Source organism: Gigantopelta aegis, chromosome 5 (assembly GCF_016097555.1).
Source record: "Gigantopelta aegis isolate Gae_Host chromosome 5, Gae_host_genome, whole genome shotgun sequence".
In the NCBI taxonomy this organism is placed as follows: Eukaryota; Metazoa; Mollusca; class Gastropoda; order Neomphalida; family Peltospiridae; genus Gigantopelta; species Gigantopelta aegis.
In genome coordinates this window covers 5,213,764-5,333,368 of record NC_054703.1, presented here as the reverse complement: position 1 = coordinate 5,333,368, position 119,605 = coordinate 5,213,764, and the positions used below count along the sequence as shown (strand labels likewise).

The 119,605-nt window shown below is 39.6% G+C and overlaps 2 protein-coding genes across 3 annotated transcripts; one reads left to right on the top strand and one right to left on the bottom strand.

Moving 5' to 3' along the window:
* Positions 1-4,601: 4,601 nt before the first annotated feature.
* On the bottom strand, positions 4,602-97,350 carry LOC121373423 (inversin-like). 2 transcript variants are annotated; one of them, XM_041500068.1, is made up of 24 exons: positions 97,202-97,350; positions 73,823-73,870; positions 66,525-66,642; positions 65,242-65,408; positions 63,341-63,514; positions 61,550-61,717; positions 59,640-59,738; positions 58,474-58,549; positions 53,317-53,423; positions 51,892-52,057; positions 50,411-50,618; positions 48,108-48,188; positions 46,129-46,225; positions 44,350-44,456; positions 40,747-40,864; positions 37,714-37,805; positions 36,332-37,069; positions 21,765-21,908; positions 17,437-17,472; positions 16,440-16,577; positions 11,830-11,933; positions 7,863-7,949; positions 7,165-7,293; positions 4,602-5,098 (listed from the first exon to the last, which is right to left on the bottom strand). In XM_041500068.1, exons 2-24 carry the CDS (start codon positions 73,868-73,870, stop codon positions 5,025-5,027), a joined length of 3,276 nt encoding a protein of 1,091 aa, XP_041356002.1. In that variant the 5' UTR covers positions 97,202-97,350; the 3' UTR covers positions 4,602-5,024. The 2 variants fall into 2 exon arrangements, with proteins under 2 accessions (XP_041356002.1, XP_041356003.1); XM_041500069.1 differs by lacking the exons at positions 4,602-5,098; positions 7,165-7,293; positions 7,863-7,949 and adding an exon at positions 7,976-8,771.
* An 8,536-nt stretch (positions 97,351-105,886) lies between these two features.
* On the top strand, positions 105,887-108,507 carry LOC121373346 (zinc finger protein 431-like). The gene is made up of 2 exons (XM_041499926.1): positions 105,887-105,959; positions 106,037-108,507. The coding sequence occupies exon 2, from the start codon at positions 106,135-106,137 to the stop codon at positions 107,005-107,007; it is 873 nt and encodes a 290-aa protein (XP_041355860.1). The 5' UTR covers positions 105,887-105,959; positions 106,037-106,134; the 3' UTR covers positions 107,008-108,507.
* Positions 108,508-119,605: the final 11,098 nt, after the last annotated feature.

Sequence of the window (119,605 nt, the reverse complement as noted above, 5' to 3'; positions counted from 1 at the left end):
ATTCAGTGGTTGAAATAGTTAAGTAAGAATGAATAAATGTTTTGACTAGTTATTAGTGTTTCTAGTCTACACCACACAAAAAGAGTACACACAACAGCTACAATTAACTTGTCAGTGTGATTTTAAAGTTGCATAACCATGGTAACACGACAATAATTTGCATAAAAGGTCTTAAGCATATATGTACCACATTCATAAAAAAAAAAACATTCACTGATAGTACATTATGAAGAAAAATATATAGGTCCTAAATAATTTTTATTTTCATAAGAATAAGTTCGAGACCACAGACACAATTAGAATTTAAAAAAAAAAAAAAAAAAAAGTATTTGCCATTTTTAAGTACCATTTAACAGGGACCCAATTCACAACGCTTTATTACCAGTCTTTTTGTATCGCTCTGCGAGACCGCAACTGGCCTTGGTGGTCACAGGCGTATGAGCTCAAATTCTTGTAATGGGGCAGGCTGACTTTTATGGGGCAGCTGCCCACCCTGCCCCCCATCTTGTACGCTTATGTTGGATATGTAGTGGATAAGCAGGGATCAAAATAGCAGCCTGCGAAAAGCAAAAAGCTGTCCCTGTTTTAGATCTAGCAGGTGAAATCGACATTCACCTGCTAAAACTAAAACAAAAATTATAGGTAATTTGATCAAGAGACAGATGAATGTTAGCTCATGATTCTGTGATAGTTTAATTTGATCAAGAGACAGATGAATGTTAGCTCATGATTCTGTGATAGTTTAATTTGATCAAGAGACAGATGAATGTTAGCTCATGATTCTGTGATAGTTTAATTTATCATCCATTAAAGGCTAATGCAGATGTTGCTGGCACTATAATTTGCAATATCTCTGGCAATATTCTCCTAGGAGAATTACGTCACTGTGTATGTTTCAGCACTAAACCTACCATTAATGACATCACTCCATTGTCGTTCTGCTAGTTAACGAGTCTAGTGCTGCCAAATATAGTGACATTCAACCCACATTACTGACGGTTTACAATTGTCTTATTTCCAGCAGGCAATATCTTGTTTATGTTAGAAAGACATTTTTTTTTTTACGTACTATTTTTAAAAAACCCTAACAGCAGGCCTAGTTTTATTCCTATATTTCCAACCCTGACAAGCCATCACACTTGAGACTGGAATGTACGGTACTGAGTTCGTACCTTGGTACCGGCTCCCACCCAGATCGAGCGTAACTGTTCAATGGGTAGGTGTAAGGCCACTATACACCGACTACTATTCGCCAACAACTAACTCTCTGTCATGGGCACAGAGCCCAGATTGCTGAGGTGTGTGCCCAGGATAGCGTGTTTGAACCTTAATTGAATATAAGCACGGAAATATACTGAAATGAAATACGAGCCTACAGAGTTCAGTGAATTAGGTCCCTACATTCACAAAATTCAGTAAAATCAAAATTGGAAAAATGGCCGTATAATTACATGTACATGTACATGTACCTGCATAAAAACTGCATAACAAAAGCAAGTAGACATTGGATGGGGGGTGGGGGGTGGGGTGTTCGGTCCGACTGAGATTAGGGGCTCAAAGCAAAATTTCTAGGGCTTTCTCAGGGGTATGCTCCACCATAAGATTTTGAAAACTAGATGTCCAGAAATGCAATTTCCTGCATTCTACAAGTAAAATTTATCTCTGAATAAAGATTTATTACTACAGTGGACTGTCTAAACCGGACTCCCTTCGTACCGTCGAAATAGTCCGGTTTACATAGAGGACCAGTTTAGACAGAGTTCATCCAGAGTTATGGTTCTTGAATGATCGACAACTCGCGATCAACAATGATATTTTAACCCATGAATGGTTGGGAAAGACAGTCATACAAGTCAGACTTGCAATCGATTATTTCACAGACATAAAAAATATACCTAAAGGGACATTCCTGAGTTTGCTGCAATTTTTAAGATGTTATCCACTAACAGAGACTTTTTAACGATTGTAATTACATATCAAATATATTTTTCTGCATAAAATATAAGTGGCTGCATATTAAACATGTTTCTGGTCGTTCTAATGTTTGTACTAGGTTAAATTTCATTTTATTTCCTAAAACATTATTTATTCGTACGTACGAAATTATTTGAATACAAAATCCAGATCTAACGGCCTACCGCAATAAGAGTAAACTTCACACGAGTGTGATTACATTTTGTATTTGATCTTGCGATGGCGTACTAATTACTTGGCAATTGACGATCATTGTTCAACTAATTAAGCAGCCCGTCGTTCAGTCACATCCCAATCCGGTGTAGACAGAGGTAATTAATGCATGAACGGTTCTTTCGTTCTTGATTTTTGATCCGGAGTCCGGAGTAGACAGAGTACGGATTAGGCAGAGATTTATTCCTAAGAGATAAACGGTAGCTGGACGGGACTTTAGAAATGGACCGGTTTACACAGAGATCCGGATTACACAGAATCCGGTTTAGACAAGAGTCCACTGTACTACTATTTTGTATTCAGAATTATTGAGGGGCTGGAGCCCCCTATCCCTATCCCCCCCCCCCCCCCCCCCCTGCAGTGCCATTGCTTGATATATTGTGTAAGGTTACAAACACTGTGGTCATTTCAAAATGGATTCAGTCCTCATTTTATAGTCAATGTGTACATCAAGATATAACTGGTTCAAATAGAATTGTTTTTTTTCTCATGTTGGCAACTCGCGGACTTAACAGGTTTTGTAAAAACTCTCTCACTATGTATCCATTATCATCCAAAATGTTGTGAAATACAAGAGGTCAACAAAAGTGTCTTTAGTTTGAAATTTCGTACACGGTTTGCAAAATACTGAAATATTCAGTACCAATCATCAAACAAAACAAAAAAATATAGGTTTTTTGTTTTTAAATATATATATATATATATATATATATATATATATATTTATCATATAATATCTTACATTTTCAGTGCAATCAAAGTATGTGATATTTTTAAGATGACATACTTTAAGAATTTGAGAACTTTACAAATTAGATGTAAATTAATCGAGGTCACGGCACTAGGTTTATTGACATTTAAGCAAACGTACTTGTGTGACACTCTATAATTGACGTATGCATTCAGTCATCGAATAAAAATATTTCAATGGCAATTTGACACTGAAAGCTGTCCAGCATTTAGAAAACAAAAAAACTTTAAGCCCTAGTTTGTTTTGATGTAAGGACATCCAAAATGACGTCATTCGAGTTTGACGTCATTTCCATTCAAAAATACACAGCGCCACACATTCTTACGTCATTTGAATATCTAGTAATGGCAGAATGGAATTAAAGTTGCGTGTACAGTTTACAAAAACAAGTTGTATTAAGCTTGAGATTATATGATAAAGAGATTATTACCCTCGTGTATTTTGGTATCGTCAATATCATATATTAGGAATAAAAATAATGTTATTCCTAATATATGATATTGACGATACCGAAAAACACTCTGGTAATAACCTCTATATATATTTATATGTTTTTTTGTTTGTTTTTTTCAATTTTAAAATGAAAAATTCCTATTCAGCATGTCCTGGACACAAAGAACTCGACGGACAGAATTTTTTATTTTGAATTTCAAGGTTGGAAATTTAAAAAGAAAATTTCCACTTTTACACAAGTTAAAATGACCATATCACATTTAATTAAACTGTGTGAATCAGCGAAACTATTCACACAGAAGTTTTTTTTTGTTCATACCCAGATGAATATAAAAGAAATAGCAGACAATACTTACCGTATATTGCCGTGTATTAGCCGACTTTTGAAGTCTAGAAATACTTTCCAAAAGAAGAGAGTCGGCTTATACACGGCGGCAACAAATTGGTTCATAAAATTCCGATCGAAAACACTCCCAACCCCGAGTAACAAATTTTGATCAGACCCTTAGAGCCTTTCACAGCTTATGTAACAATAATTTGTGCACAATATAAATAGTACACCCCATCATGCAATATTATGTAGTTTTTTGTTCTTGAATGCATTAATAGTTTGATGAATAATAATAAAAATTACTTGTTTTATTGTCATTTCAATGGTAAAAACGTGTTCCGCCATCTTTGTTTGACACCTCTGTCTATATCATTTTGTAAGCTCTTATTTGATTGGATTACACAGTTTTGTGTAAACAACAGCCATGGACCACAGAATCGTTTTTCTGTGTGGAGGGGAAAACAGGGATTAAACATGTCTTAATGAGTTTATTATTTGCTGTCCAGTGAATAATTTAATTACTTATGTGCAATGATATGTTGTTACAGCTTGAATTGTTTATTTTCCTGTGCAATTATTTTTGCACGGCATGGAAGACGTTAGCATTGAGATGACGATTACCGTGTCTGTAATAATTAAAGGGGAAAAAATACAATGAAAAAGAAAGGCACAAGTCTATTTGTTAACAGTATTATTGAAACCAATACAATGTACAACTGGACAAAAGATGACTTCGGCTTATACACGAGGCCGATGATTTTGTATTTGATATTTAGGGTCAAACTAAGAGGTCGGCTTATACAAGGAGTCGGCTAATACACGGCAATATACGGTATAATTAAATTTGAAACATACTTACAACTGTACTAATAATAACACTAAAAGTTCATATTTTATTTTGAATTATTTTGTTGGTTCTTCGACAATAACACTCAGTACGACTAATATAAAGTGACCTCATCAGATAAGATGTTCTCTGACAATGTTATTTTTACGTTCACTGAGAAATGAACAAACTCTCGTTGCTATGGCTGGACCAATGGGATGACGTTCAATTGTAATACAACATTTTTCAAAAGTCACTGTCATGGACGGCAAGTTCCTGAAATAAAATCATGTAATGACACTCGGTTGATTTGTACATCCTTATAGCACCAGTACGTATCACAGATGATAGCTTCTATACGACTGTTTCTATATCACACACACGTAACGAGCTGAGCACTGATCATACATAAATACAAAATATATATATACACGACTAGTTGTAAGGAATACATTGTCAAGAGTCGGCCATTTTGGTCAAAGGTCATTGAGATTGTATGAAAATCTGGTTGTTTTTCCCACCTTGTTGACGCGAACGCCTTGAAAACTGTCTGAAAAATACAATAATAAAAAAAGGTTTAGATTATAAATAACTTTAAAGGTTAACTTTATAATAAAATTAATAATTATGAGATTATATAATATGGTTCAAATAAATTTTACTGTTTATCTTGTATTTCCAATATGGAGTAAAAAGTGTTAATCCTACTTTTACTTTCACGTACATGTAAGAAAGAAATGTTTTATTTAACAACGCACTCAACACATTTTATTTACGGTTATATGGCGTCAGACATATGGTTAAGGACCACAGATTTTGAGAGGATACCCGCTGTCGCCACTACATGGGCTACTCTTCCGATTAGCAGCAAGGGATCTTTTATTTGCGCTTCCCACAGGCAGGATAGCACAAACCATGGCCTTTGTTGAACCAGTTATGGATCACTGGTCGGTGCAAGTGGTTTACACCTACACATTGAGCCTTGCGGAGCACTCACTCAGGGTTTAGAGTCGGTATCTGGATTAAAAATCCCATGCCTCGACTGGGATCCAAACCAATTACCTACCAGCCTGTAAACCGATGGCCTACCACGACGCCACCGAGGCCGGTCACGTACATATAAATGCAACAAAGCATCCTATAAAATATCTAATATAAAAGTTCCAAATGTAATTAAAAAGCAAGGAAGGCATTGTTATTCATACCCAAGTGGCTTATGTCATAACTGATGTATCTACTCCAACGAACTCACAAGGACGGGATGTAGCCCAGTGGTATAGCGCTCGCTCGATGTGCGGTCGGTCTTGGATCGATCCCCGTCGGTGGATCCATTGGGCTATTTCTCGTTCCAGCCAGTGCACCACAACTGGTATATCAAAGGCTGTGGTATGTGCTATCCTGTTTATGTGCTATCCTGTTTATGGGATGGTGCATATAAAAGATCCCTTGCTGCTAATCGAAAAAAGTAGCCCATGAAGTGGCGACAGCAGGTTTGCTCTTTCAACATCTGTGTGGTCCTTAACCACGTCGAATGCCATATAACCGTAAATAAAATGTGTTGAGTGTGTCATTAAATAAACCATATCCTTCCTTCCAACAAACTCACTGTCGTACACTTTGTATGACTGCCTAAATCCCCCCTTCCCCCTCTCTGGGTAGCCCCTCAGCAGGGCAGAACTGTGGTCTATAGTCCAGCAGCTACTGCACTATTTTACACCATACCAGTTGTAGAACTACACTGTACTTATACATACATGTACAATGTACATGTGTATGTTCTTATATTGTTCTTATTGTTCATTGTTGTTGTTGTTGGTATTGTGCAATAAATTGCAAACTGAAACTGTACACAGTATTTTTTAAAAGATTACCTGAGTAAATGAATTATCAAATTGTTTGTATTTGTTTAACGACACCACTATAGACACCACTAGAGCACATTGATTCATTAATCATCGGCTTTTGGATGACAAACATTTGGTAATTCTGACATATAGTCTTAGAGAGGAAACCCGCTCCATTTTTCCATTAGTAGCAAAGGATCTTTTATATGCACATTTCCACAGACAGGATAGCACATACCACGGCGTTTGATATACCATTTATACAGTCTTTCATCTTCGGGGCCATCCATCTATGATTTTTACCTTTCTCCCCCCATATACATCATTTTTATATTTGATAATTACCCCCTCAACATACTGTACACGGTATTTTTTAAAAGTTAACCAGAGTAAATGAAGGAAATATTTTATTTAACCACGCATTCAACACATTTTATTTATGGCGATATGGCGTCAGACATATGGTTAAGGACCACACAGATATTGAGAGAAGAAACCCACTGTCACCACTTCATGGGCTACTCTTTTTAATTAGCAACAAGGTATCTCTTATATGCAACATCTCACAGACAGGATGGTACATACCACAACCTTTGTTACACCAGTTGTGGAGCACTGGCTGGAACGAGAAATAGCCCAATGGGGCCACTGATGGGGATCAATCCTAAACTGACCGCACATCATGCGAGCGCTGTACCACTGGGCTACGTCCCACCCCTCTGAGTAAATGAATTGTGAGACATTCAAGTCTTTGCTGGGTTACAAGTTTTACCTGATTCGTCTTCCACCTGCCACGATTTCGACCTCAATGAGTCCGGGCCGTCTAGATAGAGCTGGGGTTGTCCCCCTTTCACCGTACTGACGGGGTTATACTTATCAACGGCAAAGTTATAGGAAATAGCTGAAACAAAAGAAAACAAAATAAACGGTAAGTTAAAGAATATGAACGAATGAATGTTTAATGACAGCCCAGCATAAAAAACAAAACAAACATGTTAAAGTATGTTTTGTGATAATGACACCACTAGAGCACATTGACTGAGTCATTGATTAATTAATCATTGGCTAGTTCTGACATACATGTATACATGTAAGTCTTTGAGGAAACCTGATACATTTTTCACACAAAGGACAGCACATACCACAGACTTTGATATACCACTCATGGTGCACTGGCTGAAACGAGAAATAGCCCAATACAGGCCCACCGACGGGGATCGATCCTAGATGGACCGCGCATCAAGCGAGAGCTTTACCACTGGGCTACATCCTGCCGAAGGTGTATTCCCTTATTTGTTAACATCAATATATTTGTAACATTTTCCTTTAAATAATTCTGGTAAAACAAAAAAACCCAGAGATTCTTCCATTGGAACGAGAAATAGCACAACGGGCCCACGGCCAAAAGAAATACATGAGTATCCCGAACGAAAACCAGATTTACACCCCTTGGTTCTGTCTTGTACTTACCGGCTGCAGATGGGATGAACTTCAACCAGAATGGACGGATCGGTGGCTTCAAGGTCGGGTGCCAGAATGGAGCTGTGATCACCTCGCCTGTAATGTAACAACTGATGATCATAATTATAGGATATTAAAGTCGGGTGCCAGCATGGAGCTGTGATCACGCCTGTAATGTAACAACAACTGATGATGACCATAATTATAGGATATTAAAGTCAGGTACCAGCTGTGATCACCTCACCTGTAATGTAACAACAACTGATGATGACCATAATTATAGGATATTAAAGTCAGGTGCCAGCTGTGATCACCTCGCCTGTAATGTAACAACAACTAATGATGACCATAATTATAGGATATTAAAGTCAGGTGCCAGCTGTGATCACCTCGCCTGTAATGTAACAACTGATGATCAGAATTATAGGATATTAAAGTCGGGTGCCAGAATGGAGCTGTGATCACCTCGCCTGTAATGTAACAACTGATAATCATAATTATAGAATATTAAAGTCGGGTGCCAGCATGGAGCTGTGATCACCTCGCCTGTAATGTAACAACTGATGATGACCATAATTATAGGATATTAAAGTCAGGTGCCAGCTGTGATCACCTCGCCTGTAATATAACAACAACTGATGATGACCATAATTATAGATATTAAAGTCAGGTGCCAACTGTGATCACCTCGCCTCTAATGTAACAACAACTGATGATGACCATAATTATAGGATATTAAAGTCAGGTGCCAGCTGTGATCACCTCGCCTGTAATGTAACAACAACTGATGATGACCATAATTATAGGATATTAAAGTCAGGTGCCAGCTGTGATCACCTCGCCTGTAATGTAACAACTGATGATTATAATTATAGGATATTAAAGTCGGGTGCCAGAATGGAGCTGTGATCACCTCGCCTGTAATGTAACAACAACTGATGATCATAATTATAGGATATTAAAGTCGGGAGCCAGAATGGAGCTATGATCACCTCGCCTGTAATGTAACAACAACTGATAATCATAATTATAGGATATTAAAGTCAGGTGCCAGCTGTGATCACCTCGCCTGTAATGTAACAACTGATGATCATAATTATAGGATATTAAAGTCGGGAGCCAGAATGGAGCTGTGATCACCTCGCTTGTAATGTAACAACAACTGATGATCATAATTGTAGGATATTAAAGTCGGGAGCCAGAACGGAGCTGTGATCACCTCGCCTGTAATGTAACAACAACTGAAGATCATAATTATAGGATATTAAACAAGCTTCCATTTCGTATCATGTTTATGTCCTGAGTGAAATCATTTTCAGCTGTCACGAGCTTTAGCGAGTGTCACTGAAAATTATTTAATGAGGGACATAAACATGATATGAAATGGTAGCAAGTTTAATATCCTATTTATTACCCATAATTAATCGATCTTAATTTATAGCACTCAACTCGTTTGGTTGGCGTTCCTGTAAGGTTGTAGTAAGCCAATTGATGACGTCATCATGTGATGTCGAAGTCTTTGATATGTACCAAGATATTTTTAACCATATGGGTAATAATATGTTTTATAGTATGACACATACAGAATGGGAATCATATTTTAAACATTAATTCACATGTCAGGCAAAACTGTTTTAACACATAAGTTTTCTTAGTAATTATAAAATGTGAAATATTTACTGCTTAAAAGAGAGAGAGAGAGAGAGAGAGAGAGAGAGAGAGAGAGAGAGAGAGAGAGAGAGAGAGAGAGAGAGAGAGAGAGAGAGAGAGAGAGAGAGAGAGAGAGAGAGAGAGAGAGAGGGAGAAAGAGAGAGAGACAGAGAGAGAGAGACAGAGAAGAAAGAAAGAAAGAAATAATTCTGTGGGATTAAAAGTCAAGCCTACCAATTTGTGATTCAGGACTAATCTACTTCTATGAAAAACAATAGCAGAAAAGAAGAAAAAAAATTGAACAATTTTTTTATTTTTTTTTAAATTAAATAAGGCCGAAAAAAATAAATTACTTGTTTCCTACTACATGCTGGAAAAATATAGGGTAGGTAGGTAGGTAGGAAAAACATTTTATTTTGGAAAATAAATTTTTTATGGATATTAAATAAAGGTGTTGACTACCAGTATCCAAAATAACCTCTGCATGTATAGAAATGCATTATGCAAACCAACAATACCATTCATCACAGTGTTTTCCTTAGAAATGAAGTAAGGTATGGTAAAATGATGTTTGGGGGCATATTTTATGTGCAGTTTTAAATATAAGGGCTTTTTTTCCATTATACAATTTTCAAAAGGACAAAAACCATATGGCCATTTTATTTTCTATATCTGTTTCATAACTTAATTAAAAAAAGGAAATACGTAGTACTATCCACATAGGTGTGTTTAAAGGCTTCTTTTTACATGGGCAACTTATAAATTTATAAAAGGCAAGGCATTTTGATTTTGAGGGCAACATGGTGCTAACCTATTTGTGGGAGAGTACATACAAAAGACCCCTTGCTGTTTAATAATAGGCAGAAGGTTTACTCATACTAACACTTACTGGTCCAGGACAGACTTGGTTGAACCTTAATTGGATAGAAACCAGTAAATAAGTTATAACACTTTCTTTTAATGAAAACTGAAAAGAAGGGTTCTATATTTATCTGTCCAACAATAACATTTAAAATGTTATGAATATTATCTTTCCTAGTGTATCTAAGAAATAGTAGACTTACCAATTTTATAATTTGTAATGTTAGTTTTATTCAGTATGCATCCAGTATTAAAGTACACACTTGGTTTGAAGCAATCAATTGGTCCAATGAATAGAAATGCAGTACAAATGCTCAGGATGCTCAAACGAATGTTGAAAAGTAAAGTTTGTTTTATTTAATGACGACACTAGAGCACATTGATTTTTATCTTTAATATCATCGGCTATTGGACGTCAAACACATGGTCATTCTGACACTGTTTTTAGCGGAAACCCACGAAGTTCCCAGTGACCACTTACAAAAAATAACGAAATGCATCAAGATCTTACTGACATATTTAATCATTTGATTTGGCAGTAAACTCCATCAGTAGCAGTAAACATTCCCTCCCCTAGTTTATCAGAAGGTCACTAAAATTCTACAAGGCCAGTTTGTCGCTGGAGTAAATCATTAAATATAGTTATTATTATTATTATTAATCGGAACACCACGCTACGCCAGATGTAGAGTAAATCGGAAAAAATCGCATATATTCGTGAAAACTATTTTCCGACTCTTCGTTCGATATTTCATGAAAATTACTGAACTTCAATTTGAAGGGAAGTAACTCCATCAATCAATTGTTAGAAGAAAACATTTCGTGGCTAACGGGTCGCCAATAAAACTAAATTTGCGACAGTAAAACCACCGATATACGTCCGCAAATCGGAAAACACAGTAGGGTATCCCCTAAATGACACCAAATTAGTGCTTGTGATAGTTTTGGAATGTTTTCGTGGAAATCGTTGTTATATTAAAAAAAACATTTTTGGATATACAAAAAAAGTTTTAGGGTCGGCAGGTTCAAATTAGGGTCGGTTGGGTAACCGGAAACAAACAATATTTTATGATATGCCTAATTATATATTTCTTAAAACATGCACAGAGATAAACAATCGTAAGTGGAACTACAAGTCAAATTTAATGTATCTATGACTTACATTGATGAAACTAATGGACATTAATGTGAAAGCTTATCATTGAGCTAAATGCATAAAGTAAACATCATTGTATAGTAACATTTTGATTATAAAACAAATATTTATTTATTTAAAATTGTATGCTGATATACATGTATGTAATATAGATTTACATTATACATAGACTCACAACCCCTGCAATTTCTCACAGCAAATTCCCCACAACACTTTTTTGCTGTTGATTACAGTATATCTGATTTTCTTTTTTCCATTATGGTATTTTTTGCTGTAGACTTTTTTTTGACTTGCAGTGGTTGGACTCACCGTATATCTGATCGACCAGGGCCTGTTGTTTGATGGCCACCACGCTGGGGTCCCACATCTGGAGCTGGCGATGGTTCGGGTGCAGTTGTCTCAACAGCTTTCGTCTGTACAACAACACAAATTACATGTAGTACAGTGGTAAAGTTAAAAATCTGTAATGTTTAATGACACCACTAGAGCACACAGATTATTTAATCAATAGCTATTGGGTGTCAAGTATTTGATAAAACAGTGGTAAAGTTAAAAATCTGTAATGTTTAATGATACCACTAGAGCACACAAATTATTTAATCAATAGCTATTGGATGTCAAGTATTTGATAAAACAGTGGTAAAGTTAAAAATCTGTAATGTTTAATGACACCACTAGAGCACACAGATTATTTAATCAATAGCTATTGGATGTCAAGTATTTGATAAAACAGTGGTAAAGTTAAAAATCTGTAATGTTTAATGACACCACTAGAGCACACAGATTATTTAATCAATAGCTATTGGATGTCAAGTATTTGATAAAACAGTGGTAAAGTTAAAAATCTGTAATGTTTAATGACACCACTAGAGCACACACATTATTTAATCAATAGCTACTGGATGTCAAGTATTTGATAAAACAGTGGTAAAGTTAAAAATCTGTAATGTTTAATGACACCACTAGAGTACACAGATTATTTAATCAATAGCTATTGGATGTCAAGTATTTGATAAAACAGTGGTAAAGTTAAAAATCTGTAATGTTTAATGACACCACTAGAGCACACAGATTATTTAATCAATAGCTATTGGATGTCAAGTATTTGATAAAACAGTGGTAAAGTTAAAAATCTGTAATGTTTAATGACACCACTAGAGCACACAGATTAATTAATCAATAGCTATTGGATGTCAAGTATTTGATAAAACAGTGGTAAAGTTAAAAATCTGTAATGTTTAATGACACCACTAGAGCACACAGATTATTTAATCAATAGCTACTGGATGTCAAGTATTTGATAAAACAGTGGTAAAGTTAAAAATCTGTAATGTTTAATGACACCACTAGAGCACACAGATTATTTAATCAATAGCTACTGGATGTCAAGTATTTGATAAAACAGTGGTAAAGTTAAAAATCTGTAATGTTTAATGACACCACTAGAGCACACAGATTATTTAATCAATAGCTACTGGATGTCAAGTATTTGATAAAACAGTGGTAAAGTTACAAATCTGTAATGTTTAATGACACCACTAGAGCACACAGATTATTTAATCAATAGCTATTGGATGTCAAGTATTTGATAAAACAGTGGTAAAGTTAAAAATCTGTTTTATTCAGTGACATAACTAGAGCACACAGATTATTTAATCAATAGCTATTGGATGTCAATCATTTGGTAATTCTGACACATAGTCTTTTTTTTCACATTAGCAGTAAAGGATGTTTTATATGCAGTTTTCCACAGACAAGACTGGGCTCGAACTTAGGTAGATATATAATCACCAACAGCACAAAATATTACTCCCCACCTCTCCAGTTCCCACCCCTCCATGTGACACAACTAGTCAAAGGTCACCTTGAGTACAGTGATACCTCTCAAGACTGGACCCTCTGTAAAACCAGAATCATCGTCAAAGGTCCCGTCCTTTTCAAAAACTAGTACATAACTTAACCTTTCTAAACTGGATCCCTCTTAAAACCAGACTTTTGTCTTGTTCCCAACAGTGTCTGGTTTAAAAGGGTTCACTATACTTTCTCCATGAAAGCTGCATCAGAGAACTAATCAAGGCTTATATACCTAAAGAACGTCCTCCGTGGAAGCTGGATCATAGAACTAATCAAGGCTTATATACCTAAAGAACGTCCTCCGTGGAAGCTGGATCATAGAACTAATCAAGGCTTATATACCTAAAGAACGTCCTCCGTGGAACCTGCATCATAGAACTAATCAAGGCTTGTATACCTAAAGAACTTCCTCCGTGGAAGCTGCATCATAGAACTAATCAAGGCTTGTATACCTAAAGAACTTCCTCCGTTGAAGCTGCATCATAGAACTAATCAAGGCTTATATACCTAAAGAACGTCCTCCGTGGAAGCTGCATCATAGAACTAATCAAGGCTTGTATACCTAAAGAACTTCCTCCGTGGAAGCTGCATCATAGAACTAATCAAGGCTTGTATACCTAAAGAACTTCCTCCGTGGAAGCTGCATCATAGAACTAATCAAGGCGTGTATACCTAAAGAACTTCCTCCGTGGAAGCTGCATCATAGAACTAATCAAGGCTTGTATACCTAAAGAACGTCCTCCGTGGAACCTGCATCATAGAACTAATCAAGACTTATATACCTAAAGAACTTCCTCCGTGGAAGCTGCATCATAGAACTAATCAAGGCTTGTATACCTAAAGAACTTCCTCCGTGGAAGCTGCATCATAGAACTAAACAAGACTTATATACCTAAAGAACGTCCTCCGTGGAAGCTGCATCATAGAACTAATCAAGGCTTGTATACCTAAAGAACTTCCTCCGTGGAAACTGCATCATAGAACTAATCAAGGCTTGTATACCTAAAGAACTTCCTCCGTTGAAGCTGCATCATAGAACTAATCAAGGCTTGTATACCTAAAGAACTTCCTCCGTTGAAGCTGCATCATAGAACTAATCAAGGCTTGTATACCTAAAGAACTTCCTCCGTGGAAGCTGCATCATAGAACTAATCAAGGCTTGTATACCTAAAGAACTTCCTCCGTGGAAGCTGCATCATAGAACTAATCAAGGCGTGTATACCTAAAGAACTTCCTCCGTGGAAGCTGCATCATAGAACTAATCAAGGCTTATATACCTAAAGAACTTCCTCCGTGGAAGCTGCATCATAGAACTAATCAAGGCTTGTATACCTAAAGAACGTCCTCCGTGGAACCTGCATCATAGAACTAATCAAGACTTATATACCTAAAGAACTTCCTCCGTGGAAGCTGCATCATAGAACTAATCAAGGCTTGTATACCTAAAGAACTTCCTCCGTGGAAGCTGCATCATAGAACTAAACAAGACTTATATACCTAAAGAACGTCCTCCGTGGAACCTGCATCATAGAACTAATCAAGGCTTGTATACCTAAAGAACTTCCTCCGTGGAAGCTGCATCATAGAACTAATCAAGGCTTGTATACCTAAAGAACTTCCTCCGTGGAAGCTGCATCATAGAACTAATCAAGGCTTGTATACCTAAAGAACTTCCTCCATGGAAGCTGCATCATAGAACTAATCAAGGCTTGTATACCTAAAGAACTTCCTCCGTGGAAGCTGCATCATAGAACTAATCAAGGCTTGTATACCTAAAGAACTTCCTCCGTGGAAGCTGGATCACAGAACTAATCAAGACTTATATACCTAAAGAACGTCCTCCGTGGAAGCTGCATCATAGAACTAATCAAGACTTATATACCTAAAGAACGTCCTCCGTGGAAGCTGCATCATAGAACTAATCAAGACTTATATACCTAAAGAACGTCCTCCGTGGAAGCTGCATCATAGAACTAATCAAGGCTTATATACCTAAAGAACGTCCTCCGTGGAAGCTGCATCATAGAACTAATCAAGGCTTATATACCTAAAGAACGTCCTCCGTGGAAGCTGCATCATAGAACTAATCAAGACTTATATACCTAAAGAACGTCCTCCGTGGAAGCTGCATCATAGAACTAATCAAGACTTATATACCTAAAGAACGTCCTCCGTGGAAGCTGCATCATAGAACTAATCAAGACTTATATACCTAAAGAACGTCCTCCGTGGAAGCTGCATCATAGAACTAATCAAGGCTTATATACCGAAAGAACGTCCTCCGTGGAAGCTGCATCATAGAACTAATCAAGACTTATATACCTAAAGAACGTCCTCCGTGGAAGCTGCATCATAGAACTAATCAAGACTTATATACCGAAAGAACGTCCTCCGTGGAAGCTGCATCATGGAACTAATCAAGGCTTATATACCTAAAGAACGTCCTCCGTGGAAGCTGCATCATGGAACTAATCAAGGCTTATATACCTAAAGAACTTCCTCCATGGAAGCTGCATCATAGAACTAATCAAGACTTATATACCTAAAGAACTTCCTCCATGGAAGCTGCATCATAGAACTAATCAAGACTTATATACCTAAAGAACTTCCTCCGTGGAAGCTGCATCATGGAACTAATCAAGGCTTATATACCTAAAGAACGTCCTCCGTGGAAGCTGCATCATGGAACTAATCAAGACTTATATACCTAAAGAACGTCCTCCGTGGAAGCTGCATCATAGAACTAATCAAGGCTTATATACCTAAAGAACATCCTCCGTGGAAGCTGCATCATGGAACTAATCAAGGCTTATATACCTAAAGAACGTCCTCCGTGGAAGCTGCATCATAGAACTAATCAAGGCTTATATACCTAAAGAACTTCCTCCACGTGAGTTGTATAATGAGGCTCTCAAAAAATGTATACATCATGTAAGTGTTCTACTACTTCCACCCTCCACCCCTCCATCTGATCGTAACTCAACTGAAGTACTTCCTTAAGCTGTATAGTAAGGCCCGCTACATCGCGTTCTGGATAACCAGTCTATCTGTAGGATATATCCTACCTGAAGAACTTCCTCCACGCGAGCTGTATCGTCAGAGCCGCTATCTGTTGTTCCCACTCATCCTCCGATGTCTGGAGACGTCTCACATGAATCGCTTGTTTAGCTGTTGACACAAACAAAGCCGACCTCTTCTTGTGTCTGTAAGATAAAAACATAAACTAAAATCCTATTTGTTTTTTATCGATGCTTCAGATGTGAAAGGCTTAATATAAGCTATTAAACCTTTATAGGATGGGATGGGAACTCTTTTAACGTGCCCATTTCCACTGACGGTTCAGGCATGCCCATCCTGGACTTAACCTCTGACTTCGCCAGTGACCAATTCAGGGACTACAACTACTTAAACTACATTGAGATAAAATTGGTTTATGATGAACAGTTGATTATGTACAAAATCATTCAGTTCCAATGGATATTGATATTGAATGGAGTATTGACAGATTACAATTATGGTATATTTCAAACATAATATTTCATTTACAGATTATCTATTATTTCTTTTATGTTCATTGGGAGATGACCCCTCCAAAATCATACGCAAACTGTGTGAATCAGCAAAGCCATTCAAACAAGTTTGTGCATGATTTTTTTTTTTCATACCTAGATGAATATAAAAGAAATAACAGGTAAACCATATAATTAACAACAACACTGAAAGTTCATCTTTAATTTGAATTATTATTAATTTTATTCATAAACAATACTGCTCAACAAGACAAAGTACCAATATAAAGATATGACGTTTCCTGGCAACGTTACTTTTACATTCATCGAAAAATGAACACATTTACATGTACACTGCTATGGCTGGCCCAATGGGATGGCTATAAATTATACAGAATGTAATGAAACTTTAATTATTAATAAATTACTGTTTACTTACGGTCCTTTAACACCGGTACTTATATCTTTAATTATTAATAAATTACTGTTTACTTACAGTCCTTTAACACCGGCACTTATATCTTTAATTATTAATAAATTACTGTTTACTTACGGTCCTTTAACACCGGTACTTATATCTTTTCGATGCCTGCAAGAAACCAGAAAAAAAACAAATATAAATAATTAGTGGTACCAGTAAGACAAATACAACGGCTTGTAGAAAATTTACAAAATCCACTAGCCATGGAAAGTTTCAAGAGAGTGGCATGCTAATCACCTTGCTGTTAAACATTTCAACACATTTTATTTGAAACTTCATCTACCATTTGAGGAGAGTGATCTACAGCTCGCCTGGCACCATTTGAGGAGAGTGATCTACAGCTCGCCTGGCACCATTTGAGGAGAATGATCTACAGCTAGCCTGGCACCATTTGAGGAGAGCGATTTACAGCTCGCCTGGCACCATTTTAGGTGAGTGCTCTACAGTTTGCCTGGCACCATTTGTGGAGTGATCTACAGCTCTCCTGGCATCAGTTGAGGAGAGTGATCTACAGCTCGCCTGGCACCATTTGCGGAGAATGATCTACAGCTCGTCTGGCATCATTTGAGGAGAGTGATTTACAGCTAGCCTGGCATCATTTGAGGAGTGATCTACAGCTCGCCTGGCACCATTTGAGGAGAGTGATTTACAGCTCGCCTGGCATCATTTGAGGAGTGATCTACAGCTCGCCTGGCATCATTTGAGGAGAATGATCTACAGCTCACCTGGCACCATTTGAGGAGAGTGATTTACAGCTCGCCTGGTACCATTTGAGAAGAGTGATCTACAGCTCGCCTGGCATCATTTGAGGAGAATGATCTACAGCTCGTCTGGCATCATTTGAGGAGAGTGATTTACAGCTAGCCTGGCATCATTTGAGGAGTGATCTACAGCTCGCCTGGCACCATTTCAGGAGAGTGATTTACATCTCGTCTGGCATCATTTGAGGAGTGATCTACAGCTCGACTAGCACCATTTGAGGAGAGTGATTTACAGCTCGCCTAGCACCATTTGAGGAGAGTGATTTACAGCTCGCCTGGCACCATTTGAGAAGTGTGATCTACAGCTTACCTAGCATCATTTGAGGAGTGATCTACAGCTCGCCTGGCATCATTTGAGGAGAATGATCTACAGCTCGCATGGCATCATTTGAGGTGAGTGATGTACAGCTCGCCTGGCATCATTTGAGGAGTGATCTACAGCTCGCCTGGCATCATTTGAGGAGAGTGATCTACAGCTCGCCTGGCATCATTTGAGGAGAGTGATCTACAGCTCGCCTGGCACCATTTGAGGAGAGTGATCTACAGCTCGCCTGGCACCATTTGAGGGGAGTGATCTACATCTCGCCTGGCATCATTTGAGGAGTGATCTACAGCTCGCCTGGCACCATTTGAGGAGAGTGATCTACAGCTCGCCTGGCACCATTTGAGGTGAGTGATCTACAGCTCGCCTGGCACCATTTGAGGAGAGTGATCTACAGCTCACCTGGCATCATTTGAGGAGTGATCTACAGCTCGCCTGGCATCATTTGAGGAGAATGATCTACAGCTCGCCTGGCATCATTTGAGGAGTGATCTACAGCTCGCCTGGCACCATTTCAGGAGAGTGATTTACAGCTCGCCTGGCACCATTTGAGGAGAGTGATCTACAGCTCGCCTGGCATCATTTGAGGAGAGTGATCTACAGCTCGCCTGGCATCATTTGAGGAGAGTGATCTACAGCTCGCCTGGCATCATTTGAGGAGAGTGATCTACAGCTCGCCTGGCATCATTTGAGGAGAGTGATCTACAGCTCGCCTGGCACCATTTGAGGAGAGTGATCTACAGCTCGCCTGGCATCATTTGAGTAGAGTGATCTACAGCTCGCCTGGCACCATTTGAGGAGAGTGATCTACAGCTCACCTGGCATCATTTGAGGAGAGTGATCTACAGCTCGCCTGGCACCATTTGAGGAGAGTGATCTACAGCTCGCCTGGCACCATTTGAGGAGTGATGTACAGCTCGCCTGGCATCATTTGAGGAGTGATCTACAGCTCGCCTGGCATCATTTGAGGAGAGTGATCTACAGCTCGCCTGGCATCATTTGAGGAGAGTGATCTACAGCTCGCCTGGCACCATTTGAGGAGAGTGATCTACAGCTCGCCTGGCACCATTTGAGGGGAGTGATCTACATCTCGTCTGGCATCATTTGAGGAGTGATCTACAGCTCGCCTAGCACCATTTGAGGAGAGTGATTTACAGCTCGCCTAGCACCATTTGAGGAGAGTGATTTACAGCTCGCCTGGCACCATTTGAGAAGTGTGATCTACAGCTCACCTAGCATCATTTGAGGAGTGATCTACAGCTCGCCTGGCATCATTTGAGGAGAATGATCTACAGCTCGCATGGCATCATTTGAGGAGTGATCTACAGCTCGCCTGGCATCATTTGAGGAGAGTGATCTACAGCTCGCCTGGCACCATTTGAGGAGAGTGATCTACAGCTCGCCTGGCATCATTTGAGGAGAGTGATCTACAGCTTGCCTGGCACCACATGAGGAGAGTGATCTACAGCTCGCCCCGCACCATTTGAGGTGAGCGATCTACAGCTCGCCTGGCACCATTTGAGGAAAGTGATCTACAGCTCACCTGGCACCATTTGAGGAGAGCGATCTACAGCTCAGCTGGCATCATTTGAGTAGAGCGATCTACAGCTCGCCTGGCACCATTTGAGGAGAGCGATCTACAGCTCACCTGGCATCATTTGAGGAGAGCGATCTACAGCTCGCCTGGCACCATTTGAGGAGAGTGATCTACAGCTTGCCTGGCACCATTTGAGGAGTGATCTACAGCTCGCCTGGCATCATTTGAGTAGAGTGATCTACAGCTCGGCTGGCACCATTTGAGGAGAGTGATCTACAGCTTGCCTGGCACCATGTCTCACCCCGTATCTACTTTGTGTTGTTTTGTATAACAACACCACCACCATTAGAGCACACTGTTTAATTAATCATTGGCTCTTGAATGTCAAACAAAAAAGTTTGTTTTGTTTAACGACACCACTAGAGCACACTGATTAATTAATCATCGGCTATTGGATGTCAAACATTTGGTAATTCTGACTCGTAGTCATCAGAGGAAACCCGCAACATTTTTTCTAATGCAGCAAGAGATCCTTTATATGCACTTTCCCACATACATGAAAGCACATACCACAGCCTTTGTCCAGTTGTGGTTCACTGGTTGGAACTAGAAAAAACTCAATCATCTGATGAATCCAACGAGGTGGTTCGATCCTGTGACGGAAGCACCTCAAGCGAGCACTCAACCGACTTAACTAAATCCCGCCCCTGGATGCTAAACATTTCAATTCAATTTCTTATTACTATAAACATTTGCTTATTGGTCCAAACAATACCCATGTATTATCACTATAAACATTTGCTTATTGGTCCAAACAATACCCATGTATTATCACTATAAACATTTGCTTATTGGTCCAAACAATACCCATGTATTATCATATAAACATTTGCTTATTGGTCCAAACAATACCCATGTATTATCCTATAAACATTTGCTTATTGGTCCAAACAATACACATGTATTATTACTATAAACATTTGCTTATTGGTCCAAACAATACACATGTATTATGATATATGAGCAATCAATTTGATAATTCTAACAGACTTCTGTTAGTTTGTTTTGTTTAACGACACCACTAGAGCACATTGATTTATTAATCATTGGCTATGGAATGTCAAACATCCAATAATTCTAACAGACTTTATTTAAAGTTTGTTTTGTTTAACGACACCACTAGAGCACATACATTAATTAATCATCGGCTATTGAATGTCACACATCTTGTACTTCTGACCCTTCAGTTAGAAGTTTGTCAGACTCCCTTCAATTACCCGAGCAAGGAAGAGCAGTCTCATTAACTATATGTTTTTTTAACGTCATTTTGCCACCAGTTACATTACAGGGCTATGAGACGTGGAGGGAAAAAAACTGTCAAATGTGTGGAATGCAATCACCGGCATGATCTGTCATCCATGTTCAGCGCTGGAATTAAGATGCATAATGCTATTTCAATTTATTCCTTTGTCTCATCATCATCTAGTGTAAGTGTTGGGTACTTGGGTCCGGGTCGAGTTTGACCTTCAAGTACTGTGTACTTACTTTCTCCAGCAGACCTGTATGGTACGTACTGCCCTGTGGAAGTTCTACTTACTTTCTCCAGCAGACCTGCATGGTACGTGCTGCCCTGTGTTTCCTGTGGAACTTCTACTTACTTTCTCCAGCAGATCTGTATGGTACGTGCTGCCCTGTGTTTCCTGTGGAAGTTCTACTTACTTTCTCCAGCAGATCTGTATGGTACGTACTGCCCTGTGTTTCTTGTGGAAGTTCTACTTACTTTCTCCAGCAGATCTGTATGGTATGTGCTGCCCTCTGCTTCTTGTGGAAGTCAAGTCTCCGGTCTCTCTCTGTGTTCTTCAACTGCTGGTTTTGTTTTCTCTCAGACAGAATTATCTCCTCCTCCGATGGCTTTTCTTTCTTCCTACAAACACAGGAATATTTTATGACTATTATACTTGATGTTGCCACTTTGCATGTAAGTGGTTTCAGTGAAAGATATATACCGTATATCGCTGTGTATTAGCCGACTTTTTGATACAAAATTTATCAAGTCAAAGGCTGGGGTCGGCTTATCTAAGGAGTCAACATTTTATTGGAAATGTAAAGTTAGAATAGTGACGTCACGGCTCGACTCGATCTATTGTCATTAGTGTGCTCTGCATTTCCGCTTTCATAAAGGTTTAATATTGCATTTTAACACAAGCTATTACAAATAAAAGATATTAAAATTGTATATATATGTTCATCTTTAATAAATGTTGGTGTTTAAAAGTTATTTAGTAATATTTATCTGTTTAAACAACAATAATGGTGACCGATCAAAACAATTTCGGAAAACTTCGCAGGTCACGTGTCATTACAAAACTGCTTACTAAACCGGTGAACACGTTAATTTTCCAGCTTCATTTGTTTTGTTTGTCGGCTTGGGATTAATCGACACGGGTGGTTGGGTATGGTAGGGTATAGCCGACTAGTAATGGAAAAGACCGATTAGCACAATCAACAATGCAAACGTGTGGCTGCAATCAAGAATGTTTAGGTATATTTCGCTATCTTGGTACTTATATTTTACGAGAAATAAATTAACCGGACACCGTTTCTAAAAATAGAAATCGGCTACTGCTTCCGGATAAGTTTGCTGTGACAAATGACGTTTGAAAGCAGATGTACTTTGTCATTTTGTACACCACACAGACATCTGACTTGGTTAGTTTTATATAGGGGGGTCGGCTTATATACAAGGTCTATAATTTTAAAGCTGATTTGGAGGGTGAAACTAGGGGGTCGGCTAATGCATGGAGTCGGCTAATACACAGCGATATACGGTACTTGATATTGCTGCTTAAAGGGATTTACGGTAATGAAGAATAAAGTTTTCAACAAAAATATACTTGATGTTGCCACTTTCAGTAGTTTCAATAAAAGACATTCTTGATATTGCCGCTTTAAGTGTTTTACGGTATTGGAGAATAAAGGTTTCAAAAACAAAAAATATACTTGATATTGCCGCTTTAAGTGTTTTACAGTATTGGAGAATAAAGGTTTCAATAACAAAAAATATACTTGGTATTGCCACTTTAAGGGTTTTAATGGTAATGGATAATAACTTTTTCAATAACAAAAATATATTTGATATTGCCACTTTAAGTGTTTTATGGTAATGGATAATAACTTTTTCAATAACAAAAATATACTTGATATTGCCGCTTTAAGTGTTTTAAAGTATTAATGGAGAAGAATGTTTTCAATATTAAAAATATACTTGATATTGCCGCTTTAAGGGTTTTTTGGTAATGGAGAATAACTTTTTCAATAACAAAAATACATTTGATTTTGCTGCTTTAAGTGTTTTACAGTAATGGAGAAAAATAATACTTAATATTGCCACTTAAGTCTTTTACAGTAATGGAGAAAAATAATACTTAATATTGCCACTTTATGTGTTACTTGATATTGCCACTTTAAGTGTTTTACGGTAATGGAGGATCATGTTTTCAATGGAGCACTATAGAGCTGAGCTTATTAATCCGTCGTGCATGGTGACATGTTTAATTCAACATGAAAGATCACAGAGAATCAGTGTGTTTCACACACTGCACAAACACAATCACACAGGTCGTGGTAATCATGTGGTGGGGGTCACACAGACGTAGCCCGCCACACTCCAGTATTGATTCTATTCATAACTCGTTATAGTCAAACCTCCAATCACCTGTACTAAACACTCACCTGTTCACATTCTTAAAGAGACATTCTACCCTATTCTGTGTATACAGTGAAACTCCTGTAAAACAGAGACCCGGCCTCGGACAAAGTAAAAAGTCTGGTTTTAAGAGGTATCCAGTTTATGGAGTTTATATATATTCTGTACAGATACTTAAAAAGGGACCATGAAAAATGTCAGGGGTTGAGGGGATTCCGGCTTATAGAGGGTCCGGTTTTTAAGGGATTCCGGCTTATAGTTGGTCCAGTTTTTAGGGGATTCTGGTTTATAGAGGGTCCGGTTTTGAGAGGATTCTGGTTTATAGAGGGTCCGGTTTTGAGAAGATTCTGGTTTATAGAGGGTCCGGTTTTGAGAGGATTCCGGTTTATAGAGGGTCCAGTTTTGAGAGGATTCCGGTTTATAGAGGGTCCGGTTTTGAGAGGATTCTGGTTTATAGAGGGTCCGGTTTTGAGAGGATTCCGGTTTATAGAGGGTCCGGTTTTGAGAGGATTCCGGTTTATAGAGGGTCCAGTTTTGAGAGGATTCCGGTTTATAGAGGGTCCAGTTTTGAGAGGATTCCGGTTTATAGAGGGTCCGGTTTTGAGAGGATTCTGGTTTATAGAGGGTCCGGTTTTGAGGGGATTCCAGTTTATAGAAGGTCCAGTATTGAGGGGATTCTGGTTTATAGAGGGTCCGGTTTTGAGGGGATTCTGGTTTATAGAGGGTCCGGTTTTGAGGGGATTCTGGTTTATAGAGGGTCCGGTTTTGAGAGGATTCCGGTTTATAGAGGGTCCGGTTTTGAGAGGATTTTATTTTAATTTGGTGAAATATTTTCATGTAATAATTGGAATTCTAAAGAAAATAACTGTTGATTTTTGCCATTTTTGAAGTTTAATAAACAATTTGACAAAATATTTTGCTCACTCAGAGCTAGTCCTGAGCCGATAGTTATAAAGAAAAAAAGAAAAATCCTTTTAATGGCACCTCAGAATATTTTAACTATAGCTGTTTGGTGTCTAACATATTTGTTTGCTTTTTTCAGCATTAGAGAGGGGGGAGGCGAGAGACGGGGTGGGGGGTGGGGGAGAGAGAGATACAGAGAGGTAGTTAGACACACACACACACACACACACACACACACAGAGACAGAGACAGAGACAGAGACAGAGACGTAGAAAGACAGAGGCAGATTATGCTCAGATTTACAGCATTCATTCACTTGGGACAGATAATCTACCATTCACCATAAGCTCGCTATTTATTCTCTAAATATTACATAATATACATACAGTTCCATTCTTGTATACCACTTCAGTTTTTCACACAGATTCACACGTTTACATATCACACAGCAAAAAAATGTATCCACCATGCTGGGTCATCTATCTCGTTCAACAGTGTCCAATGTTTGTTATAGGACATGAGAAGATTAAAAAGTATTCAGAAGTATTTCCTGCCATTATTATTCAAATGGGTGTCACAACGACACAGAACAGACTAAAAGGAATGTTTACACAGTACTACATGTACACATCTTTACCACTGGAAGCAGCACTATGCAGGGGGGGGATTATGCTTTAGGCGGGGGGGGGGGGGTCCAAAACAATATGTAAATGTTTATAATTTGAAATTATAAATTTTACAAGTGAGTGTGAGAGAGAGAGAGAGAGAGAGAGAGAGAGAGAGAGAGAGAGAGAGAGAGAGAGAGAGAGAGAGAGAGAGAAGAGAGAGAGAGAGAGAGAGAGAGAGAGAGAGAGAGAGAGAGAGAGAGACTGACTGTTTATTGTGAACTGTTTCAAACTGGTGCGTACATCAGTGCCACATAATACAGTTACTTGCATTCCTTTTGTAGCTGGAGGGAGGGGGGGGAGGGGGGGTCCGTGCAACTGGGAAAGCCCCATAATGTGCCCCTGCTATGGTTTAGAATTGAAGTACACTGTACAACTCTTATACTGAGACATTAACTATTATAGAATTGAAGTACACTGTACAACTCTTATACTGAGACATTAACTATTATAGAATTGAAGTACACTGTACAACACTCTTATACTGAGACATTCGTTATTATAGAATTGAAGTACACTGTACAACTCTTATACTGAGACATTATTTATTATAGAATTGAAGTACACTGTACAACTCTTATACTGAGACATTAACTATTATAGAATTGAAGTACACTGTATAACACTCTTATACTGAGACATTCGTTATTATAGAATTGAAGTACACTGTACAACACTCTTATACTGAGACATAGCTATAACAAAGAGGTAATATTATGAGATTGGAAGAAGAAAGGAAATGTTTTATTTAACGACGCACTCAACACATTTTATTTACGCTTATATGACATCGGACATAAAGGAGCACACATATATTGAGAGGAAACCCGCTGTCACCACTTCATGGGCTACTCTTTTCAATTAGCAGCAGGGGATCTTTTATATGCATCATCCCACAGACAGGATAGTACATACCATGGTCTTTGATATACCAGTCGTGGTGCACTGGCTGGAGCGAGAAATAGCCCAATGGGCCCACTGGCTGGGATTGATCTCAGACCGACAGCGCATTAAGCGAACGCTTTACCACTGGGCTATGTCCCACCCTTATGAGACTGGAAGTCAATATCATGGTTAACTACCTAACACTATGGATGAGCGTTCTGGCTGCAGTTTCTTCCTCCTGTTAACTTCCTAACACTATGGATGAGCGTTCTGACTGCAGTTTCTTCCTCCTGTTAACTTCCTAACACTATGGATGAGCGTTCTGGCTGCAGTTTCTTCCTCCTGTTAACTACCTAACACTATGGATGAGCGTTCTGGCTGCAGTTTCTTCCTCCTGTTAACTACCTAACACTATGGATGAGCGTTCTGGCTGCAGTTTCTTCCTCCTGTTAACTACCTAACACTATGGATGAGCGTTCTGGCTGCAGTTTCCTCCTCCTGTTAACTACCTAACACTATGGATGAGCGTTCTGGCTGCAGTTTCTTCCTCCTGTTAACTTCCTAACACTATGGATGAGCGTTCTGGCTGCAGTTTCTTCCTCCTGTTAACTACCTAACACTATGGATGAGCGTTCTGGCTGCAGTTTCTTCCTCCTGTTAACTTCCTAACACTATGGATGAGCGTTCTGGCTGCAGTTTCTTCCTCCTGTTAACTTCCTAACACTATGGATGAGCGTTCTGGCTGCAGTTTCTTCCTCCTGTTAACTACCTAACACTATGGATGAGCGTTCTGGCTGCAGTTTCTTCCTCCTGTTAACTTCCTAACACTATGGATGAGCGTTCTGCGTGCAGTTTCTTCCTCCTGTTAACTACCTAACACTATGGATGAGCGTTCTGGCTGCAGTTTCTTCCTCCTGTTAACTTCCTAACACTATGGATGAGCGTTCTGCCTGCAGTTTCTTCCTCCTGTTAACTACCTAACACTATGGATGAGCGTTCTGGCTGCAGTTTCTTCCTCCTGTTAACTACCTAACACTATGGATGAGCGTTCTGCCTGCAGTTTCTTCCTCCTGTTAACTTCCTAACACTATGGATGAGCGTTCTGGCTGCAGTTTCTTCCTCCTGTTAACTTCCTAACACTATGGATGAGCGTTCTGGCTGCAGTTTCTTCCTCCTGTTAACTACCTAACACTATGGATGAGCGTTCTGGCTGCAGTTTCTTCCTCCTGTTAACTTCCTAACACTATGGATGAGCGTTCTGGCTGCAGTTTCTTCCTCCTGTTAACTACCTAACACTATGGATGAGCGTTCTGGCTGCAGTTTCTTCCTCCTGTTAACTTCCTAACACTATGGATGAGCGTTCTGGCTGCAGTTTCTTCCTCCTGTTAACTTCCTAACACTATGGATGAGCGTTTTGGCTGCAGTTTCTTCCTCCTGTTAACTTCCTAACACTATGGATGAGCGTTCTGCGTGCAGTTTCTTCCTCCTGTTAACTACCTAACACTATGGATGAGCGTTCTGGCTGCAGTTTCTTCCTCCTGTTAACTTCCTAACACTATGGATGAGCGTTCTGCCTGCAGTTTCTTCCTCCTGTTAACTACCTAACACTATGGATGAGCGTTCTGGCTGCAGTTTCTTCCTCCTGTTAACTACCTAACACTATGGATGAGCGTTCTGCCTGCAGTTTCTTCCTCCTGTTAACTTCCTAACACTATGGATGAGCGTTCTGGCTGCAGTTTCTTCCTCCTGTTAACTTCCTAACACTATGGATGAGCGTTCTGGCTGCAGTTTCTTCCTCCTGTTAACTACCTAACACTATGGATGAGCGTTCTGGCTGTCAGACCAGTTTCTTCCTCCTGTTAACTTCCTAACACTATGGACGAGCGTTCTGGCTGCAGTTTCTTCCTCCTGTTAACTTCCTAACACTATGGACGAGCGTTCTGGCTGCAGTTTCTTCCTCCTGTTAACTACCTAACACTATGGATGAGCGTTCTGCCTGCAGTTTCTTCCTCCTGTTAACTACCTAACACTATGGATGAGCGTTCTGGCTGCAGTTTCTTCCTCCTGTTAACTTCCTAACACTATGGACGAGCGTTCTGGCTGCAGTTTCTTCCTCCTGTTAACTTCCTAACACTATGGACGAGCGTTCTGGCTGCAGTTTCTTCCTCCTGTTAACTTCCTAACACTATGGATGAGCGTTCTGCCTGCAGTTTCTTCCTCTTGTTAACTACCTAACACTATGGATGAGCGTTCTGGCTGCAGTTTCTTCCTCCTGTTAACTACCTAACACTATGGATGAGCGTTCTGCCTGCAGTTTCTTCCTCCTGTTAACTTCCTAACACTATGGATGAGCGTTCTGGCTGCAGTTTCTTCCTCCTGTTAACTTCCTAACACTATGGATGAGCGTTCTGGCTGCAGTTTCTTCCTCCTGTTAACTACCTAACACTATGGATGAGCGTTCTGGCTGCAGTTTCTTCCTCCTGTTAACTACCTAACACTATGGATGAGCGTTCTGGCTGCAGTTTCTTCCTCCTGTTAACTACCTAACACTATGGATGAGCGTTCTGGCTGCAGTTTCTTCCTCCTGTTAACTACCTAACACTATGGATGAGCGTTCTGGCTGCAGTTTCTTCCTCCTGTTAACTTCCTAACACTATGGATGAGTGTTCTGGCTGCAGTTTCTTCCTCCTGTTAACTACCTAACACTATGGATGAGCGTTCTGGCTGCAGTTTCTTCCTCCTGTTAACTTCCTAACACTATGGATGAGCGTTCTGCGTGCAGTTTCTTCCTCCTGTTAACTACCTAACACTATGGATGAGCGTTCTGGCTGCAGTTTCTTCCTCCTGTTAACTTCCTAACACTATGGATGAGCGTTCTGCCTGCAGTTTCTTCCTCCTGTTAACTACCTAACACTATGGATGAGTGTTCTGGCTGCAGTTTCTTCCTCCTGTTAACTACCTAACACTATGGATGAGCGTTCTGGCTGCAGTTTCTTCCTCCTGTTAACTTCCTAACACTATGGATGAGCGTTCTGGCTGCAGTTTCTTCCTCCTGTTAACTACCTAACACTATGGACGAGCGTTCTGGCTGCAGTTTCTTCCTCCTGTTAACTTCCTAACACTATGGACGAGCGTTCTGCCTGCAGTTTCTTCCTCCTGTTAACTTCCTAACACTATGGACGAGCGTTCTGGCTGCAGTTTCTTCCTCCTGTTAACTTCCTAACACTATGGATGAGCGTTCTGGCTGCAGTTTCTTCCTCCTGTTAACTACCTAACACTATGGACGAGCGTTCTGGCTGCAGTTTCTTCCTCCTGTTAACTACCTAACACTATGGATGAGCGTTCTGCCTGCAGTTTCTTCCTCCTGTTAACTTCCTAACACTATGGATGAGCGTTCTGGCTGCAGTTTCTTCCTCCTGTTAACTTCCTAACACTATGGATGAGAGTTCTGGCTGCAGTTTCTTCCTCCTGTTAACTACCTAACACTATGGATGAGCGTTCTGGCTGCAGTTTCTTCCTCCTGTTAACTTCCTAACACTATGGACGAGCGTTCTGGCTGCAGTTTCTTCCTCCTGTTAACTTCCTAACACTATGGACGAGCGTTCTGGCTGCAGTTTCTTCCTCCTGTTAACTTCCTAACACTATGGATGAGCGTTCTGCCTGCAGTTTCTTCCTCCTGTTAACTTCCTAACACTATGGACGAGCGTTCTGGCTGCAGTTTCTTCCTCCTGTTAACTTCCTAACACTATGGACGAGCATTCTGGCTGCAGTTTCTTCCTCCTGTTAACTTCCTAACACTATGGATGAGCATTCTGGCTGCAGTTTCTTCCTCCTGTTAACTTGTCAACAGTCACAACAGAGTTAACCAACTTGGCAGTTGTGTTATATTAATTTCCCTCACTCCCAACTTGTCAAGCTTGCACTCCGATTAACAACTGATCGGTCGTAGGTGTTGTATATGATGAGAATCGAACTGTAAGTGCTCAGACTAGCAAATGGATGTCGAGAGATCGGCAGTGGGATAGGTTGACAGCCTACGTATGTATTAATTATGACCAAATTTCCCAACTATTTTAAAACTGATATATTCAGATAACCAAGAAAACAGACAATGATAGCACATACATGTACCTAACTGATATATAAGTAGCAACAACAATAGTGGACACCTGAACATTAAGTAATATGTTATGTAGCATATACCTATTAACTGATATAAGTAATAACAACAATAGTGGACACCTGAACATTAAGTAATATGCTATGTAGCATATACCTATCAACTGATATAAGTAGTAACAACAATAGTGGATACCTGGACATAAAGTAACCTGTTATACACACATGTAGCATATACATGTATCTAACTGATGTAAGTAGCAATAACAATAGAGGATAACTGGGCAGAGAGAGAGAGAGAGAGAGAGAGAGAGAGAGAGAGAGAGAGAGAGAGACAGAGACAGAGACAGAGACAGAGACAGACAGAGAGAGAGAGAGAGAGAGAGACAGAGAGAGACACACACACAGAAAGAGACAGACAGACAGACAGAGCCCAACTATTAAGTTTCAAAATGTTTACTGCTTGCAGTAAAGTCTGCTATGCTACTAACTTGAGCAGAGGGACAATGATCTTGGGTGAATCCGTGGCTGTCATACTGGTAGAAATCTCCTGCTACTCCTGTGCAACAATACACACACAAAACAGTGCTGCACAACTTGAAAAAAAAAGGCCGGTCCTAGCTTCTCCCAAACTACATTTATCAAACCACGAACTGCAGCACAGCGTGAAAACACACAGTCATTATCTTTGAGTAAAGACCATTTTGAGAGACAATGGTGGAAAGAATTGACAGGCCAGAAAGGTTTTCACGTGCCGACAATGGAACAATCACGACGCGACTGTTGATAGAACAAACACACTCGTCTGCTCCAGCTATGATACCCACACACACATTGTTAGACGCTCAGTCGGGTGTGACGTGAATTAAGTCTTCACGCCTCGGTGAATGCGACTTGCAGACCAAATGGATTAATACTGTAAGGATTAAGAAATATTATACCACACCTCCTTCCAATAGACTACATGTACTGTGAAACAATCAGTGGCTAACCTGGCCACAATATATATATATATGTATATATCATAGAATGGATTTATTTTGTTATATATTTCATGTATATATCAAGAAATGTATTCACCTCCTTCCAATCAACTATATGCATTTACAGTAAGACAATCAGTGGCTAACCTGGCCACAATATATATATATATATATATACATGTATATATCATAGAAAGGATTTATTTTGTTATATATTACATGTATGTATCAAGAAATGTATTCACCTCCTTCCAATCAACTATATGCAGTTACAGTAAGACAATCAGTGGCTAACCTGGCCACAATATATATATATATATACATGTATATATCATAGAATAGATTTATTTTGTTATATATTACATGTATGTATCAAGAAATGTATTCACCTCCTTCCAATCAACTATATGCATTTACAGTAAGACAATCAGTGGCTAACCTGGCCACAATATATATATATATACATGTATATATCATACAATGGATTTATTTTGTTATATATTTCATGTATGTATCAAGCAAGAAATTATTCACTATATGATTATATCTGTCTGTAAATCATCTTGTTCAAATGCTCATTATGTATATTCCTCTCATGTTTTTGCAGAATGGCCTGATCGAGTGTAAGTAAAAGTTCTGTTCTCTTTTATATGTCCCATTGGCCTTAAAGGAACAGACCCTAGTTTCAACCCGTGAAAATTAACACTAAGATTAGTTAAAGGGACAGACCCTAGTTTCAACCCGTGAAAATTAACACTAAGTTTAGTTAATCTACAAACCTGTAACACATTTGGATCAAGTTACAATTGAGTAAAACATGAGTCTGTGACTTTGAAATGGTGAAATACCCTCTAAAAAGAGACTAAAATTCGACTCCATAACTGTTACTTCTCAGACAAGCGTGCATTTTTAAAAATATGATAAATGCATTTTGTGATATTAAAAATGCCAGGTAGACCAAAAACACTTCGAATGTACGGATATTGATAATCTAAACCATAACATATACATGTAAGTAAAGTATGATTTCAGTTATCAAAAACGGCTATAATAGTAAAACATATATATACCTTAATTAATGCTCAAAAACTTTAAGAATGGTAAGTACTATAGTACTGGATTCAAATACCGGTACTGGCTCCAACAAAGAGCACGTTTTAATGGATCATTTAGGAGGTGTGTGGACAAAAACACAGAATATGATAGAATGTATTTATTTTGTTGTGTTATGTATGAAGAAATATATTCACCATTGTTTGTATACTCCTGTAAACCATTATCTTGTCCAAATCTTATTATGTATATTCTTCTTATGCCCACGTGTAAATAAAGTTCTGTTCTGTTCTACATGTTATACCACCTGTACCAGTCTTGGTGGTGATGTGGTTAAGCTATCAGACCTAAGGCTGGTACGTAAAGGGTTCGTATCCCGGTACCGGCTCCCACCCTGAGCGAGTGTTAACGACTCAATGGATATAGGTGTAAGACCACTACACCCTCTTAACTCATTTCATTTCAACTTATTTTCGTGCTTATATCCAAATATTCAAGCACGCTATCCTGGACACACACACCTCAGCTACCTGGGCTGTCTATCCAGGACAGAGGGTTAGTTGTTAGTTGGTTAGAGGTTAGTGAGAGATAAGAGGGAGTAGTGGCCTTACACCTACCCATTGAGCTCTTAAGAATTTGCTCTGGGTTGGAATCGGTACCGGGCTGCGAACCCTGTACCTATCAGCCTGTAGTTATCAAAAAGTTGTGAAATAGAACTTCACATTCTAAAGCTATCAAAAAGTTGTGAAATAGAACTTCACATTCTAAAGCTATCAAAAAGTTGTGAAATAGAACTTCACATTCTAAAGCTATCAAAAAGTTGTGAAATAGAAATTAACCTGCTATAACTATAAAAAAAATGGGAGATAAGTTTTCAAGCGACAGATGTACATGTGTGTGCAATTATCTCACCTGCTATGGTGTTAATTTTTGGACTTTTATCAAAATTTCTAAATTAGCTATTAAAGGTACATTCCTGAGTTTGTTGCAATTTTTAAGATGTTATGGACTAACAGAGACTTTTTAATGGTTGAAATTACATATTAACTGTATTTTTCTGCATAAAATATTAGTGGCTGTATATTAAACGTGTTTCTGATTGTTCTAATATTTGTACTACATGTAGGTTAAACTTCATTTTATTTCCCAAAATATGTTTTTTTTCGTACGTAGAAAATTATTTGAAGACGAAATCCAGTTTGGGCTTCTTACAAATATTAAGACGACCAGAAACATATTGAATATACAGACACTGATATTCTAAACAAGAAAATATATTTAATATGTAAGTTTAATCGTAGAAATATTTTATTAGTCGGAAAAATCTTACAATGCAGTAAACTCAGGAATGTCCCTTTAAGAGAAACATCTTACACTGCAGCAAACTCAGGAATGTCCCTTTAAGAGAAACATCTTACAATGCGACAAACTCAGGAATGTCCCTTTAAGAGAAACATCTTACAATGCGACAAACTCAGGAATGTCCCTTTAAGAGAAACATCTTACACTGCAGCAAACTCAGGAATGTCCCTTTAAGAGAAACATCTTACAATGCGACAAACTCAGGAATGTCCCTTTAAGAGAAACATCTTACAATGCGACAAACTCAGGAATGTCCCTTTAAGAGAAACATCTTACAATGCGACAAACTCAGGAATGTCCCTTTAAGAGAAACATCTTACAATGCAACAAACTCAGGAATGTCCCTTTAAGAGAAACATCTTACAATGCAACAAACTCAGGAATGTCCCTTTAAGAGAAACATCTTACAATGCAACAAACTCGGGAATGTCCCTTTAAGAGACTAAGTCCTGTCCTGAGTCAGGGTCACAGGAGGTCGGACTCGGGATGGACGTGTTTGAAACCCCAGTGGTATATGAGCACATAAATAGAGTTACCCACTGTCCCAAACCATCCCTCACCCTGTCCTATCTTTTTTTCTCGTTATTTACTTACCGTGTAATTCAGTTATATAATTTACTTTTATAATGCTCTATAACACATCTCAGGTCTAAATTTTCCACACACTGCCCCAAACCCTCCCCCCACCCCATGCTGTCTTTTTTACAGAAAGACATATTTTTTTCTTCCTATTTATTTTGTTTCCAAGTAAAAGTGTTTTGTAGTTTAGATTGGAATAGGCAGATAGAAATTGTCTCTGTTTTCTGTCAAAGATTGAACATTGGAGTAAAAAATGTTCAGAGTTCTCAATAGATGGCCACACAGGCAGTCTGCTGTGTTTGCGATTAGAGTTACGCTAGATAAACTGACCTCTTTATTATAGTTGTTATCTCCCTGCTATGTGTGTGAGTAAAAAAAAGTCTGTTTTGTTTAACACCACCACTAGAGCACAACTGATTTATTAATCAGCTATTGAAAAATGTTAGTTTCTTTTGTTTAACGACACCACTAGAGCACATTGATTTATTAATCATCGGCTATTGAAAAATGTTAAAGTTTCTTTTGTTTAACGACACCACTAGAGCACATTATTTATTAATCATCGGCTATTGAATTTTTTTAGTTTCTTTTGTTTAATGACACCACTAGAGCACATTATTTATTAATCATCTGCTACTGAAAAATGTTAGTTTGTTTTGTTTAATGACACCACTAGAGCACATTGATTTATTAATCTTTGGCTACTGAAAAATGTTAGTTTGTTTTGTTTAATGACACCACTAGAGCACATTATTTATTAATCATCTGCTACTGAAATATGTTAGTTTGTTTTGTTTAATGACACCACTAGAGCACATTGATTTATTAATCATCGGCTATTGAAATGTTTTAAAGTTTGTTTTGTTTAATGACACCACTAGAGCACATTGATTTATTAATCTTCGGCTATTGAAAAATGTTAGTTTGTTTTGTTTAATGACACCACTAGAGCACATTGATTTATTAATCATCGGCTATTGAAATGTTTTAAAGTTTGTTTTGTTTAATGACACCACTAGAGCACATTGATTTATTAATCATCGGCTATTGAAATGTTTTAAAGTTTGTTTTGTTTAATGACACCACTAGAGCACATTGATTTATTAATCTTTGGCTATTGAAAAATGTTAGTTTGTTTTGTTTAATGACACCACTAGAGCACATTATTTATTAATCATCTGCTACTGAAATATGTTAGTTTGTTTTGTTTAATGACACCACTAGAGCACATTGATTTATTAATCATCGGCTATTGAAATGTTTTAAAGTTTGTTTTGTTTAATGACACCACTAGAGCACATTGATTTATTAATCATCGGCTATTGAAATGTTTTAAAGTTTGTTTTGTTTAATGACACCACTAGAGCACATTGATTTATTAATCTTTGGCTATTGAAAAATGTTAGTTTGTTTTGTTTAATGACACCACTAGAGCACATTATTTATTAATCATCTGCTACTGAAATATGTTAGTTTGTTTTGTTTAATGACACCACTAGAGCACATTGATTTATTAATCATCGGCTATTGAAATGTTTTAAAGTTTGTTTTGTTTAATGACACCACTAGAGCACATTGATTTATTAATCTTCGGCTATTGAAAAATGTTAGTTTGTTTTGTTTAATGACACCACTAGAGCACATTGATTTATTAATCATCGGCTATTGAAATGTTTTAAAGTTTGTTTTGTTTAATGACACCACTAGAGCACATTGATTTATTAATCATCGGCTATTGAAATGTTTTAAAGTTTGTTTTGCTTAATGACACTACTAGAGCACATTGATTTATTAATCATCAACTAATGGATGTCAAACATTTTGTACATTTTGACTCATAGTCTTAAGAGAGGAATCCCACTACATTTTTTCTATTTCCAGGAGGGGATCTTTTATATGCACTTTCCCACATACAGGACAGTACATACCACAGCCTTTGATATATCAGTCATGATGTGAACGAGCAGTTCCATCTGCCTCTCTCTGGTCAATGACTAGACACTGAACTATTCGCCAAAGTGGCTGTCACTATTGATAAAAGTGACACCTGCATCTCACCTTTTAAGTTCGTAAACGCTAGATAAAAACTAACCTCTTTGCTGTAGTTGTTAGCCGTGTGCTGTGTGTGTGTCTAGTTCTGTCTGTCTGTGTGTGGTCAGGGACTGGACACTCTGTCCCATCTCTGTGGTCAGTGATTGGACTTTTTGTCTCGGCTGTGTTGTCCAAGAGTGGACACTGGGTCCCATCTCTATGGTCAGTGACTGGACACTCCATCCCGTCTCTGTGGTCAGTGACTGGATACTCCATCCTGTCTCTGTGGTCAGTGACTGGACACTCCATCCCGTCTCTATGGTCAGTAATTGGACACTCCATCCCATCTCCATGGTCATTGACTGGACACTCCATCCTGTCTCTGTGGTCAGTGACTGGACACTCCATCCCGTCTCTATGGTCAGTAACTGGACACTCCATCCCATCTCCATGGTCATTGACTGGACACTCCATCCCATCTCTATGGTCAGTGACTGGACACTCCATCCCGTCTCTATGGTCAGTGACTGGACACTCCATCCCATCTCTATGGTCAGTGACTGGACACTCCATCCCGTCTCTATGGTCAGTGACTGGACACTCCATCCCATCTCTGTGTTCAGCTAGTAGACACTCCGTCCCATCTGTGTTGTCAGTAACTGGACAGCCCATCTCGTCTGTGTTGTCCGAGAGTGGACAGCCCATCTCGTCTGTGAGTAGGTCGGTGAGGTATTGTCTGTCGACGTCCTTCCTGTGCAGTACATCCTCCTTCTTGCGGTATTCCTCCACGGCGCGCTTCCTACAAACACAAACAGTAAAATACAATAATACAATCCTTAAACTAAGTATGTGCTTTTAAAACTTTAACTTGGATACAAATCTCTAACGATGTCACACACATGTCGTTTGTATGGCACTGCCTTGGTGTTAAAAGTATCAGACTGCATTAAATTGTTGTGTTAAGACTCTAAAAAGTTTTATAAGCAGGAGGCCTCTTCACGAAATATTATAACACTCTTCCTAAAAAAATTTAAAAACAGCAAGACAATCAATGTGTAACCTGGTTACAAAATGTTATACCATACTTCATCCAGTAAAATACATTAAACAAATACTAACCAGGGTTTCTTCCAAGGGTACGAAGTGTAAAATTATGTACCCTAAACTCTAGGAAATTAATGGATATATTTTTTTAATTTTCAGAAAGATTTTAGTAAGAGAACTGCTGTTTAAAATGTGACAATGTTCATGAAATGCAGTGCCCAATTTCAAATGATTTCAAACCCATAACAACCTAGCAGGGGCACTAATTATGATCTATTTTGTTTTTATTACAGAGTTGCCTTACCCGGCATCCGCTAACATGTTACTGAAGTCAAAACTGGAAATCTAATACTGATGGAGAGTAGAAGTGAAAGTGAAAGTAGCTCAGAGTTATCTAACCTGGCAGCCTCTTTCTTGAGCATCTCGTGTTTCATGAACAAATTCTTCCTCTCAATAAACGTCTTCCTCACCCGGTACCCACGGAACGCAGACTGCAAGAAAAACATCAATCAGCCGTTTGGGAAGCTCAAGCAGGCCTGTCGTGGGCACTCTATCTTATATCACTGGTAAGATGTGCCCCAGTCAGAGGAACTCTCCCTCCACAAACACACCAGAACCGTGCCTAAAAACATCAGAGGAAACACACCGCTAACGCTTCCCCAAAAGCCACAGAACACCCTACTCCCCTCACACCCCCAAAAAATTCACAAACACACACACACACACAAACACACACACACACAAACACACACACACACAAACACACACACACAAAAAAAACACCCAAAACAAAACAACAACATATGCTACTGAGAATTACATTAGTTTTTATGACAGTTAAAAGTTTGTTTAATTTAACCATATTACTAGAGCACATTGATCAAATAATCATTGGTTGTTGGATGTCTAATATTTGGTAATTCTGAGGAAACCAGCTACTCCTTTCCATTAGCAGCAAGTGATCTTAGGTCTCACTACACAGATGTCATCTGCCATTGAAACCCATGTTAAATTACCCAACTTCAAATGAAGATTGCCAATAGAACGGGTCTCACTACACAGATGTCATCTGCCATTGAAACCCATGTTAAATTACCCAACTTCAAATGAAGATTGCCAATAGAACGGGTCTCACTACACAGATGTCATCTGCCATTGAAACCCATGTTAAATTACCCAACTTCAAATGAAGATTGCCAATAGAACGGGTCTCACTACACAGATGTCATCTGCCATTGAAACCCATGTTAAATTACCCAACTTCAAATGAAGACTGCTAATAGAACGGGTCTCACTACACAGATGTCATCTGCCATTGAAACCCATGTTAAATTACCCAACTTCAAATGAAGACTGCCAATAGAATGGGTTCTCGTTGGCACTAACAACATACACCACTGCGAACATACATTATGTAAGCATATATTTTCACTCCAAAATTGAGAACATTTCCGTCTCAGTTTTTTGCTGTATGACCACATCTGGCTGTAGTGACGGTCTGAACAGGTGGTTCATTAACTGATTCACTGTGGCTGTCTCTTGTGCAATACACCCATGCCCCAAAAGGTTGATGCACAATATTACAAAATAACATGGGTAAAATACAGCCAGAAGGCTTACCATTAAACATACATATTGTTTTAATTCTTCACCATTTCCTAGAAGTGAATATGTGATCCACAACATATGTCACAATCAGGAACTATAGTGGACCATGATGAATGAACTCTCACCCGGAAGTGATCTGTGTAGTGAGACCTTTTATATGAATGTTTCCACAGACATGACAGCACATACCACACCTTTGACACACCAGCTGTGGGACACTGTTTGAGATGGGTGAAAACAACCCAGTAGACCCACCAGTGTTTAGTCTTAATGACGTAGTCCGGTGGTAAAGTACTCACTTGATGCACGGTCAGTCTAGGATCGATCCTCATCGGTGAGTCCATTTGGCTATTTCTTGTTCCAGCCATTGCAACACGACTGGTATATCAAAAGACTGTGGTATGTGCTACCCTGTCTGTGAAATGGTGCATATAAAAGATCCCTTGCTACTACTAGTGTTAATGGGAAAATGTAGCGGGTTTCCTCTCTAAGACTATATGTCGCAATTACCAAAAGTTTGACATCCTATTGCCTGAAGATTAATAAATCAATGTGCTCTAGTGGTGTTGTTAAACAAAACAAACATTACAAACTTTTATGAAAGTTCAGGAGCTAATGTGTAGGCCTTCCATCAATGTTATTTCCAGTCCCCACCTGTTCCCAACAATTGGTATATCAAAGTCCACGGTATGTGAAGTCCTGTCTCTGCTTGAGCAAATTATTCCTTTCCTTTAAAATAGCAGATCCATGAAAATTAACACTAAGTTGAGTTACTCTACAAACCTGTAACACATCTGGGTCAAGTTAAAACAGAGTAAAACAAGAGTCCATGGCGTTGAAACGGGGACATACTATTTATAACGGACTAGCTAGTGTTTGTCTCCAAAACCGTTAAGGAGTGGGACTTAACCCAGAGGTAAAGCATTCGCTTGATACATGTACGCGGTCAGTCTAGGATCAATCCCCATCGGTGGATCCATTGGGCTGTTTCTCGTTCCAGCCAGCGCTCCACAACTGGTGTAACAAAGGCTGTGGTATGTACTAACCTGTCTATGGGATGGTGCATATAAAAGATCCCTTGCTGCTAATCGAAAAGAGTAGCTCATGAAGTAGTGACAGCGGGTTTCCTCTCAGTATCTGTGTGGTCGTTAACCATATGTCTGACACCATATAACCATATGTCTGACACCATATAACCATAAATAAAATGTGTTCAGTGCGTCGTAAAACATTTCCTTTCTTTCTTCCAAAACCGTTACTTCTCTGAGGTACGTGTTGTTTCAGCATTTCTATTTTCAATTATCAAAAATAGCTTTAGTAGTGAAAAACATAGCCTCAGATCACAGGTATCTTCGCATTTGGTTGTCGAAAATCCGGACATTTGTCAGCACAAGTAGTCTGCTGTTTGACTGTGATTATTTCATGGCAGACGGCTATGAAGTGGCAACTATTAGACTGAAGTGACAGGGGAGAGAGCATGTAGTTTGTAAACATGTGTAACTTGTTGACACTGAAGACTTATTTGTGGTTATTCTGGCCCATATAAAAGTAGTGCTTTTTGTGTAAAATGGGTGTACTCCGGCCAGGTTTAGTGGATGTGTTTAAACCAATATCCTGGGAAAAAGAGCTGGACAAAAGGGGTTGTCCTTTTCAGGATATGTTTCTCCCAGGCAGGCAAAGGTACATACAAAAATCCATGGGCCTGCTGATACTAATAAAAATGTTGTAGCCACTAACGGTATATAGAAACATATAGTGAAATTAATTGTGGTCTGTGGCCATATGCAGTAGTTTTTAGAAACCAGAGTCTGTTAATAGACTGACCTGTATCTTCTGGGCAGCGATGTCCTGTATTCCGGTGATGGACAGCGCACCTTGTTCTATCATGTACTGGGCCACGTCATGGTGCTCACCCATCAGGGCATAGTCCAGGGGGGTGTACCTGAAACAATCACAATAAATATCATTTTATCATCCAGGGGTGTGTACCTGAAACAATCACAATAAATATCATTTTATCATCCAGGGGGGTGTACCTGAAACAATCACAATAAATATCATTTTATCATCCAGGGGGGAGTACCTGAAACAAACACAACAAATATCATTTTATCATTCAGGGGGGTGTACCTGAAACAAACACAACAAATATCATTTTATCATCCATGGGGGTGTACCTGAAACAATCACAATAAATATCATTTTATCATCCAGGGGGGTGTACCTGAAACAATCACAACAAATATCATTTTATCATCCAGGGGGTGTACCTGAAACAAACACAACAAAATCAATTTTATAGTTTTTAAAGTTTTGGCAAGTTACCGGTCTTCAGTGAAAACCAAATGGTTAACATAGGCCATGTGTTCTAACACAAGTTTTAACAAGTTACCTGTCTTCATTGAACTCCAGTTGGTTAACATAGGTCATGTGTTCTAACAAGAGTTTTAACAAGTTACCTGTCTTCAAAATTCTAACAAGAGTTTTAACAAGTTACCTGTCTTCAGTGTTCTAACAAGAGTTTTAACAAGTTACCTGTCTTCAGTGTTCTAACAAGAGTTTTAACAAGTTACCTGTCTTCAGTGAACTCCAGTTGGTTAACATAGCCCATGTGTTCTAACAAGAGTTTTAACAAGTTACCTGTCTTCAGTGAACTCCAGTTGGTTAACATAGGTCATGTGTTCTAACAAGAGTTTTAACAAGTTACCTGTCTTCAGTGAACTCCAGTTGGTTAACATAGGCCATGTGTTCTAACAAGAGTTTTAACAAGTTACCTGTCTTCAGTAAACTCCAGTTGGTTAACATAGGCCATGTGTTCTAACAAGAGTTTTAACAAGTTACCTGTCTTCAGTAAACTCCAGTTGGTTAACATAGCCCATGTGTTCTAACAAGAGTTTTAACAAGTTACCTGTCTTCAGTGAACTCCAGTTGGTTAACATAGGTCATGTGTTCTAACAAGAGTTTTAACAAGTTACCTGTCTTCAGTGAACTCCAGTTGGTTAACATAGGCCATGTGTTCTAACAAGAGTTTTAACAAGTTACCTGTCTTCAGTAAACTCCAGTTGGTTAACATAGGCCATGTGTTCTAACAAGAGTTTTAACAAGTTACCTGTCTTCAGTAAACTCCAGTTGGTTAACATAGCCCATGTGTTCTAACAAGAGTTTTAACAAGTTACCTGTCTTCAGTGAACTCCAGTTGGTTAACATAGGCCATGTGTTCTAACAAGAGTTTTAACAAGTTACCTGTCTTCAGTAAACTCCAACTGGTTAACATAGCCCATGTGTTCTAACAAGAGTTTTAACAAGTTACCTGTCTTCAGTAAACTCCAACTGGTTAACATAGGCTGTGTGTTCTAACAAGAGTTTTAACAAGTTACCTGTCTTCAGTAAACTCCAACTGGTTAACATAGGCTGTGTGTTCTAACAAGAGTTTTAACAAGTTACCTGTCTTCAGTAAACTCCAACTGGTTAACATAGGCTGTGTGTTCTAACAAGAGTTTTAACAAGTTACCTGTCTTCAGTAAACTCCAACTGGTTAACATAGGCCATGTGTTCTAACGAGTTTTAACAAGTTACCTGTCTTCAGTAAACTCCAACTGGTTAACATAGGCCGTGTGTTCTAACAAGAGTTTTAACAAGTTACCTGTCTTCAGTAAACTCCAACTGGTTAACATAGGCTGTGTGTTCTAACAAGAGTTTTAACAAGTTACCTGTCTTCAGTAAACTCCAACTGGTTAACATAGGCCATGTGTTCTAACAAGAGTTTTAACAAGTTACCTGTCTTCAGTAAACTCCAACTGGTTAACATAGGCCATGTATTCTAACAAGAGTTTTAACAAGTTACCTGTCTTCAGTAAACTCCAACTGGTTAACATAGGCTGTGTGTTCTAACGAGTTTTAACAAGTTACCTGTCTTCAGTAAACTCCAACTGGTTAACATAGGCTGTGTGTTCTAACAAGAGTTTTAACAAGTTACCTGTCTTCAGTAAACTCCAACTGGTTAACATAGGCCATGTGTTCTAACAAGAGTTTTAACAAGTTACCTGTCTTCAGTAAACTCCAGTTGGTTAACATAGTAAACTCCAGTTGGTTAACATAGGTGTGTTCTAACAAGAGTTTTAACAAGTTACCTGTCTTCAGTGAACTCCAGTTGGTTAACATAGGCCATGTGTTCTAACAAGAGTTTTAACAAGTTACCTGTCTTCAGTAAACTCCAACTGGTTAACATAGCCCATGTGTTCTAACAAGAGTTTTAACAAGTTACCTGTCTTCAGTAAACTCCAACTGGTTAACATAGGCTGTGTGTTCTAACAAGAGTTTTAACAAGTTACCTGTCTTCAGTAAACTCCAACTGGTTAACATAGGCTGTGTGTTCTAACAAGAGTTTTAACAAGTTACCTGTCTTCAGTAAACTCCAACTGGTTAACATAGGCTGTGTGTTCTAACAAGAGTTTTAACAAGTTACCTGTCTTCAGTAAACTCTGGTTAACAAGGCCATGTGTTCTAACAAGAGAGGTTTTAACTCAGTGTGTTCTAACAAGAGTCTTAACAAGTTACCTGTCTTCAGTAAACTCCAACTGGTTAACATAGGCCATGTGTTCTAACAAGAGTTTTAACAAGTTACCTGTCTTCAGTAAACTCCAACTGGTTAACATAGGCCGTGTGTTCTAACAAGAGTTTTAACAAGTTACCTGTCTCTCAGTAAACTCCAACTGGTTAACATAGGCTGTGTGTTCTAACAAGAGTTTTAACAAGTTACCTGTCTTCAGTAAACTCCAACTGGTTAACATAGGCCATGTGTTCTAACAAGAGTTTTAACAAGTTACCTGTCTTCAGTAAACTCCAACTGGTTAACATAGGCCATGTGTTCTAACAAGAGTTTTAACAAGTTACCTGTCTTCAGTAAACTCCAACTGGTTAACATAGGCTGTGTGTTCTAACGAGTTTTAACAAGTTACCTGTCTTCAGTAAACTCCAACTGGTTAACATAGGCTGTGTGTTCTAACAAGAGTTTTAACAAGTTACCTGTCTTCAGTAAACTCCAACTGGTTAACATAGGCCATGTGTTCTAACAAGAGTTTTAACAAGTTACCTGTCTTCAGTAAACTCCAACTGGTTAACATAGGCCATGTGTTCTAACAAGAGTTTTAACAAGTTACCTGTCTTCAGTAAACTCCAACTGGTTAACATAGGCCATGTGTTCTAACAAGAGTTTTAACAAGTTACCTGTCTTCAGTAAACTCCAACTGGTTAACATAGGCCATGTGTTCTAACAAGAGTTTTAACAAGTTACCTGTCTTCAGTAAACTCCAACTGGTTAACATAGGCCATGTGTTCTAACAAGAGTTTTAACAAGTTACCTGTCTTCAGTAAACTCCAACTGGTTAACATAGGCCATGTGTTCTAACAAGAGTTTTAACAAGTTACCTGTCTTCAGTGAACTCCAACTGGTTAACATAGGCTGTGTGTTCTAACAAGAGTTTCACTGTGTCCATGTGGCCCTTGCTGCATGCCCAGTGTAGAGACGTCATGCCCTTCAAGTAAAACAGGACACATGTAATCAACAAAACTGTATCAATCAAGACACTGTAGCCTAATGGTCAGAATGGTCGACACACCAAACACAAATACACTCAACTCGAAGAAACTCATTGTTGCTAGATATAATTTTTTTAACAAAACGAGTGAACTTCCCAGGTTAGTATCCGACAGAAAACAATGTCTGGTCCGATACCATGGAAGTTTAAACAAAGGATCTTTTATATGCACTATTCCACAGACAGGATAGTACATACCACGGCCTTTGCTACACCAGTTGTGTAGCACTGTCTGGAATGACAAATAGCCCAATGGGCCCACCGATGGTGAGTGCTGTACCACTGAGCTACGGCCCGCCCAGTGAATGTGCTATTTTATTTATTACCCACGTTCAAGTAATGTAAAATCAATTACTTCCAACATAGCGACACCAGGGAAGTTGATCTTACTTGCAGGTAATGAATGTGCTATTTTATTTATTACCCACGTTCAAGTAATGTAAAATCAATTACTTCCAACATAGCGACACCAGGGAAGTTGATCTTACTTGCAGGTAATGAATGTGCTATTTTATTTATTACCCACGTTCAAGTAATGTAAAATCAATTACTTCCAACATAGCGACGCCAGGGAAGATGATCTTACTTGCAGATATTGAAAGCTGACCCAGTACCTTACATGTACATGTATGTCTGATTGCAGCAATTTCAGCACTTCCATTAACGTGCCATTTTTAAATAAACACCATTATCTAATGATAACTTTTTCATCAGCTCTAAATCATTGTAGGTATCTAAGAGAGGAAATCTTAAAGGTTAGAGGTCAGGTTAAACTTCTGACTACTGCAGGTAACATATGTCGCCCAACATCATGCCAGTGCATTCCCCAATTCATATTTCCCGCCGTTTTGCACGTAGCACTCACACAAAATTGAAATATAAATATAGAGAAAAAATTTATATGATAAGATACCGGTAGTAGCTTTTGTCTTGTTTTTTTCAATGGAAAATACCTGAGAATGTTTTGTTCAAAAAGTGGTTTATAGACAAGTACTTTTGCTTGACAAGTCGTTGTTTTCACTTAATCAATATTAACTGATCTCAAATATCGTAAACATTAGAAAAACCCACAAAACTAATACTTACCGATTCTAATATGAACTTTATTTTATTTATTTATAAAACATTTTAGTGAATATATGTGAGTAAAAATTATAAACTTGTACACACTCAACATGTTTTTTCTCAAAAATTAATCCAGTAGTCTAAAGGTTAAGGATGAAATGAAAATACCTCATTATCTTGTGTGTTTGAGTCAGCCTTGTGTTGTAGTATAGAGAGAAAATGTCGAAGGTTAGAGGTCAGGTGAAAGATGAAATGAAAATACCTCATTATCTTGTGTGTTTGGGTCAGCCTTGTGTTGTAGTATAGAGAGAAAATGTCGAAGGTTAGAGGTCAGGTGAAAGATGAAATGAAAATACCTCATTATCTTGTGTGTTTGGGTCAGCCTTGTGTTGTAGTATAGAGAGAAAATGTCGAAGGTTAGAGGTCAGGTGAAAGATGAAATGAAAATACCTCATTATCTTGTGTGTTTGAGTCAGCCTTGTGTTGTAGTATAGAGAGAAAATGTCGAAGGTTAGAGGTCAGGTGAAAGATGAAATGAAAATACCTCGTTATCTTGTGTGTTTGGGTCAGCCTTGTGTTCTAGCAGAACCGACATACAGTTCACGTAGCCACCGTAAGCCGCACACTGTATTGGAGTTCGTCTGAAAAACACCAGAAAAACACACTAGTGATAACGATCCATCATGATTACAGCAGCTACTGTTTACCACACACAATATAAAGATGAGTTTCGTTAACATATTTAACACACTAGTGATAACGATCCATCATGATTACAGCAGCTACTGTTTACCACACACAATATAAAGATGAGTTTCGTTAACATATTTAAACTTTATCCCTAACATACAGAGAAGACAGTCATTGAATACAGCTACCATCAGGTGTTACAGTGGCCATTGAACTCTTCTTTGTTTTGTAGGAATTGTGCTGTGTGTATTCACAAGCCATAGGATTTCACATTTCATGTGAAACACTTTTTCGGTTCTGTGTCTTGTGCCTTGAGCCTTGTGCCTTGTGAAATTAAATTTTGGTTCCGTGATTATACCGACAAGCTACCGACACGGTCCCGGAATCGATCGTTTCTTTTAAATCTGAAGGCCAGTATTCACACATGTGCCAACTCGGACTGACATGGAACATTTAAGAATTGTCTCGGTTTTTTTTTTTTTACATTCATCAATAAAGACAAAATAGTAATTGAAATAAACATAAAATGTTTAATGTAATTAATACGCTTGCTTTAATGTTAAGTCAATGGCAAAATATATAACTGTAATATTTTATTAATTAATAATACATTTTCTAAGTGTTTTATAAAGGCTCAGGGCAGCATGACACTGATAAAGGCAAGACGGCATTAGACTATGAGGCATGGGGCCGCACCACACTAAAACAAGCTAAGGAACCAGAGTTGTCTCTGATGTTGGGATCCACTCCGTACATGATCAGCTAAAACAAGCCAGGGAACCTATACAATGAAGCTGACACTAGAAACTCTTACCCCGAGTTGTCTCTGATGTTGGGATCCACTCCGTACATGATCAGCTAAAACAAGCCAGGGAACCTATACAATGAAGCTGACACTAGAAACTCTTACCCCGAGTTGTCTCTGATGTTGGGATCCACTCCGTACATGATCAGCTAAAACAAGCCAGCTATACATGGGAACCTATACAATGAAGCTGACACTAGAAAACTCTTACTCTTACCCCGAGTTGTCTCTGATGTTGGGATCCACTCCGTACATGATCAGCTAAAACAAGCCAGGTAACCTATACAATGAAGCTGACACTAGAAACTCTTACCCCGAGTTGTCTCTGATGTTGGGATCCACTCCGTACATGATCAGCTAAAACAAGCCAGGGAACCTATACAATGAAGCTGACACTAGAAACTCTTACCCCGAGTTGTCTCTGATGTTGGGATCCACTCCGTACATGATCAGCTCCACCCCGTAAACAAGCCAGGGAACCTATACAATGAAGCTGACACTACCCCGAAACTCTTACCCCGAGTTGAAACTCTTACCCCGAGTTGTCTCTGATGTTGGGATCCACTCCGTACATGATCAGCTAAAACAAGCCAGGGAACCTATACAATGAAGCTGACACTAGAAACTCTTACCCCGAGTTGTCTCTGATGTTGGGATCCAGCTGCCGTACTGTGACCAGCTGAAAACACCAGCCAGGGAACCTATACAATGAAGCTGACACTAGAAACTCTTACCCCGAGTTGTCTCTGATGTTGAAATCCACTCCGTACATGATCAGCTAAAACAAGCCAGGGAACCTATACAATGAAGCTGACACTAGAAACTCTTACCCCGAGTTGTCTCTGATGTTGGGATCCACTCCGTACATGATCAGCTGACACTAAAACAAGCCAGGGAACCTATACAATGAAGCTGACACTAGAAACTCTTACCCCGAGTTGTCTCTGATGTTGGGATCCACTCCGTACATGATCAGCTAAAACAAGCCAGGGAACCTATACAATGAAGCTGACACTAGAAACTCTTACCCCGAGTTGTCTCTGATGTTGGGATCCACTCCGTACGTGATCAGCGTCTGACAGATGTAGGCGTGTCCACCGAGAGCCGCCCTGTAATGAAAACACACATCACAGTGGACGTCTACATGTGGCTGGCAGTGGTCAGTGAAGAAATATAGATATTTATTATCCATATGGTTCAACATAACCGAGTTAATAATAAACATATGAAGCACACATGTAATGACGTAATTTTGAGAAGCGATGTCATAACATGACTGTGCATTTGAAATATGATGTAATTTTGTCATCTCCTAGTTGTGGCTGAAATATTTTGTCTTGTTATTCATAAAGAAAACAACAATAATAATATGCATAATAAAGAAATTATTACACCCGTGTGTGAGTTGTACTGATTTTATGAACTTTGTGTCAGGATTCATGTATTATTCTCGCTCTCGCTCGGACAATACAAAAATCTTGACACTTGTTTTGTAAAATCAGTACGACACCCAAGCTTGTATAATAATCTCTATATGTTTAACACGACCCAAAGCACATTGATTAATTAATCATCGGCTATTGCAGGCACAGTGAAAGCCAGTTGACATTGGGGGGGGGGGGGGGGGGGGGGGGGGGCTGGCAGATCGAGGATGCAAAGCAAAGTTTACAGGGAAGTTCGGGAGTATGCTCCCCTGTAAAAATTTGAAAAATACATGTCCTGAAATGCAATTTCCTGCATTCTACAAGTAAAATTCATCTCTGCCTTAAGATTTACTACCAATAATATTTTTGATTCAGAATTATTGGGGGGGGGGGGGGGGGGCTAATCTTAGAAAAACACACTACATTATTCCACTAGCAGCCAGAGATCTTTTATATACACAATCAGGACAGCACATACCACAACCTTTAATATACCATCACTTGTTGAGCTTGGGAAGAAGCAAAATCAGAGAATGGGTCCATCAAGGAGGTTCGATCGAATGTTACAAGCACCTCGAGTAATCTCTCGACTGACTGAGCTAGATCCAAACCCTCACGTCAGCTATCTGTCCTAGACAGTGGGTTAGTTGTTAGTTGGTTAGAGGTTAGTGAGAGAGAAGAGGGTGCATGGCCTTACACCTACCCATTGAGCTCTTAAGAACTCGCTCTGGGTTGGAGCTGGTACCGGGCTGCGAACCCTGTGCCTACCAGTCTGTAGACTGATGGCTTAACCACTGCGTCACCATGGCCAGTATTTGAGGGCAAGTAATGAAAACAAAACACATTATAAGTTAGAAACCTTTTCAAACTGGACACTGCATTTCATGTGTTTATTTTTTATTTCAGCCAATGCTCCACGACTGGTATATCAAAGGCTGTTGTATGAGCTGTCCTGTCTGTGGGAAAGTGCATATAAAAGATCCCTTGCTGCATTAGGAAAAAAAATGTAGTGGGTTTCCTCTGATGACTATGTGTCAGAATTATCAAATGTATGACATCCAACAACCGATAATTAATTAATTAATGTGCTCCAGTGGTGTCATTAAACAAAACAAACTTTTAAAATGGTCTTGATATACATAAGCTCCTGGTAGGGTCACCCAAGCTGGACTGGTCAAAGGGAAGAGACTAGACTAACATGGACCAGACAGACAGAGGACATGAGTCAAGAAAGACAACTGTCTAGGAGAAGCAAACTCCAAAATCAAAACTGGGCTGGAGAGGCTCAGAATCCGAGTAAAGAAACTCTCCTAGGAGAAGGAAAACTCCAAACTCAAACCAAGTCCACTGAAGTCAGAGTATAGAAGCTATGCATCAGCATTAGCGTGGAAACCTAAAGGAAATGTCTGTACATGCACCAAGCTCTATGATCATGATCATCATCTTGACATAATCTTTCCAAAAATTATTAAAATGTATCGACTAATTTTCAAGATTTTATGGTATGTAATTTTACCCTTTATATTCTCTGGCAGAAAGCCTGAGTGACCATATGAAGAAGGAAATGTTTTATTTAACGATGCACTCAACACATTTTATTTACAGTTATATGGCGTCGGACATATGGTTAAGGACAACACAGATATTGAGAGAGGAAATCCACTGTCGCCACTTCATGGGATACTCTTTTCGATTAGCAGCAAGGGATCTTTTATATGCACCATCTCACAGACAGGGTAGTACATACCACAGCCTTTTTGATATACCAGTCGTGGTGCACTAGCTGGAACGAAAAATAGCCCAATGGGTCCACCAACGGGGATTGATCCCAGACCGACCGCGGATCGAGTGAGCGCTGTACCACTGGGCTAGTGACCATATGAAGAAACAACAAGGCGTGTACTAACCAGTGGAGTGGAGATCTGCCGTCCTGGTCGAGGATGTCGACCTTGGCCTTGTTGTCGATGAGGGTGTGTACGACATCCGTGTGGCCCATCTCGCACGCGCGGAACAGCGGGGTGTGCTTCACCAAGTCTACACAGTCGATTTGCGCTCCATGATCGAGTAGAATCTTCACCGTGGAGGAATGACCCGATAGCGAGGCAGCGTGGAGAGCTGGAGAGAGAGTGAGAGAAAATGAGTGGATGGATGGATGAATGGATGGACGAGTGGATTGATGGGTGGATGAATGGATTGATGGATGAATAGCCTGATAGATGAATGGATGGATGAGTGGATTGAAGAAGGGATGGATGGATGGATGGATGGACGAATGAATAAATGACTGGATGTATCACTGGATGGATGAATTGCTACATGGTTGGGTAGATGTATGTATGTATGGATGGATGGATGGCTAGATGTATGGATAGTTGGTTAGGTAGGTGTATGGATGGATGGATGGATGGATGTATGAATGAATGGATGGATGAATGGCTAGATGTATGGCTAGTTGGTTAGGTAGGTGTATGGATGGATGGATGGATGTATGGATGAATGGATGGATGGATGGCTAGATGAATGGCCAGATGATTGGGTAGTTGGATGGATGGATGGATGGATGGATGGATGGACGGATGGATGGATGGATGTATGGATGAATGGATGGATGGATGGCTAGATGAATGGCCAGATGATTGGGTAGTTGGATGGATGGATGGATGGATGGATGGATGGACGGATGGATGGATGGATGTATGGATGAATGGATGGATGGATGGCTAGATGTATGGATAGTTGGTTAGGTAGGTGTATGGATGGATGGATGGATGTATGGATGAATGGATGGATGAATGGATGGATGGATGGCTAGTTGGTTAGGTGGTTATGGATGGATGGATGGATGGATGGATGGATGGATGGATGGATGGATGGATGGATGGATGGATGGATGGATGGATGGATGGATGAATGGATGGATGGATGAATGGATGGATGAATGGATGGATGAATGGCCAGATGATTGGGTAGTTGGATGGATGGATGAATGGATGGATGGATGGCTAGATGTATGGATAGTTGGTTAGGTAGGTGTATGGATGGATGGATGGATGTATGGATGAATGGATGGATGAATGGATGGATGGATGGCTAGTTGGTTAGGTAGGTGTATGGATGGATGGATGGATGGATGGATGGATGGATGGATGAATGGATGGATGAATGGCCAGATGATTGGGTAGTTGGATGGATGGATGAATGAATATATGCACGTATGGAAGAACAAATTAATGAATGACCAAACAAATCAACATATTAACAATTTACTAACAGAAAAATATCAGGTATATTATCTTGCATATTGTACAGCAAAGAATTTTCCTCTAAGTTGATTATCCAAATATTTCACACTAAATGTACATGATCTTGTTAATGTATCACAGTTTACCTGTTCCCCCATTCTTGTCCACCTGTTGGATATCGACTGCGTGTTTGATAAATACTTGTATTACACTGTCGGCTCCCTTCCCAGCAGCCCACATAAATGCTGTCCGACCTTCGACATCTGGCTCATCTGTGACAGACTTCCTCGACAAAAACACTTCAACTGTATCCTATGATATATTTTAAAAATATTTTAATTAGTTTTTAAAAACTATTTAAATGCAATGTGTATCTAAAATAGTTCAACAAATAAAAAAAATAGATAAAAATAGTTAAAAATATTTAAATAAAAATTACATATCTAGAAATGTTTTATTTAAATGAAGCAAAAGAATATAAAAATAAATATTTATAAACATACATGTATAAATGAATCAGTAAAAATGCATAAATAAAATACATAAATTAATTTTAATAAATCATCAAAAATATAAATACTGTGAAACCCGTTTAAACCGCACCCTGAACAACCTGTAATCCTATTAAAACCGGCCATGTTTGATGGACCTGAATTTTCTAAGTTCTAAAATGTGACTTTCTAAATCAGATAAATATCCGGTCCCTTGCATGATCTGGTGTATCCAGGTTTCACGGTATTAATTTTTTTTTACAAAACATTGTAAAACTTGTTCAGACAAACACCTACCTCTTTCTAAGTGACAACCCGATTAAAAGAACCATGATACTACTCTCTCAAATCATCTAATACAGCCAATCGAACCTATGTAAAGCAGTCAACTGTGTTAAGTGGCCTCTGTCTTATATACTGGGTTTCAGATTAAAAGAGGAAGGAAGGAAGGTAATGTTTTATTTAACGATGCACTCAGCACATTTTATATACGGTCATATGGTAAAGGACCACACAGATATTGAGGAAACCCGCTATTGCCACTTCATGGGCTACTCTTTTCGATCAGCAGCAAGGGATCTTTTATATGCACCATTCCATAGACAGGATAGTAGATACCACGGCCTTTGTTACACCAGTTGTGGAGCATTGGCTGGAACAAGAAATAGCCCAATAGGTCCACCGACAGGGATCAATCCTACACCAACCGCGCATCAAGTGAACGCTTTACCACTGGACTACGTCCCGCCCCTTCTTAAAACAGATTTCAGTGTAGAATAGGGAAGGGGTTTGCTACTTACAGCATAGTTATACAGAATAGGGGAGGGGTTTGCTACTTACATCATAGTTATACAGAATAGGTGAGGGGTTTGCTACTTATATCATAGTTATACAGAATAGGTGAGGGGTTTGCTACTTACATCATAGTTATACAGAATAAGGGAGGGGTTTGCTACTTACATCATAGTTATACAGAATAGGGGAGGGGTTTGCTACTTACAGCATAGTTATACAGAATAGGGGAGGGGTTTGCTACTTACAGCATAGTTATACAGAATAGGGGAGGGGTTTGCTACTTACATCATAATTATTCTGCGCGGAATAATGAAGTGGTGTAGCACCGTTAGAGTCAGAACTTGCGTAGTCGGCACTACTGTCTAACAGAAGACCTACAATTTTGGAATGTCCTGAAAGGGAAACAACTCCATTATTCCACACGAGGACCAGGTTAGTTAACACAAAACTACATAAATGTAGGTAACAGTAATAAACCAAAAAGACTGAGTCATCTATATGTTCATTAATCTATAACATTCGATAAATGTGATACATGTACATCTTTATACCCACATTTCTCTCACCAACCTTCACAAACAACTGGAAAAGCAAGCGATGTTGAGACAACATCTAATAGAAACCATAATTTTACTGGCCAGGGCTACCTTATGCACTAAGGTGATCTTAGTGCTAAGATCGCTTCATGGAACGGGACCCAGACATGTATAATTATAAAGTTTTCATTTATTATCAAATTCTAAATCAATCAGATATTTACAATGTAGTAAAAAAATCCTTTAAAAAATTGGGTTCAAGTGAATTCCCATGATGTAAATTTGCATGAATCTATATGGATTCTGACATAACATAATGCAAACATTAAAGGGACATTCCTGAGTTTGCTGCATTGTAAGATGTTTTCGACAAATAAAATATTTCTACGATTAAATTTACATATATGTTCTTGTTTAGAATATCAGTGTTTGTACATTCAATGTGTTTCTGGTCGTCTCAATATTTGTAAGAAGCTCAAACTGGATTTTGTCTTCAAATAATTTTGTACGTACGAAAAAATATTTTTAGGAAATAAAATCAAATTTAACCTAGTACAAACATTAGAACGAACAGAAACACGTTTAACATACAGACACTAATATTGTATGCAGCAAAATATATTTGATACGTAATTACAATCGTTAAAAAGTCTGTTAGTCGATAACATTTTACAAATTGCAGCAAACTCTGGAATGTCCCTTTAAGCCTGTTTCTATGTAATAAAATGAAAACTGTTCTATTTATATTAAAGGCCCTAGTTTCAGCCCGTGAAAATGAACACTAAATGTAGTTAATCTACAAACCGGGAACACATTTGAATAAGGTTATAACAGAGATAAGCTAAAGTCTGTGATGTTTAAACAGGGAGATACCATCTAAATATAACTAGACCGTGTCTCAATAACCATTACTTCTCAGATGTACAGGCATCGAAATAAGCATTGTGTCTGGTAACCCATTTACAGGTTACCACAAAATATAGTCTGGTAACCTATAGGTTTCCACAACTATATGAAAGTTAGAATTGAATTCCTGTTACTACTACGCGATCGTTCTGAAATTGTAACGGTGCGCGCGAACATCGGTACGAGAAATGAAATCCGGAAGTAAATTTATCTAGTGGGCGCTGCTTAAACGCGGACTGCCAAAATTGCTTTGCAATTGCACAAGTGCGCACGAACATCGGTGCAATTTTGTACGAGAAAACAAAACACGGACATAAATTCATCTAGTGGACGCTGCTTAAACGTGGAGTAACTTGCGCGCGAACATCGATGCAATTCCTGACAAGATAATCAAACGCAGAAGTCCTGAATGTATTGCCTGGTTTACGTTCAGAAACGACTTTTCTAGCATGTGGTAACCTCCCGGTAACCTGAACGACCGTTCTCGACTTATTTCGATGCCTGGATGTACGTGTATTTTGAGAATTATGAAAAAAGTATGTTTGGGTATTGCAAATATCTGAATGACCAGAACAACTTCAGGTATACTAAAATTAATATTCTAAACAATAAAATATAAGTACTTCTAGTTTAAATTACCAAAAACAGCTATAACAGTGAAAAATATATTGTAGTGTTTAAAAACTAGGATCCGTTGTTTCAAAATCTTTTCGCTAACAAGAGCACATGGTACTAACCTAGCACAGCTGCCCAGTGTAGAGGCGTCCGGAACATGTTATCTAACAAGAGCACATGGTACTAACCCAGCACAGCTGTCCAGTTTAGAGGCGTCCGGAACATGTTATCTAACAAGAGCACATGGTACTAACCCAGCACAGCTGCCCAGTGTAGAGGCGTCCGGAACATGTTATCTAACAAGAGCACATGGTACTAACGTAGAACAGCTGCCCAGTGTAGATGCGTCCGGAACATGCTAGCTAACAAGGGCACATGGTACTAACCTAGAACAGCTACCCAGTGTAGAGGTGTCCGGAACATGTTATCTAACAAGGGCACATGGTACTAACGTAGAACAGCTGCCCAGTGTAGAGGCGTCCGGAACATGTTATCTAACAAGAGCACATGGTACTAACCTAGAACAGCTGCCCAGTGTAGAGGCGTCCGGAACATGTTATCTAACAAGAGCACATGGTACTAACCCAGCACAGCTGTCCAGTTTAGAGGCGTCCGGAACATGTTATCTAACAAGAGCACATGGTACTAACCTAGAACAGCTCCCCAGTGTAGAGGCGTCCGGAACATGTTATCTAACAAGAGCACATGGTACTAACCCAGCACAGCTACCCAGTGTAGAGGCGTCCGGAACATGTTATCTAACAAGAGCACATGGTACTAACCTAGCACAGCTGCCCAGTGTAGAGGCGTCCGGAACATGCTAGCTAACAAGAGCCCATGGTACTAACCTAGCACAGCTGCCCAGTGTAGAGGTGTCCGGAACATGTTACCCAGTGTAGAGGTGTCCGGAACATGTTATCTAACAAGAGCACATGGTACTAACCTAGAACAGCTGCCCAGTGTAGAGGTGTCCGGAACATGTTATCTAACAAGAGCACATGGTACTAACCTAGAACAGCTCCCCAGTGTAGAGGCGTCCGGAACATGTTATCTAACAAGGGCACATGGTACTAACCTAGAACAGCTTCCCAGTGTAGAGGCGTCTGGAACATGTTATCTAACAAGAGCACATGGTACTAACCTAGCACAGCTGCCCAGTGTAGAGGCATCCGGAACATGTGATCTAACAAGAGCACATGGTACTAACCTAGCACAGCTGCCCAGTGTAGAGGCGTCTGGAACATGTTATCTAACAAGAGCACATGGTACTAACCTAGCACAGCTTCCCAGTGTAGAGGAGTCTGGAACATGTTATCTAACAAGAGCACATGGTACTAACCTAGAACAGCTCCCCAGTGTAGAGGGGCCCGGAACATGTTATCTAACAAGAGCACATGGTAATAACCTAGCACAGCTGCCCAGTGTAGAGGCGTCCGGAACATGTTATCTAACAAGAGCACATGGTAATAACCTAGAACAGCTTCCCAGTGTAGAGGAGTCTGGAACATGTTATCTAACAAGAGCACATGGTACTAACCTAGAACAGCTCCCCAGTGTAGAGGCGTCTGGAACATGTTATCTAACAAGGGCACATGGTACTAACCTAGAACAGCTTCCCAGTGTAGAGGCGTCCAGAACATGTTAGCTAACAAGGGCACATGGTACTAACCTAGCACAGCTGCCCAGTGTAGAGGCGTCCGGAACATGTTAGCTAACAAGGGCACATGGTACTAACCTAGAACAGCTTCCCAGTGTAGAGGCGTCCGGAACATGTTAGCTAACAAGGGCACATGGTACTAACCTAGCACAGCTGCCCAGTGTAGAGGCGTCCGGAACATGTTAGCTAACAAGGGCACATGGTACTAACCTAGCACAGCTGCCCAGTGTAGAGGCGTCTGGAACATGTTAGCTAACAAGGGCACATGGTACTAACCTAGAACAGCTGCCCAGTGTAGAGGCGTCCGGAACATGCTAGCTAACAAGGGCACATGGTACTAACCTAGCACAGCTGCCCAGTGTAGAGGAGTCTGGAACATGTTATTTAACAAGGGCACATGGTAATAACCTAGAACAGCTGCCCAGTGTAGAGGCGTCCGGAACATGTTAGCTAACAAGGGCACATGGTACTAACCTAGCACAGCTGCCCAGTGTAGAGGCGTCTGGAACATGTTAGCTAACAAGGGCACATGGTACTAACCTAGAACAGCTGCCCAGTGTAGAGGCGTCTGGAACATGTTATCTAACAAGAGCACATGGTACTAACCCAGAACAGCTGCCCAGTGTACAGGCGTCCGGAACATGTTATCTAACAAGAGCACATGGTACTAACCTAGAACAGCTGCCCAGTGTAGAGGCGTCCGGAACATGTTATCTAACAAGAGCACATGGTACTAACCCAGCACAGCTGTCCAGTTTAGAGGCGTCCGGAACATGTTATCTAACAAGAGCACATGGTACTAACCTAGAACAGCTCCCCAGTGTAGAGGCGTCCGGAACATGTTATCTAACAAGAGCACATGGTACTAACCCAGCACAGCTGCCCAGTGTAGAGGCGTCCGGAACATGTTATCTAACAAGAGCACATGGTACTAACCTAGCACAGCTGCCCAGTGTAGAGGCGTCCGGAACATGCTAGCTAACAAGGGCACATGGTACTAACCCAGCACAGCTGCCCAGTGTAGAGGCGTCCGGAACATGCTATCTAACAAGAGCACATGGTACTAACCTAGCACAGCTGCCCAGTGTAGAGGCGTCTGGAACATGTTAGCTAACAAGGGCACATGGTACTAACCTAGAACAGCTGCCCAGTGTAGAGGCGTCCGGAACATGTTATCTAACAAGAGCACATGGTACTAACCCAGAACAGCTGCCCAGTGTACAGGCGTCCGGAACATGTTATCTAACAAGAGCACATGGTACTAACCTAGAACAGCTGCCCAGTGTAGAGGCGTCCGGAACATGCTATCTAACAAGAGCACATGGTACTAACCCAGCACATCTGCCCAGTGTAGAGGAGTCCGGAACATGCTAGCTAACAAGGGCACATGGTACTAACCTAGAACAGCTGCCCAGTGTAGAGGCGTCCGGAACATGCTATCTAACAAGGGCACATGGTACTAACCTAGAACAGCTGCCCAGTGTAGAGGCGTCCGGAACATGCTAGCTAACAAGGGCACATGGTACTAACCCAGCACAGCTGCCCAGTGTAGAGGCGTCCGGAACATGCTATGTAACAAGAGCACATGGTACTAACCTAGCACAGCTGCCCAGTCTAGAGGCGTCCAGAACATGTTATCTAACAAGAGCACATGGTACTAACCTAGAACAGCTGCCCAGTGTAGAGGCGTCCGGAACATGTTATCTAACAAGAGCACATGGTACTAACCTAGAACAGCTGCCCAGTGTAGAGGCGTCCGGAACATGTTATCTAACGCGGATACATTACACTTCTCAATCGACGTCTGAAAGGAAAAAAAAAATCCAAAATTCAAAACGATTTCTAACTGCCGAGCTAAAATTTATTACGATGAAAGCACACACACACACACACATGTAACAATAATATCTTTGTTTGGCTTTTGCACCTCAGCCTATGAACTGCTTCCAAATGTTAAAAGTTAAAGGTTGTTTTGTTTAATGACACCACTAGAGCACATTGATTTATTAATCATCTGCAATTGAATTTCAAACATTTTGTAATTTTGACATATAGTCTTACAGAAGAAACCCGCTACATTTTTCCAATAGTAACAAGATATTTTTTTTATATCCATTATCCCACAAGACAGGATAGCACATGCCACAGCCTTTGATATATGCTTCCTAATGATTACATAAGAAGTATCTAAATACAGAGCTGTGCAGTATATCTAATCAAGCAATGAACCTTTGTTTGTTTGTTTAAGCATTCTCCCGGAATCGTAAAAAGAATAATATGTAGATATTTTGCAATTCCATGTCATAAACTTCACCTTAAATCCCACAATCTAAGAATTAACAGAAGCAATTAATAATGATTAATAATGTAACATCCAAAGTTTCAATGTAAATAAGTTTTAAATAAATCAAATACTTTTTCAAACTTAACACAAAAAACAAAAACATCCTATCCCTTATGTGTCTATAATACCATATATTACTATTATATTATTTTAGTTATTTTAATGGGCCATGAAATGAGTTAATATTAATCATGATATCATCAACAATTGTTTAATTTGTTTTAATTGCCCCCAGATCAGATTGACAATGTGAAGGTAATCATTTCATTTCAACTTATTTTCGTGCTTATATCCAATTAAGGTTCAAGCACGCTGTTCTGGGCACACACCTCAGCTATCTGGGCTGTCTGTCCGGGACAGTGGGTTAGTTGTTAGTTGGTTAGTGGTTAGTGAGAGAGAAGAGGGTGTAGTGGCCTTACACCTACCCACTGAGCCCTTAAGAACTCGCTCTGGGTTGGAGCCGGTACCGGGCTGCGAACCCTGTACCTACCAGCCTGTAGTCCGATGGCTTAACCACTACGCCACCGAGGCCGGTTGAAGGTAATCTCACCAATAAATTAACAATGCTCTCGTTGCCGTCGGCGACTGCGAGATGTAGCGCCGTCCGTCCTTCGTAGTCCTGCCAGTTGATAACACTGGGCGTGGTTTGCTGGAGATAAAGAACAACATACACGTGTATGTATATACATTATACTGCAGAATATAGGAGCTGGTATGATGTTTAACATTCCAGGGTTCATAGCTTTAAAGACAAAACAAATTCAAAGACTTTCAACGGCCATTTTCAAAGACTTTCAAAGACTTTTACACAGCGGTCAAAGACAATAGAATGCAAGAAAAATACCAAATCAGTTTGTTTACGTTGCTGTCCATGGCAAAAAATTGACCTTTTTTCACATGCTATTGACGTCACGTAATTCTATGACGTTGTATGACATGCAGAGGAATGCGGGAACTAAACAGTTGAAACATTACCAAGACAAAAAATCTAATTCGAGACATTATAACCAACAAGAGTGCCAAAATCATATTAATAGCAAAATAAAAAAAACAAAATGTGATAAATCTGAACATACATTTATACCGATTACCTTCAAATGCATTTTTTATTTATAACATAAAATCCTGAGAGTGCCGATTCCAACTGCATTTTTATGTATCATGTACGTTTCTAAATCTGCGATATATTCCATACACAATCTGACGATTACTGACCTTGTCTTTGTCGTATTTGCATATTTAAACTCTGTATGACTAAAGATGTTATCTTTTTGTTGAAGGACAGCAAAACATTTTGTCACAAGTTTCTGCTTGTTTACATTAGAATTAGCAGTTGACGTTGCATATGTTACCTAATCATTAATTGGATAGAATTTTGTCTCATCTTTATTTTCATTGGTCAGGGCAATATCACTTTTGATGGACCGGTGAGACCGTCTCAGGGCAATATCACCATTTACGGATGGTCATGTGATTGGTTTTTAACCAAAAAGAATACAGATATATTTTCATTATGTAATAAATCGATATATGACAGCTATATCGAGACACATACAATTCCTGAGATAGGTACTTTCTGTTTGTGTATTTTTAGCTACTACAAACAACACTTAAGCTAGACGTTGTAACTGAAATGTCATTTAATTGTAACAAAGATGTTACCAAAACGGCCAAAAATAATTTACAGTGCTTAAGAATTAAATTCAGTGTCTTTGAGTATTGCGATATGTATTGTATTTGGATCAATGTATCAGCATACATATCATATCGCGACTCACATATCAGAATATGTATCATATCGTGACTCACATATCAGAATATGTATCATATCGTGACTCACATATCAGAATATGCATCATATCGCGACTCACATATCAGAATATGTATCATATCGCGACTCACATATCAGAATATGTATCATATCGCGACTCACATATCAGAATATGTATCATATCGTGACTCACATATCAGAATATGTATCATATCACGACTCACATATAAGGATACATATTGTATCACAACCCATGTCAGTGTTTCTGGTAGAAAGAAAGTTTTGCATATGGCGCTATGGAATTGAATGCAACCACAGTCAGTGGGGTATGAGGAGCCTCCCACAGAAAGAAAATGGGTTAAGTTTAGGGTTAGGGTAATTAATTTTGTCAAAATGTTAACTTAAAAAAAGAAATTCTATAAACAAAGTTGGATATGGCGCCATACCCATTTTACCCTCTGGCAGAAAACCTGCATGAATTAGGATATGTATCGTATTATGACCCACATATCGGGATACGTATCAAACTGTGACCTACATATCAGGATACGTATGGTATCACACCCATGTATCAGTATATGTATCGTATCGTATCGTGACCCACATATCAAACTGCAACCAACATATCGGGATACGTATCGTACCATGACCTACGTGTATCATGTAGACGATGCTTTACAGTCACTGACCAGTATTAAGCGCACACACAGCACGGCCTGGGGGTCGCGACTGCTGGCCGCCCAGTGTAGCGGTGTCTTCCCCTCCGTGTCGGGGATCCCGATGTTAGAGTCCTGCTTTATCAACATCTTCACATGCTCCAGGTTCCCGTACGATGCAGCCCAGTGTAGAGCCGTCCTCTAAAACATACACATTAAGTTTTACAGTTCACAGGACATCTAGTTTACAGTTCACAGGACAGGTCACAGGGCATCTAGTTTACAGTTCACAGGACATCTAGTTTACAGTTCACAGGGCATCTAGTTTACAGTTCACAGAATGTCTAGTTTACAGTTCATGGGATGTTCTAGTTTACAGTTTACAGAACATCCATAGCTGCCAACATTTAAAAACGGGAAAGAGTAATCATTTTCGCGTGAATTGTGACCCGTCGTATAAACCCTTTTGCTGTGTAAAATATCCAGATATTTGTTTGTGAATTGTTTTATCGCTGGCCTCAACGATGTCCTGGTGTTTCTTCATTTTGATGTGCCTTTGGCAATAATTTTTCCCGCCATGGGCAACAGAAAAATCAACACGACATAAAGTGCAAAATGCACTAGTATTACTAACAGAACTGGCCTTCAAAACAGGCCACTCCTTGCTGCAGTCCTGTTTATACTTCTGTACTACTTTTGGCTTTTTCTGAGCTTTGCACAGTTCATATGGCTCTGATCGTTCGCGTTTTTTTCGACATCTTTACAAAATGGAGTCGTTTCACAAGCTACGTCTATTCCGAAGTGCGTTGCGCGCGCAAAAAAAACTTCTGTGCGCATTTGCGGCTAGTTGGGCGAGTGCAATTTATGTGATTCGTAGGTGTGGTAGGTTATTACAAAAAAAACCACCCCAAAAACAGGAAAACGCAGATTTGCCGTAATCTTTCAGATTACGGGCGTAATGGCGTAATCAGAGATGGAAAATCGTAATGATTCCGCATAAATCGTAATGGTTGGCAGCCCTGAACATCTAGTTTACAGTTCACAGAACATCTAGTTTACAGTTCATGGGATGTTCTAGTTTACAGTTCACAGAACATCTACAGTGTAACCCCTCTAAACCGGATACCTTCGGGACAAAGTAAAAAGTCTGGTTTTAAGAGGTATCCGGTTTGGAGAGGTTCTCTTCTGTACAGATATTTAAAAAGGGACCATGACAAATGTCATGTTTTGAGGGAATTCCCGTTTACTGAGGGTCCGGTTTTGAGAGATTTCACTGTAGTTTACAGTTCACAGGACATCTAATTTACAGTTCACAGGGCATTTATTTTACAGTTCACAGAGCATCTAGTTTACAGTTCACAGGGCATTTATTTTACAGTTCACAGGACATCTAGTTTACAGTTCACAGGGCATCTAGTTTACAGTTCACAGGACATCTAGTTCACAGTTCACAGGACACCTAGTTTACAGTTCACAGGACATCTAGTTTACAGTTCACAGGACATCTAGTTCACAGTTCACAGGACACCTAGTTCACAGTTCACAGGACATCTAGTTTACAGTTCACAGGACATCTAATTCACAGTTCACAGTACATCTAGTTCACAGTTCACAGGACACCTAGTTTTACACACATATGTAAATGTTACCTACGTATTTCACAGTTTTTAAGTCCTTTCCATGAATAGTTTTACATAATGACGCCATATTTCACATAATTTTCTGAGGTTTATCAATGGATAACATAGTATTTTAGTTACGCTTTCCAAACAGAATAGTGTTTATCATGTCACAGAGGGAAGTTGTAATATTATATAAACATACTTTGTTTTTGTCTTGATCATCTATCTCGCCTGGTGTCAGTTGCCGTAGTAACAAGGCCATACATTTTGGGAGTTTGTGTCGCGTACACAAGTGTAGCGCTGTCTGGCCTTCATTGTCTTTCTCACGACAGTCAGCTCCTTTCGATAGCAGCAGCTTCAGCAGTCGGTAGTTACCCTGGCAACACAAACACATAGGTTACAAAGTTTCATTGGTATGTAATAAATAGACAGAAGCACACATCAGTTGTTTGTCATGTTATTTATTACACTCATTTATAGTGCGCAAGATTTATACCACTCTGCCGCTACGTGGTCGCATGTTATCAAATTCTTGCGCACTATAAACTCATGGAATAAATAACATGGAAAAACAGCTGGTATGTGGCTCAGTCTAATGTAAACCGGATTAATACATTTCTTTTTTGTGAATACATATGTATGCACCTTAGCGCATGTTCGCAATGTTTAAATTTTGTGAATGACTGTTGGCATCTGTAAAAAATAATGCGTGTAAAAATGATTCATGCACATAAATTTTGCAACTTGAGGCTCGACGCTAACAATGTAAAATTAATATGCACACAATATTTTCCCAATTTACAGTATTTACATATTATATTCTTGCTATACATTTGAACAAATATATATATTTCAAGTAAAGTAAGTTCCATGGATGTGAGAGGGACTGGAACAAAAAAGCTTACCACTCAACTTCTTTCTTCCCAAGTCGAATAACGGCTTTCAAATAGCTTTTCCTAGATTTGACAAAACTGGCCAATCGCAGCGAAGCTGACGAAATCCAGCCAAAGAAATGTACTATGTGCGAATACTATTTGCGATCGAGCAATACCACTTTCGGAGGTTTTTGTAGTTTTTTTGTAGACAAAATGGAAAAGCGCATTTACATGTTTCCGCGTAGTGCTCACATCCCTGAAGTTCTGCATTTATTGTTTGCTGGATTACACATCTAACTGTAGTCATACATTTTAACATTTATTGTTTGCTGGATTACACATCTAACTGTAGTCATACATTTTAACATTTATTGTTTGCTGGATTACACATCTATAACTGTAGTCATACATTTTAACATTTATTGTTTGCTGGATTACACATCTATAACTGTAGTCATACATTTTAACATTTATTGTTTGCTGGATTACACATCTATAACTGTAGTCATACATTTTAACATTTATTGTTTGCTGGATTACACATCTAACTGTAGTCATAGATTTTAACATTTATTGTTTGCTGGATTACACATCTATAACTGTAGTCATAGATTTTAACATTTATTGTTTGCTGGATTGTTTGCTGGATTTTACACATCTACATCTAACTGTAGTCATACATTTTAACATTTATTGTTTGCTGGATTACACATCTAACTGTAGTCATACATTTTAACATTTATTGTTTGCTGGATTACACATCTAACTGTAGTCATACATTTTAACATTTATTGTTTGCTGGATTACACATCTAACTGTAGTCATAGATTTTAACATTTATTGTTTGCTGGATTACACATCTAACTGTAGTCATAGATTTTAACATTTATTGTTTGCTGGATTACACATCTAACTGTAGTCATAGATTTTAACATTTATTGTTTGCTGGATTACACATCTAACTGTAGTCATAGATTTTAACATTTATTGTTTGCTGGATTACATATCTATAACTGTAGTCATACATTTTAACATTTATTGTTTGCTGGATTACACATCTAACTGTAGTCATACATTTTAACATTTATTGTTTGCTGGATTACACATCTAACTGTAGTCATACATTTGAACATTGAAGTATGGACCATCCATATCACATAGTCTCATTTATCATGTTACACAAATTTACGATATTTCTAGGGGTTTTCTCAGTCGTAGTAATTCTTACCTTATGAGCGGCCCAGTGCAGTGCTGTCCGGCCGCCCTTGTCTCGGAGGTTGACATGGCAACTGGATTTGATGAGCAGCTCAGCACATTCCAGTCTGTCCGCCAGCACACAGAACATGAGTGGGCTCCGACCAAATTGGTCCCCCGTGTCAATGTCACACTGGCCTACTGTCAACAACAAACAGATGTTTTGTCACTTTTTGTGTTAATTTTAATGTATAACGATCACAAATTGCATAAAATTGGGTACTGTAGCAATTTTATACTAAATTTGTGACTGTTAAATATATTTAGATGGGACTGTTATAGATGGATAAAAAAGTTTTTTTTAAATAGACAAATTCTTATAATTACAAACATAGTGTTCAAATACACGTAGGTAAGTTTTTAATTTCCTTTCATTACCCACTTTACACTGTGTTGGGACTTCGTTGGATCTTCATCATCGGCCATTGGTTATAATCGGTTAACATCAAGTGATCAACTTTCGATCACATGATCAGTTACAATTATGTAGACTTTAGAAGGAGGTGAATTATTAAGGACTAGGCACCTTTTGATGCTTTCACCCTACAAATGGGTAATTTTACCTTTGATAACCATAGGTAGGTACAACTAGAATTACGTTCTCATATACCACTAGGGTTCTGAACATGGCCAGAGATGCCAACCCTAGATGGAGTGTCATAGGAATCCAGGCCTCCCAAAATAGGAATGTTATCAGTGATGGCTCAGTAGCGCGTTTTTCAACATTTTGGTAAAGTAACATTCAAGGCCGTACTCAATCGGCAAACATCGGGGCTATTCGGAAGACCGATTGCTAGACTGGTTTATGCTATGCTCGCTATTCGGAATCCATAAGTTTAAAGAAAAAGGCAGGAAACCAAACTACGATTATTGACAGTGAAGAGGGAAAAAGTTCCATTTCTCCGGTGTTAATAACATTTGTGCCTTCCAAAATACAATCTGACGCAAAATTACGATTTTCTTTCTAAAAATCGGAATTTCAAACAAGACAATTATAATAGTGTAATCTATGATTTAAATTCATAATGATTCGACCAATTCATAATGGTTGGCATCTCTGCATGCCAGTCCCATATCCGACCTCCCATAAGATCGGGGGCCTGATCGGGACCAGACATAATTAGTCCTAATAATAAATAATGGAAAGGGAATAGTTAATTTTTAGACGCGCCTAAAAATATAATATAATAAACTTTAAAGCAATGTGATGGAATTCGGTGATTTCACACTAATACTATATAACTAAAAGCCACGTACACATCACGAGCCTGGCAAGTGTGGGTTTGTCTCCGTTGACGGCCGCTGCGTGAAGCTGGGTGACGCCTTCCATTCGTTGAGTTGCGTTCCCATTGAACGGGCCACTTGGAGACTCAGCCTGTTAAAACAATTTCATCAATTAATACAGGCCTTTCATACGTTGAGTCGCGTTCCCATTGAATGGGCCACATGGAGACTAAGCCTGTTAAAACAATTTCATCAATTAAAGGAGGGGACAATTAAGGTATTTGGCCTGGTATGCATATTCAACGATATATAATGCACATTATTGCTTAATATCAACAAGTATAATTGTATAGTTAATTAATAAAATGGTTAAATGTGACGGCTATTATATATAACGGGCACAGTAATTTTGTACCATCCCAGTGAATACCCCTTATGGAAATAACTTATACAAACTTATAAGTGGAATATACTTTACTTATACGCCACTTATAAGTGGCCTATAAGTTACCCATATATTGGTATAAGTGAAGTATCAGTGTGTATAAGTATAAGTGAAAAGAATGGTTAACTGATACATCACTGATATTCCACATATAGTTCACCTATAAGTGGTTTATCAGTGGTATAAGTGAACTGGAATTAAGACATTTTTTGTTTGTTTCTATAAGTGAAATATAAGTAAACTATTAGTTTGGAGATAGTCCTTTTGCAAAGGAAATGATGTGTTCCAAATGAACGGGGAAAAAACTAAGTCCAAAACATTTTCATGGTTATTTTTTAAAAATTCATAACTTCTCACAGGATTTATCAAATTCATTGGGAACAGTGGCTAAACAACCAAACATACATGTAACAGAATTTGATAGTATTTCCAATAATCATTTTAAAAATTATTAATATTAATATTAATACACATGATGCTATATGATTATAATTATCCCATGCTACCTCCTCACTTAAATAGACCCTCCAGACTCACCACCTTTCACAATAAATATCTGTAAAATTATTGCTGTAGGGCAGAGGGGTGTAGAGGGGGTGGGGGTGGGGGGGGGGGGTGGAGGTGAGCTTCATTTCAATGTTTATTACAATATGGATTTATTTTATCTATTAATAGTAATTTGTATTTACATATAAAAAAAAGTTAATTAACTTTAAAAAAAACAAAAAAAACAACAATGACATCAGGAATTCAGATAGAACAAGGGATTATTATGAGAGGTGCAAAATCCTGAGATTAATAGCCTTGCCATGGTGCAACTTCAAAAGGACTTAATTCAGATACCACTGTGTGGGTCTCCAGTCAGGAGGAAACTACAGAAAAAAAACAAAATGGCGGCACCTGGACATTTTCTTTGTGCACATGTGTTTTGTTAAGACTATACCTCATGTCCGTGGAACAAGTCTATCATACAGGAAAACTAATTTGGTAACTATATGACTACATGTAGCACCTATTTAAAAACCATGCATTACAATCATTGTTGGATTTTCAAATAGACAAAATGGCGGCATTCCTTTGTCTGATAAATTCTCTTCATTTATGTTAATGCATGTGCATAGACATTTCATTTAGTGAATACAACTATAGTTCAAACTATAGTGCTGATTATAGTTATTTTGTCACATAAAGGTTTGGTGTTGTTGTTTACATTTAAATATTATAAGTAATTAGTAGTAATTAATTAAAATATACTTGTGGTTTCCCTCTGTTACCAACAAACATGATTTTTTTTTTTTTTTTTATGTCAAGGCAAATTTTAAAGTTTTTAAATCCATATGATCAATTAATAGCTTGGAAGTATTAATAAGTTATAATTTTTAATAAATATAATTTTAATCATTGTGACTATAGGAGCAATGGAGGAACATTTGTGCCATTGTACATTAAAACAGTTTATGTGATAAAACCAACTTGAAAAGCATCATATATATATATATATATATATATATATATATACTCTTCAAAAATAGAAACGCAAAAGGGTACAAATGGGTTATAACTCCGATTTTATGTTTCCTACCGGTTCATGCTTTGTGAATATAAGGTCATTGCATGTCCCAAACACATTCCCACGGTTACATTCGATAAAACGCAGCTACTGTACAATAAAGTTCCAAAATGTGAATATTCGCAAAAACGCAGCCACGTGCAAACCATGTCACCACTGCACGTGCGTTGTCTGCACGTGCAACATGAACACCGACAGTATAAAAGTGCAGGGTGTTCGCTTGCCTGGCCTCTGTATCTGGCCGACAGTTGACAATCCAGGACATGCCACGTCTCAGTGAACCGCAGAGAAACAATGCCATCGGCCGACTAGACGCAGGCGAATCCAGAACGGCCGTTGCCAGGGCATTCCATGTGTCCCCAAGCACCATCTCCAGACTGTGGGACCGTTACAAGCAACATGGATCAACACGTGACCTCCCTAGATCCGGTCGACCACGGGTCACTACCCCCGGGCAGGACCGCTACATCCGGGTACGCCACCTTCGGGAACGATTGACTACTGCCACCTCCACAGCCGCAGCAATACTAGGTTTGCGCAGGATATCCGACCAGACCGTACGGAACCGCCTACGTGAGTTAGGAATTCGTGCCAGACGTCCAGTTCGAGGTGTCATCTTAACACCACAACACCGTCGACTCCGACTGCAGTGGTGCCAGATTCATCGACAATGGCCTCAACTGCGATGGAGACAGGTGTGGTTCAGTGACGAGTCCCGATTTCTGCTCCGACGTCATGATGGAAGATGTCGCGTGTATAGGCGTCGTGGTGAACGTTATGCGGCAAACTGCGTGCAGGAAGTGGACAGATTCGGTGGGGGTAGTGTCATGGTGTGGGCAGCCATCTCACACACTGGCAGAACTGACCTGGTCCACGTGCAGGGCAACCTGAATGCACAGGGCTACATTGACCAGATCCTCCGGCCACACATCGTTCCAGTTATGGCCAACGCCAACGCAGTGTTCCAACATGACAACGCCAGGCCTCACACAGCACGTCTCACAACAGCTTTCCTACAGAACAACAACATTAATGTCCTTCCTTGGCCATCGATATCACCGGATTTGAACCCAATTGAGCATCTATGGGACGAGTTGGACCGACGCCTCCGACAGCGACAACCACAGCCCCAGACCCTGCCCGAGCTGGCAGCAGCCTTGCAGGCCGAGTGGGCCACCATCCCCCGGGACGTCATCCGTACTCTGGTTGCTTCAATGGGCAGGCGGTGCCAGGCAGTTGTCAACACACGCGGAGGCCACACCCGGTATTGACTCCAGATGACCTTGACCTTGGTGGTGTGTCCTATCACTTACTCACAATGGACTAGAGTGAATTGTGAACAATCCTGCAACATTTGGTAATTATCGGACTCACCATTCAATAATTAAATCAATTCTCCAAATGTTACGACAATGTGGTTTTGCGTTTCTTCTTTTGAAGAGTATATATATATATATATATATATATGTATTTTGATTAAATGAACTAAAATAATGTATGTAATGTTCATCAACTTCTGCAATTCACAAACACTGGAAGTCTTTAGATATCACCTTACAAAGGGATTACATAGCTCCACTAATTGGGGCAATAAAATGTCTATAGGAGAATCATAATGGGAGTTGTCACCTGATCACTTTGTACCTGTCTTATCAAAAGGATGTGTATCTCTACTTCTAGCAGACTGGGAGTAATTAATTTACTTCACACAGTTCTAATTAAAAGCCCAAGGGAAATGGGGGCAGTTGTAATGACTGACATTTTAAACAGTAACATGAAACATATTTGTTAGCTTTTATGTTTGCTTAATACACATATTAATTTTTATAAGCCCAATCATTGCATGTTAATATCATTTACATCAAACTGTTCTAAAGTCAGAATACCTATTGTTCAGAAAAATAAAGATGCTACAGAGAACACCAAAAGAAAAACCTATGGTCATCATATTTTTTACAAAATGCAAAATTAAAATGGATGTTTTCATTTATTCACCAGTTATAATATATCACCAGATGCATACATGTTGTAATGGTTCATGTACTGAACAAATCAGTCTGACTGATGTTTTATTAAAGTTGATCATCGATCCAGCTTTAATATCCTCAACATGTACATACAAATACATGAAACTTATGGAAACATAATCAGTTGAATCAGAGAAATTTATAAACAGTTATTACTTATTTGCATGATTCTTTCTAGTACTTTCCAGAACTTAAGAGTTTAAAAATATATGTATATACATGTATGTATTTTATTTTCTGGTTTCTTCTTAATTAAAATTAAAGTTCAACATTGAATATTTCAAAGTCTGTTGTAATACAAAAATTAACGTTTATTCTAGAGATTTGATTGAATATTTTTTTAAACTATTATTTTTAGAAGTAACATTTAAAATTTAACTGAAAGTTTGTTTTTTCCTGAAGTTTTGATTCCCCACATCTGAAACTTGGTAGGCTGTGATTCTCTAACTTAGTCTTTAAAAACTAATAGAAAGAACTAAATGTTTACATTAAACAATTGCTAATTACATAGCAGATCTATTCAGACTATATGAAATATGTTTTTCTTTTGCAGAATCCCATCTGAATGTTGGATGACATATATCAAGATGGCACTGAACAAGACATAACTGAAAAAAAGGGATGTGAGAGAATCCAATCTAACATTTAAAAATAAATATTCATTTATATTATTTATAAAATATTTCTTTGCATATACTGTTCAGATATACATGTATTAGTGGGTCACTTCGGGAAGAATAAAACACTACTTTGTTAAAGACTATTGTGCTTCAATTTTTATGTCTTGCTGACAGTTTACAGATAGGGTGTGGAAGTGCTGTCATACTGTACTGGTGACATAAGAACAATAACTTTTTAAAACAATTATTTGAATTAAATGGGTCATGGGAATTCCCATGGTATTCATGGATTTTGAACCTGTTGTTTCACTCTTCTTTTTTCTTTTCTTTTTCTTTTTCTTTTTCTTGACAAAACATTTGTTACCAGCTGGTAGCTTGACCAAAATTGGTGTCCATTTCTGTGGGTGGAGATAGGGTCAGTCGCATTAATACAGAAATTACCTTAGAATATTGAAATTTGGCCTCCAGGGACAGATTGCTGCCTAATTTCATTTGTTTAATGATGTCACCAGAGCACTGATTAGTTCATCACTGGCTACTGGATGTAAAAAATTTAATTGATAATTAATTCTGACCCATAGTATTCAGAGGAAGCTCTCTACATGTTTCAAAAGCAGCAAGTCATCTTTTATATGATCTTACCTCAGACAGGACAGAACATACCACAACCTTTGATATTCACTTATATTTCACTTATACTTCACTTATACAGCGTTTTTATAAAATATCAGTGAATCACTTATACTTCACTTATACAGCAATGTTTGTAAATATCAGTGAATCACTTATACTTCACTTATACAGCAATGTTTGTAAAATATCAGTGAATCACTTATACTTCACCTATACTTTACTTATACAACAGTTTCTGTTAAATATCAGTGAATGACTTATACCTCACTTATATTTCACTTATACAGCATTTTTTGTAAAATATCAGTGAATCACTTTTACTTCACTATACAGCAATGTTTGTAAATATCAGTGAATCACTTATACTTCACCTATACTTTACTTATACAGCAGTTTGTGTTAAATATCAGTGAATCACTTACACTTCACTTATACCTGGTACTTCACTTATAAGTCACTTATATATATATCTAACACTTCTGTTAAATATAAGCGAATGACTTACACTTCACTTATATATATGGTTAACACTTCACTTATACGTCACATATACTTTGTATAAGTGATACCTCATTTGCATACAAAATCCTAATCGTTTACTTATAAGTCACTTATACTTGAAAAGTATTAACGACTTATACTTCACTTATAAGTGAAAAATATAAGTCATTTCGGTAAGGGACGCCCTCTGGCGAGCTGGTGGTTACATAATACCTAATGTATCACATCAGGAATTAGTCTCCGAACTGAAGAAACAAAACATACCTGAGTTTTTGTGAATGCATCGCAATGTTCTGTAATAATAGTCAGCAACAATTATATATTATTTTTCAATACAAAATAAACCACCATTGTCAAGAGTGTTGAAATAACTGTTTTATATTTTGTACATAAATTAATCCATGGACTGAAATAATAATCGGAGTGTTTTCTTGGTTAATTGGGTCTTTTCTTTCCATGGCCTGTACCTGTGATTCCTGATTGGCAGGTGTATATTTAGACAGTCCCCAGACACTGTGTCTAGACACACTAAAAAGACGTGCCTCTTTTATTAAGATCTCAGGGTATTGTGTGGTAACCACACGGATACCCCTCCAATCGTAATGGGCATTATCAACCGTCCTGCTTTATTACTGTAAGTAATTCTGTAAAACCCTTGATTAAGTAGGCTTTCCCATCTAAAATCACAAAACTTACCAATTACGTTGTCCCAAAGAAAAGAAAAGTGTCACTTGAGTATTGTGAGTGGTTGTTTTTGCTCCAACGTACCCTACCAATAGGCCTAATAATATGCATTTTTTCTTTAGATTTAAAAAAAAAGAAAAATACTATAACTCCATTTTCTTCTATTGATGCAAATTGAAATATATTTAGTTAAATAGTTTATTATATTATTAAGTCATTTATGTTGTTTTACAAGTCAGGTTGATGAAAGCGAAGCGCCTTGTCATAAATTAGAGCGTTTGTTTACACTGTGCATAGAGGAGATGGACGGAGCTGACGTCACTTTGACCCAAGCTATACCACCGGTCATACAAAAACGAAACAAAATGGCTGCCCCCAGTTAGCAGGAATAATCATGTTTTTTTATTAACTCTAAAATTACGCATTTTTTATTTGCTAAAGTGTCAGTATGTGTTGGTAGTCCGGGTATGAATCTTTCCAACACATAAGGCTCTTGTTTGAGTTGACCCTACCTTTAATACCGTCCACCAGGAAACACAGCCTACTAAAACATTTTTATCAATTAATACCATCCACCACCAGGAGACTCAGCCTGTTAAAACATTTTCATTGATTAACAAAGGTCTTTCATTATAATTGTACTTATATTACCATAAACTCAAATTGGTAGGAAAACGGATAATGTAACACTATCTTGATGTGTGTAATACTTTTGCGCATACATTAGTAAGTCCAATTACTGCTGGTGCTCCCTTGCACCTGCCTGTGCAGGCAGTTCCTCCCTCCAACCCACCCCACCCCATGTCTCTCCTTTTTCCCATGACATCAATTTTGGAACAGTTCTTAATTACCTTTGGCATAGCCGACACGGACGGTACCGCCATCTCACTTGTAGACATCTGCAACAAACAATAATCAGTAAATTTCCCTTACATTCATCACAATCTAGTCATCTCATTGGTCATTCATCAGAATCTAAAGTCATCTCATTGGTAATTCATCACAATCTAAAGTCATCTCATTGGTCATTCATCACAATCTAAAGTCATCGCATTGGTCCAGCCGTAACAATGACAGTTGTTTTTATTTCTCGATGGTCATAAAAATTACATTGTCAGGGAATGTCATATCTGATGACATCACTTTATAGTGGTACTTTAATTGTCTTATTGAGCGTTATTGTTTTTGAACCAAAAAAACCCCACAAAAACCCCACAAATAAATAAAAATTAAATATGCACATTTAGTGTTATTATTAGTCAGAATGTTTCAATTTAATTATAAGTATTGTCTGTTATTTCTTTTACATGTATGTTCATCTTGGTATGAAAAAAATAATCATCTGCAAACTAATAATGATAATGATAACAACAATAATGATAATAATGATAATAACAATAGTAATAACAATTAGGCTGGAGTTAACATTTGAAATCCTGGCTGTTCAGGGCCCCGTTTCACCAAGTGATCTTAACACTAAGATCACCTTAAGAGCATAAGGTAGCGATGCACTTAAGGTGATCTTCAGGCTAAGATTGTTTTGTGGAACGTACGGGGCCCTGTGATTGAGGGTTTCTGTCAGAGGGTAAAATGGGTATGGCGCCATATACCCAAAATGTTTTGCAGATTTTTTTAAAACGTTAATCTTTTGACAAAATTGATTACTCTTATCATTACTGCATGATTTTTTAACCCTAACCCTAAACTAAACCCATTTTCTTTCTGGTGGAGCACCCCCCCCCCCCCCCCCCCCCCCCCCCCCAGCCCATGCCTCCTGTTGACTGTGATTGCATTCAATTCCATAGTGCCATACACAAACATTTCTTTCTGGCAGAAACACTGTGTACATATACATGTGTATATATATACATGTAAGCCAGCAGATCACATGTAATTCACTATTTTGATGCTTTTGTGTAGAATTTCCTTTTTTTTTTTTTTTTTAACCTGTAACTTACTTTCATTAAAACTGCCCTACAAACAGAAATTATATGTAATTTGCTATATATATAGGTCAATACACATAACCTATACACATATTTGTTTACACAACCAATCCCCACAGAGTACCTGGCTACATGTACCAAACACATTTCAAATATAAACAAAATAGCAAAATAGACTGCATTTCTCGATCCTACTCGACAGAGCCCGGTGGCAATTAGCACTCGCTTGATGCGCGGTCAGTTTGCGATCGGTTCCCGTCACTGAGCCCACTTGGCTATTGTTCGTTCCAGTCAGTGCACCACGGGTGGTATATCAAAGGCTGTGGTATGTGTTATCCTGTCTGTGCGATGGTGCATATAAAAGATCCCTTGCTACTAATGGAAAAATGTAGCGGATTTCCTCTCTAAGGCTATATGTCAGAATTACCAAATGTTTGACATCCAATAGCCGATGATTAATAAATCAATGTGCTCTAGCGGTGTAGTTAAACACAAATGTTTTCTTGATCCTACTCCATCCATCTGGGCATGCTTCCACCATAGTCTCCTAGATCGTTTTCTACATTCATGCTTTTATTCATGCGAGAAAAATACAACCCATGCAAAAGTTAGTTTCTTCTGGTTTATAGTCCTCTGGTTTATAGTCCTCTGGTTTATAGTCCTCTGCCTTCATGAACATAATTTTGGTTTATAGTCCTCTGCCTTTATGAACATAATTTTGGTTTATAGTCCTCTGCCTTCATGAACATAATTTAGGTTTATAGTCCTCTGCCTTCATGAACATAATTTAGGTTTATAGTCCTCTGCCTTCATGAACATAATTTTGGTTTATAGTCCTCTGCCTTCATGAACATAATTTAGGTTTATAGTCCTCTGCCTTCATGAACATAATTTTGGTTTATAGTCCTCTGCCTTCATGAACATAATTTAGGTTTATAGTCCTCTGCCTTCATGAACATAATTTTGGTTTATAGTCCTCTGCCTTCATGAACATAATTTTGGTTTAAAGTCCTCTGCCTTCATGAACATAATTTAGGTTTATAGTCCTCTGCCTTCATGAACATAATTTTGGTTTAGTCCTCTGCCTTCATGAACATAATTTTGGTTTATAGTCCTCTGCCTTCATGAACATAATTTAGGTTTATAGTCCTCTGCCTTCATGAACATAATTTTGGTTTAGTCCTCTGCCTTCATGAACATAATTTAGGTTTATAGTCCTCTGCCTTCATGAACATAATTTAGGTTTATAGTCCTCTGCCTTCATGAACATAATTTTGGTTTATAGTCCTCTGCCTTCATGAACATAATTTAGGTTTATAGTCCTCTGCTTTCATGAACATAATTTTGGTTTATAGTCGTCTGCCTTCATGAACATAATTTAGGTTTATAGTCGTCTGCCTTCATGAACATAATTTTGGTTTATAGTCCTCTGCCTTCATGAACATAATTTAGGTTTATAGTCCTCTGCCTTCATGAACATAATTTAGGTTTATAGTCCTCTGTCTTTATGAACATAATTTTGGTTTATAGTCCTCTGCCTTCATGAACATAATTTTGGTTTATAGTCCTCTGCCTTCATGAACATAATTTTGGTTTATAGTCCTCTGCCTTCATGAACATAATTTAGGTTTATAGTCCTCTGCCTTCATGAACATAATTTTGGTTTATAGTCCTCTGCCTTCATGAACATAATTTTGGTTTATTTCACAGAGAAAGAAAAGTAGTTCTAAGATAGAGGAAGAAAAGTAGTTCTAAGTAGGAGGGAGGAAGGATGGAAGGAAATGTTTTATTTATGGCGTTGGACATATGGTTAAGGACCACACACAGATAATGAGAGAGGAAACCTGCTGTCGCCAATTCATGGGCTAGCTACTCTTTTCGATTAGCAGCATTAAGGGATCTTTTATATGCACTATTCCACAGACAGGATAGTACATACCACGGCCTTTGTTACACCAGTTGTGGAGCACTGGCTAGAACGAGAAATAGCCCAATGGGCTCACCGACGCGAATCGATCCTCGATCGATCGCACATTAGGTGAGTGCTGTACCACTGAGCTACGTTCCGCCCCTTAGTGTAATGGAAATTTTAAAAAAGCACTATAATTACTGTGTGCAATTTAAAAAACCAATCAGTTCCCAAATAAATAGGCTGCAGTGCATTCTATAGTAAGAAAACAACGTTTACTGCTGGGAAGCTAGACTATCTATAGACACATTGATTTATTAATCATTAGCTATGGAACTGAAAAATGTACCATGTTTCCACTAAGGCTAGATAATGAATAAATCAATGAACTCTAGTGGTGTTGTTAAAAAAAACACTTTATTTTTTTAAATTCTGACAGTCTTCAGACGAAACCCACACCATTAGCAGAAAGGAATCGTTTTTATGCACTTTTCCATAAACAGCATAAGCCACTATGATACACCAGTCACAGGACATTGGTTCACTGTCAATACAAGAATAACAACAGCACACACCACTATGATACACCAGTCAATACAATAACAACAGCACATGCCACTATGATACACCAGTCACAAGACACTGGTTGGAATGGGAAAAATACAAGGAACACATTTGGTCCATAAACTTCAACATCTGATAGGGCTGCCCTACTGACTGAGCTATATCCTACAATTCACTCATGCAAACACAAAAACATAACACATGTAACTCTAAGAGTAGCACATGTAACCATTAGAGTAACACATGCAACCCTTACAGTAACACATGCAACCCTAAGAGTAACACGTGCAACCCTAAGAGTAACACATGCAACCCTAAGAGTAACACGTGCAACCCTTAGAGTAACACATGCAACCCTAAGAGTAACACGTGCAACCCTAAGAGTAACACATGCAACCCTTAGAGTAACACGTGCAACCCTAAGAGTAACACATGCAACCCTTAGAGTAACACATGCAACCCTAAGAGTAATGCATGCAACCCTAAGAGTAACACATGCAACCCTAAGAGTAACGCATGCAACCCTTAGAGTAACGCGTGCAACCCTAAGAGTAACGCGTGCAACCCTAAGAGTAACACATGCAACCCTTAGAGTAACACATGCAACCCTAAGAGTAACACATGCAACCCTAAGAGTAACGCGTGCAACCCTAAGAGTAACACATGCAACCCTAAGAGTAACACATGCAACCCTTAGAGTAACACATGCAACCATTAGAGTAACGCGTGCAACCCTAAGAGTAACACATGCAACCATTAGAGTAACGCGTGCAACCCTAAGAGTAACACATGCAACCATTAGAGTAACGCGTGCAACCCTAAGAGTAACACATGCAACCATTAGAGTAACACGTGCAACCCTAAGAGTAACGCATGCAACCATTAGAGTAACGCATGCAACCCTAAGAGTAACACGTGCAACCCTTAGAGTAACACATGCAACCTTTAGAGTAACGCATGCAACCCTAAGAGTAACACGTGCAACCATTAGAGTAACGCATGCAACCATTACAGTAACACATGCAACCCTAAGAGTAACGCATGAAACCCTTAGAGTAACGCATGCAACCCTTAGAGTAACGCATGCAACCATTAGAGTAACACATGCAACCCTTACAGTAACACATGCAACCCTAAGAGTAACATGTGCAACCATTAGAGTAACACATGCAACCCTAAGAGTAACACGTGCAACCATTAGAGTAACGCATGCAACCCTAAGAGTAACACATGCAACCCTAAGAATAACACATGCAACCCTAAGAGTAACACGTGCAATCATTAGAGTAACACGTGCAACCCTAAGAGTAACGCATGCAACCCTTAGAGTAACACATGCAACCATTAGAGTAACACATGCAACCCTTACAGTAACACATGCAACCCTTACAGTAACACATGCAACCTAAGAGTAACACATGCAACCATTAGAGTAACACATGCAACCATTAGAGTAACACATGCAACCCTAAGAGTAACACATGCAACCCTAAGAGTAACACATGCAACCCTAAGAGTAACACATGCAACCCTTAGAGTAACACGTGCAACCCTAAGAGTAACACATGCAACCATTAGAGTAACACGTGCAACCCTAAGAGTAATGTGTGCAACCCTAAGAGTAACACATGCAACCCTAAGAGTAACACATGCAACCCTTAGAGTAACACGTGCAACCCTAAGAGTAACACATGAAACCATTAGAGTAACACGTGCAACCCTAAGAGTAATGCATGCAACCCTAAGAGTAACACATGCAACCATTAGAGTAACGCATGCAACCCTTAGAGTAACGCATGCAACCCTTAGAGTAACACATGCAACCCTTACAGTAACACATGCAACCCTAAGAGTAACACGTGCAACCCTAAGAGTAACACGTGCAATCATTAGAGTAACACATGCAACCCTAAGAGTAACGCATGCAACCCTTAGAGTAACACATGCAACCATTAGAGTAACACGTGCAACACTTAGAGTAACACATGCAACCCTAAGAGTAACACATGCAACCCTAAGAGTAACACGTGCAATCATTAGAGTAACACATGCAACCCTAAGAGTAACGCATGCAACCCTTAGAGTAACACATGCAACCATTAGAGTAACACGTGCAACACTTAGAGTAACACATGCAACCATTAGAGTAACACATGCAACCATTAGAGTAACACATGCAACCCTAAGAGTAACACGTGCAACACATGCAACCATTATAGTAACACATGCAACCATTATAGTAACACATGCAACCATTAGAGTAACACATGCAACCATTATAGTGACACATGCAACCATTAGAGTAACACATGCAACCATTAGAGTAACACATGCAACCACTATAGTAACACATGCAACAATTATAGTAACACATGCAACCAAAAGAGTAACACATGCATCCGTAAAAGCATAACACATGCATCCATACAAACAGTCCTTGAAACAAGCATAACACAACTCTCCCAACAAGCATAACAAGCCTTCATACAAACACATGCCTCGATACAAGCATGACACACACCTCCATACAAGAATAACACACGCCTCCATACAAGCATAACACACGCCTCATTACAAGCATAACACATGCCTCCACACAAGCATAACACATGCCTCCACACAAGCCTCCATACAAGCATAACACATGCCTCCATACAAGAATAACACACGCCTCCATACAAGCATAACACATGCCTCCATACAAGCATAACACATGCCTCCATACAAGCATAACACATGCCTCCATACAAGAATAACACATGCCTCCATACAAGAATAACACACGCCTCCATACAAGCATAACACATGCCTCCATACAAACATAACACATGCCTCCATACAAGAATAACACATGCCTCCATATAAGAATAACACATGCCTCCATACAAGAATAACACATGCCTCCATACAAGCATAACACATGCCTTCATACAAACACATGCCTCCATACAAGCATAACACATGCCTCCATACAAGCATAACACATGTCTTCATACAAACACATGCCTCCATACAAGCATAACACATGCCTCCATATGAAAATAACACACGCCTCCATACAATCATAACACATGCCTCCATACAAGCATAACACATGCCTCCATACAAGCATAAGACGCGCCTCCATACAAGCATAACGCGCACCTCTATACAAGCATAACATATAAGCATAACACGCGCCTCCATACAAGCATAACACATGCCTCCATACAAGAATAACACATGCCTCCATACAATCATAAAACATGCCTCCATACAAGAATAACACATGCCTCCATACAATCATAAAACATGCCTCCATACAATCATAAAACATGCCTCCATACAAGAATAACACATGCCTCCATACAAGCATAACACGCGCCTCCATACAAGCATAACATGCGCCTCCATACAAGCATAACATGCACCTCCATACAAGAATAACACATGCCTCCATACAATCATAAAACATGCCTCCATACAATCATAAAACATGCCTCCATACAATCATAACACACGCCTCCATACAAGCATAACACACGCCTCCATACGAGAACACATGCCTCCATACAAGCATAACACACGCCTCCATACGAGAACACATGCCTCCATACAAGCATAACACATGCCTCCATACAAGAACAACACATGCCTCCATACAAGCATAACACATGCCTCCATACGAGAACAACACATGCCTGCATACAAGCATAACACATGCCTCCATAAGAAAATAACACATGCCTCTATACAATCATAACACATGCCTCCATACAATCATAACACATGCCTCCATACAAACATAACACATGCCTCCATACAAGAATAACACATGCCTCCATACAAACATAACACATGCATTCATACAAACATAACACATGCCTCCATACAAGAATAACACATGCCTCCATACAATCATAACACATGCCTCCATACAAACATAACACATGCCTCCATACAAGAATAACACATGCCTCCATACAAACATAACACATGCATTCATACAAACATAACACATGCCTCCATACAAGAATATAACACGTCTCCATACAAGCGTAACACATGCATCCACTCACAAAACTCGACTCTTCCTGGGACTGAATTGTTCTTGGTGCCGACAGACAACAGACGCACAGGACATTGGTGAATAGACATTCACCCGTGTCGTACAGAGATGCTTGATTCTCACTGGTCAACATCGTTCATTGGGTTTTAGCTACAAACACCAGTCTTCTACACCATCAAACTCTTTCTTCATCACACCTTGACCATCCAAAACAAATATTCAACAAATAATAATAATAAAAATAATAATAATAAAAATTTAAACTAAAAATTACTTGTGAGAGCTACCTGTACATGTAGTATGTCCTATTGTGTCCATAAGGGGTGGGACGTATATAGCTCAGTGAGAAAGCACTCACTTGATGCGCGGTCAGTCTAGGATCAATCTCTGTCGGTGGGCTCATTGGGCTATTTCTCATTCCAGCCAGTGGTGTAACAAACTGGTGTAACAAAGGCCATGGTATGGGAAGGGAAGGGGACTGTATTAACGTGCCCACATCCTTACAGTTCAGGCACGCCCACCATGGATTCGGGTTCTGACTCCGCCAGCCCACGATTCCATGGTATGTACTATCCTGTGTGTGGGATGGTGCATATAAAAGATCTCTTGCTGCCAATCGAAAAGAGTAGCCCATGAAGTGGCGACAGCGGGTTTCCTCTCTCAATATCTGTGTAGTCCTTAACCATATGTCCGACGTCATATAACCGTAAATAAAATGTGTTTTGTCAAAGTTGAAGACATTCATCAATAATGTAGACCAGTGGTAGAGTGCTCTCTTGATGCGCGGTCATTCTCGAATCATCCGTGTCAGTGGGCCCATTTGGCTATTTCTCATTTTAGCCAGTGCACCATGACTGGTATATCAAAGGCCGTGGTATGTGTTATCCTGTCTGTGGGATGGTGCATGTAAAATATCCCTTGCTACTAATGGAAAAATCTAGCAGGTTTCCTCTCTATATATAAGCCTAATACAGTCAAACGTCTCAAGACTGGACCCTCTGTAAACCAGAATTCCCTCAAAATTGGACATTTTATATAGAGTCCATTTTAAAAAACCAACACAAAAATTAACCTCTCTGAACCAGATCCCTCTTAAAACTGGACATTTGTCTTGGTCCCAAGTGTCCGGTCAAAATAATCAAATGGTTGATATCCAATAGCCAAGATGATTAAGAAGTCAATGTGCTCTAGTGGTGTCATTAAACAAAAAAAATGTTCATCAGTGAATATTATTCCATTATAAATATATCTCTATAGTATAGGTTATAACGAGAAACGTTAAATGGCATAGTAACATTATCTACATTGTACTTCACAAAGTTTGAAAACATACTGAAAACAGACTTTACCAGATGAACATTTGAGTCTAAAATCCATGAAATGCTACAGAGAGATATAGACAGAGCTCACATGCAGAAGAACTTTAGAAGATTTCCAAGAATCACAGAACAGTCTGACCCCAACCTGTCCTATCTCATTCTGGTACAGCATTCCACAAGGGGCCCTAACTGGGTGCATATTTTACAGTGGTGAGGCTAGGTAAAGATTTTACATGTTTAAAATAATTCAGAGACAAACTTTCATTTGAGCTTCAGGGTTTCAACCAGAGGGTAAGGAGGGTAGAATTACATACCCTAAAATCTCTGAAATTAATTAATACATTTTAATAATTTTTAAGAAAGATTATAGTAAGATTTGTTGGGTTGTTTTTGTTTAACGATACCACTGGAGCACATTGATTAATTAATCATTGGCTATTGGATGTCAAACGCCTTGCCTACCGGTGTCTACACAATTGCACAAGTCTCCCCTGGGTTGTCATGCCACGACCAGAAGCGGTCAGGCCCTTTTTAAGGGCCCTATGGGCAACCTAGGGAGACACCACAGCACCGTAGAGGTCTAATTAACGAGCTACTCTTAATTCACTAATGTCAAAACCTATATTAGCACTGAAACCTTCTTTTTAGCCCGCTGTTCAAAATTGCGCCCAAATTCCTCAATCAAAATTGCACACCTTTTCTCTTTGGCATAATTTCTGCTCCTTTCAAAATTCCATTACCCCCCCCCCCCCCCCCGCCAGTTACCGACTACAGTTGGGCTGCTGGTGCTCACTTGCACCTGCCAATGCAGGCAGTCCCTCCCCCCCCCCCCCCTTTCCTGTCTTTGATGGAGGAGCCGGCCGGCTGAGGCTCTTGTGACCAGGATATTTGGCAATTCTGACTCATAGTCATCAGAGGAATCCCGCTATATTTTTCCTAATGCAGCGAGGGATCCTTTATATGCACTTTGCCACAGACAGGATAGCACATACCACGGCCTTTGACTACTTGTGGTGCACTGATTGGAACGATAAAAAACCCAATAAGCTGAATGGATCCACTGAGGTGGTTTGATCCTGCAACGCAAGCACCTCAAGCAACCACTCAACCGTCTGAGCTATATCACCACTGATCATAGTAAGAGAAACTATTGTTTAAAATTTGTCTTTGCAGTGTCCACTTTCAAAAGATTTCAAACCAATAGCCACATATAGGGCCTCCACAAGTCCAAAACATTGGACTCCGTACTGGAGGGTCAAACTGGACCCAGACCGGAGTACCCAACACTTACACTAGGTGATGATGAGACTAAAGAATAAAAACATTGGACTCCGTACTGGAGGGTCAAACTGAACCCAGACCGGAGTACCCAACACTTACACTAGGTGATAATGAGACTAAAGAATAAAAACATTGGACTCAGTACTGGAGGGTCAAACTGGACCCAGACCGGAGTACCCAACACTTACACTAGGTGATGATGAGACTAAAGAATAAAAACATTGGACTCAGTACTGGAGGGTCAAACTGGACCCAGACCGGAGTACCCAACACTTACACTAGGTGATAATGAGACTAAAGAATAAAAACATTGGACTCAGTACTGGAGGGTCAAACTGGACCCAGACCGGAGTACCCAACACTTACACTAGGTGATAATGAGACTAAAGAATAAAAACATTGGACTCAGTACTGGAGGGTCAAACTGGACCCAGACCGGAGTACCCAACACTTACACTAGGTGATGATGAGACTAAAGAATAAAAACATTGGACTCAGTACTGGAGGGTCAAACTGGACCCAGACCGGAGTACCCAACACTTACACTAGGTGATGATGAGACTAAAGAATAAAAACATTGGACTCAGTACTGGAGGGTCAAACTGGACCCAGACCGGAGTACCCAACACTTACACTAGGTGATAATGAGACTAAAGAATAAAAACATTGGACTCAGTACTGGAGGGTCAAACTGGACCCAGACCCGAGTACCCAACACTTACACTAGGTGATAATGAGACTAAAGAATAAAAACATTGGACTCAGTACTGGAGGGTCAAACTGGACCCAGACCGGAGTACCCAACACTTACACTAGGTGATGATGAGACTAAAGAATAAAAACATTGGACTCAGTACTGGAGGGTCAAACTGGACCCAGACCGGAGTACCCAACACTTACACTAGGTGATAATGAGACTAAAGAATAAAAACATTGGACTCAGTACTGGAGGGTCAAACTGGACCCAGACCCGAGTACCCAACACTTACACTAGGTGATGATGAGACTAAAGAATAAAAACATTGGACTCAGTACTGGAGGGTCAAACTGGACCCAGACCGGAGTACCCAACACTTACACTAGGTGATAATGAGACTAAAGAATAAAAACATTGGACTCAGTACTGGAGGGTCAAACTGGACCCAGACCGGAGTACCCAACACTTACACTAGGTGATGATGAGACTAAAGAATAAAAACATTGGACTCAGTACTGGAGGGTCAAACTGGACCCAGACCGGAGTACCCAACACTTACACTAGGTGATGATGAGACTAAAGAATAAAAACATTGGACTCAGTACTGGAGGGTCAAACTGGACCCAGACCGGAGTACCCAACACTTACACTAGGTGATAATGAGACTAAAGAATAAAAACATTGGACTCAGTACTGGAGGGTCAAACTGGACCCAGACCGGAGTACCCAACACTTACACTAGGTGATGATGAGACTAAAGAATAAAAACATTGGACTCAGTACTGGAGGGTCAAACTGGACCCAGACCGGAGTACCCAACACTTACACTAGGTGATGATGAGACTAAAGAATAAAAACATTGGACTCAGTACTGGAGGGTCAAACTGGACCCAGACCGGAGTACCCAACACTTACACTAGGTGATAATGAGACTAAAGAATAAAAACATTGGACTCAGTACTGGAGGGTCAAACTGGACCCAGACCGGAGTACCCAACACTTACACTAGGTGATGATGAGACTAAAGAATAAAAACATTGGACTCCGTACTGGAGGGTCAAACTGGACCCAGACCGGAGTACCCAACACTTACACTAGGTGATGATGAGACTAAAGAATAAAAACATTGGACTCAGTACTGGAGGGTCAAACTGGACCCAGACCGGAGTACCCAACACTTACACTAGGTGATAATGAGACTAAAGAATAAAAACATTGGACTCAGTACTGGAGGGTCAAACTGGACCGAGACCCGAGTACCCAACACTTACACTAGGTGATAATGAGACTAAAGAATAAAAACATTGGACTCAGTACTGGAGGGTCAAACTGGACCCAGACCGGAGTACCCAACACTTACACTAGGTGATGATGAGACTAAAGAATAAAAACATTGGACTCAGTACTGGAGGGTCAAACTGGACCCAGACCGGAGTACCCAACACTTACACTAGGTGATAATGAGACTAAAGAATAAAAACATTGGACTCAGTACTGGAGGGTCAAACTGGACCCAGACCGGAGTACCCAACACTTACACTAGGTGATGATGAGACTAAAGAATAAAAACATTGGACTCAGTACTGGAGGGTCAAACTGGACCCAGACCGGAGTACCCAACACTTACACTAGGTGATAATGAGACTAAAGAATAAAAACATTGGACTCAGTACTGGAGGGTCAAACTGGACCCAGACCGGAGTACCCAACACTTACACTAGGTGATGATGAGACTAAAGAATAAAAACATTGGACTCAGTACTGGAGGGTCAAACTGGACCCAGACCGGAGTACCCAACACTTACACTAGGTGATAATGAGACTAAAGAATAAAAACATTGGACTCAGTACTGGAGGGTCAAACTGGACCCAGACCGGAGTACCCAACACTTACACTAGGTGATGATGAGACTAAAGAATAAAAACATTGGACTCAGTACTGGAGGGTCAAACTGGACCCAGACCGGAGTACCCAACACTTACACTAGGTGATAATGAGACTAAAGAATAAAAACATTGGACTCAGTACTCGAGGGTCAAACTCGACCCAGACCCGAGTACCCAACACTTACACTAGGTGATAATGAGACTAAAGAATAAAAACATTGGACTCAGTACTGGAGGGTCAAACTGGACCCAGACCGGAGTACCCAACACTTACACTAGGTGATAATGAGACTAAAGAATAAAAACATTGGACTCAGTACTGGAGGGTCAAACTGGACCCAGACCGGAGTACCCAACACTTACACTAGGTGATAATGAGACTAAAGAATAAAAACATTGGACTCAGTACTGGAGGGTCAAACTGGACCCAGACCGGAGTACCCAACACTTACACTAGGTGATGATGAGACTAAAGAATAAAAACATTGGACTCAGTACTGGAGGGTCAAACTGGACCCAGACCGGAGTACCCAACACTTACACTAGGTGATAATGAGACTAAAGAATAAAAACATTGGACTCAGTACTGGAGGGTCAAACTGGACCCAGACCGGAGTACCCAACACTTACACTAGGTGATGATGAGACTAAAGAATAAAAACATTGGACTCAGTACTGGAGGGTCAAACTGGACCCAGACCGGAGTACCCAACACTTACACTAGGTGATAATGAGACTAAAGAATAAAAACATTGGACTCAGTACTGGAGGGTCAAACTGGACCCAGACCGGAGTACCCAACACTTACACTAGGTGATGATGAGACTAAAGAATAAAAACATTGGACTCAGTACTGGAGGGTCAAACTGGACCCAGACCGGAGTACCCAACACTTACACTAGGTGATAATGAGACTAAAGAATAAAAACATTGGACTCAGTACTGGAGGGTCAAACTGGACCCAGACCGGAGTACCCAACACTTACACTAGGTGATGATGAGACTAAAGAATAAAAACATTGGACTCAGTACTGGAGGGTCAAACTGGACCCAGACCGGAGTACCCAACACTTACACTAGGTGATGATGAGACTAAAGAATAAAAACATTGGACTCAGTACTGGAGGGTCAAACTGGACCCAGACCCGAGTACCCAACACTTACACTAGGTGATAATGAGACTAAAGAATAAAAACATTGGACTCAGTACTGGAGGGTCAAACTGGACCCAGACCGGAGTACCCAACACTTACACTAGGTGATAATGAGACTAAAGAATAAAAACATTGGACTCAGTACTGGAGGGTCAAACTGGACCCAGACCGGAGTACCCAACACTTACACTAGGTGATAATGAGACTAAAGAATAAAAACATTGGACTCAGTACTGGAGGGTCAAACTGGACCCAGACCGGAGTACCCAACACTTACACTAGGTGATGATGAGACTAAAGAATAAAAACATTGGACTCAGTACTGGAGGGTCAAACTGGACCCAGACCGGAGTACCCAACACTTACACTAGGTGATAATGAGACTAAAGAATAAAAACATTGGACTCAGTACTGGAGGGTCAAACTGGACCCAGACCGGAGTACCCAACACTTACACTAGGTGATGATGAGACTAAAGAATAAAAACATTGGACTCAGTACTGGAGGGTCAAACTCGACCCAGACCGGAGTACCCAACACTTACACTAGGTGATAATGAGACTAAAGAATAAAAACATTGGACTCAGTACTGGAGGGTCAAACTGGACCCAGACCGGAGTACCCAACACTTACACTAGGTGATGATGAGACTAAAGAATAAAAACATTGGACTCAGTACTGGAGGGTCAAACTGGACCCAGACCGGAGTACCCAACACTTACACTAGGTGATAATGAGACTAAAGAATAAAAACATTGGACTCAGTACTGGAGGGTCAAACTGGACCCAGACCGGAGTACCCAACACTTACACTAGGTGATGATGAGACTAAAGAATAAAAACATTGGACTCAGTACTGGAGGGTCAAACTGGACCCAGACCGGAGTACCCAACACTTACACTAGGTGATAATGAGACTAAAGAATAAAAACATTGGACTCCGTACTGGAGGGTCAAACTGGACCCAGACCGGAGTACCCAACACTTACACTAGGTGATGATGAGACTAAAGAATAAAAACATTGGACTCAGTACTGGAGGGTCAAACTGGACCCAGACCGGAGTACCCAACACTTACACTAGGTGATAATGAGACTAAAGAATAAAAACATTGGACTCAGTACTGGAGGGTCAAACTGGACCCAGACCGGAGTACCCAACACTTACACTAGGTGATAATGAGACTAAAGAATAAAAACATTGGACTCAGTACTGGAGGGTCAAACTGGACCCAGACCGGAGTACCCAACACTTACACTAGGTGATAATGAGACTAAAGAATAAAAACATTGGACTCAGTACTGGAGGGTCAAACTGGACCCAGACCGGAGTACCCAACACTTACACTAGGTGATGATGAGACTAAAGAATAAAAACATTGGACTCAGTACTGGAGGGTCAAACTGGACCCAGACCGGAGTACCCAACACTTACACTAGGTGATAATGAGACTAAAGAATAAAAACATTGGACTCAGTACTGGAGGGTCAAACTGGACCCAGACCCGAGTACCCAACACTTACACTAGGTGATAATGAGACTAAAGAATAAAAACATTGGACTCAGTACTGGAGGGTCAAACTGGACCCAGACCGGAGTACCCAACACTTACACTAGGTGATGATGAGACTAAAGAATAAAAACATTGGACTCAGTACTGGAGGGTCAAACTGGACCCAGACCGGAGTACCCAACACTTACACTAGGTGATAATGAGACTAAAGAATAAAAACATTGGACTCAGTACTGGAGGGTCAAACTGGACCCAGACCCAAGTACCCAACACTTACACTAGGTGATGATGAGACTAAAGAATAAAAACATTGGACTCAGTACTGGAGGGTCAAACTGGACCCAGACCGGAGTACCCAACACTTACACTAGGTGATAATGAGACTAAAGAATAAAAACATTGGACTCAGTACTGGAGGGTCAAACTGGACCCAGACCGGAGTACCCAACACTTACACTAGGTGATGATGAGACTAAAGAATAAAAACATTGGACTCAGTACTGGAGGGTCAAACTGGACCCAGACCGGAGTACCCAACACTTACACTAGGTGATAATGAGACTAAAGAATAAAAACATTGGACTCAGTACTGGAGGGTCAAACTGGACCCAGACCGGAGTACCCAACACTTACACTAGGTGATGATGAGACTAAAGAATAAAAACATTGGACTCCGTACTGGAGGGTCAAACTGGACCGAGACCCGAGTACCCAACACTTACACTAGGTGATAATGAGACTAAAGAATAAAAACATTGGACTCAGTACTGGAGGGTCAAACTGGACCCAGACCCGAGTACCCAACACTTACACTAGGTGATAATGAGACTAAAGAATAAAAACATTGGACTCAGTACTGGAGGGTCAAACTGGACCCAGACCGGAGTACCCAACACTTACACTAGGTGATGATGAGACTAAAGAATAAAAACATTGGACTCCGTACTGGAGGGTCAAACTGGACCCAGACCGGAGTACCCAACACTTACACTAGGTGATAATGAGACTAAAGAATAAAAACATTGGACTCAGTACTGGAGGGTCAAACTGGACCCAGACCGGAGTACCCAACACTTACACTAGGTGATGATGAGACTAAAGAATAAAAACATTGGACTCAGTACTGGAGGGTCAAACTGGACCCAGACCGGAGTACCCAACACTTACACTAGGTGATAATGAGACTAAAGAATAAAAACATTGGACTCAGTACTGGAGGGTCAAACTGGACCCAGACCGGAGTACCCAACACTTACACTAGGTGATGATGAGACTAAAGAATAAAAACATTGGACTCCGTACTGGAGGGTCAAACTGGACCCAGACCGGAGTACCCAACACTTACACTAGGTGATAATGAGACTAAAGAATAAAAACATTGGACTCAGTACTGGAGGGTCAAACTGGACCCAGACCCGAGTACCCAACACTTACACTAGGTGATGATGAGACTAAAGAATAAAAACATTGGACTCAGTACTGGAGGGTCAAACTGGACCCAGACCCGAGTACCCAACACTTACACTAGGTGATGATGAGACTAAAGAATAAAAACATTGGACTCAGTACTGGAGGGTCAAACTGGACCCAGACCGGAGTACCCAACACTTACACTAGGTGATGATGAGACTAAAGAATAAAAACATTGGACTCAGTACTGGAGGGTCAAACTGGACCCAGACCGGAGTACCCAACACTTACACTAGGTGATGATGAGACTAAAGAATAAAAACATTGGACTCAGTACTGGAGGGTCAAACTGGACCCAGACCGGAGTACCCAACACTTACACTAGGTGATAATGAGACTAAAGAATAAAAACATTGGACTCAGTACTGGAGGGTCAAACTGGACCCAGACCGGAGTACCCAACACTTACACTAGGTGATAATGAGACTAAAGAATAAAAACATTGGACTCAGTACTGGAGGGTCAAACTGGACCCAGACCGGAGTACCCAACACTTACACTAGGTGATGATGAGACTAAAGAATAAAAACATTGGACTCCGTACTGGAGGGTCAAACTGGACCCAGACCGGAGTACCCAACACTTACACTAGGTGATAATGAGACTAAAGAATAAAAACATTGGACTCAGTACTGGAGGGTCAAACTGGACCCAGACCGGAGTACCCAACACTTACACTAGGTGATGATGAGACTAAAGAATAAAAACATTGGACTCAGTACTGGAGGGTCAAACTGGACCCAGACCGGAGTACCCAACACTTACACTAGGTGATAATGAGACTAAAGAATAAAAACATTGGACTCAGTACTGGAGGGTCAAACTGGACCCAGACCAGAGTTCCCAACACTTACACTAGGTGATGATGAGACTAAAGAATAAAAACATTGGACTCAGTACTGGAGGGTCAAACTGGACCCAGACCCGAGTACCCAACACTTACACTAGGTGATGATGAGACTAAAGAATAAAAACATTGGACTCAGTACTGGAGGGTCAAACTGGACCCAGACCCGAGTACCCAACACTTACACTAGGTGATGATGAGACTAAAGAATAAAAACATTGGACTCAGTACTGGAGGGTCAAACTGGACCCAGACCGGAGTACCCAACACTTACACTAGGTGATAATGAGACTAAAGAATAAAAACATTGGACTCAGTACTGGAGGGTCAAACTGGACCCAGACCGGAGTACCCAACACTTACACTAGGTGATAATGAGACTAAAGAATAAAAACATTGGACTCAGTACTGGAGGGTCAAACTGGACCCAGACCGGAGTACCCAACACTTACACTAGGTGATAATGAGACTAAAGAATAAAAACATTGGACTCAGTACTGGAGGGTCAAACTGGACCCAGACCGGAGTACCCAACACTTACACTAGGTGATGATGAGACTAAAGAATAAAAACATTGGACTCAGTACTGGAGGGTCAAACTGGACCCAGACCGGAGTACCCAACACTTACACTAGGTGATAATGAGACTAAAGAATAAAAACATTGGACTCAGTACTGGAGGGTCAAACTGGACCCAGACCGGAGTACCCAACACTTACACTAGGTGATAATGAGACTAAAGAATAAAAACATTGGACTCAGTACTGGAGGGTCAAACTGGACCCAGACCCGAGTACCCAACACTTACACTAGGTGATAATGAGACTAAAGAATAAAAACATTGGACTCCGTACTGGAGGGTCAAACTGGACCCAGACCGGAGTACCCAACACTTACACTAGGTGATAATGAGACTAAAGAATAAAAACATTGGACTCAGTACTGGAGGGTCAAACTGGACCCAGACCGGAGTACCCAACACTTACACTAGGTGATAATGAGACTAAAGAATAAAAACATTGGACTCAGTACTGGAGGGTCAAACTGGACCCAGACCGGAGTACCCAACACTTACACTAGGTGATAATGAGACTAAAGAATAAAAACATTGGACTCCGTACTGGAGGGTCAAACTGGACCCAGACCCGAGTACCCAACACTTACACTAGGTGATAATGAGACTAAAGAATAAAAACATTGGACTCAGTACTGGAGGGTCAAACTGGACCCAGACCCGAGTACCCAACACTTACACTAGGTGATAATGAGACTAAAGAATAAAAACATTGGACTCAGTACTGGAGGGTCAAACTGGACCCAGACCGGAGTACCCAACACTTACACTAGGTAATGATGAGACTAAAGAATAAAAACATTGGACTCAGTACTGGAGGGTCAAACTGGACCCAGACCGGAGTGCCCAACACTTACACTAGGTGATAATGAGACTAAAGAATAAAAACATTGGACTCAGTACTGGAGGGTCAAACTGAACCCAGACCCGAGTACCCAACACTTACACTAGGTGATGATGAGACTAAAGAATAAAAACATTGGACTCAGTACTGGAGGGTCAAACTGGACCCAGACCGGAGTGCCCAACACTTACACTAGGTGATAATGAGACTAAAGAATAAAAACATTGGACTCAGTACTGGAGGGTCAAACTGGACCCAGACCGGAGTACCCAACACTTACACTAGGTGATGATGAGACTAAAGAATAAAAACATTGGACTCCGTACTGGAGGGTCAAACTGGACCCAGACCAGAGTACCCAACACTTACACTAGGTGATAATGAGACTAAAGAATAAAAACATTGGACTCCGTACTGGAGGGTCAAACTGGACCGAGACCCGAGTACCCAACACTTACACTAGGTGATAATGAGACTAAAGAATAAAAACATTGGACTCAGTACTGGAGGGTCAAACTGGACCGAGACCAGAGTACCCAACACTTACACTAGGTGATGATGAGACTAAAGAATAAAAACATTGGACTCAGTACTGGAGGGTCAAACTGGACCCAGACCCGAGTACCCAACACTTACACTAGGTGATAATGAGACTAAAGAATAAAATAAAATACCATTAATATGATTATGCATCTTATTTTCAGCACTGAACATGGATGCCCAATCATACCATTACATTACATTACATTACATTACATTACATTACATTACATTACATTACACACATTCGACTTTTGTTTTACTTCATGTCTCATATGAGTCAGCCCTATAATGTAACAGGTGGCAAGCATATATGGCAAAATGATGTAAAAAAGTATAATTAAATGAGAGTGCTCTTCCTTGCATGGGTACTCGAGTCCTGTGAACGGACTTGAGTCTTGCTACTCTCAACTGCCAAATAAAGGTACACCTACGTTTATTAAATTTGTGAAAAAAATGTTGGTGTCTACGCTTATTCAGCACCCTACGTTTAATTACATCTGAAAAAAATGTAACCCCCTATGCTAATTCGGCACCCAACGCTTATTACAATTCTTAATTTATCAAATGCTTACATATAGCCTCTATTAGAAATTAGTGACAAAAATTAGGCAGAGTTACATATGCATACTTTCAAGATCTTACTACAGTTGTATTCTGTTTTCATTACTTGTCATTTTTACAATTTAGCTAAATTTCCAGACCCTAGCTATGCTAATTCCACACCCTACTTTTAATTGATTTTAGAAAACTTTCCAGACCCTATGCTTATTCAGCCCCTATGTTTATTAGGCACTCGAGAGTAGGCTCGGTCCGTGCCCGAGTACTCGAGTACTTGTGGAGGCCCTAACCACCTAACCTACATGTATAGCTAGTAGGGGCACTTTTGATCTGTTTTGTTTGTATTACGCACAAGTACTCTTGTATTATTTTCTAACAAAAAGCCTGTCAGGGAAAGAACTTTCTTAACACAAACACACAAATATATAATATATTAGACAAAATAGAGGCTGTTAAAAATACTGTTAAATTACGTTATGGTAACTGTCGTAAATGTTTCGTCAATTGCTTTTTTGTACACAACGCGGCTTTCTTTGTTGTCCAGTGTGCAGACTGATCGTTGTTTTTTGTGTGGAAAAAAGTGCATTTGGAAATAGCAGAGATAGGTGCTGGAAAATAAAGAGGGGCATTCAAAAATAAAGGAGGGCGCTCAAAAATAAAGGAGGGCGGCAAAATGGAATTGCGGGGCAGCAAAATGGAATAGCAGGGCGGGGCGCCCCGCTTAAATGGAGCAGCGAGAACACTGATTATATAGAGGATACTCCCCGATCAATGTCACTATATTTAGCAGCGGTAGACTCGTTAACTAGCAGTGGCATGACGTCACTAATGATAGCGTTGAAAGAAACACAGTGACGTAACAAACTATTGTCTTGTGATTAAAATTTGACCAATCAAGATTATAAGAAGCGATATCTCCTATGGAGAATATCGCAGGAAATATTTTTGAGTTCACCTTTTGACAAAATTAATGACTTTTATCATTACTGTATGATTTTCCTAATCCTAACACTAAAGATTTATCATTACTGTATGATTTTCCTAATCCTAACACTAAAGATAACCCTTTTTTTCCGGGGGAGACCCTCATAATGCCTACCCCATTCAGCACACACATTGTAAATATTCTAATACGGCCCTGTAGTGTCTGTATATACTGTACGGTGTTCCTAATTGCTCTAAACTGGACACTGTTTATAATCATACTTTTCACTTGGATCTGTGGGTGTCCGCTTTATAGGGTTTATATACTGTATGGTAGATAATTCACCTCACTTTGAAGTTTCTTATCAATGTAGTGCTTGAAGTTACATACATGTAACTTAACACTGGCGTAGGAAGTGGGGGGGGGGGGGGGGCAAGGGGGCATACATGTGCACCCCATTTTGTACATGTAGCAGCAGCGATGGTTTTTATATATTTATACATGTATTTATATATATGTATATGTGTGTGTGCGTGCCCACCCGACCCCCACATTTTGGCACCTTCCCATGCCCGTGCTTAATCATATATATAACAATTTGTTTGCAAGGTTGGTTTTGATTTGGTTATTTTGGTTTAACAACACAACTACAGCGTCTTGATTGACTGATTAATGGCTGGCTATTGGATGTCAAACATTTGATCATTTTTACTTGTAGTGTTAGGAAAACCTGCGCTACCTTTTTCCATCAACAGTGAAGGAATCTTTTACATGCACATTTCTACAGACAGGACACAGTAGGTTGTGACAGAACAACAACAAAAGTGTCCATTGATGGGTTTCAATCTTCTGACCCAAGTACCTAACGTCCTAAGGCAAGTGGTCTACTGACTGCAGGGTTTTTTTTTCTTTGTTTTTGTTTTTTGGGTGTTTTTTTTTTTGGGGGGGGTGGGGGGGTGGGGGGGGGGGGGGGGGGGGGGGGCAACATTTTACAAATGTTTCTAATGAGTGTTTTGTTACACAACGACTCAATAACAAACAAATTGTAAACAATGAAAAGGCTGATTATTAATAGCAAACAGATGTTCTGTTCAATGAACACATTAAGAAAAAACCTATTTAACAGCCCACAAAGTGCCCAACATATTACGGCCATGTATAATAATAACTTTATTTGTTTTATTTATATATTTTTTGTATTATAATTATTGTGCCTGCATGTATGTAACAAAGACACCACTAGAGCACAATGATTTATTAATCATCGGCATTACTAGTATTATATAATGTTAAACATTCAGGTAATTCTGAGATATAGTCTTAGAGAGGGAATCCACTACATCTTTCCATATGCACAATTCCAACAGACAGGACAGCACATACCATGGCCTTTGATATACAGGTCGTGGTGCACTGGCTGGAACGAGAAATATTTAGACCAATGTGCCCACTGACAGGGATTGATCCTAGATCAACCGGGCATCAGGCCACACACAGGGCTACATCATGTTGCTAACGCTTGTTCAACTGTTTTTCACACTACATATTAAACCTAATAACCATTTCGGAACGCCTTTTTTAATACTAAAGAATTTAATACAAATTATTCATTTCTGGGTGGATTGTTTTCTACATTGCACACAAAAATAGTAAACACAAACAAAAAAAATTCTAAAACACTTTTACTCTTCTTCTTCTTATGTCAAAACAATTTTTTTTTTTTTTTTATAACAGGACTTTATTTTTATTATTATTTTATTTCTTTTTTATATTATTTTTTTTTTTTTTTTTTTTTTTTTTTTTTTTTTTTGGAGGGGGGTGGTGGTTGGAAAATTTATTGGGATAAACACGTTTGGTCACTCGGCCCCATGTCCAACGACAGCAGGCGAACTATTTGACCGGAACTTTATGTGGTAATTTGGTTTAACATGAAGCTCATAAACCTGTTTAGCGAACCTTTTCTTTCTCGGTCTGACTGAAATCTGCAAACTTGAAACTAAGGCTGCAAGCAGCAACTGAGCAAGGCATTTCCGATTTAGGTTTGGATGTTTTGACCAGCTCCCAGTGGAACCGTTACACTGAAATAACCTTTAGGTAATCGCTTTTGCCAACTGGAACATATCAATTTAGGTTATCCGCCTAAGGTCTTACCGTATTATACAGAAGTCTTGCACTTCAGTGCTTTCCGACAACACAGATTAGAAACGTTATCACTACATCGGCCGCCATGTTGTTATGGAACATAATGTAAGGGGAACAACTCTTGACGTTATCGTAGGGTACATTCGAATGTACATTCCTGGGAGTGTTCTGCAGGGTTTGTTTTGTTTGGTTTTGTGTGTGTGGGGGGGGGGGGGGATTTAGCTCAGTCGGTTGAGTGCTCGCTTGAGGTGCTTGCGTCGCAGGATCGAACTACCTCAGTGGATCCATTCAGCTGATTTTTGTTCTCGTTCCAACCAGTGCACCACAACTGGACAAAGGCCGTGGTACGTGTTTTCCTGTCTGTGGGGAAAATGCATTTAAAAAGAAGATCCCTTGCTGTGCATTAAGAAAAATGTAGCGGGTTTCCTCTGATGAATACCAGTCAGAATTACCAAATGTTTGACATCCAATAGCCGAAGATAAATTAATCAATGCGCTCCAGTGAACAAGCATGATGGATGATGCTCGAGCTAAATCCCAATCATAATTAATTAACCAATGTGCTCTAGTGGTGTCGTTAAACAAAACAACCAGATTTTTGTAAGAGGATGGGACGGACTATATAGCTCTCGAGTGGCAGTGTAGGCCTACTCGGGACTAGAGGATGATGCTCTAGCTAAATCCCAATGATAATTAATTAACCAATGTGCTCTAGTGGTGTCGTTAAACAAAACAAACTTTAACTCATTTTAAAATTTTTTATGTCGGGCTTTAATTTATAGGACCGTAGACACCGAGGTGGGGGTGGCACACATTCTACGTCCGGTTCGAACTGCATACCATTGTCCGAACAACAGGCGAAGGTAGTTTTCTAGTGACCGTCACTGGTTCCATTTATATGGCCTCAGACCACAATTAATTTCGCTATATGTTTCAATATAGCCTTCTCTAACATTTTTTTTTCGAGGCGTGAAGTTTTTTCTACATTTTTGTTTTATAAATTGAAAAAACAATGTTCAAATCCCATATTTGAGCTTCACGTTCACTTTATAACTTATACGCACTGCCTATTGTTTTGGCCTACAAACAGTCTTCACAATTATGTTTCTCGGTATTCAAAAATAGTAGTCAGAATACTAGATACTCGAAATAGAAACTACTTGCGCGGGATCGGATTTTCGACAACCTCGATAACTGTTTGGCAATGATCGTTGTTCGGATCGGATTCTCGTCTCGTTTTTCGAGCAATTTTCTACAGTTCAAAACAATGATCAAATATATTTGAGCTTCACGTTCACTTTATAATTTATAACTGCCTTTCTGCGACATTCACATTATTCTGTATTAAAAATAGGGAGTACTCGAAATAGAAACACGGGATCGACCTCGTTGTTACGGGATCGGACTCTCGTTTGTTCGGCAAGTTCCTGTGTTTTTGTAATGCTTTCTGGGGTAAAATACAGGGCGGGATTTGAAACCTGGGGGAGGGGGTGGGGGCCGGGGGTGGAATATGAACCTAGTGGACCCTTTTTTTATTTTGTTTTTGCACCACCACAAACACCATAATATTTATGCATAAACCTGTATGTTGTAGCTCTGTATGTTGTAGCGTGTGGGGGGGGGGGGGGGGGTCGTCCCCCCCCCCCCGAAACCCCCCCCCCAGCATACGCCTCTGAAATATGCATTTTTAAACTATTAACAAAACATCTCTTGAATAAAATATAATTTAAACATACATAATTTTTATTTTATAGTCACGTGTTTTTCTAAATAATGCTTATAGTAGCTGAAACGTGATTTTACTTTCTACGTATGCAATTATTGGAGGTGGGGTGGGGGTGGGATGGGATTATTAACCGTTAAATCTTGTTTCATCTGCTAGAAACATTCAAATCAAGCAATTAGGAACACCGTACAGTATATACAGACACTACAGGGCCGTACCCTGACCAAAATCCATGGGGGGGGGGGGGGGCACTAAATTTTATAAATAATTTTTAACATACTATAAAGATTAAACATTTCTATGCTATTACTGGAGATATATAAAAAGAAAAGAAAAAAGGACAAGATTCTCGGAGGGTACGGCCTAGCCCGAGTACTCTGACTGTAAGAGAGCTAGACGGACATTTGGACATAAACACGCTCTCATTACAGTCAGAGACCAACCTATGTCTTTGTTTGGCAATTCCTGACTACCAAACGGTAGGCAACGAGTCCCGCTCTAATACCACAACAATCCTATGTTTGACGTCAAATACCTTTACATCAATCATTTTCGAGTTAAGTGATACAAAAAAATCCACATATTAATCACTAATACACTTACTACAGAAAGAAACCCGACAGCACCCACATTCAGCTACGCTTCGTGACATCTGAAGAGAGAAAAAACCGTCGCAACACAATTGCAAAGCTCGGCGATCTATTTCGAGACGTAGACCACGTGATCGCGCAGTGTAGGGTGGGCGATTCCGCCGTTGTGCAGTACAGTTACAGGGGCCGGGGAGGGGGGTCTCATATCAAGCGGTTATTATTTTCATAAACAAATCGTCAGTCAAAAAAGAACTTGTAAATTCACTGCGACAGCCACAAATATCATTGTCGTACTGTTAACTGCCAATGCGTATCGATGGGTAATCTCATTAATACTGTGGCTACATTCTACGCTGAAAAAGTTTCTGAAACCTTTTTTTAAAACTCCCACACACCCTTCTCGTTCTGAGTACAGTTTGTGGCCCTGATCAGAAATCGTGGTAGCGTACTTGAACATCAAAACTGATATAAGCAGGTTAATTCCCGACATCGGACCTGGCAGTCATTTGTGGCCATACATGCATACGGCGAAAACTCATCGCCATCGGTCCCTAGGCGTCAGCTTGTTACTATGACGGAATTCCTGTCTACAACTGATCATTGAGTATTGTTGTTACAGAATCGGTCTTTGTTCAGTTGTTGAAAACAATTTGGGCTGTGTTCTACGTAGGTTAATTCATGTCAATAATTATTAACTACCATACAGATATGTGATTTACATTTTGCTTGGGATAAAACGATCGTTCATATAGTTATTAAGCAAACGAATACTTACAACCCAACCCAAAACAAAATTTGAACTATTTTTTTATTACTTAATTTACTAGTATCCTACCGCCGCCTTTTTCTTCTTTATTTTTCTTTTTGCTTTTTAATGAGATATTACACCACAGTTTCACATTTGAGTCATTTCCGCATATTTCTTAGGGAGTGGGTTTCAGCTCAGTCGTTTGAGTGTTCGCGTCGCAGGATCGAACAACCTCGATGGATCCATTCAACCAATTGATTTCTTTGTCGTTCCAACTAATGCACCAGAACTGGTCAGTGGCCTGTGGGAAAGTACATATAAAAGATCCATTGCTAATGTAGCGGGTTTCTTCTCCAATACTCATATTAGAGTTACCAAATGTTTGACATCCAATAGCTAGTGATTAATTAATCAATGTGGCTCTAGTGGTGTCGTTGAACAAAACAAATTTCAATATTTTTTAGTTTGATCTGAAATAGCAAAACAACTAGAAGATAAGTTTTAAAGATCGAATGAGCTATGCACCGATTCAATTTTGATTTTGCAGTAACAAGCATTGCCATCCTTCCCCTTAACGCCTCGGAATACATCTTATGATACCCCATCCCCTCAAGAGCGTTACGTAATTGTTGAAAGAAAAAAAAAAAACCCACCACACACACACTCTACTACTGTACTAATGACTAATTCATAAAACATAAAATAATCAAATTAAATTACTACTTACTTTATCTTTCAGAAGAGGAGGCAGTACGTAGCACATACTTTTGCCGTATCCTGTCGATAAACACCCAAATGTATCCTTCAAATTCAAAATGGGAATCAATAATGTGTAATTGTTTTGGTTTAATGACGTAATGAAATCCAAATTCATCCAAAAACGGCATTAGCCAAACTCTTCCATGTTGTAACTTCGCTTGATATGAGACGGCCCCTGTAACTGCTGCACAAGGCGGAATCGCCCAGTGCGCGATCACGTGGTCTACGTCTCGAAATAGATCGCCGAGCTTTGCAATTGTTGCGACGGAGTGTCACGAAGCGTAGCTGAATGTGGGTGCTGTCGGGTTTCTTTCTGTATTAAGTGTATTAGTGATAAATATGTGGATTTTTTGTATCACTTAACTCGAAAATGATTAATGTAAAGGTATTTGACGTCAAACATAGGATTGTTGTGGTATTAGAGCGGGACTCGTTACCTACCGTTTGGTAGTCAGGAATTGCCAAAAAAAGACATAGGTTGGTCTCTGACTGTAATGAGAGCGTGTTTATGTCCAAATGTCCGTCTAGCTCTCTTACAGTCAGAGTACTCGGGCTAGGTACGGCCCTGCACTAGTGATTTCCCTAGAAATTTGGCAAGGCATGGTAGACCAAACACTTTTGGGGCATTTTCACCATTTTCGGGGCACTTGTTTTTCATTAAAAATACACAAAAATTAACTGAAATAAAAATTAATGTAATTTATGTGCTTGCTTTAAAGACGCACACCCTAGTTCCATCCAGCGAAAATAAATGATAATTTGGTTAATCTACAAACCTGTAACACACTTAGATCACGTTTATATCAAATGGAGTGAAAAAGCAGGTTTTATATCGATAAATACCATGGGAATCCCCATGTCCCAATTGCTTGAAATAATTTTGAAAGTTAATATTCTGATGTCACCGGTAGATGTTGCTCGAAGCACAACAATGCCTACGTCACGACAAATTTCACTGACTTGGGGTGCGTTTCTTTCACCTCTCCTGGACATGTTCCAACTGTTCTGTCCTGGTTGTATCCCCTCTCCAGATATCGTAAGACTTAGCAAAATTATTGGTTTTAAGGGTTTGTAACGTTTTGTATTGAGACACTTACTTGTCTGAACTTTATTGTTACTGAAAATGTTCACGAACTGTGGAGAAAAATCTCACAAATGAACAACAACAAATCGGATGTCGATTGCGCGAACCGTGCACGAGAAAACAAACCGAACCAAAATGATAACGGTCACGTGATATATCAACGTCTGTGACATTGAACTGGAAATATCCCCTCTAAAAATAGATTACACCTTGTCTGCTCAACGGTTTTTTCTCAGATGTGCGTGCGATTTATGAAATACGAAAAATGCATTTTGTGGTATTACAAAAACCAGGATTACCAAAAAACACTTCAGGTGAATGGAAATGTATATTCTAAATAATAAACGGTAAGTAAAGTGCAATTTTATTTGTGAAAAAATGGGTTTAATAGCGAAAAACAACGCCGTAATGGTTAACAACTAGCCGTAACTAGGGTGTGTCCCTTTAATAAACGAACGGCAAAAGATATAAAAGGCATATTTTATTAATTAATAATACCTTTTTGGTGTTTTATAAAGGCAATTTTAGAATTAATTACTGAAAAAGGCTTATTTAATCTCAGGGCAGCATGGTGCTGATTAAGGCAAGATGGTGCTAGACTATTGAGGCATGGTGCTGCACCATGCTAAAACAAGCTAGGGAAAACACTAGACACTGATATTCTAGGGTGTATACCACCAAATCAAATTCCGTAAACGACAATAGTAACGTATGTGGCTATAACTACAAATTGGGAGTTAAGCTGTTCATTTCAGAGATAAAGGGTAGCGTCTCTGACTACCCTAGATCTGCACAAACATTGCCATGCTATGTTTAGTAGAACTCCACACACGTTTGCACAATGGTGGTTGGTACATTGACACTAGTTCAAATCAAATTAGAGGCATGTACCGGCCAGATGAAGCCACATTTTAGGACAACAAACACTGTCACATGTATTACCAAAGGCAGAACTTGTGTTACTGGGCCCCGCTCCACAAAACGATCTTAGCGCTAAGATCCCCTTAAGTGCATATGTTAGCTGTGCAGTTACGGTGATCTTAGGGTTAAGATCGCTTCGTGGAACGGGGCCCAGGTCTCTGAAAATTGCGAGAGCGATGGTTTCGTTCTTGCGTCGCTCGCGTAAAGCTAGATTCATACATCATTTTTGACTCGCCCAGTCCTGCTTCTCTTCAAACCTAATCCTCATTTTCAGTCAATTCAGTAGGATTTTAACACAGTTCATATTAAATTTTTGTGTGCGTTCGTTCAACATGTTTAGTTTACCTAATAACAAATTACATTTCAGTTGCGTATACGGTCGGCAAGCAAAGCAGCCTAAGTATAGTTTGCATAACCCATTTTTTCGATCTCGCATTGAATTTATGACATCATTTACATATTCCTGATCGGTTACCTAAAAACAAAATGGGTCACCTTAATTTGTTTTTGCGTGATCCATAAATAGTTTTACGCAAATTTTCAATTCCCAGAGGCCTGGGATATTAACTGCTTTATTAAAAGTTAGATGCACCTCAAACTTTGACTCAGCGGGATATTATTTGGTTTAGTACTACCTCTAAGACAAGAAATATAATTTTCATTTCATTTCTCAGTTACTCTAGTGGGGTCGTTAAACAAAACAAAACTTTTTCTCAGTAGGCCTAGTTACCATGGCAGCAAACTCACGACAGTATCTCTAAGAATTATTTGTTGCATTATCAGGGATTTATTCAGGCGTTCTGTGGGTCCCGACATAGGTCCCCTCTGATAAACATACGGGACGGGTGTGGGGGGGGGGGGGGGGGGGGGGGGGGGGGGGGGGGGGGGGGGGAGATGTAAATAGCAACCCCTCCCCATTTCATAAGCGTACGAAACGTGAACAGGTAGGGGGGACAACTGCTGGAGCCTAGTGCTGGAGCAAAACCTCAAATTCGGGCAAATATTGTAGAGTTATTCGGACAAAATGTGCTAACCTGAGACCTTTATGCTATGTATTTCCATCATTCTAACCTCAACATTAGTTGTAATCCATGTGAAAATGTAAAGTGATTCGTTTGCTAATGCTAATATGAATAAATGTTGTTATACATATTCGGGCATTTTCTTTTAATTTGGACAAAAAACCAGCGTGCTCACCAACCCAACAATGTATTGGTGGACATGAGTTAGTATTAAAGTCTAAAATATATATTAAATGTGCTGGTCTTTTAGACGTGTTATTATAAATGCAAATTTGATGGACAGAAATCAACACTTTCTAACTATTTTAGGCAATGGTTAGAAAAACCAGTGTGTCTAGAGTTATAACAAAAGATGGAAATTCTTGGCAGGTTTCTAAACTCATCTCTGTATCCTTTATCTGGGTCTGTTTCAGGACTGGGGAGGAGGGGAGATGTAGCTCAGTGGTAAAGCGCTCGCTTGATGCACGCTCTGTTTGGGTACGATCCCTGTCAGTGGGTCCACTGGGCTATTTCTCTGTTTGGGTACGATCCCTGTCGGTGGGCCCACTGGGCTATTTCTCTGTTTGGGTACGATCCCTGTCGGTGGGCCCACTGGGCTATTTCTCTGTTTGGGTACGATCCCTGTCGGTGGGTACGATCCCTGTCGGTGGGTCCACTGGGCTATTTCTCTGTTTGGGTACGATCCCTGTCGGTGGGCCCACTGGGCTATTTCTCTGTTTGGGTACGATCCCTGTCGGTGGGCCCACTGGGCTATTTCTCTGTTTGGGTACGATCCCTGTCGGTGGGCCCACTGGGCTATTTCTCTGTTTGGGTACGATCCCTGTCGGTGGGCCCACTGGGCTATTTCTCTGTTTGGGTACGATCCCTGTCGGTGGGTCCACTGGGCTATTTCTCTGTTTGGGTACGATCCCTGTCGGTGGGTCCACTGGGCTATTTCTCTGTTTGGGTACGATCCCTGTCGGTGGGTCCACTGGGCTATTTCTCTGTTTGGGTACGATCCCTGTCGGTGGGCCCACTGGGCTATTTCTCTGTTTGGGTACGATCCCTGTCGGTGGGTCCACTGGGCTATTTCTCTGTTTGGGTACGATCCTGTCGGTGGGTCCACTGGGCTATTTCTCTGTTTGGGTACGATCCCTGTCGGTGGGCCCACTGGGCTATTTCTCTGTTTGGGTACGATCCCTGTCGGTGGGTCCACTGGGCTGTTTCTCTGTTTGGGTACGATCCCTGTCGGTGGGCCCACTGGGCTGTTTCTCTGTTTGGGTACGATCCCTGTCGGTGGGTCCACTGGGCTGTTTCTCTGTGTGGGTACGATCCCTGTCGGTGGGTCCACTGGGCTGTTTCTCTGTTTGGGTACGATCCCTGTCGGTGGGCCCACTGGGCTGTTTCTCTGTTTGGGTACGATCCCTGTCGGTGGGCCCACTGGGCTGTTTCTCTGTTTGGGTACGATCCCTGTCGGTGGGCCCACTGGGCTGTTTCTCTGTTTGGGTACGATCCCTGTCGGTGGGTCCACTGGGCTATTTCTCTGTTTGGGTACGATCCCTGTCGGTGGGTCCACTGGGCTATTTCTCTGTTTGGGTACGATCCCTGTCGGTGGGTCCACTGGGCTATTTCTCTTTCAGTGCACCACGACTAGTTTATTACAGGCAGTGGTATGTGGGACGATGCATATAAAAGATCCCTTGATACTAATGGGAAAATATAGAGGGTTTCCTCTCTAAGAATATATGTAAAAATTACCAAATGTTTGACATCCGATAGCCCATGATTAATAAATCAATGTGTTTTTGTGGTGTCGTTAAAGAAAACAACACTCTGTTTCAGAACTTCTCCTCAGACTACAACTTTGTAGATTCCAGACTGGTTTTGGAAAGACTCTTAATGAAATGAGACGATGCGAATGAGATCAAAACGTTAAAGGTCCTCTGTCTTAAAAGAACTATGTCTAGCAATGGTGACAGCTGTGTTGAACGTGACGTCTCGTCAAAACGTTAAAGGTCCTCTGTCTTAAAAGAACTATGTCTAGCAATGGTGACAGCTGTGTTGAACGTGACGTCTCGTCAAAACGTTAAAGGTCCTCTGTCTTAAAAGAATTATGTCTAGCAATGGTGACAGCTGTGTTGAACGTGACGTCTCGTTAAAACGTGAAAACAACCTTGATCACGAAGAACAAACATCAACACATTCTTGCGAGAAGCCTTTCAAATGTGGGATGTGTTTAAAGAGTTTTTCTTACAAGTGTCAGATTATGCAGCATATGAGGATCCACACTGGTGAACGACCATATCAGTGTGAGGTGTGCAGGAAGTGTTTTCGGCTAAACGTCAGCTTGAAAGAACATCTGTTGATTCACACCGGAATAAAGAACTTCATATGTGGAGTGTGTGCAAAATGTTTCTTACTTCGTTCAAACTTGAAGAAACACATGTTGATTCATACAGGCATTAAGCCTTTCAAATGTGAGGTGTGTGAGAAACGTTTCAGTGACAACTGCAATTTGAAACATCATATGCTTGTTCACAATGGCGTCAAGAATTTCAAATGTGAGGTGTGTGAGAAACATTTTGCTCGACGTGTGAACTTGAAACATCATATGTTGCATCACACTGGTGTGAAGAATTTCAAATGCGAGGTGTGTGCAAAACATTTTGCTCACAGTTTCACCTTAAAGGAACATTTGATGGTTCACACTGGTGATAAACCTTTCATATGTGAAACGTGTTCAAAATGCTTCACACGGAGTTATGACTTGAAGTTGCATATGCTGGTTCACACTGGGGTTAAGAATCTGAAATGCGATGTATGTGCAAAATGTTTCTCACGCAATTCCATCTTGAAACAACACATGTTGATTCACACTGGTGAAAAGCCTTTCAAGTGTGATGTGTGCACGAAATATTTCTCTCAGCGTCACAGTTTGAAACGTCATCAGTTGATCCACACTAGAGAGAAACCTTTAAACTGTTAAAAATACACACTGTTTTAACAAACACAATCATCTTTGTCTGTTATTACTAGAAAGAAACCTTTAAACTGTTAAAAATACAAAATGTTTTAACAGACAAAATCATCTTGAAGCGTCACGTGTCTGTTAATACTAGAGAGAAACCTTTAAACTGTTAAAAAGACAAAATGTTTTAACAGACAAAATCATCTTGAAGCGTCACGTGTCTGTTAATACTAGAAAGAAACCTTTAAACTGTTAAAAAAAATTTTTTTTAATTTAACAAACAACACCATCTTGAAGGGTCACGTGTCTGTTAATACTAGAGAGAAACCTTTAAACTGTTAAAAATACACAATGTTTTTAACAGACAAAACCATGTTGAAGTGTGATTGCAATCCATTCAGGTGAGAAACGTTTAAAATGTTGAAAATGTACAGAATGTTTTACAGACAACAGCTCTACAGCAGCCCGAAGCAAAACATGTTAATATTAATGGCAGTTGTATGTAGCTAACTCTTGGTGTGAATCTTTCAGGGCTAAGGGTCGTAGAGGACCGTGATTGTCACTATAGTCCGTCCCATCAGCCTACAAACATGGTTTTGGTAAATAATTTCACTTTGGTTTGACGTAAGACGAAAAGTAAAATAATTTTGGAAATGGCAAACAGAATACAATTTGTGTGTGCAATTTTGAAAACAATCAGCTCAGAAATAAGTAACTTGTAGTAAATTTCATAGTATGAAAAAGAAAGGCAATCCCTGTGGGACGGACAATAATTACCTGATATGATAAATATTCTTAAATGATTTGGTAAATTAAATGTGTTACTAAGTACCTGATATGATAAATATTCTTAAAACATTTGGTAAATCGAATATATGACACCTATATTAAATTTGTTATGAAGTACGTGATATAATAAACATTCTTAAATAATTTGGTAAATCACATGTATGGTACATTAATGTGCCAAAATGTAAGATGTGTGGTATATCAGCCATGTTTGGGTTTCTTCAATAGTGTTTGTGTTCTGATAATATGTTGTGACATTGTGAGTCCCTTATGACGTTATCAATAAATGTATATTGGAATGTCCGTAAAGTTTATCTTTATAGTTTGATTTTTACTTGAAAACGATCGGTAAAACGCTTAACTCTAGAATCGAATCTTCTTGGAGGACCAGGCTATCATTGGGCTTGTTTTCTGTTCTAGCCAGTGCCCCATGACAGGTCAACCAAAGGATGTGGTATGTACTCTCCTGTCTACGGAAAAGTGCATATAAAAGATCCTGTTCTGCTTTTCCGGTAGGAGTAGCCCATTGCGTTTCGGCAGCGAGTTTCCTCTCTTGTTATCTTTAAAAAACATTTCGCCCAGTACTCGCCAGATCCAGGTGTTACTTGTACCAGGGCAAGACATTGTTTTACTCTGTTTTACTTAGCTTTGAGTAGTACTGGCAAATCGCTTTGATATTACCTTTATTGTTGTTTAATTATTTTGCTAGACTTGTTTCAAAATATCTTTTTTCGACTCTTTTATGAATTCTACTGCAAAAATAAAAATCTTTCCATATTTGTTTTTAATATTCCAAATGGACCATTCACCCATCCACATCCATATTTGTTTTAAATATTCCAAATGGACCATTCACCCAACCACATCCAAATTTTGAATTAAAGTCGGACGCCCTAGTTTCAGCCCGCGAAAATTAATTCTAATTTTGGTTAATCTACAAAACTGTAACACACTTAGATCACGTTTTCATAAAATAGAGTGAAAAAGCAGGTTTTATATCGATAAATATCATGGGAATCCCCGTGACCCAGTTACTTGAAATAATTTTGAAAGTTAGTATTCTGATGTCACCGGTAGATGTCGCTCGAAGCACGACAAATTTTCCAGAGTGCACACAAACTTGGTGTGCGTTCCTTTCACCTCTCCTGGCATGTTCCAACTGTTCTGTCCTGGACAGCGAACGGAATGAGTTTGGAACAGGAAGCTACTTTACCAACATGGGTACTTCTGTTGAGGAAGTGGCTGCTGCAGCAATTATGATACTTGAATCGGAATAAAACGACAATGATAGTCCGTCACTGACCATGTTGACTATACTATACAGTGTTAGAAATAATAAATTTTATATATAAACCGCAATCAGCCTACATTAGCTATTTGGCCCCGAGTACTAGTGGCTAACCTATTGTTATTAGCAATTATATGCACCGTTTATTATTGTTGGTAGTAGTAGTAGTGGTGGTAGTAGTAGTAGTGGTGGTAGTAGTGGTAGTAGTAGTAGTACAGGCTGTAGGAACCATAGGTGGGGAGGCACTTCCCCTCCCCAGGACGGAAATGTAAGGTGTTTTTTTTTTGTCCTACTCTATTTAAATAAAGGTAACAATATAGCTTGTGCCCCCACCCCCCAAGGTTGTATCCCCTCTCCAGATATCGTAAGACTTAATTATTGGTTTTAAGGGTTTGTAACGTTTTGCATTGAGATACTTACTTGTCTGAACTTTATTGTTAATGAAAATGTTCACGAACTGACAAGAAAAACCTCACAAATGAACGACAAGCAAACAACAAATCGGATGTTGATTGCGCGAACCGTGCACGAGAAAACAAACTGAACCAAAATGATAACGGTCACGTGGTATACCAACGTCTGTGACGTTGAAACGGGAAGATCCCCTCTAAAAATAGATTAGACCTTGTCTGCTCAACGGTTTTTATCTCGGACGCGCGTGCGTTTTAAGACATGGGGGGGGGGTCGATGGGTTCGACCGACCCCCCCCCCCCCCCCCCCCTGAAATCGCTTTTTTTATAATTTAATATATCTGACATTATTATATTTACTCAACATAGAAATATATGCCCAATATCTCTGCAATCTATTTTGGAACCCCCCTTTTCAAAACTCAACATAGAAATATATGCCCAATATCTCTGCAATCTATTTTGGAACCCCCTTTTTCGCCCTTTTTAACATGTACGCCCATGTAAGAAATACGAAAAATGCATTTTGTGGTATTACAAACACCAGGATTACCAGGATTACCAAAAAACACTTCAGGTGAATGGAAATGTATATTCTAAATAATAAAATGTAAGTAAAGTGCAATTTTGTTTGTGAGAAAATGGGTTTAATGGCGAAAAATAACGCCGTAATGGTTAACAACTAGGGCGTGTCCCTTTAATGGCATGTTTTATATTTATAAAGACCCCAAGACTAAATTAAGGACGGGTTCTGCAGAACGCTCAATTGAGCTGTTGCATCCACTACAAAAGTACAGTGTTCCACAACTGCTGTAACAAAGGCCGTGGTATGTACTATCCTGTTTGTAGGATGGTGCATATAAAAGATCCCTTGCTGCTAATCGAAAAGCGTAGTCCTTGAAGTGGCGACAGCGGGTTTCCTCTCTTAATATATATATATATATATATATATATATATATATATATATATATATATATATACTACTCAAAAGAATTTAAGGGTCAGACGATATTTTCGACATTATTTTCTGAATGTCAATTATATTAGCTAGACCATAATGTCACGCATGGTATTGTTCCATTTTGACGAAAGTGGGTCTAAGCAACCCATAAATGAATTAAAATCCACTGTCATTGACACTGTCGACTAGTTCTAATGGCGAAAACATGCTTATATTTGCACGTAAATTAGGGCGAAAGCGAAAGGTCTGCTAAGTGCCCATAACTTGCTTTTTCACAAAGCGCTTCATTTGCACGCTTTGCACGTGTATTCCATGTTCCCAATGCTGAATTTCCGTATAATTGGAGCTTGCATTCGTGTACGGTGCACACTCCAAATTCGACAATGGTATGACTTCAACTGACTATCGAAGATCGAGGAAGGGCTATTGCTTGGCTTCAGGATGGCAATACGTAAAGAAATGTTGCTCTGAGACTTGGTGTCAGTCAGAGTGTCGTTGGCCGACTGTGGCAACGGTACCAAGCAACGAATTCTGTTCGAAATCGTCCACGTTCGGGAAGACCCCGAAGCACTACAAATAGAGAGGACCGCTACATCACCAATATGGCTCTACGTCAACGCACAACCACTGCACGCCAATTACGTGACAATCTGCGGACTGCGACTGGAACTCGAGTGTCTGATCAAACCATACGCAATCGTCTGAGAGCCAATAATCTACGCTGCCGTCGCCAGGTTGTTCGACCACCACTCCTACCACGTCACAGAACGGCCAGACGTCACTGGTGCACGCTTCATCTGCGGTGGCAACGTGTTCAGTGGGGTCGAATGATGTTCACTGATGAGTCCAGGTTTAGTCTCCAGTTCAACGATGGTCGGGTTCGTGTCTACAGACGTCCTGGGGAGCGCTTCGCTGACGTTAACGTTAGACAACGTCACCGGTTCGGTGGTGGCAGCGTCATGGTGTGGGGCGGCATCTCTATCCACCACAGGACCCCCCTTTATGTGGTGGATGGCAATCTGAATGGAATCCGCTATCTGAATGAGATTATCCGGCCGTTGGTTCTCCCAGGCCTTCAGCAGATTGGCGGCGGGGCAGTTCTGCAGGATGACAATGCCAGACCCCACCGCGCCAGGGTGGTAACGGACTTTCTCAGACAACATGGTATCGCCAGGATGGATTGGCCAGCATATTCGCCTGACTTGGCCCCAAGAGAGAACGCCTGGGACGAATTAGGCAGGAGAATTCGGGATAACCATGCCCCTCCGGCCAACCTTCATGATCTGGGTCAACTTCTTATGGCAGAGTGGCAGGCCATTCCCCAAGAGTTCTTCAGACGTCTGATCAACAGCATGAGGCAACGATGTGTCGAGTGTATTCGCGCCAGGGGTGGATTCACACACTATTAAACGAATGTTCTAATGTGTAAAATCCATGTTTGACAACCTTCAACTTTGACAGCATGTCATGTGACTTTCTTGTATACAGTGACGTTTATTTGTGTTTTTTTTGTAAATATGGAACAATAAATTAAATTTTTGGTGTAGTTTACATCATCAGTCTAATACACTCTGAAACTTACTTGGTTATACATTTTTGACCCTTAAATTCTTTTGAGTAGTATATATACATATATCTGTGTGGTCCTTAACCGTATGTCTGACGCCAAATAAAATGTGTTGAGTGTGTTGTTAAATAAAACATTTCATTCAATATGTCCTTCCGCTACAAAAGTACATGATGTTGCTTCCTGGAGCCTATTTCACTAAACATCGTAAATTTACGTTTACGTGTAAAACTTACACCTGTCGTCCGTCTACGTCTACGTGTACGTTTACTCCATTTCACGAAGCCGGTTGTAGAAATACTACTAACTTACTTTGCACGTAAATCTACGTCTGTTTTCTTTTGCAGCTCATTTAGCAGAAATTTGCCGATTATTAATAAATCAGTGTGCTCTAGTACTGTCGTTAAACAAACCAAACATAACTTTTAAAAGAAAAAACGAATAAACTTGATAAAGTTTGGAAACCACCGTTTCTGGTATACCAACACACGGTTGTACTGTACCAAATAAACTCCTATAGGCGATAATGTTAACCTATGTAGTTAAAAACACTATATTATGGGTCAGTTCCCTATATTTGCTTTGGGAGTGTGTGTGTGTGTGGTTTGGGGGGGGGGGGGGGAGCACTGATGGATCGGGTACAAACTATATCAGCTTTTGGGTTACAATGGTAAAAATTAATGTGATAAAAAAAAGTCTCACAAGTGGGGGGAGGGGGGGGGGGGGCGTACCCCCAGGCCCCCTCCGGTTCCTACTGGCCTGATTTGGACAAGTCGATATGCACTTTAAAAATAAAAAAATAAAAAAGTATGGTGATTTCAGTTCGTGTTTTCCAATAAAATAGTAGATATACTGCAAAAAGGGTCTGCATTAAAAACATTTTAAAAAATGTCATGTCCACCCCATGGATCCGCAACTAAAATTTTCCCAGGTCATAAACGAGTTTATTATGTGTAGGCAAAATGCAAGATGACGTTTGGGTGCAGTAGTGTAGCGTGGGTTGCCAGCACCCGGGACAAAGCAAGTATTGCGCCCCCTAACCAGTGGACCGTTAGCACTCCCTGACCGTTAGCACTCCCTGACCGTTAGAACTTCCACCAGTCATTTTGCGCCCTGGGCAACCGCCCCGGTGGCCCTACCCACGCTACGCCACTGTTCGGGTGTATTTTGGATGGGTTTTTTTTTTTTTTTTTTTTTTTTTTTGTCTAGACAACTTTCACCCCAATCAAAATAATAGTCAGTTGACCAGGCAGTCATTTGTGCATGGATATATCTTTTATTTCTAAATTGTAGAGAAACTATGATGTTGAATTTTAAAAAGATTAAAGTAAAATATGGTACAGTGCGTCAAATATAAGTTTTAAAATAATACACTTGATAGCAGGGGCGGATCTAGACATTTGTAAGGGGGAGATGGGTGTCACAGAATTGTAATAGGAGCAAGCTGAGTTTGTGCAAGGCAAATGAGCCGAGGTCCGAAATATTCGTAATGAAGACAAGAAGAGACGCATTTTCAGGACAGTTTACCCCCATCCACCATGTCCAGACCACGGTATGGCCCTGCGTTTAATGGAAGCTGGTACAGGATATAGGTACTGGGGAAACATATCGTCTTCTTTTTTTTTTGCTGCATACATTTGCATATATAAAAAAATATGCAGACTCGTCTTAATAGAACGCTATCAGCCTATTTGAAAAATAAAAAATAAAAATTGAGTGGATTAAAAAAATATATTTTTGTTTAACGACACCACTAAAACACATTGATTTATTATTCATCGGCATTTGGTCATTCTCACAAGTAGTTGTTAGAGGAAACCCGCTACATTTGTTTCCTAATGCAGCAAGGGATCTTTTATATCCGTTTTCCCACAGACAGGAAAGTACATACATTAAGGCATATTTTTTACTATTAGAGCCGTCTATAATGACTGAAATCAAACATTACTTATATTTTATTATTTAGAGTATCCATTCCGTACAACCGAAGTGTTTCTGGTTATCCTGGTGTTCCTAACACCACAAAATGCTTTTTATCTTCATATTTTTAAAAATGCACGTGCGTCTGAGAAGTAACTGTCATGGAAAGAAAGAAAGAAATGTTTTATTTAACGACGGACTCAGCACATTTTATTTACGGTTATATGGCGTCAGACATATGGTTAAGGACCACACAGATTTTGAGAGGAAACCCGCTGTCGCCACTACATGGGCTACTCTTTCCGATTAGCGGCAATGGATCTTTTATTTGCGCTTCCCACAGGCAGGATAGCACAAACCATGGCCTTTGTTGAACCAGTTATGGATCACTGGTCGGTGCAAGTGGTTTACACCTACCCATTGAGCCTTGCGGAGCACTCACTCAGGGTTTGGAGTCGGTATCTGAATTAAGAATCCCATGCCTCGACTGGGATCCGAACCCAGTACCTACCAGCCTGCAGACCGATGGCCTAACCACGACGCCACCGAGGTAGGTAAAAAACTGTTATGGAGTCGCGTTTTAGTCTATTTTTAAGGGTATTTCACCGTCACAGACTCTTGTTTCATTCTGTTCTATCCAAATTTGTTATATACATGTTTGTACATTAACCAAACCATAGTGTCCATTTTTACGGGTTTAAACGAGTCTAGTTGAAAATTATGCATTAGTGTTTAAAAACTAGGGTCTGTCTCTTTAAAATATTATACAGAAATCATTTCATAGCACATAAAAGTAATGTTCTATATTTAAGAATATGCTATATGGCAGGTTTTGGCATCTAAGGTCTCATAACACAGTTCACTTCCGAGTGAGAATTCATTGTTCGTTCGTTTGTAGCCCAGTGGTAAAGCGTTCGCTTGATGCGCGGTCGGTTTGGGATCGATCCCCGTCAGTGGGCCCATTGGGCTATTTCTCGCTCCAGCCAGTGCACAACGACTGGTATATCAAAGGCCGTGGTATGTGTTATCCTGTCTGTGGGATGGTGCATATAAAAGATCCCTTGCTGCTAATCGAAAAGAGTAGCCCATGACGTGGCTACAGCGGGTTTCCTCTCTCTATATCTGTGTGGTCCTTAACCATATGCCCGACGCCATATAACCATAATTAAAAAGTGTTGAATGCGTCGTAAAATAAAACATTTCCTTCCTTCCTTTCATTGTTCCTAATTGTGATATATGTTTTAGTTCACATATTCACCTCAAGTAATTTGTGAAGAATTAAAACAATTTGTATGTTTAATGGTAAGCCTTCTGGCTGGAGTTTGCCCATGTTATTTTGTAATATTGTGCATTGACGTTTTGGGACTTGGCTGTATAGCGGAAGAGACAGCCTGAGTGAATTGGTTAATGGATCACCTGTTCGGACCGGTACTACAGCCAGATGCGGTCATACAGCAAAAACAAAACTGAGACGGAAATGTTCTCAATTTTGGAGTGAAAATAAATGCTTATATAATGTATGTTCGCAATGGTGTATGTTGGTAGTGCCAACGAGAATCCGTTCTATTGGCAATCTTCATTTGAATTTGGGCAATTTAACGGATTTCAATGGAGATGACATCTGTGTAGTGACACCTAAGATAATATTATGTCGGACAGGACTGTAAATCTGATTACCGGTATATTCAAAGTCCTTGTTTAACGACACCACGAGACATGTGAGAGCCTATTAACTATAAATCTGATTACCGGTATATTGAAAGTCCGTGTTTGACGGCACCGTGAGACATGTGAGAGCCTATTAACTATAAATCTGATTACCGGTATATTGAAAGTCCGTGTTTAACGACACCACGAGACATGTGAGAGCCTATTAACTATAAATCTGATTACCGGTATATTGAAAGTTCTTGTTTAACGATACCACGATACATGTGAGAGCCTATTAACTATAAATCTGATTACCGGTATATTGAAGTCCGTGTTTAACGACACCACGATACATGTGAGAGCCTATTAACTATAAATCTGATTACCGGTATATTGAAGTCCGTGTTTAACGACACCACGAGACATGTGAGAGCCCATTAACTATAAATCTGATTACCGGTATATTGAAAGTCCTTGTTTAACGACACCACGAGACATGTGAGAGCCTATTAACTATAAATGTGATTACCGGTATATCGAAAGTCCGTGTTTGACGGCACCGTGAGACATGTGAGAGCCTATTAACTATAAATCTGATTACCGGTATATTGAAAGTCCGTGTTTAACGACACAACGAGACATGTGAGAGCCCATTAACTATAAATCTGATTACTGGTTTAACGATACCACGAGACATGTGAGAGCCCGTTAACTATAAATCTGATTACCGGTATATTCAAAGTCCTTGTTTAACGACACCACGAGACATGTGAGAGCCTATTAACTATAAATCTGATTACCGGTATATTCAAAGTCCATGTTTAACGACACCACGAGACATGTGAGAGCCCATTAACTATAAATCTGATTACCGGTATATTGAAAGTCCTTGTTTAACGACACCACGAGACATGTGAGAGCCCATTAACTATAAATCTGATTACCGGTTTAACGATACCACGAGACATGTGAGAGCCCGTTAACTATAAATCTGATTACCGGTATATTCAAAGTCCTTGTTTAACGACACCACGAGACATGTGAGAGCCCATTAACTATAAATCTGATTACCGGTATATTGAAAGTCCGTGTTTAACGACACCACGAGACATGTGAGAGCCTATTAACTATAAATCTGATTACCGGTATATTGAAAGTTCTTGTTTAACGATACCACGATACATGTGAGAGCCTATTAACTATAAATCTGATTACCGGTATATTCAAAGTCCATGTTTAACGACACCACGAGACATGTGAGAGCCTATTAACTATAAATCTGATTACCGGTATATTGAAAGTCCGTGTTTGACGGCACCGTGAGACATGTGAGAGCCTATTAACTATAAATCTGATTACCGGTATATCGAAAGTCCTTGTTTAACGATACCACGAGACATGTGAGAGCCTATTAACTATAAATCTGATTACCGGTATATTGAAAGTCCGTGTTTAACGACACCACGAGACATGTGAGAGCCTATTAACTATAAATCTGATTACCGGTATATTGAAAGTTCTTGTTTAACGATACCACGATACATGTGAGAGCCTATTAACTATAAATCTGATTACCGGTATATTGAAGTCCGTGTTTAACGACACCACGATACATGTGAGAGCCTATTAACTATAAATCTGATTACCGGTATATTGAAGTCCGTGTTTAACGACACCACGAGACATGTGAGAGCCCATTAATTATAAATCTGATTACCGGTATATTGAAAGTCCTTGTTTAACGACACCACGAGACATGTGAGAGCCTATTAACTATAAATCTGATTACCGGTATATTCAAAGTCCATGTTTAACGACACCACGAGACATGTGAGAGCCCATTAACTATAAATCTGATTACCGGTATATTGAAAGTCCTTGTTTAACGACACCACGAGACATGTGAGAGCCCATTAACTATAAATCTGATTACCGGTTTAACGATACCACGAGACATGTGAGAGCCCGTTAACTATAAATCTGATTACCGGTATATTCAAAGTCCTTGTTTAACGACACCACGAGACATGTGAGAGCCCATTAACTATAAATCTGATTACCGGTATATTCAAAGTCCTTGTTTAACGACACCACGAGACATGTGAGAGCCCATTAACTATAAATCTGATTACCGGTATATTCAAAGTCCTTGTTTAACGACACCACGAGACATGTGAGAGGTCATTAACTATAAATCTGATTACCGGTATATTCAAAGTCCTTGTTTAACGATACCACGAGACATGTGAGAGCCTATTAACTATAAATCTGATTACCGGTATATCGAAAGTCCTTGTTTAACGACACCACGAGACATGTGAGAGCCTATTAACTATAAATCTGATTACCGGTATATCGAAAGTCCTTGTTTAACGACACCACGAGACATGTGAGAGCCTATTAACTATAAATCTGATTACCGGTATATCGAAAGTCCTTGTTTAACGACACCACGAGACATGTGAGAGCCTATTAACTATAAATCTGATTACCGGTATATCGAAAGTCCTTGTTTAACGACACCACGAGACATGTGAGAGCCTATTAACTATAAATCTGATTACCGGTATATCGAAAGTCCGTGTTTAACGATACCACGAGACATGTGAGAGCCCGTTAACTATAAATCTGATTACCGGTATATCGAAAGTCCGTGTTTAACGACACCACGAGACATGTGAGAGCCCGTTAACTATAAATCTGATTACCGGTATATTGAAAGTCCGTGTTTAACGACACCACGAGACATGTGAGAGCCTATTAACTATAAATCTGATTACCGGTATATCGAAAGTTCGTGTTTAACGACACCACGAGACATGTGAGAGCCTATTAACTATAAATCTGATTACCGGTATATTGAAAGTCCGTGTTTGACGGCACCGTGAGACATGTGAGATCCCGTTAACTATAAATCTGATTACCGGTATATTTATTAATCACCGGTTACTGGATGTCAAAAATTTGGTAATTTTGATATATAGTCTTAGAGAGGAAACCCGCTATATTTGTCCATTAGTACACAAGCATGGCTCTGAACAGCTATGCTACATTTGTTTTCTGGAAAATTCAACATGGCTGCTGCTTATAGATTATGAGATGTTGAAGGGATGGAAGGGATGTGTAATTGAACGTCACACTTATCTCATTTTAATCACGGCTATATGACATAGGACATATATGTTATGGACCACACAGATAATACGAGAGGTAACCTGTTGTTGCTACGCAATGGGATATTTCTCGTTCCAACCAGTGCACCACGACTGGTATATCAAAGTTCGTGGTATATGCTATACTGTCTGTGGGATGGTGCATATAAAAAATCCCTTATTGCTAATTGAAAAGAGTAGCCCATGAAGTGGCGACAGCGGGTTTCCTTTTTCAATATCTGTGTGGTCCTTAACCATATGTCCGACGCCATACAATCGTAAATAAAATGCGTTCAAGTGCGTCGTTAAATAAAACATTTCCTTCCTTCATGTGTTTCGATCACAAACGCTTCACGTGTTGTTGACGTTCTTGAAAGTGTTATTATTGGTTATTTTGTTTGAGGATAAGAGCGGTATCCAAACGTAAATTAAACAATGAATAATTATTTAAATATTGTGTAGGTCACAAATAATCTATTCATAAATGTCGTTGACTTAAACTGCTGTAAATAAAGTTATTTTGTATGAGCAGTTTAGCACGTTTTGTTTAAGATCCAAGTATAACTGAATGTCACTTCGTGTGTCAACAAGAAAGCCGACTTCGCTAAATGTGATTTTTCATTATGCCTTGTTTTTTTTATCGTTAAATAATAAAATGTTTGTTGTTTTTTTATTAAGAAAAAATAAAAATAACAAAAACCCTGCAGTGTAGCCTCCTGGGTTGTTGACAGCAGTAAACTTTGAAAAATAATATGGGTGTTTATACACTTTTTATTTGACATGGCCAGTACAACAATGCTATGGGACAAGGAAGGACACATATACAACACGGACTGTATGGGAAGGGCACGGCGGCAACCCAGGTCGGCACCACGGCA

Excerpts from the sequence above, each read along its gene's own strand:
- LOC121373346 (XM_041499926.1), top strand. The coding sequence starts at position 106,135 with ATGTCTAGCAATGGTGACAGCTGTGTTGAACGTGACGTCTCGTTAAAA.
- LOC121373423 (XM_041500068.1), bottom strand. The coding sequence starts at position 73,870 with ATGTCTACAAGTGAGATGGCGGTACCGTCCGTGTCGGCTATGCCAAAG. Across the intron at positions 59,739-61,549 it reads TGTGTGTGCGCTTAATACTG|CAAACCACGCCCAGTGTTAT; the intron begins GTCAGTGACTGT and ends CTTTATCTCCAG. Across the intron at positions 5,099-7,164 it reads GCAGGTGGAAGACGAATCAG|ACAGTTTTCAAGGCGTTCGC; the intron begins GTAAAACTTGTA and ends TGTATTTTTCAG.